The sequence below is a fragment of the Hakea prostrata genome, chromosome 2 (genome assembly GCF_041222555.1).
Source record: "Hakea prostrata isolate BN-2017 chromosome 2, UWA_Hpros_2, whole genome shotgun sequence".
NCBI lineage: Eukaryota > Viridiplantae > Streptophyta > Magnoliopsida > Proteales > Proteaceae > Hakea > Hakea prostrata.
This window is the reverse complement of record NC_142601.1, coordinates 52969920-53086822: the sequence shown is the minus strand read 5'-3', so window position 1 is coordinate 53086822 and position 116903 is coordinate 52969920. Positions and strand designations below refer to the sequence as shown.

Here is a 116903-nt window from a genome sequence, read left to right as displayed (position 1 = left end):
TCATCTCAGTATCTGGCCCTCAAAGATAGTTCTAGACGCAACACTTTCTAAAATATAGATTGTACGGTTCTTATACATATGCAACAAAGCGTAGAATTATCACTTAGGATATGTAAAGCAAAAAATCTCATTTATATTAATGTACATCATTGTCATAAAAGATTAAGATTAATTATAGAGAGTTTATGTCTATAAAATGCCATAAATATATCATACAATTGGATTACGTACGATATACGACTCATCTTAAGATACAATACCCAAAAATACGGAATATACCACACATTATAAGGCATCTTTTATATGAAAGGGACTTCTAATGGTTCCTTTTAGATAACCATCTCAATAGTTCTCAAAGGATTATAATAATGAGAAATCTAAGACATAAGGTCAGAAATTTAAAGTAATGTATACATTCTACACACGCAACAAATATAATACACTTTTTTCGTTGAATGGAGTATTACATTAAAAGTGATTACGAAAAACAGAAAAGAGGATTGATTACATTAAAGTTGTTATGTCTTCAACTTACCACTAAAATTTGAAAGAAGAAAAAAGGTACCACTAAAACATGTCATGCTTAGCTGGCAACAACATTAGCTAGAGAGGCACCAGTTGGCTACATCACTCTTATCATGCCACGTCAATGAAGATGTGGAGAGGATCATCTACATCTATCATCTATGTGGTAGGTATGGTAAGAGCAAATAATAATATTATACTCATGAGAGAGAAGTGCATGAGAAATAATTATACAATTGTTGATAACTTCAAAATGTACGAAAAAGTTTCTAACACAATCATAATCTTGCATATCTTATTTGGAACGTTGAAGTAACACTTTGTGCCAATAGCATTAGGGGTATCACTAGTATGAGCAGCTAACGAAAGTGTCAAGCCAAAGTTGATGGTTTGCAATGATCACCTCTAAAGGCTTATTTGGTTACATGAATTTAATAATTTAAAATGAATTATGATTTTAAATCCGTAGATTCATAGGTTATAAAATTAATTATTTAGTTAGCTTCAAATCTATCAAAATTCTTAGAGTTCTTTCATGTTATTCGAATTGCGTGAATATGCGAATTTCTTCCACTTTATACTTAAAGGTGGAATCTATGAATTTCACTCAATACCCAATAATGGTTTAATTCATGTTTAAAGAATAAGAAAAAAAATTATATATTTCATGAATCTATGAATGGTTTACAACCAAATATATATAAATTTTCAATTCGTGAATCCATGAATTTCGAGGATTTGGAATTCATGGGTTCAAATAAGTTGAAATACCCAAACAGACCTTAAGAGCTTGCCTTTATTAAACTTGAGAACTCGTGTGATATAGTCACGATCATCGATGGAAAGATCCTAACCATCTCAACTTACTATCTAAATAATCATAAAGGGAAGAAAAACACACACTATTAAAGAGAGACAAGTACGGAGAGTGTGTGATTAACTAACCTCCAACCAATTCACAAGACAGAGCAATAATCAAACCTTCTTTGTGATTCTAGTGTTCTTCACCACCAAACATGTACTATGCCTCCTAACAGTCCACAGTAGACTCCACGAATAAAATAATACGAAACTAGGTCATAGATGGCTATTTATAGAGAGCTGAGGCAAAACAGGGTTTAAAACCCGTAAGTAGACCCGACTGGTCACTTGGCCTGGTTGGTTGGGTCACTCAACCGCCTTGAGCAACCGCCCCTAGTCATTTTTAGTAATTGGGTGCTTTGCTCAACCGATTGTTCCTCAACAACAATCTAACTTAAATCAACACGTGCAGGGTCTTTACCTTGATCTCAGACATCTTCAAACTCAACTTGTCTCAGGCTAGAAATCTACCTTCCTAGTCCATCAGGGTTTCTATTGGATCTCCTTCGGGTTCTCAGTATGGTAGGTTTTTCATCGATATAATTTAGATCTATGGGCTTAGGGTATGGATCATGGTCCATAGTTTATTTCTGCTGGAACTTCATATACTCGGACTTGTCCTTCGTTAAAATTATGGGGGTTGTTACAATAAATCCAACGCAATTTTAATAAAAACTAAATCATTAGGAAGTGCACGAATGAAAATAAAAACATCATCCGCGAAAAAACTAGCTTGTGATTTTAGGGTTGTGCCTACAAATTTTAATACCCCTAAAAGCCCCCAAATCCAGAGACGTTAGGATAATATGTGAAAAACCTTCCATGACACATATAAACAAATAAGGGCTAACAATATGCCTTGGTGAAGGCTTTTCATGGGTATTAAAAAATCAAAAGCGGAACTCTATATGTTGATAGAAAACGAAGATGAGGTAGCTAGTCCCGTTGTCATATTAATCCAATTAAAGCTAAACCCTATAAATCTAAAAACAAAGAAAAGAATTTCCATTTAACCCGATCATAAGCCTTCGACAAATTCAATTTAATAGCAATATATCCCAACTTCCCTAGTTTTTTAGAGTCTAGGAAATGGAAAACCTCATGAGCAATGATAATATTATCATAAATTTGTGGAGACAAAAGCCCCTTGAAATGGTGACACAAACTTGTTGAGCAAAGGCTTAAGACAATTATCCAAAAGCATAACCACAATTTTATAACTAGTGTTGCACAAACCAATTGGTCGAAAGTGGGTTATAGAAGATGCATCTATTTGTACAAAAGAGAATGTCTTGCAGAGCTTTTGTGAAGAAACTAGATTTGGATTTGTCTTTAGGGAGTTCAATGTCTAGGGAGTGTGATATGCACACAACTCGATTAGTGCCTAGTTAGCTACAAAGTATATTTGACATAATGGGAAACACTTCTTAGAGCCTGGGTGTCTTTGAGGACAAATTCAATCGGAAGAAAAATAGTAATATAGTGTCGTAGAATTCTTTTGCTTCTTCACTATTCAAATCTCTGGATTCATGAATCTCAGAATTATACCTATATAATTGTAAAAATCTATAGATTCATGAAATCTAGAGATTCATATTTTTACACTAAAAATGTAAATCTGTAGATTTATGGGTAAGATGTGAAATTCAGAGATTCCAAAAAAGCTATACATTTGCACATTCACAAAAATCACGTCGATCAAATAGTTTTTTATGATGAATCCACAGATTTCATTCCATAGCCAAACATTTAATTTTATAAATTATGACTCCATAGATTTGAAATTTCTAGATATTTGAAATCTTCAAACTCATGTAACCAAACAGGCCCTTAAGCATTGTGTTAATGCAGATATAGGAAATTTACATGGCATTCACTTGGCAATACACTTAAGTCCAATGGGATTCTCAGAAACTAGAAAGTTGAGAGACAGTTGATGGCATGAAACTCCAATTATTATTGGTCCCCACGCCAACTACTGTTTGGAGACGACAAGCAACCAATGATTATTTTTGTATTTCTTTTATTGGATAAAAAGCAGTTCCATCCAAAAGAAGGACAAGTAGGGTAGAAAAATCACGTGTTCTCTTCTCTTTGGTTAAAGAAAGAATGGAAAAACTCTTTTTGATGGACGCCTTTAGAGATCTATTTCTTTAATAAGATGGCTTGGATGGGCCAACAAAAATTATTGTAAAGATCAAGAATCAAAGTCGAATCCACTATTTCAAATAAAAAATTTTCAAGGTTGGTTTTTATGTTATACTTGTTATATCCATTTTTATCCAATGCTTTAACATTGGTAGAATATATTTTTTTTGGTAAACAAACTTTAAATTAGAAAAACAGCAAGAAAAGTCGAGACATCTTGATTACAAGCTTCAAGAGCCAATGAACTGAATTAGCTCAGACAGTTCTACTTGTCATGGACTGAGCCTTCCTAGCTAGATTGTCGGTTCCGAAATTAGTCCATCTAGAAACATACTGAACCGACCAAAACAGTTTGAGAGCAAACAATGGACGAATATCCTCCCACTTACTTTTCTTAACGAGCACCAAGATTTGCCATATGCTAAGTTAGATTGGGCTTGATTTTGGGGGAAAAAGGGGGAAAAAAGAAAAAAGAAATGATTTCTATTATAATACTTTTCTCTGGACTTTCTTTACAGGAAAAAGGGAAATCAAAGAAGAAGAAACAAAGTTAGATCTCTTGATGGGCCAAGTGGTATAGTAATAGATGGCACAATACACTTTATAATAAACTAACTCAAATCTATAGAGGAGATAGGCCCAACCGAGTAGTTTAGTGAAGGTAAATAGACAGTGCAACAAGTATCTTCCCTGAAGGATGTGAGACTGTATGAAAATCTCACTTCCATACGATCTTGTTAGTTCATTTCTCTTTTGTTATAACTTTTAATTCTTTGGTCTCCTTGAGCCTTCCATTTATGTAAACTTAAGGCTTTGAACATTTTTTCGCTTTGTGTCTAACTATGCTTTCTTAGTTATACAAAAGAATCATACCTTTGTTATACACCAAGAACCTAATTTATGTTGACCTGTTTTAACTTTACTGCTACATTTTAGTTGTATTAGGGAAAAAAGAGACCCTCTTGAATTTCAAAAGGGTTCATACCAAGTGGGTTTTTTTTTGTAAAATTAGGTCTCTCATCTTGGAAGGATACATAGAATTAATACTTTTAAGATTTAAGATGTTTATGCATTCTTATCAAAACATAAAAAATAAAAAATGTGTATGTACCCCTCAATCAGTCAATTTTTATTATTTTCATTATTCTCCTTTTATCACGTGAACTTTAAGAAAACGGAGTATTTTTTTCTCACAAACATTGGTGTGACATGCAATATTTTCTCTAATATGAATGCGTGAAGAAATTTCTCTCTCTCACGACCATGCAATTAAGCAGTATTCTTCACGTTGTTGTTTTTTTTGTCAACTACTTTTCTCATTATTCACAATAACGAGGATGGAACTTATTCTACGCTAAAAGGGAATTTATAGCATGGTGGGACCATCATGAAATGGTCAAGTTGTTTAAATAATTAGATTTCAGACTTGAATATTAGAATTCACATAACCATGGATAGAGGTGGTTTTGGGTCTTTAATTCCAAGTGATTTTCTTTATCCTCTACATAATTAATATTTTAAGCTTCAATCTTGCCAACATTTTTAATGAATTTTCCAGTAGAAACACTCCAGCAGATGATCAAAGAAAAGTTAATAATTCCATCAAGATAGGCTGTTGTGCTTAATGAATTGTATATAATTGAAGAATTTTCAATTCCATTGATTCGAATTCTGCATGCCATACCCAAAAGCCAAGATGATTCGTTTTCATCATTAATGAAATAAAGTAATGCCTCCTTTTACTCAACAAATGCTACAAGTTGAGAAACAGAAAAGGATTGCTGTTGAACTGCTGTTATGGGATCCACCACTGTTTATTGACTATAACATAACCTTCTTTCTTTTCTTCTTCCTTTTTTCTTGTCCCTCTACAGATGATTATAACTAATATATATTTAAAAACATGGAAAAACAAAACTTATACATACAATATAGATCTCTTGTTGACTTCTTATCAATTCATTCACAAAAGTCATTTGGTTCATTTGTCATTTTGTTCAATATCATTTACCATAGCAAATATATACAAATGATACAGATATTACTATATCTATGTCATACAATTTGGTATGATATAGTATGATATAAGCAACTTGATTTCATTTCTAAAAAAAAAAACAATTTCATTTTGATTTAATAAGCAACACACAATATGAATTGACACCCTTAGGGTAATTAATTCAATTAAAAAGGTTTGATATTCTACGCGGGGAAGTGACAATTGTAAATGTGAAGCTAAATAGAATATACATTGGGATAGCGTGTGCGAGTCTGGATCCTCTACGACTCTACCCTTCCCCACTGGTCTTGATGTGTGGTAAGTTAGCTGGCAGTCAAGGGAATGACACACTAATTTGTTGAAAAATAGAAAAGATTTATTTTTACTTTCACAGTGAAATTTCGTGATCCAATAATTTTAGAGTAAATTACAGATTGCATGCATGCTTTAGTAAGGCTTAAATTATGGTTGCATGTTTTAATACTCTAAATTACTGATTGCATACTCTGAAAATTACAAATTACACGTTCATCACTAATGTCTATATTTTCATATGATATAATGATCAATCAGCTCCCATTTAAACCCTCTCACACCTGAAAAGAAAAGAGAACCCATCTTATTTTTCTTTGAGGGAAAAAAGGGAAATTAATTTTACAGCTGGCTCTCGGTTCTCACTTCATTCTGAATGAGTGGATGTAAATGAATGATACAGGTCACTTCTGATATCATTTTCAGAGACAGAGGAGAAGGCTGTCCATGACCACACACCGCAAAGAAAGAATCCCCCAGGCCAACTGCCAACCCCCAAATCGACACAAGGACAAGCTTCTGAGCAGCCCATGGAGAGGGAGAGGGATGATGGTAGTCCCCACAGAGAACAACAGGGTTGCTGTGAACTTGACCATTGCAGAGCATTTCAGTAATGAATGGCTCCAATTTTTGCTCCAAATGCAGGTCTCTTGGATCTAAAAGCATGGATTCTGATAAAAGTCTGAACACAGTTAAAAGGATGCATTGCATCCAGAACAGCAAATGTGGCCCAGCTTTTCTCACTGTAAAACACTTGTTCCTTCTGTCTTGACTCTTTCATTCACCAACCAAGCCTTCCACTGGCTCTCACTTTTTTTTTTTGGGACACAACTGCCTTGCAACTTTAAAAGGGGGTTGAAGTCTGCTGGCCTACAATTAGTGCGCCTGCCATGGAATCAAAAACTTTCTATATACAGTGAAATGACACCAGAGAATCCAGTTTGCTCAATGACAGTTCTTCCTAATAGGCAATGACCCACTTGATAAAATGCGTTATCACTAAACTTGAGTACCTCCATGAAATCCTGAAGTAGAACAAAACAGAGTTTCAGGAAACGGAGAAGAGCTTTCACTGATCGAAGTGGTAAATTTGGTTTGAGTATTCTAGGCTGGGCAAGAGGATAGAAAGAAATTAATTTTTATTCCTTATGCACTGGTGATGATGGTAACTTGACTTCTTTATTTGTAAAAGTTCTATTGGATTCAGAATATAAAGAGAGAGAGAGAGAATTCTTTGTTGCGAAGAAATGGGAATTCTTATTTCTTAATTTTCATCTCCAATGGTCCAATGAGCATTCTAAATCCCCCAACAAAATTCCAACTTCATGTCTCATGCGGTAAGTCTCAGTTGCCTCTCTGCCCTTTCGCACTACACAACTACAACACCTTTTTTTAGGAACCGTGGAGCCTCTCGTATTCAAGACCTCAAGTGGGTCGTCGTCGTCGTCTTCAGGTCCCACACCAACTTGTTTTGCTTTGCGGTGCGTGTATGTCTGTATTACTTCTCCACCTTCTCATGTTGCAGACTTCCCCACTCGAGAGTTTCCTTTGGCCCATCTGGGCTCCCGCAGCAAAGGCTGAAAAATGATTCCTAATCGAATAATCGATCAGTTTCTGTCATCTTTCGATACAGATAAGAAAATTTAATTTTGACCCAATCCCGAATTTGATATCTTCTGATTGTTTTTGCCCTTCGAGGTAAGAAGAGCAGTTCAGTTAATTTTCGTCTCCTCAGCTGTTCTGTGATCTTTTCAAGGGCTTGGCCTGCTGGGTTTGTTGGTTGAAGTCTTTTGGGGTGGAAATGATGCTTGGGGGAAAGGGTTTTCTGTGTCGGCCGTAAATGGGTTTTCCGTCTGTAGTGAGTGTGATTGCTAGAGTTCTGAAAATTTGAAGTTGGTCGATGTAGATGGAGAGGGTACTATGGCTTCACTGTTACTGGTTTTTCATCTTCTGACATCGACTTTAGTGAGCCTCACGGGATCAGCATGAAAAACATTTTGAAGAAGCTCCATATCGTGCCTACCCAGTCAGAAGATGCCGAAGGGCCTCCGTCGAGGGGTAGTCGATCGAATGATGATTCCTCTTGCAGGTCATCCCCTCGCTCGTCTCCATCACATCCCGAGCAGAAGCCGTTCTCTAGTATCTCTGGGTGGTTGAATTCTGTTACTAACAGGAAAAGTCCTAGTCCTCCTTCATCTTCGAATGTGAGAGGGAGAGGAGGAGAGGCCAGGGAGCCTTCCGATTCATTGGACAGCAACACTTTGGATATTGTGCTGGATGCGGTGAGACGGGATTCAGAGTCGAGCAATTCGAGAGATCCTGATATGGAAGAAGAATATCAGATACAACTAGCTTTGGAATTGAGTGCTAGGGAAGATCCTGAGGCAGTTCAGATTGAGGCTGTAAAGCAGATTAGTTTGGGCTCTTGTCCTTCACAGAACACTCCAGCAGAGATTCTTGCTTACAGATACTGGGTCAGTTTCCCACCTTCTTTTTTTCTCCTTTTTTGGTGGTTGTGGCATTTGCTCTTAGCTTTTCTTTGCTAGGATCTCTGCTATGTGTCTGTATTGTAATGACCAACAAATATGACACCTGCATTTGTGGTATTATTTGGCCGTGGATGGTCTCTGTAAATTGATCCACATATCTGAGAGATTGCTTAGTCCGTGGTTACGGAATGATCAAGCATATCTAGTCACCTTTGCATTGCAGGCAATTATCAAATTCATGTGCAAGATACATATCACTAGATAACTGATGGTTCTTCTTTACTCCTTGAAGCAAGTTGGTCTACAAATACCCCATGCTTTTATGGTGAAGAAAGAGGGATGGAGTTGTCCTAGTGTAGGTAACCATCAAAGCTAACTTTAAATGGTTCCATGGTGAATCGTGGTCCTCTTTGAATTTAGGGTTTAACATTTCCTAGTTCTTTGAAGATCAAAAGGGAATTGGCTGTTTTCATTGTTCGATTGCCAGTCTTTTTCTTTTGGTTGGGGATAGCTAGATAATATTTCCTAGTTGTCCTTTCATTTTGTTATTTTTGACCATTGGTGTCCCTTTGGAATTGATTTTTGTTCAGATAGACTATATAAGATGTAAACTTGCTTAATTGCTTTGACCAATGAAATATTCTAGAGGCTCTGCTAGGTAGCCATAATGTATGATTAGGTACCCTATTAAGTAAGGGACTGGTCTAGGTTCTGGGTATTACCAATCCTCTAGCCAACTGGGAGTCTGGCAGAGGTCATTAATAAAACAAACAAAATGGGAAAATCCTAACCTATTTCTAACATTACAAGGACCCAAATGTTAGAATGAAATAAAGATGAAGTATAGGATAAATTAAATGCAGGAAAAGAATCTATCCAATAACAAAAATGCAGGAAAAAGAAGATTTATGATGCTTCCCCAATTTATATGCTTCACATATAATTCTAGAAAGAGAATGCTGGCTTGGATCCATCAGTTGAACTTGGATAAAGAAGGATGTCCTAGATGAAAATGCAACTGAAGAGGAGTAGCGAAGGTAGCATAGCAGTAGAAGGTCCGGTGCCTTCCAAGTGGTATTGGATGTATTGTTCATGTCCTACACCAATGATATCATTGTCTTTAGGTCCTGAAGAACACAATAAGAAGGAAGGGAAGTACTTGAATAGTTAATTGATCAGGAACAAAAAGAATGAGGGATAAGTTCATGGATGATGTGGGAGAAACCACACCATGACTGGTTACCTTGGTAGTGCTTCCATCTGTAAGTATAACAGTTGAGGAATCATTGAGTTTGGAAATATAAGATACTTGGCTAGACTTATCAGTCGTATGGCAAGAAGAACCAGGTTCAATATTCCATGGGGTAAAACCAGATCAAACAAATGCCGAGTTATCTGTCTGGGCGGAAGTATCTGTAGCGATGAAAGAAGTAGTGGCTTCAAGCTGTAGAAGATGCTTGAGCATTTGGTTATAGTCTTTACAGAGACAGATACAGTGAAAGTGGCTTCTGATGTAGATGCAAAAGTGGAGTTACTAGCAATAAGGAGATGATCGATAGAATCGTCAATGGTCGCAAAATTGGCTATCTTATTCACTTATTCAGGCTGTGCATGCTTTTCCCAACATGTGTTTACCGTATCATTTGGTTTTCCACAGAAAAGGGAATTGCTGGGAGGATTTATCAAGTTGCTACCCACCAAAACCACAGCTACAACCGTGACAATGAATATGGTCCCTTCTAGAGCCTTGGTCTTGGTCAGCAGTAAAGGCCAAGCTGTCCTCAGGAGGAACAGGAGCAGTAGCCTTAGTAGATATAGTAACCAAATGATGCAAGTGAGACATGATGTTATTAAGTGAAGAAACTCTCTATACTAAGGAGCTGACTTTAAGTCTTTGACAGCTTGATACTCGGTGAAGACCAGCCAGAAACTTTGCAACATCAGACCCCGCCTATTACTGCTTTAATCGATTCAAGTCAGTAGTGAGGGAGACAAATGAAGTTCTTCAAGACAGCTTTTATATGTACTGAAGCAGTCGTTAATAGACTTGTCAGATTATTGTAATGAAATAATTTTTATAGTTCATAAGACGATGAGATGTTTTTCGCATGGGAATAACTCTCGCCAAGTCCTCCTAGACACCATACATTGGCAGCAATAGGTGGTTCAACACAGTTCGTGATCAAATTTTAATGTTAGAATGCTCATGGATCCATTCATCATGTGCAGCTATAGTAGTAGGATCAGGTATTGGTGGCTCTTCACAGAAATATTTAGTGTTACCCTTACCATGAACGCAAGCTTGGACTGCTTGAGATCATAGAAGATAGTTAGAATCCCCACTCAATTTGATAGTGGCTATTTGAACAAGCAAAGTAGCAGTAGGGGTTTCAATTCAGTTATCTTAATGAAAACTCATAAGAAGAATGCATAGGCAGAAGCAAAGATAAAAGCAAATAAGCAGAAGTTTCGGGTCAGACGCACTGCGGGTGTAACAAGCCTAATAAGGGAGGCAAAGCAGATACCTTTCGGGAGAAATAAGATCCCTAATAGCTGAGTTAGGAAACAAAGGAAGTATTACCTGGAGGATCAACAGCAGGGTTAAGAAAATTGTTCAAATACCGCCCGCTAGAGGAAATAGGGATTATCAGGGTAAGTTGATCGGGCTTGATGTGAACCAGTGATGTAAATCATTTCCAGGGGTTCCACAGGGCCTAGGGTTGATTCCCGAAACTTTAGGACCCCTAATTTTATCCAGATGTATTTTGGTAATTTTTCTCAAATTTGTGACAATTAGGCATGGGTCTCATCGAGTCTAGGGTGTTCTCTAGACCTTAGATATTTTTATTTTGTTTTTGTGATTATTATTTTGCTAGTTATTTTAAGAGTCCTCATCTAGGTGAGATTCCCAGTTATGTTGGGATCCCATAATTTGAGTCATTTAATTTTCCTTTTCTTAAGGACTCCATATCTACTCTTAGAATTTGAATTGGAGTCCTTTGTAGTTAGTTATTGAGTTTTCTTGTTTAAGTCAAAAGTCTTAGTCAAGTAGTAGTTGAGTTAGTTTTGGATAAGCTAGTTAGAGTTCTAATTGGTTTTCCAACTTTGAGTTCTTTTTGATTTCTTTATTTGAGGCTATAAACAAAGCCTTCAAACCATGTAATTTTCGAGTTGAATTGAATACAAATCTGAGTTTGGAGGAAATCTAGATTGTGGTATTCTTGGGAGGGCCACAGTGTAAGTTTAGCTCTTCTTTTTCTTCAATCCTCAACAAAAATTCAACAATCACAGCAACTTTACACGCTTCTCCAAGAAGTACAGCTCCTCCCCGCCCCATTCCAGCCCTCCTCCCTCTTCCCTAGCTCACGTAAGACCTCCCTCACCCCTCCTCTTCTATTGCAGAAATCCCAGCCCCTTAACCAACCCTGTGGCTCCCTTAGAACACCTCCCCCTTGCATTTGAGTTAGACCATAACTCTCCCCTAGCCCTAACCTACCATTCCAGACCTTCCCCATTAGAAAATTTTCTTCTTTTCCTTCTTACAAACCTTGGCAGCCTAGGAAACCCATAGAACCCTAATTGCAGAATCTTCCCTAACCCAAGAAAGATCAAGAGTGCAAAAAAAGAAAAGAAAAGAAAAGAAAAGAAAAGAAAAAGAAAGATAGATCATGATCCAATCAAGAACCCAAAGAAAAGTTCTGGATTACAACAAAGAAAGGACAAGAAAAGAGAGAAAAGAAAGCAAAAAGAGAAAGAAAGAAAATTCAGATTCATTCAAGAACCTTAGGACAGCCACCTACCTTCGTCCCTAGACCTACCTAGACCCAACTGCAAGCCCCAAACCTCATCCTCCCTTTGCTGCAAGTCCCTAAACCCCTTTTCCTCTCTGCTGCAAGAACATAAGCCCTAATTCCCGTCAAGATACTCCTTAAAACCCCTTATACCCATTCCCTTACCCTTTCCCAATTGCAAGCCCCAAACCTCACCCTCCCTTTGCCGCGAGACCCTAAACCCCTTTTTCCCTCTGCCGCAAGAACCTAAGCTCTAATTCCCCTCTAGCTGCATGCCTTAAAGCCCTTTTCCAGGTTAGAATCTGACTCCATAGCCAAGTTACTAGTTTCCCTAAATCATTGTTCTCAAGCCTCCCCATCCCAACTTGGGTATTATTTGGGTAATTGAATCCCTAAATCCTCCAAGAATATCCCGTAAGATTGCTGGTTCTCTGTGAGAGGATCCTAGAGTGAACCCAATTTAGGGTTTAATCTCAAATCTCAAACCTAGAATGTGGTTTACGTCAACCAAGATCTAGGGTTTGAATGATTGATGAGGGGCCCTAGATCTAGGTTCACTCTAGGAACCTCTTCCTGAGAATCAACAGTCTTTAAGTGCGGTAATAGCTTACGCTTGAGGGTTTTTGCTTGATTTTAATGGTTCAAGGGTTAGGCCTAGAATTAGTTTTGGCCAGTCTTAGGGGTCTAGGGTTTGTGTTTTAGAGATTGAAACCATGCTGTTCTACTGATTTCAGATCTGAAATTAAGGTTAGGGTTTCCTATTAAGAAGCTAAATTGCAGAATTTTAGGGTTTTAGAAGGAAGGGGAAAGGCTGAAAACTAGAATCAAAGGGAGGGATAGGCTAGCGGATTCTAATCTCCTAATAAGGTCAGGTCTTGGGTAGGGGAAGCTGAGGTTTTACGTTCATTTCCTGAGTTCTAAAATTCTGGAATTTCCAGAAGTGCTGTAGGTTTAAGAAGAAGAAAAGGTAAGGGGGAGGGGCTGGAATGATAGACTACGGTTAGCAGAGGCTAAGGGGTTAAGGTTTGGAAGTGGGGAAGGGTTCCTAAGGCTGCTGCAGGGGGGGGGTGTTGGGAAAGGTGCAAGGGATTCAATGTCTTCTTCATAATTCTGCAGAAATCTTCACAAGTAGCAGTCGCAGGTTCCCTCCAAGGGAACCCACAACTCCAAGCTCTTAGCTCCTTCAATTCTCAATTTTTTTAATCAATAAATATAATCTAATGTTTTACAATGTAGAGAGGCTTGTTTATGGCCTTTAGAAGGAACTCACACTAGGACTCTAATGTGCAATACAACTCAAACTGAAACTCCTACTTAATTAAAGACTCTTACTAACATAAGGAACCTTCATATCTCACTTGAGAAGAGTCCTAATTGAATTATTAGAGTAGATTTAGGATCCTTGCAAGAAGTAGGGGAAAGCTAGAGGACTTCTTCACAACTTAGGAATCCTACCCTAACAAGGACTCTTCAATATCTTACAAATATGGACTCAAATGAGAAAACAAAGTAGATTTGGGGTCCCATGAACATACTGAACCCAATTAAACCCTAATTGGACTTGACTGAAAAAGTGAAAAATTACCATACCCCTGGGCTGGCCAAAATTCCCTGGTTGCTGGTAGGGCCGCAGGGTACTGGTAAACTCCCTGGGTTTATCTGGTTCACATCAGAGCTACCCTGGGATGAGTCTCCCTTTAGGTAGGTCAACAAGCCTTCAACTATTCAGCAATTTCAACATTTTGGTTAGCATAGCACTTATACTTTCTGGAAAAAAATCCCAGAAATCGGAGCTGTAGACATGGAAACTGTAGACAATCAGACTGAGATTGCTTTTAATCCTTCATATATTTGATAGTCTGATAAGAGGGGGTCATAGTACCTGTCTGCAGCAATCAACTAGGAAGATAACAATAGATAGGCAGCAAAAGGTTGCTGCTGTTAAAATTGAGGAATTCCTTGAGAAAACTCCAAAAATATCATAAGAAAAAACTGATTCTGGTCTGTTTATAGCTCTAATACCATGTAATAATTTGCAATCATAAGCCAGAACAGCAGTGAAGGTAAGAAGAAGAGGAGAAAAAAAGGGGAGAGACTGATCGGAGGTTGTGCAGAATGTAGCAGTCTCTCCCCACGATTCAATATATTGATTTAGAATGTCCAGTTTAAGAACAAGAGAAAATAGAAATATATAACAGATAAATATCTCCACTTTACATATGGGTCATGTACCCCGTAGCTGGCTATCATGGTTGCCAAACATGTATATAAAACTAGCGAACTAACTAACTAACTATGTAGCCTAGGTTATGCAGGCGTGGCTCTTCCTTTCACTTTGGAAAGAAAAGAATTTCTTTCAATTTATTTGATTGGAGAAAGGGACTCCTGGATGGTGCTTTGTGAGGGTTTAGATAATGTAGAATTTAAATGTGGAGAGAGAGGACACAAGGCATTGAATAGCCTTAAAAAGTCAAAAGAAAGCTTCTGATGCGGCATCTAGGACAAGAAGAGAAGGCTATATATATTGCTGCCTTGTATTGTCTGTCAGTAGACTCCTGGATATATGACTGGGTTTAATTAAAATGTCAGTAGGTTTAGGTTTTTACTAGTCAGTCTCACATGTTGTTTTCTTTTGAATTTTTTTCCCTTCCAAATTCTCACATGTAGTAGATTTGTCTGTGATTTACAGAATTACAATGCTCTCAGCTATGATGACAAGGTCCTGGATGGTTTTTATGACCTATATGGCATTCTGGCAGAGTCTACTTCAGAGAAGATGCCATCCCTTGTTGATTTGCAAGGAGCACCAGTGTCAGATAGTATCAGCTGGGAAGCAGTTATTGTAAATAGGGCTGCTGATTCTGACCTATTAAAGCTTGAGCAGAAGGCTCTAATCATGACTCTGGAGTCAAGGTCGGGATCTTTTGGTTCTGTAGGTACCGATATGGTACAAAAACTTGCTGATTTAGTTGCTAACTACATGGGTGGACCAGTTGGCGATCCAGAGAGCATGTTGAAATCATGGAGGAATCTTAGTAACCGTTTAAGAGCAACTATTGGGAGTATGGTGCTGCCTCTTGGTTCTTTGACCATTGGTTGTGCTCGCCATCGTGCCTTATTGTTTAAGGTAGTTCATCCTCTTTAAGTATTGAAGGTGCTGATATTTGTAACAATTATCAATCATGTATAAAGAAAGCTTTGATTACTGTGTTACCATATTCATTTAATTTAATTTGAGTTTTTTGTTTAGCGACCGTCTCTCTTCTTTTTCTTTCGTGGAAATCATTTCCTGCATAATTCTAGCAAACTAACTTGATTGTATCTTGGTTGGTAATGTCATTTTCTATCATCATTTGGTTGCTTCATTGCTTTCATTTCCTTGTTTTGCTGCATAGCCCTTTTTTTGTCCAGTCTATTGTATGCTATGAGTTTTGCTAGTTTTGATGAGCATCATATATTTTTGCAAATTACAGATATAAACTTCAGATTTGACATTCTAGCATATTTTTTAATTGTTGAGTAAATTTTGCTACAAGTCCTTAATACTTTCCTTTATAGCATTCACCATCTCCCATTATTCTGAGTAGTGTGAATAATCACCTAATTTTTCTGGACATTGCCATTCGACCCTCAGTTGGGAGGTAAAGTTCTCTCCTGTGAACCTAGAGAGTGGGACATGGGTCTGCTCAATTAACCCCCCTCCCTGTATTATTAGCCTTTTATTGATAGAAGAAAAATACAACTTATCAGAGGACATGTACCATTGCCACTCATCCATTCCTCATAGGCTTTAATATCAGCCGGTTCTGATCAGGTTTAAGGCACTTCAGCTTCCCCTTTACATTAATGTAAACCTTGACTGCATGAGCCCGTAACAGGTAATTTCCAACTTCATTAAGTTCTATTGTGGTCATGTGGATATTGTCCATGTTAGACTTAGGATCAATTGTCACGCACAACATCAAAGCCAGGAACCTTAGAAATTGATTCTTATAGGAGAAAATAAGAAAGTAGGTGATTTCGAATACCAAGCTCCAGAGGTGTCTGATTGATATTAATTCAAGGTTGAAGGATCTGTTATAAGTATGATAAGGAATGAACCCCACAAAACAGGGGGAATGTACTGTATTATTCCAATTAATTTTAGAATTTACAGTTCTAAGTATCACCAGAAAACAAAATACTGCTGGTATATAATTCAGACTGCAATTCACAAAAAAGAGAAGCCCAGAATGGCTTCAAACTAGGCTCAAGAGACTCTTCATAGGGAGAAAGCCAAACCCCCTAACTATGATATTCTTAATAGATTCAGATCCATAAAAGACAAAAGTTGGCTGAAAATGTACCCTAAGTGTACTGTATCTAGTTTATGCCAGAAGCAGTTATATAGGATCAGCAATGCTGATCTGCTTCAAATTAATATAAAATAGCTTTCAAATAAAGTAGAATAAAACCTGGAAAGTAGAGGATGATCTTTTGGGATGGTTAGAAAAAATAGAAAAACTAATTCAGGATCTTTTATTCCTTTGAAACCAGAAATCCAGAACCGCTGCAAATCTGCATGATGCAGCTTTCCTTGAAGAAGGCTTAGTCTTTGAAGATCTCTTAGGCTAGACTAGTTTCCAGGCCCAAAACTTGATTTGTATGGTGTCTGTGATTGATTCTTGCGTTCCCCAGTTGGGTTTGAATTAGTGGCCTCTGAATTCCGTGGTTAGGTTAATTGAAATGAAATGGTAGGATGATGGGGTTTTAGTTTTGGAAAGAACTAGAATGGTGGGATGTATGATTTATGGGGCAGATTCTTGAGATATGGGATGAAAAGTTATAGAAATGGGACAAAACTTGGATCGGGTCTAGCTCTTACTTGCTAGAATAATCTCCCTAGGTTTCAATGGATTTTGATGGTGAAATGTGGAGATATTAGGTTTCTCAATTTTGGAGTGAAATTGGGTGATAAATACAAGAATGATCAGATCTGGAGATTGGCTGGTCTGTTTGGGATGAAAACTGGATCCAAAGGTGGTGTCAATGGAGAAGGATGAATGGGTGTAATTTGGCATGAAACTGATGGATGGTTGTGGAGAAATGGCTATTTCTGATATGGATTGGTAAAGAAGGGATCGAACCAGGGAAATGGGGTCCAAAACAGAAAGAAAAGTTGATGGGATGGGGGATTCTGTGGGCTACCAGTTGTACCTGATGGGTGCCTTGCAGATAGGAAAATTCAGGTGGAAAGTAAAGGTTGAATTCTGATCTTCAACCAGCTGCAAGTGTCTAGGCTTGACTTCACATTAGAACCCTCAGCCTTGGATCTTCAACTCTTTATTGATGGAACCAGAACTTACTAACACGGGTGGAATTACTCATAGAGAAGCTTTTTCTTATTCTATATTCAGTCTAATCTCTTGCCATCGAGTGCAGTGGTCTTTTAATACAAATGAGGGGGCTGGAATTCGTAATGACACTATTTTTTTGGGTGAAATATTCCCAATGGAACTTGATTTCACAGCCTAACTATAACTTGACTTAATCCCCTCAAGGTCTTTATCATCAGACCTGTACAAGGACTAAATTGAAACAATAAGGAATTGCGTCTTAAAAGAGAAAAAGAAAACTCACATGCCTAAATGCCCTTCAATGGACAGAATAACAATTCTGCCACTGCTCCATAAAGAACTGAAAATAAATAGGAAATAAGCAGCTGGGCAGCAATCATTGTGATGTGAACACATAATTGCCCCTTGGCCAAAACCCTAAGTGGGCCCACAAGATGCCCCTAGCAAGCCTCCCTAGGCTGGCAGAACCCTCAAGGGGGGGGGGGTATTTGGCATTTTCAGCCCTATTTAGTTGGTGGAATTTAATTCCAGTTTGATTCTGGAGTCCAGTTTGGTTAAGAAGTCTTGATTTGAGCTAGTAGTTGAGTCCTTAGTAAATTTAATCTCTAGCACGTGTCAATTAGAGTTTTAATTAAATAGAATTTAGCATGTGCTAATTAGAGTTTTAAGTTATTTAAACTTTTATTTCAGCATGTGTCCATTAGGGATCCTTATATTTTTAATTTTCTGTTTTCTTGTGACTATTGTGGCGGGATCATAATCTATAAAGGACTCCGACTGAGTGTTGAGTTTTTTTTTTTGGATGGATAAATAATGATATTAAACAGACAATGAACTACAACGAACCAAACTAGGAAGGATCAGGGAGAAGGGAGGATTTGGGAGTTGAGGCCCCAGGAGACAACAATGAGCCTATTCCTTGGGGAATCAACAACTGGGGGATGGAGAATACAAATGAGTCTCACTGATACATCAAAATAAATTGCATTCCAAATCGAATCAAGAGAGCGTGATTTAGAAGTCCAACGCCTGAGATTCCACTCCCACCAGAGATGGTGGATCGTGGCGCCAAAGACAAGCTTACCTATCCAGTCACAAATTGAGGAACCTGGGAATTTACTTAAAATCCAAGACCAGTCACGATCAAACCCAAATGAGCGGCGGGAGCGGGGCCAAATGAAAGCAAGTGCTTTTCTCCATAGGGCACTGGAGAAGGGGCAGGAGAAAAATAAATGCTCAATGTCCTCAGTACCAGTCCAACAAAGGATACATTTGGGGTTCGCAGGGATATGGCGGGAGATAAGGAAAGCCTGGGTTGGGAGAGCATGGTTTAGGGCTCTCCAAAGGGTGAGGGCGTGCCGGGGGATGTGACTTGTGAACCAGACAAGGGGGGGCCAAATGGGGAAGGGGAGGGGGACCAAACCAAATTCCAAGCAGAGGACGAGGTGATAGAGGGCAACAAAAAACAAGGCGACACCAAGCAAGGGGACATCAATTGCCTTGGGCAGGACGCCTAGGTGACGCCTTGTCAACCTTGCTTCAAGCAGCTGCTCAAACGAAGAATCTGGCAAAAAAATCCGGTGGAATTGGGAAGTAAAGTGACAGCAATCAAAATCCTCTTCTGGGGACGGGTGAAACTTCTTTGTCTCGGTGAGATCAAAATGTGGTATGTCGACTCAATCAAGTTGAGGCATTTTTAATGGCTGGTTTGGTTCGAAATTCTAGTTGAACTGAGATCTCCAGTCGAAATTGAGATCTAGCCGAGGCTTTCTTACTTTTCTATTGCATTAAGTCTCGAGATCTCATGACTTCTCGAACTATGAGTTATACAGCAGTCACTACTGCAACCAAGCTTCTTTAAAAAAGCTAGAATCCGATGTAACTATTCACCCATAAAAAGACTCATAGAAATCATAAGTTTACTGTTATTCCCGAGGCCCACCCCATTAGCAAGATCTAGTCCTCAACTGAAGATGATAATGCATTTGAGAAATAAAAGTGCAGTAGGTTTCATGTAATAGCATGAACCCCCTGATATGTTAATATAAATCATCGTGGATGGCTTTGGCTGCTTTTGGACTTTCTAGGTGTCTTAGGCTCACCTTAACCTAGGAATTTGTTTGACCCTCGATGGGTGAACCCAGTAATAGGGCCTATAGGATCAAAACCTAATTTCATTCCTCTATAAGGATCTTTTTTATTTTCCTTTTTTTTTGTTTTTTTTGGGGGGGGGGGGGGAGGAGGTGTGGAATAATCAACTGCATCCTGTTTTGGATGTTTTGGCTGGCATGTTGTTATTTTAACTGCAGACTCAGCTCAGCATTGTTCACCGAAAACTACTTTTTGTATTTCCTATATCTAGTGCTGGTGTTATTAAATCAGACCGCTCTGCTTTGTCATCTTTGTTATTGGAATATGTAAATAAAGGCTTTGTTAGTGTTTAGTTTGATTGGCTATTGACAGTTGGAATAATTACTGCTTTTGCATTACTACACTTTCCATCAGAGACAGCATTCTCATCTTTGTAGGAGTCATAATGCCCTTGTAATGCTTATTAATGGAATGCAGGTTTTGGCTGATAGTGTAGGCATTCCGTGCCGCTTAGTGAAAGGGCAGCAGTATACAGGCTCTGATAATGTGGCGATGAACCTTGTAAAGGTTGGAGATGGAAGGTAATTCTATCCTTTCACATATTTTCGAGTAAAGGTGGAGGATGGATGGCAACATTTCTGCTTTCAAGTATTTTCTGGTCCAAAATTTCCTCCCACTCATGTGACTAAACTGATGTGGTTCTTTATCTGCTTGTGGTGTGTTCATGGTTCATAATTGATCCTAGCTCTTGAGATTTACTGCCATCTCATTGTGGAGGCGTCTTGGCTTCTCTACCATTTTCCACCTTTTGATTTTTAATGCTATGCATGATAAGATGGTCAGTTCACTTAGTTCTTTACAGTTTAAACTGATGGACTAACCGACTAAGTGACTGAATAATGCCTTTTAAGGATTATACTTGACGATGTCTCTTATGTTGAATCTTTGATAACACAGGAAATACTAGCTTGAAATATGTTATATTTTTCTGTGTGGAATATTCATGCTTATTATTATTTTTTGGGGGGGGGGGGAAATGTATGTTTTAAATTTATGATTTTATTTCTCATGAAACTTGGCTTCATTTAGACTTGTGTCAGGAGTGCCCTAGAAAAAAGAATAGTTTTCCTTTGTCTTTTTCTTATTCTATAACTAAATTTAGACTTCTGAAACAGTTGGATGTGCAATATGCTGATTATGATTAACATACATGGCAGGGAGTACATTGTTGATTTGATGGCTGACCCTGGCACACTTATCCCGTCTGATGCAGCGGGACCACAGATAGGATACGATGAACCTTTCAATCCGGTCAACCCCTTACTTATAGATGTTGATCAATCCATGGTTGAATCCTCTAGCAGTGGGATAACAAGTGCTGTTGGAGGATACTTGGAATTTGAGCCTTTGGACAGGAGATCCAGCCCCAGGGATCTTTCCAGTAGAGATAAGGACTCCATTAATAAAGACAATTCAGGTGAGCTAATAGACGTCAAGAATACAGGAGTGGGATCTTCACAAGATCCACCAGGAGGGCCAATGAAGGGCGAGGTCGTATCCAAGTTGACATCCAATGATTCCGGAGGTCCATCCAAGGTTGAGAAGGCCGGGGCTTCCGGGAGGCCTAGCCATCCTTTTATGCATGCAAGGTCTCCTTCGTGGACTGAAGGTGTCAGTTCTCCTGCTGCACATAGAATGAAAGTGAAAGATGTTTCTCAGTACATGATTGATGCTGCAAAAGAGAATCCACAGTTAGCCCAGAAGCTTCATGATGTGTTACTGGAAAGTGGTGTTGTTGCACCTCCCAATTTGTTCACTGAAATTTATTCTGACCGGGGGGATGCCCCAGTTGTTGAAGGAAAGAAACAGAACGAAAACAAGGATGAAAAGAAAAAGAGGAAGAATGGAACTCGACATGAGGCTCATGCTGATCTTAGTCCGCACCATTTTTTGCCTCCTCTTCCTTACCATGGTTTGCAGTCAAAACCAAGTCCTCCAGGCATCCAAGCTGAGCGTTTGAAGCATATAGAGGGTTTGGATGTCAGCCAATCTCTGCATTCAGGTGAAACATCAGGGTCTGAATTGTCTTCTGCTTTAGCTCCCGACACTTCCCAAGTGAAATTTGTGCCTTTTGCAGCGGCTGCTGCTGCGGCAACAGTGGCTGTTGTTGCATCTTCAATTGTTGTTTCTGCAACCATGTCAAGCAATGACTCGAACACTGATGTTCCTGCTACTGATGCAGCAACTGTCACTGCCACTGCTGCAGTTGTTGCAACAACAGCAGCTGCCAATAAACAATATGAGCAATCGGAGTCTTCTGTCCCATTGCTTGGTGGTGCTTCATGTGTTAACCAATTGGCTGGTTTGCAAAGTGATGGTGACACAAATCATGCAGGGTGCGCACCACAAGGTAGCGGTGACCGGGAGCATAATGCTTTTGCTGCTCATGCAGAAGCTGAGAGAAATTCAGGCAATTCAGCAGGTAATGATAGTTCAAAATCTGACAGTACACTTGATGATGTGGCTGAGTTGGAAATTCCATGGGAAGAAATCATCTTGGGTGAGCGTATTGGACTTGGTAATTACTTATGCTTAATGTTCCGTTAGATTTACAAACTAACCTCTGCGTTATCTCTGTCTTTGTTATCCATGTGCTTCATTTGTGTGACCTTTGTTCTTCAGGTTCATATGGAGAGGTATACCGTGGAGACTGGCATGGAACTGTGAGTATCTTGTTAGTAGAGACTAAATCTCACGTCGTCTGCTGTCTGTATTATTGGTTGAATGCTTTTCTTCTAAATGTAAACTGCCTAACAATGTGAAGATTTTAAATGAGCTCTTGGACGGCCCTTGATCTCATTTTTCTTTTTGATGGGAATTTTTTTTATCACTCCCCCAAACATACCTATTATTTACCCTAACTTTCCGCTTAAGAGTTTCATCTCTGATTCCCCCCAAAAGTAATCTCTTACCTATCATTCTCCCCTATTATTTTAAAATAGCAAAATTGTCTCTAGTTTAAGTCTCTTAACTGGTAATTTAGTTCTCTCCTGAATTCTAGCTTTATTCAAAATTTTTTATTTCGTAATCTCTTCTTCTTCTTCTTGAATGCAGTTTTTGCAAATGTTTTTAATCCCCCAACCAACCCAAATTGCCAATTCTTCCTGACCTTCACCCTCATGTGAACCTATATCATCACTCTTCCGACTCCTGCTGTAAGCATCCCCATCCATGTAACCACAGGTCCGGTTGGATCAATTACTAAAGATCGACTCAAATCATTCCATCTAACCTTTTTGTTTTTAATTTCTTATTTTTGGAATAAAATTTTTTAAAATAGTAGGTGTTGAGTGTCGCTGCTGCTTTGGTGCTCAAGTTATTGAGTTTCTAATTTTAGAGATGGTGATTTGGTTCACAAGTTTTGGAGAATTTGAGTTACATACTTTCCTTTCTTGGAAAAGGTTCCTTGGTGATCATGGTTTAGGAGAATTAGAAAGTATAATTTCTATTTTCAAGTATTTTCTAATTTCATATACTTATTATTTCCATTTTTAGAGGGCAAGATGGCTTGGTTCTCAATTTGTATTTTTGGACTATGAAATCTATAGATAGAGAGGCTGTGATTCTAGGAGAGTAAGCTAGAGTAAGCTAAAATTGCAGCCCATTGTTGCTGATTCTTCATCTTCTTCTTTTTCCCTTTGATTTCTTCTTCATTCTCTTTCAAGTTCAGCTTCGGTTGAATAAAGCTTATTTCCTAATATGGTATCAGAGCTACTGCCTTTTAATATCGTTGATTGTTCTCAATATTGGATGGTTCATTCGTTTCTATTTTGGAGAAGTAGTCTTGGTGCACAAGTTTTGAATAATCAGGATTTCCATTTTGGTTACTTTCTTATTTTTTTATTGCTTAGTTGACAGGTAATCTTGCTATCATAGTCTCATTTTTAGTAGATTCGGGAGATTCTATGCCATATGTAATTTTTCTTTTTTGCTATAACTCAGTTTAGGAAACTTTCCTAAACTAAGACTTGATTTCCCATTATAAATAAAGTACCAGGGAAGTGCAAACATATGCATACAAGCTCTCTCCCTCTTCTTCTTCTTCTTCTTCTTCTTCTTTTTTGAATTTCCTTTTAGTTCCTAGTTTGATTACAGGTGCTGAAATTCTAACATGACATCAGAGCAGGTTTAATCAACTTAGGGACTGCTTCTTCTCTCTTAATTTTTATCAATATTCTGTCTTTTATTTTTGTTTTTTATTTTCTTTTCTTTCTACTTGTTGCACAACCACCCCTTGGTGCATTGATGATATATTAGATCATTCTTCACAACTCATGAAGTGATCTACATACCTGTTATTACATCTACTGCAGAATAAAGAATTAGTGAAATTTTTTGGACACAGGAGGGCCTGTTAACCTACTACAGCTCTTCGCCACCTTGAATATCTATTTTGCTTCCAATTGACTCTTTTTTGCTTCTCTAGACTGCATCTATTGCCTGGACAATTTTTTTTTTGTGTGATTTCTTCAACTGGTATCATTCTTCAATTGGTTTTATGTTCTGAAAAATACTGCCAATGTTGTATTTGATTCTGCTGCAAGATATATTACTGGTTCCTCTGTTTTATTGAATTTTTCTACTCTGAAAAACTATGTTGATACTATATTAATTTCTGCTGCAAGTTATACCATTGCTGCCCTTGTTTTGTTGAATTTTTCTGCCCTGAAAAATTCTGTGGATGCCATATTGCCTTCCTATTGCTTCTATCACTGGTTTTGAGTACTAAAATCATTTGGATTTTTTTTTTAATAACACGGCTACTTTATTTACCAGAATCAACCTCAATTGTGTTATTCTTCTGGTAGATTGAATATTATAAGGATCCTAGTTCTGGAGCCCTATTTACCAGAATTGACATCAATCTCTATTCTTCTGGTAAATAAGGTTGGTTGCTTTGTGATTGCTATTACTCGGATCTTCTTGTGAACCGTAGAGGCTATTGGAGTGTAGATTACTTGTTGTCCTATATCATTAGATACATAGGATCTTGTCTTACTGCTGCTGGTTCAGTAATTTCCTCTGAGTTAATTTGCTATTTTTTTGGATGTCTTGGATATATTATTGGTTGTCTCTTCTTCTGATGCATTCCCTACCTTACACGGTTTATTACTGTTATGAATACTACTTTTTCTACTGTCCCTTTTGGGTTGGTGTTGGTGATTCAGAATTTTTTACTGTAATGAGTGGAAGTTTCTTGTACTTGGTTTCATCACCTAACATAGTTCCTCAGTACCGACTTTTAGATGCTGGATATTGGTTGTCATTAATTGTCCACGTGTAATGCTACGCATAAGGGGGAGATTAGACCTGTAAATGGATAACCGAAATCCGCCTCCGAATTCGCATTCGTATTCGTTTAAGGGTATCCGTATCCGAAAATTTTCTTACCGGAAAATATCCGTATCCGTCCGTTAAGCAACCGGATTCGGATTCGGATAATTGCTTATCTGATCGGATAATATCCGGATAAATTTTTATCCGGATAGAGTAAAGTATTTAAAATTTTTTCTTTAAAAATAGATGATAATCGGATTCGGATAGCGGTATTCGGTAATCGGAAATTAGAAATTTATAGTAAAAAATGTAAAAAAGTGACAATTATCAATCAATAATCGGATATTTTATTGGATCGGATTATTATCGGATATCCGATAAAGTTTCGGATTCGGATTCGGATGCCTTCTCTAAATTTTTGCCGGATTCGGATTCGGATTCGGATAGCGAATTTGCTAATCGGATTCGGATTCGGATAATGGTGTATTCGAGCCGAATCCGGTTCGTTTACAAGCCTAGGGGAGATTAGAGACTCTTTCTATATCTACTTAGGATTTGTTGAAGAATATTATTGGTGAAAATCCTTGTCCTTCTAAGATTGTATTCTACAACAACACCTACCTACCTACCTACCTACCTACTTGGTCTGTAGTAACTTATACTAACTTTACCTACCTACTTGGTCTATAGTAATCTATACTACCTTTATTTACCTACTTGGTCTGTAGTAATCCATACTACCTTACTTATTTGGTCTGCAGTAACTTATATTGCCTTTTGCCTACTTATTTAGTCTACAGAACCAATACCGCCTTTTTACCTACCCATACTTATTAGTTTGCCTTCTTGCTAGAGATGTGTGGACATTGAAACTACCATTTTTTATATGTTAATGTGGAGATTCCTCCCTACTACTTGCATTATTTGGATAGTGCCTTTGATGCTGCCATACTTGTGGATTTTGTTCGTCTTCGTTATTGTCAATTGCTTTCATTGTTGGATGGTTCATTCGACATGAAGACTTAAAGTTCTTCTTAAGTTGAAGTTGATTATCTCTTGGGTGATGTTCTCTCAGCGTTTATCAACGTCTGCTATACTGATGTCTCACTTCAAGTTTATTTTATTATCCAAGCTGGAGTTCTCTTTGTGCATACTCCAGCTTGAGGGGGAGTGTTGAGAATTGCAGCGGCCTTGGTGCATAAGTTGCACAAGTTTCTATTTTGGAGAAGTTTTTATGAAGCAGTCTTGGTGCACAAATTTTGAAAAATCAGGATTTCCATTTTGGTTGCTTTTTATTCTAGTTACTTTCTTATTTTTTAATTGTTTAGTTGACAAGTAATCTCTCTAGCATTTTTAGTAGATTTGGGAGATTCTATGCAATATGTTATTTTTCTTTTTTTTGCTGTAACTCAGTTTAGGAAAGTTAGGAAACTTTCCTAAACTAAGACTTGATTTTACATTAAAAATAAAGTACCTGGGGAGAGTGAACATATACATACAAGCTCTTTCCCTCTTCTCTTTTTCTTTTTCTTCTTCAGTCTTCTTCTTCTTTCTGAATTTCCTTTTAGTCCCTAGGCTGATTATAGGTGCTGAAATTCTAACAGTAGGAAATCATGGATTGGGAAGAAGAGGAAGCATGAGTCAGAAATGGGAATAGGCAGAAGATACCTTCAAGCTTTAAGTGAACTGATTAAATGGCTATAATACTGCATTTCACTGGTTCAGTAGTTCTTTAATTGAATTTTAATCTGACCTTCTGAATTACACAGTAAAATATAATGGTGAAAGGATCAAATTTTCTTGCTGGCTGCAATTCCCCCCTTTTTGTCTCACCCGCATTTTAGTGTTGGGTAGTTGTTTTTGATGAATTCTGACCTTCATGTTAAACAATTCTGTTCTATTTATTTATTTTCAATCTCAGCTTTTCTTTCTTGAACACATCCTTAAAAGGATACCATTAATCAGGAAGATGCTGGTGGCTGGGTGAAAATGTTTTCTATATGTAGGTCTAGACTCCTTAGGTTCATTCCAGCAAAAAGGAATAGGGAAGCTGAGGGTGATTGTGAGAGTTTCAAAATTCCCCCCCCCCCCCCCCCCCAAAAAAAAAAAAAAGGGTTAAAGAAGGTGCTGAAATGAAGGGTGGGATTTGCAGGGTGGGCGAGGTTTTCACAGATTGCAGCAATTTGGGAGGGGGCTTGGTCAGAAAAGATGGGATAGTTCTCATAAACTACATTTGACAGAAAGAGAAACCAATAAAAAAGAATAAGGGAAGGGAAAGGAAAGGAAAGTAACTGGTCAAGAGATTAAAATAAGGGTTTGTTTGATCATTTTAAAATACTAAGGGAGAAGCAGAAGTGATAATTCACTTTTCTTTTTTTTTTTTTTTTTGGGCAGGGGGGGGGGGGAGTCATAGGTGAAACTTCTAATAGGTGAGTTTGGAAAATAGTAGGGAAGTTCCGGGGAGTGATAACATTTTCCCTTTCTAATTTTCATGCATGTATTTATTTGTTTGATGAGTTGATGTTACACTTTTGTTTTAATTGCATGTCAAAAGATGTATGGTTCTCTCATCCTCTACCCTTTGACATGGTTTCTTTGAAGCTTTCCATGTGACCAATCCAATAAGGTTTCGGTCTATGTCTACCTCTTCACCCCCTCCCCCCCCCCCCCCCCCAAAAAAAAAAAAAATGCAGGTTGGAGGGTGGGGACAGTTGGATGCTTGGGTCTGGCTTGGGTGCTGGGTTCACCATGAATGGCTTGAATTAACATGCCCTTAATTATTCCTAGCAATATTCATTGAAATGGCTTTGATAAGGGGCCATTGCTTGGAGAGATGGTAAATGCTCAAGCTTCCATACTGAAGTTGTGAAAAATTTGAGGCAACCATTTTGTGTGAAAATGCTGAACCCACCTCCCAGGACCCTGTGAAGGCAGAAGATGCCAAGTATTGCATTACAACCCTTAACTGGGGCTTGTACCTTAACCATTTGACTTATGCTATGGTAATGAAAAGGCTAAAACTTGTTACTAATTCCTATGGTAATCATTTCAGTCTGTCTTGTTAGAAGATTTCTAAATAATTTTAGCTTAATCTATTTTCTATTCTCATTATGTTCTAGGCCATACCTTATGTGTGAAGATGATTCTTATGCGTAAACTTCAAAGACGATGAATAATCTAACAATTCTTATCTAATACTCGAAAAGCTTCTCTATGTTAGCGAGAACGTATGGTAACTACTCATGCAGTTGTATGAGAGTTTCATTTGTATTCTCTGTCAATGTTGTTTCTCACTCGTTATGTTCTGAATTTTTGACTGTAAAGTTCTGTCAGTGTCTCTTTCGCACTCTTTTACTGTTCTGGTTCCTTTGACCTAACCATGGTTCTGCAATTTCCTTAGGAGGTTGCTGTGAAGAAGTTCTTAGACCAGGATATCTCTGGTGATGCACTTCAAGAATTCAGAAGTGAGGTAATTCTCTCTCCTTTCCAATTCCTCACTGCCTTCCTTGTACATGCTAGAACAGAAGCAAGTGTTCTGTTTAGATTGTAGAATCCTGGGCTTTTAATTGGGAGAATTCTTTCCTTTATAAGTGAGTTCTGAAGAATTGAATCTTTTATATAAGGTGATTTTTCTGTCTAAACTGGAGTTAAGGGTTGAATCAGTCCATTCCCCTTGGCAAATGGGGAGCAACTGGTCTGCTTGTCTGGGATAACCTGGGTATTATAAAGCATATGGTAGTGATTATGCTGTCTGTGAGAACTACAGATGAAATCTGAGAAAACAGTACTGACAATTGATTGAGATATTGATAATTACTGACAATTGACTGAGATATTGATAGTTAAGACACATTTTTTTTATCAGTCAAAGTCCTATGCTCTTCATGTTATAGGGTGCATGATCCATATTTTCCCCCATGTTGCATGTTTCATGTACACATCATTCATTGCTTCGTAGTTAGGCTAGGGAATGAAGGGATCTCCTATGGTATTTTCACTTTCCATGGTTCGTTTGTAGTTAGTTTCTTATCCTATGTAACTTAGTCTGGGAAGTTTCTGCTTCCTCTAGAATGTAAGCTTCACTCCTCTAATAAGTGTATCAAAAAGGAAGGGGGGGTGTGTGTGGGAGGGGGTGGAGGTCTATAAAGGAGCTTGCACCATCTCTTGGCTCTCTTCCCATCATCTCCATCTTCTCAGTTGTCTTTTTCTTCGTCTTCTTCTTTGGTTCTGGGTTATTTATTGTTTAATTGTTACATGGTATCAAAGGAGCCTTAACCAGGAATTTCAATCCACTACTGAAGTTGTTTTGAAGGTCTTCTGTTCATTCTGGGTGCACCAGTGCCTTATGCTGCCTAAGTCCAATCCTAGCTAGTAGGGATATGAATATGGACTAGGCTTTGTCATCTAACTGCTTTGTTACTAATGAAGATTACTGTAAGAACCTTCAAATTCACTGTGGAATTCAACAACAAAACAGGGGAAATTCACTAGATAGAGCTGGTTTTAATGGTGCCAGTCACTCCCAACACCTCAACTCACTCACATAACCATCGATAACTATTCGTCACACTTTCCCCTTTATTTATAACCCCCAATTAGCAGTTTAGCACTAACCCTCTCTCTGCTCCATGTTGCATAATCTCAAATCTCAGGGCCCTGTCAACTACCAACCCCTTGAAATTCACCTTGTCCTCAAGGTGAAGGAAAATTAGGAGCTTGGTTTTCTCATGTTTGCCGCACAACCATGCTAATTCTGTGACCAATCCACGCAGAGCTGTCTAGAAAAAATGTAGGCCTATCAGAGACCAACTTGTGATTCAAATCATGAATAGAGTGCTGTGCTCTGCGCTAATGGACTCAATTCTTAGGATCCAACCAACCTGCCCCACTGAATCCTCTGGTTCTGTATTTGCATTTAAGTCATTGGCACAATCATCTCCCTGGGGTCTATCAATAAACCTCAATACTCTGACTCTCTGAGAACATAGTTGTCATCATGTAGCTCAAAAGGGAGACTACCAAAGGGGGAAAGAAACACCAGTCGCATGTACTCTAATATTTTCCCCTCGGTAGTTGCATGGGGACGTTTTTGCACAAGAAGAAATGGTAGAGCGACACTGCACACAAGAGTATTTCTGGACCCATACAAAGCCTCATTCAACGGCAGCAGATTCTGAAGGCCTTTGGATTGCCCTTCTAGTTCTCCTAAATAGGCAGGCTTCTTTACAATTCTATGTTGCAATTCAGTACGCTCAGGCTTTAACACCTTGGTAGTGGTAATGCTAGTGCAAAGCAGACCTTCCCACTGAACCTTTTGGTCCTCAGAGATAGAATCCATAAACACGGGAAACACATAAACAATATGTTAGAAAACAAGCTTTAAATAATCAAAACAGCAACTGAACTTGAACAGAGAAAAGAGAGAAGAAGAAGAGAAGAGAGATGAAGAACTAGCAGAAGAGGCCTGTGCTTCTAGCTAAAGAGTCTAGAATCACAGAGCCCTTTTATTTATAGCTTCTAATGAATCTAATACAACTTGAGAGACAAATAATTGTCCTCTAGAAAAAAAGAAACAAAAAATTACAGCTTTAGTAATTTTCTAGCTCCTAAAATAGAAAGTTCTGAAAATAGAAACTACCACCAAAATAGAAACTATGATTTCTAGAAACTTCCAAAACTTATGTAGCAAGACTCCTACATTAGAAATAGAAAGACGTGAACAGTAAAAGCTGTTTTTTACTGTTCACATGAACAGTGACGTGAACAGTAAACTACCTTAAACTTGTGTACACTTCAACACAACATTTGTTGGAAGGATAAAACAGCTCCTAAAAATGTCAAAGACTGCCGAAAGACCAACGGAAACCTCCATCAGGGTCGCTGTGACCTCCCTTGTCCTCGTGAGTCGCTGCTGGAGGTTCTGGTTTTCTGAATAGATCGTGGTGTCGAAGGAAGAAGAAGGTGGAGCAGTGTTGTTCCGAAAATACCCCTGCTCAAAGTGTTTTACACATGGGCTGTTTGGTGTTAAGAACCATTTCAATGCTTGCTTGGGCTCTAAACTTAATGCTGGGCTGAGCTTAGTACTGGGCCTAGTGGCTCCCTTAAGTCTATGGCCGAGGAAACTGGGCTGATAGGCAGTCAATTCAGTTGGGCTTCTCAAGGCCCATTCCATTGGTTTATTACACAGAAAAAGATATTCCAAATGGCCCAGGGGTTTAATAACCCTAAACCACAGTTGGACCAGAACCGCTGGTTCAACGCCTTTCTTCTTCCTTACTTTTGCGATCCAAATCCCAACAGTGACCCAAGTCTTTGCTGCTGAATCTGGAATAACCAATTCCATCACTTGCACAAATCTCTCCGCGATCTGGTTGTATCCGATTCCTCTTGATCATCGGTGGAACAATGCCGAGGATCTCATGGTAACGGCACCCATGTCGCACATGAGTCTCCCTCCACTGTGTTCGCTGGCATCCAAGGGAGCTTCACTGCGGATCTCTTTGCCCAGCCATGATCCTCCCAAATCCGGAACTGTTTCTCCCATTCTTTATTTCTTTTGGCTTCTACTTCCTCCTCTTTGACGAATTCTCCCAGAGCTTCACCGCCATTGATTCAGATAGCCACCCCCTCTGCACCTAGTCTGAGTTGCGCTGAAATTTCTTTTCTCATCTTTTGCAATTTCTATTTTCAGGGATTTGATTGTTGATGATTCAATATGTGGTGATGCCTGAGGTTCCATTAACCTGCTCGAACCCTATGTCTTTTGTCTTCCTCAGTACTACAGTGGCTTGTTCAGCACCGAAATCCAGTTTCAGGGATTCCGTGAAACTTGAGCAGTTGAATTCCGGCTAGTTTCGCCGATAAACCCATGCTAGCACCTCTCCTTCCAAATGTTGGAGAGCCACACTCAACCATAGCTCCTCCTCGTTTTGGTGTTCCCAATAGAATAACATTACCTTAAGAAGCCATTCTTGCACATCGCCTTCATCGGAAAACATGGATAATCCAATGTTCATCTCTTCCCGCAGGTTGGAACTGCTCTGATACCAATTTGATAAAAACCTTCAAATTTGGAATTCAACCACAAAATAGAGGAAATTCATAAGATAGAGCTGGTTTTAATGGTGCCAGTCACCCCCAACACCTCAACTCACTCACATAACCGTTGATAACTATTCCTCACACTTTCCCCTTTATTTATGATCCCCCAATTAGCACTAACTCTCTCTCTGCTCCTCGTGGCATAATCTCAAATCTCAGGGCCCTATCAATTGCTATTGTTGATAGTTGAAGATAATGCAAGCTGCTGCTACTATTCTTTCCTGCAGTCTTCATTTTTATTTTTTATTCTAAAGGATTTATGACTTCTATTCTATTACAACCTACAACTACCTGCTATTGATGCTTCCTTTTAAGGATCTCTTAGCCTATTCAGAAGGATAGATCAATCACTATTTTGAAGTTTCTTTGGGGTTGCTGCATTAGCTCCTGCAATTGTTCACTCATTATATCTTGTGGCTACTCCATTTTTGTAGTGTCCTTGCTTTGAAATTTAGCATACTTCCTGCTATACCCTGCTGATCCAGCATCAGTTATTGGGATTTATTTTCCTATTCTGGAAGCTACTGTTGGCTGCCATTACTCCAGTTGGATGCTATTGTCTGTCATATCCATATAACCTACGGCTAACTTAAATGGTTAAACCAATCTCTGACAATGTATGGATTCAGCCTACCACCATTAAGTTTAATGGGTATCTCCCAGTCCAACTACCTACTTTGGGCTCAAGCTGTAGAAGCCTACATTCGTGCAAAGGGTAAGATTAGGTGTTTCACTGATCCCCCTCCTATCTTTGATCTTAAAGATCTTTCAACTATTATTTATCACAATAACTGGATGTGTGAGAATTCTATTGTCAAGATCTGGTTTTGGAATAGTGTTGATCCTTCATCCTTCTAAGCCTCCACTGTGATGTTTCATTCTCTTGCTAAAGTTGTGTGGGAGATCAATGGGGGAGTTATTTTCAGGAGATAATATGTCTTGCACTTATGAACTGGATGAAAATTTATTCCACTTCTCCTGAGGTGATAAATCTTTGAATGACTACTTCAGTACCTGTAAGGTATATCTTGGGGAGCTTTGAATACATCTACTTCTCATCACTATTCTGGAGCAACTAATGCAGCGAAAGGCTGAGTCCAGTCTTGTCAAATTTATGGCTGGCCTTCTGAATCGCTGTCATATTACATTATTATGTGCATACTGGTTTATTTATTTGATAATTGATAGTTCTCTGTGATTTCTGTTCTTTATTGATGTTGGAGAGCTCTTTCTTCATCATGGTGTGGTTTTTGCTATACTATTTATGAATGTGTTCCCTTTTGTCTTGTTTATGGTTGCTGATATCTTATTAACTGGTAATTATGATCTAAAATCTAAAATTAGGCTTATATTTTGTTTCCAAGGTCCGGATCATGAAAAGGTTACGGCATCCCAATGTTGTTCTCCTCATGGGGGCAGTAACTCGTGCTCCAAATCTTTCAATTGTTACAGAATTTCTTCCTCGGTATGTTTGCCTAGTATGATTCCTAACTATGTTGTAATTACTAATTGTTTACAGTCTTGATTTTGTCTTCAATCATTCTTCTACTCTGTGTTTGTACATAGTTCTGGTCTTACCTGACTATTATTTTAGCAATATGCCTAATCCTATCATGTGCCTTGTGTAGTAACGTCTGTTCTGCTCGTCATTTTAGTATTAGAAGACAAAAAAGCGCAGGTAAAACCAGTAAATTACACAACATGAATGAAGAAACTTAACACTGATTAATGCAATAGTTTTTGTGCACAGCCTTGCATGATGCATGCATGCACACAAGGCCTTTGATGGGAAAAAGATTCCCATCAAAATGGAAAGGGGGAAAAAAAACCCCTACTCCTTTATAGATCATTGTTGGATTCATGCGACTGGTCTTGAATCCCTTCAAATATTTTACTTGTGGATAGTTCAAATAGTACATGTAATATAGAATCATAGACACTCAAGTACCAATATTACTTCTTTTTGTGGATAGTACTGAATTACAAAGTGGGGCCCGTTTAGGCCATCCTAATGTCTATTACCACTAACTATGAGGTGGAAGATTGAACCTCATTGTGGGTGAGTGGTGTTGACACCAAGTTGTCTTTTACAGCATAATAAATGCAAGCCACGTCATAGAGTACTGGAGTAATGCTTGTCCTCTCCTTTAATGGCCTCATGTCCCCCACTACATGTTGGAAGTAATCATACCAGGGTATAAGTCACTGTACTATGAAAAACCAGCCACTGTGAATTGATGGGTTTTGCTCAATAAAAATATGAGTATAATACTCAAGTCTGGACGTGCTCATTAAGTCTGGTCACTCACGCATTACAAAAAAAATCCCTATCAAAGCAACATTATGCATGTCATTACCATCATACAGCAAGGAGTAGTTACCATCAAAATATGCGATACACTTGTGCACATAAGACATGGACATAATCTACATTATAGCTAACCTTGATCCCAGGAATCTCTCCCGTCGAAATGGGAAAAAAAATGTCACAAATGGAGGAATATATGTGATAGAGATAGAGATAGAAGCCCCCCCCGCCGCCCGCCCGCATGGGGATGTGTTTGATGGGGTACCTAGAATAACTTGTGCTCCAAGATCGGTTTCAATTAATATTCATGACTTTCTGTACATGTGTAAGAATACAACCTCTTATCCTAACCAATGTGACTTAATTACTGGTCTTGATTAAGAAGTGAAGGAGAAGCTTACTTAAGAATCTTAGTTGCCCTTCAAGTTTCTTAGTCCCTAAGAAAATTACCAAACTCTGAAAATTTTGGATAGATGAGACTCCAGTTAAGAAGTTCCATTCTCTGCTGGTTATCTTTTGAGTAATCCATTCTGCAGAGATACAAAAAGGGCAAACGTGGTGCCAAAGGCTTCAGCACAAGCAGAGTTAATTTTTTTTTTGTGGGGGGGGGGGGGTGGAGAGCAATTTTCCTACATAGCCTTACCCTAGCAATTCCGCTGAGAGGGTGTTTCAATACTTGTGGTCCATCGACCATTGCAACAAGGCCCACCCCTTCTGCGGAGATACAAAAGTTCAAAATTAGCAATTAGGGGTTGATTTAGTTTGATGAACCGATTGACTTGAAAATTGAAATAGTGCCAAATTCATTTGACATAAATTTGAGGGAACCCTTCAAAATACTCTTGTGACTTAGAAGTAGTAGTGGTTGCTACAGGTTATAAGCCTTATTGAATTCTCTCTCTTGCTCTCTTGTGTGTGTGTGTTTGGGGGGGGGGGTATGTAGGCCCCAAGGATAACCTCAAGTTTTGGTCTTCGCCAACTGAGCTACTCCCTCAGTTTTTTTGTCTATGATAAAATACTTACTTTGAATATATCTGTTAATTTTGGGGGGGGGGGGGGACAGGATTTCAAATTCATGTCCTTGGTCTTCATGGATGTACACCAGGGCCCTGCCTGGTTTTCAGTTAATTTAAAGGATGCATCAGTTGTTCTTCAAACGGTTTTCATTTTCGTCTTATTGGAAGTTGATGCACTACTTTTGTTTCACAGAGGTAGTTTGTATAGATTAATTCACAGGCCCAACAATCAACTAGATGAGCGGAGACGGTTGAGGATGGCCCTGGATGTTGTATGGTTGCCTAAATCCTAAACTTCTTTTATACTAGTTTCTTTATTATACTTTAGGTAAACATGGTTATTCCAGTGGTAATAATGTTTATTCATTGGTATAACTGGATTTTCAGGCTAGAGGGATGAATTATCTGCACAACTGTTCTCCTGTAATTGTTCATCGTGATCTGAAGTCTCCAAACCTTCTTGTTGATAAAAATTGGGTGGTGAAGGTAGCATTCTTGTCTCACATATGAGGTTACTGTTGAACAATTGATCTGAGCCTGATTTAGCTCGAGTTGAATTATTTCCCAATCATTTAGGTTTGTGATTTTGGGTTATCACGAATGAAGAACAATACATTTCTTTCTTCGAGGTCGACTGCTGGGACGGTAAGCTACCTTATGAATTCAGCTTTTTCTTTGTAAAGTAAGCAAATATGGATCCATTAATCCTCATTTTTGTTATTGTACTTGAGCTTTCATGGCGGCGGATTTATTTTCCTTGCCATTGGTGGCTACATGGCTACATTTTCTCTCTTGTCCTTTATTTTGTTAGTTTTAGTGTTACAATACTGGTTAATGTAGCCTCAAGTGAATGAGGGCCAGAAATCCATGATCTTTAGATGAATAGCAGTAAGAATACTTAAGGTTTCAAGAGGTTTTGGCCAGAACTCGTTCAAGCATCTGCTTATGGTCAAAACGGTGTTCTAAATCAGGTATTATCTCCTAGGTGAAGGCCTCTATTTCTGAGAATTTACAAATAACTGAATGGTGGACTAATTTCCTTATGTCCTGGAGTTAGGGTTAGGGTTTTATGGATTAGGATTAAGGTTTTTAAGGGTCTTTGTTAGGGTTTCAAGGACCTAGAGTTAGGGTTTTGAAGATCTAGATTTAATAATTTAGAACAGAAATGAATTAATTATGCAGCCTTGCTCAAATAGGGCTATCCAAGGATTTCTGGAGTTAGACTTGAATTCCATGCCCAAAACTAGGGTTTTAGTTGAGGTTTATGGTTGGTTTTAACAAGTGGTTCCCCAGTTTGGTTTCTAACAGTTGTGTTTTAATTTCCTGGTTTGGGTTTGGTTTGTTTGATGGGATGGTGATGGTTAACCTTGGTATGTTGGGTATTTTAATGAGAAGAGGTAGATTTGAGATCTGATGAAAACTTAGGGGCATGGATAACACATGAAAGGAATTTATATTTTGTTCTATAGGAGTAATTTCATCAAGTGTCAATGATTTTGGATGAGTGGTTTGGGAGGTATTGGGTTTCTTTATTTTGGGGAAAAAAGGGTGATAATAAAAAGGATGGACAGATGTATGGTTTGGTTGGTCTATTAGGGCAAATTGGGATCGAACGTCGCTAGGGGTGGGGGGATGATGTATCTAAAGTGTGGGACAGGTCTAATGCCTAATGGTTAGAGTAGTGTAGATCTGATGAATTTTGGGCCTCTGTTGAGAAGTCCAAAAATTCAAGAACATAATTGAAAAAAAGATGATATAAGAAGCTGCCAGACATGTGGATGGAGCCTTGGGATGGAATACTCATATGGAGAATGAAGGTTGAACTTTGATCTTCAACCACTTGCCGGTGTCTAGGCTTGATATCACCAAGAACCTTCCTAGGTTTTGGATCTTCGAACTTATTGGCAGAACCAGGGCTCCTACTACTTGGATCCTCCAACTAATTGACAGAACCGGTAAGTACACGCACAATGTGCTCAAAAGGAAGCTAGTATTCATTCATTCAAATCTATTCTCCAATCTAATCAATGGTGAGCTTTTTGTAGCCTTACATAAGATGTCCTACGCCTTACATAAGATGTCCTACTGAACCCACAAATTAGAAACTGATTTAAACTATGAAAATAGAAAACTCTTAAAATTGAAAGAAAGCATACAAAAAGACTACTCTACCCTTATAATTTAAGTTGGGCTGGACCACCCTTTTTTTTGGGGAGCCTAAACCATAACCACCAGTCTTCCCTTTTTTTATGGGCTTCTTAGTCAACTAAAAGTTCCTCTCTACTTACATAATTTAAATGAAAAAAATACCCTGCTACGCTCACTTAAATTGAACTAATTAATAAACCATGTAATTTTCGTACTCAACTCAAGAACCCATGTTTTAGGTCCATTAGGTTGGTCGATTACATAAGAAACCCATCCAGTGAAGGCCCAACACCTATATGATCCAACTGTAGGCCTATTCTACCTAAGTTGGGGCTGGGTCTGCATAACTGGTCAAATAATCGAATTCTTTTTACATTTGACTACATCCTGTTTCATCCTTCTGCAGTCTTGTATAGTTCAGTCCTGCAATATTGTTCCTTTTCACACATACATCACCTTAAAGCAGCTCATTTATTTGCGAAATCTATGTTCAGATAACACCTTTCTTTTCATTTAGCAGGCAATTTATAGCGTCGAAAAACTCTCTTAAAGATGTAAGTCAGGATAGACAATTCTGAAAATATTCAAACATATATACATTGTACACTAAATTGGAAACAAACTTAATCATGACCTGTTTTCTGTTTTCAGTGGGTTGTTGTGTTTGAGTACTCCTTGCATATCTCTGCTGGGAAATAATGTCTATATCTGCAGACTGGTGGTAACTTTATGCGTGTATTAGTAATCCAAATATAGACATGTTCTGAAACTAGGGTGCTAAAACATTTATACCTATTTTATATATGTATCTCATATGTTCTGTAATACGAAATGAATATAGCAACTCTTTCTTGTTGACATATATTGGCTTTAAAGGGGGTCATTGATTTATGAACACTTCTTTCTGAAGATAATATCAACAAAGTAACCATTATCTGTCATATGAATCATATCATTTTCTTTTCCTTTCTTTTCTTTCCATATGTTCTCTCAAGTACTCCATATTCTTTTTCTTTTCTATCATTTCGTCAACACTGATGCTTCTCTTGTTCAAATGAGCTAATCAAATCATTGATGCCTCATTTCTTTAGGCTGAGTGGATGGCTCCTGAAGTATTAAGAAATGAGCCGTCAAATGAGAAGTATGTTACCTTTCCTTATATTTGCCGGGAATTTTTAACCATGTCTTTATGGGCTATTTCTAGTCTGGAACTGATGTTTGAAATTTGCAGGTGTGATGTATATAGCTTTGGGGTTATATTATGGGAGCTCTCTACAATGCAACAACCTTGGGGAGGGATGAACCCGATGCAAGTTGTTGGTGCTGTTGGATTCCAACATCGCCGTCTTGACATTCCTGAGGATATGGATCCAATTATTGCAGATATTATCAGGAAATGCTGGCAAACGTGAGTGTTTCGTTAGCCTTGTTACATACTTACATGTCAGCCATAGTCATTGATATTGAGCATCTGATGTTCCAAACAACCTAATCAAACTATTGGTGATAGCTGCAACATCCAGAAGTTACTAGCATATATTTTCTCCATAGCTTTTAATTTATTTAGTCATTAATTTTCCTGGTCATCTATGAACTGGGCAGTACTTCGCTTGTACTTTCCCTTGTTTCATAAAACTTCCTGCTATTTTAAGTATTTTCATGCTTCTTTCTGAATTCTTTCGGAGTAAAAATATTTGATTTATTATCTCAGGTGAGAAACTCCAAAGGCAAAAGCTTCTGCATTGTGATATTAAACATGCTTTTCATATTTTTTTCTAACTATATTTAGGCTACATACTCTTTCAAGATGACATTAGCCATTGAATGTAAGATATTCTGTTTTGCCATTGGCTAGGTTCTGACCAAGATATTATTGAAGGAATTCTGACCATTTGGCCATGACTTGTGATGCTACAATGAGACTGAAATAGTGGAGAGGATTCTGACATTGGAAGTTTAAAGTGGTACTGGATGGATAAGAGTGCATTAACTGTAACAAAGGCATGAAAGGTGTATGTTGTCCTTATGCTTCCTGTGGCTTTTGCTTTGTGGAGTTTTAGAGGGCACATGTGCCTTCATCAAGCTATGCTTATGGGTTGGTATGGCACCACCACCTTCCTTTCACAAGTTTGGACTATGGACTGGACTCTTTGGACAATGCAGTAAGAGAAAGAGACTACTTGCTACTGGTACTGCCTTGTCAGAATTGTGCATCCTGCATACGACTTCCTTGAGTTTGGAAAGAAAGGTTCTTGAATGTTTATGTGAACCCATCTGAAGTGCAAGCTGCTTCGGTTAACAACTCTGAATGGAGAATACATGAGGGGTCAGAGCTCTTTCTGTATCACACTATTGGTGATCTTTAAGACTACTGGATATTTTTGATACGTAAATAACCTCTCTGGATAAAATGGATAAGCATCAATAATTTCTAGATGTTTGTGTGGATTCTCCAATGGGTAGCAGTGTGCTGGTTAGTTGGATTTGGATATCCTTCAGCATTTCTTTGTTTCAAATTTTTGGTATCATAGACTGTCATTGAAGGGATGATTTGGTTTTGTCTAGATTTCCTAGATAATTTATTTCATTTTCTTCCACCTGTTTGTGGCATGGCCGTCTTATACTAGTTACAGGACTTGGCCCTTGGCATGGAAGAGATCACTAGTTTCTCCTTTGAGAATGGTTTCCAGAGTAAGTTCAGATACCTCTGAGCTCTGAGGAACTCTTGTCAACATACAGCTGTGCAATTGTTGCTGGATTGGGATGACTCTCAAACTGGGTTTGTAACTTATGTAGGTACCGCTGCAACAGGGTCTGATATAACCCCTAAGGGCCAGGTGCAGGATCAATTAATTGAATTCTGCAGTAAATTGGGTTATATCAGACCTGTAAACTTTTGAGGTTTTTGGGGCCTGTAGGAATGGTATACTAGATTCAACTAGGACTTGGTGGTCTAGGGATGTGGAAAACTGAATCTGATTTCTGTTGTTTTTAATTTCAGATTCAATCTCCTAAGTCTAGGGTTGGGAAAAATTTGGATCTACTAATGCTAAGGTTTCTAGGGGGTGGCTGGGGTTAGGATTAAGGTTGAAGGTAGAGGGGGCGGGGGGATGATGAATCCAAAAGGGAATTTGGTTCGGGTGAGGGGTTTGAGAGATCTAGGTGAGAGGAGATAAGGGTTACTAGGGTTTTGGGAGGAAGATGTAGTGCAGAAATCTTTGGGTTTGGGTGGGCAAATAGGGTGAGGGATGGGAATTGAAGGCTAGGTAGGAGATGGGGGCAATGATTCCTAAAGGGGGTGGGATTTGGTGGAGGGAATTTAGAGTTAAGAAGTTTAGCATTTGGAGGAGGAAATAGGGCTGCCACAAGAGAGAAAGGAGATGGCGATGGGGAAAAGTGTTGGGCGACTGTTGGGGATGGAGAGTTGCTGTAATTCGGGGTACTAGAATGCAGAAACTGCTGAAAGAATGCAAAGCTGCCGCAGGTTTCTTCCCCTGGAACCAAACTAGGAATCTGTTTTAAGAGAACTCCAAGCTAAATACAACTGCAATTAAAAGAACTTCCACTCCAAGAAGGAATCCTGTTTAAGATATGATCCCAACTTAACTATTCCTAACTAGACTAGGGTTCTTTAATCACTTAATAAGGACAAATTCAAATAACAAAATATAATTAGGACTGGAGTCCCAATAAGACTGATTCTAATAAGTAATAAGACTAAATTGGGCTGGACTAGGGTGGTTGCCCTCCATGTGGCTCGGCCTTCCTGCAGGGCCGCAGGGTTCTGGGCAGCAGCCCTATACTTTTTTGCCTCTTGGGACTTCTCTCTTCTTCTTTTTTTTTTTTTTTTTGGGGGGGGGGGGGGGGTTTCCTTCAACTTCACATCAGGGTCAGGTGGGGATCAAAGTAGGCTGGCTTCTAGACATACTGCAGGAGAGATGTATACACTCTTAATCATGTGGAAGGATGCCCGGCTGTGTGGGCCATGATTTACCAATTTCAGGTTGATCTGGGCCACATGTGATGCAGGATAGTTTTAACAACTATATGAATTTGTGGATTATGAGCCTTGGAAAGTAAGCCATAGATAAACTTGGTCTGAGGGATAAGGTTGAAGGGCATAGAATGTGAACAGACTAGCTAGAACTTCATGATAGATACCAATGTAAGGAGAATGGAAACATGAGAGAAATTTTAATTTTCTAGGCAATATGACAATATCAGGAGGGGAGAAACTGAATCATTAGAGATGTGCACTTGCTAAAATTTTGATAATTGAGTTGCCAATAATATGGGACCTGCCCTATCTTGCAGCTAAGATGGATCTGATTTGAAATTGTGATATGTCAAGGGAAGTTTTATTCTTGCGCCCCTCCCAACCGGATCATGTATATCCCTTCAATGCTTTGAAGTTATACATCAGATCCTAATCTTTCCTATCAAAGATAAATAGAAAAGGTAATTGAGTCATTAGGTACCTAATGTGATAGAACTCTGCATGTACTCCGGGTACCTAGTTTGCTAAAATCAATGTTTGATATTTTGTACTGGTGAAACACTGAAATTTTGGCGGAACCTGGTACAACTTTGCTAGATTTCGATGGTAGATTTTGGTGGGTTTTTGGAGCTGGTTTTTGGTGTCCATCCTAATTTGAGGCTAATAAACACAATAGAAATATTATTTTTGCCTAAAACCTAATCCAAAGTGGTGTTCTTGATCAGCATGTGCCCGATTGTGCGTTGGCGAAACTGGAAGTTTGGAATATGCATTTTCACAAAATAAATATGGATATTATGCAAGACAACACTAAGATTTTCTTTAAAATGCAACAACAAATACAACAAGTAGAATTCAGTATACAAGTATGTGTCAGGCTGGATCCATCTGCTGGGTCATGGAGTACTCTAAATGTTGGACAAGCTATGACATGGTGGATCACTACCCTTCAATAGGAAGCATCATCAACATAAACTAGATATCCTACCCTAGGGAATCTGTCATATGACCATGGACTATAACCCGGTCGTGGAACTGGCATATCTAGCCGTGTTGCTCCTAATGGATATCCAATGATGGAGGCCACCAATGATGCATCTGATCCATCCCCATACTCATATGCAAACATGCTATCGGAACCAGCAAATGAACCACCGTATGCTTCACCATATCCATATCACAGCCATAAGCCCAGTGTGGACAATCCCTTCAAATTTTCAAGGTTTCGGTGAAATTTTCTCATCAAAATTACCGAAATTTAGGCAGAATTTTGGAGAAAGGTTGCAACTTCAAATTTCAACCTCCATTTTGTCGTTTCAGTGACTATTGAAACTACCGAAATAGAGTGAAATTTCGGACGCAAAATTTTGTACCGTGACTAAAACCACACATATGCCAACTGGAGAAATCCTATGTAGAAGCAAGTACCCTGATAGGAAGATGCTAAGCTGACAGATGCTGTGATGGATCACCTTTACGATTGTTCTGGAAAATACAGAGATAAATGGTGCATGCAACATGTTATTGACTGGACGGCTTGCCTCAATAATTATTTTTACTTTCTTGACTAACTTTCTTCAGAAGTGTTCAAACTTGTGCCCTTTTCCTCTATTCTACCTACATGTTCGCCAGCCCTTCCATGCCACCGTGAAGTTAGCTCTCTTCCCACTTGTGACAAATATTTTAGTTAGTTTTGGTATACAAGCATACGGGATAATGATAGCTACTTGCTAAGTCCTAGTGTGGTGGCAGATCCTTTCAATTCCCTTCATTGTTTATTATTACTTTATTGTCTTATGTTATGATTTTCTTGTTAGGTGAGAATACCGAGCTCTTGTTTTGTTAGGGATAATGGATGCACAACCACGAACAAAACAGAGAAGAACACAAGCAAAGCACACGAGGGATTTAACGTGGTTTGGCAAAACCCTGCCTACGTCCACCAGAGAGAAAAGAAGTTCCACTATTTCCAGGAAACCACACACCACTCTCACACCCACAAAGTGCTACCCTTTGCTTCTGTGCCCAATCCCTATCCCCGGGATGGGTTTCCCAATCCCTTAAAGGGATTGATACCTATAGGTTATCCCACAGAGACTATTTATAGGGAAACCTAAAACCCTAATCCCAATGTAATTACAATTTTATCCCAGTACTAGTAATTGACCCAAAATCAATTATAAATACAACCAAAACCATAATTACATGGACCCACAGAATACAAGACACCCAAACCCAATATGTTTGTCTACCCATGTTCACATGTTGTCTTATCACTATTCATAGTTTGTGTTTCGATGCTCTTTTAAACTTTGGCTTCTTCGTCTGGTTGCTTCACTATTATTATTATCATTATCATTATCTTTATTGGGTAAAACCTCTTGCAGTTTCTGGTATTTCAATTTTTCGTTTGGTTTTTTTTTTTGGGTGGGGGTTGCCTTAAGAGGCCATTTCTCAGACCCCCTTTAAGTTTTTCCAGGTTAGTGAGCAACGGGGATATCTGACTGTGATATCTAGAGAATGGTTTGAATAGGCCATGTGTCAAATTCATCATCAACTACAATCCTTCACTCTTATATCTACTGTCATACCCTCCGGTGTATGTCCACAACTGTAGTCTTGTACACCTTCTTGGTTGTCCCAGATTTTTCAACTTCCTTATTTTGCCACTTGGAAACTCAGATTGGTCTAAAGTTTGGCCTTTTTTCTTGGGTAATTGGGGGTGGGGGTCGTTTGGTCAACTTGTCCACAAATTTCAGCCCTACTGAGTTGCCTTGTGGCATACCCAGGTGCCTGTTGAGGAGATTCTTTCATTAATATTGATAGGAAAATCAAGCCTCTTTATTTATATTTTTTGTGTTTGATTCTCTTCATTTTTTCTATATTTATGTTTAAAAATTTTGATTGTGTTAATTGATAGTTTGGATCAGTTTCTTCTCTTTGTTTGGGGAAAATGATGTCATCATCTACTTTTTAATATTTGAGGTTGTTTAAGCTGCATTTTTAGGCAAGTGGTAAATACATCTACTCTTACTGTCTCCAGTGATAACACAAAAATATCCTTTTACAGCCCCCCCCCCCCCCAAAAAAAAAAAAAAAAAAAAAAAAAAAATCATGTATATGCATCTGGTGTCATGACATCTAAATTATATTCTCCCTCATGCCTCTCTCCTCTCTTGTTTCTCAAGAGTCATTTTTAGGATTTGCTCTTAAGTGTTATGAGCTTTGGTCTACATGTATGGAGCATTTCCAAGAAGCTTAGTGAAGTCCATGGAAATTCTTTAAAACATTTAATATTATCCATTCTTTTCTGGTAAAACACTTAATTGCATCTAATTCCTTTGAAATAGTGATTTCAAGATGGAATTTTAGGAAAAAGCTTGAAGAAGTTTAATCATTGCAAAAGCTAGAGAACCATCCATGATTCTGTAGGAAGGTTAATACCTTTGAGATATGTTTCTGTGCATGTCTGAAATTCAAATGTTTGTTCTATACTTAAATAATAGGTCTACAACCATCAGCATCCCCCTAGTGGAAAATTCTACATGCTTCTCTTTGGGCATATTCTAGCTTCAAGCTTCCCATAATTGCATTCCAGTAATCCATAGTATGCCATATTGCTATCATTTAAGAGCATTCTTTTGTCTGTTAACTAGATTAGTAGCCCCACCTGGAAGGTTTTGCATGTGTTAACAAAAGCTTTCTAGACCAACATTTTCTGAACCTAATCCTTTTTAAGTTCGACCAAATTTTTGGAAGCAAGTTAGTGTTTGGCTCTGGTGGAAGTGGAGATGGACGCTTATTTGGAACCTTTGCCATTTCTTTTTTCTTCCGCTGGTTAAGTTGGTTTAAGTCTTCTCCCACTTCTAAAAGTCTACACAATTTACCTTTTATTAATTTTTTCGGTTGGTGGATCATCAAAGAACTGGTAAACCATTAAAGAGCCTCTTCACATCATGCTATTGGAGGTCAATCAAATCTAAGATCTTAGGCTCGCACATTATCCAGTTTTTGAAGTGATTTATATCATTACTTCTTGCAACCTGAGAACTGCTTTAATTTGAATTCATTAATTGTGTCATGTCTTTTGTAAGAATTTCATTGTTTCATATGAAAGAATTAATAGAAGTGGATGAATCTTCTTGTTCTTCAATTAATTCTTTCATGAGAATTCATCCAGTAGTTTGGATGTCAATCTTAACTTACCATTTGGTTAAATACTACTTCTGTCATCTGCTACATGGCCATAAGATTTATGAAATTATGCTTGTGCTTTTGGATGCCTCTTGGAGATCAAACAATGCATGTTTTCTTTTGCTATGCATTTTATTTGTTCATTAACAGACCAGTCTGTATGCATTTTGACTCGTTTTCCTGAAAATTTTTAGAAATCCAAAGATGAGGCCTTCTTTTGCTGAGATAATGGCAGCACTAAAGCCATTGCAAAAGCCTATAACGAGTGCTCAGGTGCCTAGACCTAGGGCATCACTAAGCAGTGGCCAGGTGAAAGGCGAGATGTCACAGAGTACAGAAGACAAGTGTGTCTAGATGAGTTTGAAGATTGAACTGCAACTGGAATCATCAACATTGCAAGTTTGCTAAGCATCAATTGCTGTGTTGTCTGGATGATATTGGAAAGCTTTATCAAAAGCTATTAAGGATACACCAAATGTATTCTCCCAGGTTTTGGAATGTGAATTCTTTTATTTCCTTTTCGTTCCCCTACCCCACTTCCTTCCCCCCTTGTTCATTTGTGGCCAGGTTCTGGGCCGTCCTCGGTGTTGTATATTTGTTGTATTGATCCATTTAAATTGTTTAATCCATGTTTGGGTTTAATTTTGTTGATGGGAACTTCAATTGTTAGACAGTTCTTTTGCAAACTGATAAACTCAGATGACAGGAAAAGCAATCTAAACTGTGATTACAGAAAACAAAAAAGGTCAGGGGTAAATCAAATTATACTTACTGGAGATGGCAAGAACCATCTGATCGATATCAGAAGTTTCAATTAGGAAGTACTGATCACTAGTCAAACACAGACTATATATGGTTGGATACTTTATGTCAGTGTAGTAAGAAAGATTAGTTGGGGAGTGTGGTTTGGGAAATTAAGGTGAGGCTGTTGATGGAACTCTTTCTTTATTTTCCTGCAAGTGGGCAGTGAGATGATCCACACTCGGCAGCGGGTAAGCACCTTCTTCGGCTCTCCCCGCCAACCCACCCAACCCTTCTGATTATAATATGCTAGGTTAATTACACATTAATTACTATTATGGTTTTCTGATAGATATATTTGTTGTGATAGCATATGTTGGTTTGATCCGTTCAAAATCGATCAGTGGATGGATTATCAGAAAAATAAAACCAATTAAATTGAATAACCAGAACCATCTTGCCAAGGGAGGAAGAAAAAAAGAAGAAGAAGAAGAAGGAAAAGGAAAACACAAACAGAGAGAGAAGCCATTAAAAACCACATAGCAAGGAAGAATAAAATCAAACCGAAGCCAAAATTTGAAACTCGGTTACTAATAGGGAGGGACCCTTTTTAACTAATCGGTTTTGGTTTTCTATTTCAATTTCAATATTCGATTTTTAACATGAACCAAATCATGGGCCGACCGGTTTGTTTGTTTGTTTGTCATGTTGTCCGGTGTCGGAGGACCGATACATCTAGAGGAGATGCTGAAAACTCGACGTGCGTAGACGGGAAGGCCGGCCAGGACGTAAACTTAGGGAGGCATGAAAAGTTGTGAACTGGACTTCTTTTCTCGATTTTTCAAGCTTATTGTACAAAGGGTTTCTTAATCAGGGAGAGTTTCAGCCCTCAGGCATTAAACAAACTTGAAACCGTTGACGTGTTTCAATCAATTCACTCACTACCACGAGAGATTGCTGCATGATCGTGTAAGATTCAAACCAAACTCAATCTAACAGTCTGCATAGAGACAGAGAAGAGCAAAGCAGCTTCTATTTTGGCAATTCCCTGTGAAGTCAAGGAACTTTGATGGAAACCATTCTCGACAACCGTTTTCTTGCTCTCACTGCCATCATCACTGTGACTATCTCTCTCTCTCACCCCCTTCTCTTATTACATTTTTTTTTTCTTGGGCAATTCTCCTATTACATTTCTTTGGCAACATTTGCGGCTTTTTACTTGAATTTTGCAGGTGGGTTATCAGTTATTCTTCTTCATTATTACAGCTCTTCTGAAGTTCGACAAAGTCACTGACTTCGCTGGTATGTTATCCTTGAAATTGTCCCCTTTTTGGGTCATTTGAGAAACTAGTAAAAAAAAAAAAAAAAAAAAAAAAAAAACTCTCTTAGCTCTAACAGTTCCATATTATCCATTTTATCACACTGTGATAAGTCTAGAGAATCCACCCCAAAAAAAAAAAAAAAAAGAAAAAGCAAGTCTACAGATGAAATCCACCTCCCACTTTCTTAGTCTATTTTGATTCATAAGCCACTCAAGAATCAAACAACGACTTAGTATCTGGGAGAAGAGTGGATGAAGCCACTGTATTGCCCTTTCAGAAATTTGTGTATGAGTTTGAACCCATGGTTAAAGTAGTTTTAGGGTGCTGAAATTGATGGTTATGAATTGATATAAGTGGTAGATTAGATATGGTGCTTATAGTAATTGTTTTACTATTTTATCCTTTTTTTCAACTATAGTGACTTCTGTATTTTTGGAACTTCAATTTTCTCATCTCTGTTAATTTCCTAGTCCAGTTCTTTGTTTGATTGATAACTGCACTTGTTTTTGCCAGGCAGCACTAACTTTGTTATTCTTGCCATTTTGACTTTGGTTTTGAAAGGCACTTGGCATTTAAGACAGGTAGAGTATCTTGCTGTTGGTGATTGTTTCTATATTTCCGCCTTGAAGTCCTTGTTTACTACTTAAATATGGCTTCCATTTTAGTCTCTTTAATATGCTGCTATTTAAGCTGTGACATTATTTTGAATTTTTATGTACTGACCTCTAAACTCCCAACTTACGAGAAATACATGATAATAATTCATTTTTTATTCTATAGAAATTTTACCTTGTTGCTCTTCTGGTTTTTAATGAATTTCTAACAGAAGCTTTTTATGATTAGCCTCCCACCCGTCTTCTTTTTGGGTGCTAGATTTTCCATTTTGTTGCATTGAATGTGGATCCGTTTAAATTTAATCAATCAAAGAACATAGAAATGAAAAAGGAATTGATATTTTCCTGCTCACACTTGTTAGAGGGTAGATATTCTGACAGAAGCTATGCCTTTCATATATTGAAGACCATGGAAGGGCAGGGATACTGGAATCTTTTCTCATTGAGGTTCCAGTAAAAATTATTGTGGTTCTTAGCATTAAAAGATTCTGAAGGTAAATTTCATCAGACAAATAGGGTGAGAAAAATGGTGGGGGTTAAGCCATCTAGGTCCAGCAAGTTTACAGTTCTTTTGTCAGTGAGGCTTTTCCTTGTGTAAAATATTATCTTAGCCTCTTATGAACTATCTTGTTCTTGTTTCTTTGATATAAGGACAGTGCTGGAATATCATATCTTAGTATATGTCATGATCCACATTGAAGGAATTAGAAGAACTTGGGGTGGACCAACCTTAGGAGAAGTTATGAGAAAGGATATGCATACTCAAGCCTTGTATCTAGTATGTCCTCAAATATACCTGATTGGAAGGCAAGGATCCATGTAGCTGACCCCAGTTAGTTGGGACAAGGCCTTTTTCTTCTTGTTGCTGTTGATGATGTCATGATCCAACTTGAATTGGATCTCACTCTTATTTTTATAAATCTGATCTAGTGATCTATTATTCAGGTATCTTGACTTTGCTAACAGCAATATGGGGCCTCCGACTAGCACTCTTTCTATTAGTGAGGTATAGGCGGGTATCATAATACATCTGATTCATGCATATTTTAAATTTTAAGTGAACGTTGTCTTGTTTGATGCTATTCTGAGAATTACATGGCACACTATTTTATGGTGGAACGTAAATAACTTCAATTTGTTGTTCTAAAATGCTTTTTGCTTCACCATGATGAAAAGCAGTCAATCCCCTATAACTATGAGATTTCATGTCAGAGGACTTTCCAACGTTAACAAAGAAGAGAGATGATGCTTCACTTCACTCCACCTCTAGTCCCTTATCTTGATTCATTTGTGAGCTATATTTCTCCAATTGAGAGCAAAATTGTGAACAAGATCGGATAGGAAGCTTGTAATTTAAAAAAAAGAATAATTTGCACAGAAATCTACAAAATTATATTAAGTTTTTGTCTTAATGGGTGGAACAACAAGCATTCGGTGGCCATAATCTTTGTGTCTCTTCAGTTATCTCCAAGAAGGCAACAGTCCATCACTTCAGCATGCATACTTCCTAGTACATCATGATTTTAAATTTCATTTGTTCCTTTCCTTCATAACGTTCCAATAAAAGACACAAGAAAGCATTTTCTAAAGCTTGTTACTTCTGGGAATAGAAGGCCCTAACTTCCAAGGTCTAAAGAGAGAATGTTGTATAAAGGCTGTTTACAACCCATGATAGCTAGCAAAATTAGAAACTCAGCTGTTATCAACTTATGAGTTTATAGCTGCAAGTTGATGCAGGTCTAGGGTCCATGTATTGCTGCATGAACATTCACAAACCAGCTCAGCAAGGTTGTGGGATGTGACTGCTGTGAGAGGCAGCCTGTTCCGATGATGTGGCAAGTTTTTGTTGGTCCAATGCAGATCATATTAAGCAGCCCATATCTAGATTGATACTTTAGGACATGTATGCAACCTTGCATATGAGTTGATGTAGATAGAAATATGAAGAAAAAACCAAAACATGATTCATGTGAAAATTGCCACAATCAGTGTTTGCCTTATTTTTCCGTCTCAGATGCATAAATTGCTTCTTTTGCGGAGAGACTCCTAGCAGCAATAGTCAACTCTATAATTAAAATAAGTTTGTTTAACTGACTCCCTTACACCTAAGTTGCCGCATAAGAGAATCTTCATAACCATGATGGGATGACCAATTTTCTCTTGTTTGGTCCTGGAGTTCTAGACTGCTTCTTTTTCAGACAAACTTATAAAAGTGACCTCAAGTTGAATTGCTACCCTAGGTAAAATTCTATAAATGAAATTCAGCTAGACCCCCTTATACTCAAAGGAAGTTGCTGCATGAAAATAATCTTGGGATCAAAATGGCTTGACAGATTTCTGTTCTACTTGTTTAGTCCTAAAGAATCCTCTTGGGACCCTTGTACTATTTCCTTGGTTAAGCTGCAGTGTTGCTGATGACTTTAGTTTTCAGTTTTCATCTTTTATCTACGATCTCGTTTCTTCCTCTCTTTTGTTTGTGTGTCTGTGGCTATATGGCACATAATTTATGTGATATATTCTGTGCATATGCCAACTTCCTATAAGTTCCTTAGTATGCCCATGTCCCTCTCTTATGGGGGTGGAAGATGGACACAAAGAGGGATGGGTTTTTTCCCTTGCTGTAGTACAACCCTGTAGGAGGTGGCAAATTGCAGCCGTTACATGATTTTGATTCATTATATCTTGACAGTCTTTATAAGATGCATTCTGTATCTTTAACTGTGGCGATTTATCATTTCTTGCTTCCTGCTTGGTCACATTATCTGAATTTAGACTGCATTCTACAATGATTTTTACTACAGTCACAATGATAACAACAAGAACAACAACTCACTTCATCCTATATAAATGGGGTTGGATACAAGGATCTTGGTGAATACAAACAATTCACGGCCAACAACTTTGATAAAAACTCAAAGAATGTACCCCCTAAATGCAGGTTGACTACCTGGATCTTCCTTCCAATCAGTTCTATTCATGGCCATGCTTGAGACAATGCCCAAACTATGCGAACACTATTGGGATCTTTGTTTGTTAAATGTGTTTTTTGAAATATGTGATGAATCAAAGACGAAGGATTGTGAATCACCTATGAAAGCAAAGCTGCAAGGGTTAAATCTTCAATTCAAACTGCGGGTAACTTGACTGCCAAGAACAGCGTTCCAGATGCAAGGAAGGTGCTAGCCTAAAACCTGGGAGGAGCCAGCCCCACCCTCCTCTTTACCCTTCACTCTCTTCCATTGCTCTGGAAATCTCTGCTCCTTCTGGCCCTCCCTCCCTCCTCCTCCCCCTGGTCTTCCCTCTTCTCCCCTCCCTCCCTTCCCTCCCATGCCGGACTTCCTCTTCGCTTGATCTCCTCCGCCTAGTGGATGGTTGAAATTCTGCATTCTGCCCTGCCGGAGTGTTAAATACCGAAGCTTCTTGCTGGAACTGCTGCCTAGTTGATCATTTCGAAGAAGACTTAAGACCCCCTTTCCCCATTGTTAAAACTTCTCTTGGACCATGGCTTCTTCCCTTTCAAGTTTGTTGACAAGGAAGATAAATGCAGATCTCTTGAAGGAGGTCCATGGTTGGTAGGTAGAAAATCCGTTTTCCTCCGTCAATGGCACCATTGCCTTTATTGAAAAGGGAGGATTTTTCTTCTCTTCCACTTTGGGTCTCCTTCCTTGGTCTCCCCCCTTTACTTTTAGCGCACTGAATGTGAAACCCAACCCTAACCTAACCCTGACCTTGACTCGGAAACCCGGTTGTTTTTAGGTCCGAAGACCCGGAGTAAAGGAAGAAGCCAACTATGGGCCATCTCAGTAGAAGACATGGTGTTTGACTCTGAACCCATGGATGTTGATGATGAAGTTCCATACTTGGAAGTCTGTGCAGATCTGGAAGGAAAGCTGCAGCTTGAAGAAGGTGAGTCTTGTTGATAGACTTAAAGTATAGTTGGATATGATTCGAAGGCATTTCTCTATACTAGACAAGTCACTTGATGTGTGTGCAAAAGCCCATGAGGTTTGGACTTGAGTTGGGCCTCCATTTCCCTATTTTGGCCTTGCTGACCTGATTGGTCGATTGGGCCAGTCGACTAACTGTGTGTTAAATCCGAGAAAATCCAATTTTAGGGTTTTTCACTTCTATTTAAACCCTACTTCGTGTTTCGTAGTTATGGCTGCCTCCTAAACACTTTGTGAACGTGGGAAGACCTTTCCAAAACTCTTTTCGGTGATTTCGAAGATTCCTTTGCCAGATCTGAAGTCTCTCATCTCCGATCTGTCGTTCTAAGGTTAGTATCTCTTCTATATTATAATTTATTCTTTCTTCAATCTTATTCTTGATTGAGATCAGGAAGAAGATGCTGCATTCTTGCAACCATCTATTCCATGATCTCATTCTATTCTTTGAGATCCATGATCATCGTCATGATCTTAACCCTAACCTTGAATATTTTCTCGAAACCTTGACCCTTGTATGATCTTTTTGGAAACTTTGGTGACCTCCCATGTGAGGGTAACCACATGAGTTATATTTATGTTAATCTAAACTTTTTCCGATGATTTTCTTGTTATCTAATTGCTAAACAATTATTCGCTTTCATCTTGTAACCCTAGCCTTTTCATGAGAGCCATAAGATTGAAAACTAACTTCTTGGTTCAAATCAAGAACCCATATTTTGACCTTGACTTGATGATTTTACCTTCCTATATAGTTTTAATATGTTCTAGGAAGTTCCCCTTCGAATTTCGGATCAATCCGACTTCAAACGAAGAAGTTATGACCAATCTAGTTTCTGCAGTTCCGTATTGACTCGGTTGGTCGACTGATTGGTTGACTGGGTCAGTAGACCAATCAATCGACCAATGATGTCAGTAGCTTCATTTTTCGCTCAGTTTGATTCGTTTGCTCTTTGATCTTTTAGGCATCTTTCCTAATGTTATATATATGATTGTTAGGGGTTTATTTGCTAAGTTTGGAGTCTCTCTCTTTGATCTTTGGATTATCTTCGGCGATAATCAAGGTAAGGACAGTTATTTCATAATAACATAGATTGCATACTCTCTGGTTTCTACTTTAAGAAACTCTGAGTTTATTTACTATTCTTGTATTTTATACTTCTGATGTACTAGTGTAAGTACAGTAGCACTTCACTTATGTTTTCTTTTTCATTATTCAAGCTTATATAAATTGCTTATTACTATATTGTTTAATGAATAGATCATGCTTTTATATTCTCTTTATATGATTAGTTGTTGATTGTGTATGTCATGACTGATCTGAGAATGTGTTTGATTAAGTATGGTTTGGGATTGAGGGGTGTCCTTTTGACACTTTTGTCCTTGGACAATACCGGAAATAGTATGGGATGTTTCCGGGGTTGCCCATGGACGCTATCCCGAATCATTGGGTGTCATACCTAGTATTGTCTAAAAGTGTTTGGCTAGGATGTCCCCATCATATCAGACCCGATTCGGAAGGGAATTGAGACCGAACGACCTGTGGCAGCAATGGGTATTCACGGGCGCTCAAGACCGGTAACCAACCCGTGAGAGGACGGGAATCACATTGTGGGGGCCATTTATTAGAATTTAGAGGGTTGCATATGGATAGACTTGGGCTCATGGGCGCTCAAGACCGGTAACCAACCCGTGAGAGGACATGAGAGCTTCCCGTTTACCATATGTGGATAACCAATAGGGTTGATGAGTCCGTAGTCAAGGACTATTAGGACTCTAGTGTGAAGGATACCGGAAAGGATCGTCAGGGACGAGGAATGGACGTATCTGGAACTGAGTTGATGTGACTGAGTAGATGACTTGCATTGGGCTAGGCTTAACCCTGACATGCGCCAATACTTAGACCAATGGTGATGTGAGAGAGCGGTGACTTAACCCCCAGCCATGGAATGTCCCGAGGGATGAAGGACCCACTACCAACCGGAGCCGAGTGACTGAGACCTTCCCAAAGAAGTATGGTGCTATGACTTAAAGCATGTCTGCCAATAGAGACTAGCATACATAGAGTTTAAACGCATACATACATTATCTGTTTCATACTGTCATTGCATCTTGTTATGTTCTGCCGCATGTTATTTATGTTGTTATGAGTTAACTTGCCTTGCTGAGTTCATTCGAACTCACTCCTTTTTGTGCAATCTTTTTGTTAGATTATTCTACAGGTCCTGACTACTATGAAGGACAGTACAATGAAGCGTACTACACGCAAGGTGCTGGCAACAATGAAGATTACCCTGATGATCCCACGAGCGATCACATTGCGTACTACCATTAGACGTAATGTAGAGCTGGAACATCTATGTTGGATTGATGAAGTCCACTATTTTGAAGATGTCATCTATAAATTAGAAAACGCGTAGTTTACTTTGAACATTCTATTCTTGCTTTTCTTTAGAATCAGTTGTATTTCTTTTTAGATTTACGTACTACGTTCCGTTGTATCTGTGGAGTGAGTTTCCGCCTCACTCTACTTCTTTTGATGTGATTACACCTGGTATCATTTCCGCACTCTGATTATGTTGACTATTCATTTCCTGATTTGAATCTTTTGTTTATAATATTAAAACCTTGATTATTTCATATTTATGATTATGTTATTGTATATGTGGGAGGATGATTTCCTCGATACTTGATCTTCAGGGCTGTGGATCACACTCCCGGGTATGCCAGTTAGGGTACCGGCTGGGGGATGTGACACTTGAAGGCCTTAGCATTGTAGGCTTTGCAATTGGGAATCGCCCATACACTGATGTCCCCATGTTCAAGAGATGCGGTCGATACCAAAAAAGTCCTCCAACTCAATCGAGATCTCAGTTGAGATCTCGATTTGACCAAGATCTCGTCCAATTTAGGCCTTTTTTAACCAAACTTGATTGAGTCGAGGCGAGATCCAATCTCATCGCTACTCTCTCTCGCTCCTCCCACCTCCTATCTAGACAGCCAAGCTCCTAAGGGTGTTCTTGGCCGGATTTTTCTCTAATTTTTGCCGGATCTTCACCTGCAATGCTTCTAAGCAAGGTTTAGCACATCTACATCAACAAAACTTCTGTTATGGACTCATAAAGTTATGATTTATAAACTTATGATGGTTGTACCATTGTATTCTCAAGAGTCAAGAATGATGATGTTGTATTGTACTCATATGGATGGAATTCTGAACAATTTAAGTTATATGATGTTTTTTATGACTCGATTTTCATTTATATGTCTTGATGGTTTAATATTTAAGGTTTCAAACTTAAAGTCAAGTTAGAACTCTTACAAAGGTTGCTTTCTCACAAATTTAAGGCCACTGTTGTGTTTATAAGGCCTAAAATAGGCTAAATACCAACTTTGAGCCCAACCCTACCCTTAAAACTCCCCGAGATGGGCCTTTGAGTTCACTAAAGTTGGGTCCTCAAGATTTACCATATCTAGCTCGAGATGTCGCCATCTTGAGCGAGATTTTAGTTTTTCTCAAGGGCGAGATTGCCCTCGAGAGCGAGATCTTGAACCTTGGATATCACAACCATGAAAAAAGAAAGGGTCTCCTTCACTCATATGTGTATTGAGGTCCTTGTAGTTTCTCCCCTACCTTCATCTATCACTGTCACTAAAGAAAATGGGATTAACTTCACTAAAGAAGTCAGATTCTAATGGATCCTTCCTTATTGCCTAATGTGCAACCTCTTTGGTCACCAACCTTGCAGATCAGCTAGTGGATGTGGGGTTTTAAATGTCATTGTTTATGCTCCAACCGAGTTGGTGTTAGCTTGTGTTTCCTCTACTCAAGTTATTTACACTAAGGACTCTTCCAGGGGCATGGTGTTCATCTCCTACCACTAGAAAAAATCCCATAACAAAGGGAGGAATCCTCTTTGGTTTTATCGGCAGGAAGAAGCGGCGGCATCTATCCATTCCCTCCCGAGGTCAAATTGGTTTGCTCCTCTTATTGATCCTGTTTTTGAGCCCTCTTCTTGGACTTGCTTGTAGTTGAGCCTCCTTCAAGTATCGATGTTGTCACTATCACATCCCCCCAGCCGGTACCTTAACTGCAATACCCGAAGGTGTGATCCACAGCCTTGAAGATCAATTTATAACAATCCTCCTCCCACATAACACATTAGTATAATCGAGAGCAAGAGCAAATCATAGTATAAATTTAATTAAGGAATCAAAGGAGGATCTCAAGTAGATCACAACGAATATCAGATTGCGGAATAAAGGATACCAATCAATAAATCAAAGTATAGAGTATAACGGAAATAACTTTATAGTCAAAGCTGAAAGGTAGATCAAAACTCTAATGTATTACTACCGAATAAAAATAAAGGATGTTTATATCTTATCTATATCTTCCATCGGTTCTTCCTCTTCTTCTTCGACCTTCGCCTTTTTTACCTTAGGCTTATACACTTGCATCTTAGAATCCGCATCTAGCTCACGTTCCCAACAACGAATAAGATGATGTCTACTAGTGTCAATAAGTGCCATCATAGTAGTCCAGACCAGTGTTTGGGTCATACCATTGGTCACCAACTTCTCCCACTGCTTCCGCAGTTGCATCATATATGGAAGGGTCCTCCGCACAGGAGTTCGGGATCTCTTCCGAACCTATATAGTCATCTAACAAACATTGTCCCTGAAGGGTGAGCTCAAAAGAACTCAACAAGTAGTTCAATCACAAATAACAACTACAAACAATTCACAACAAGCATGATGCAATATGATATGAAACAGTAATGCAAGTATGCTTCTAACTCTATATATGGTAGTCTCTAGTGGCAAACACACATTAAGATCGAACACCATACTCCTCTGGGTAGTCTCAGTCACTCTCCCTCAACAATCTCTGTATCTTGGGTTCTTCGCGGTAGTTGGGTCAGGGCATCCATCTCAGACATTCAATGGTTGGGGTTTAAGTCATCACTCTCTCACTCCAGCATTGGTATGAATATTGGTGCGTGTCATGGTTATAACCTAATGCAAGTCATTTACCGAGTCATATCAATCTCGGAGTCAGATACTTCCCTTTCGTTCCGGTATCTTTAGCTCCCTTCCATGCCCAGGCAGTCCGTTCCAGTATCTCCCTCCCTAGAGTCATCGTATCCTATGGCACCAACCAACTCGGACTATGGACTCTTAACCCTATTGGTCATCCACATATAATAAACGGGAAGCTCTCATGTCCTCTCATGCGTTGTCTACCGGTCTTGAGGGACCATGAGCCTAGGTTTATTATGTGTGACCCTACCAATGAATGGCCCCCACAATGTGATTGTGTCCTCTCACGGGTTGGCTACCGGTCTTGAGCGCCCATAATCCTCATTGCTGCCACGGGTCACTCGACATTAATTCCCTCGCCGATAGGGTGAGATATAACGGGGTTTCCTAGCCAAATTCATCTAGATAATGTCCTAGATATGACATCCAATAATTGCTAAAAGCGCCAAGGGGCATCATAGGAAAGCGTTCCATACCACCTCCACTGATGTCCTAGGACAAAAATACCAAAATGACATTCCTCATTCCACAATTACAACCTAGATAATCACATCTCAACATGATTCCACAATGTATCATATCAAGGTCCAAACACAATAGAATCAATCACATTCATACAAGTATGCAAGTTAACATAATGAAACATATTCTGAAATTACAGAAGTATAACAATATAAAAAAGTCCTAAGACAGTAGCTAACTCATGCATACAAGTTCTAGCAATATAAATAATATAATCATGTCAATTGTGAGTGAACATACTCACCTTAAGCTCGATTTGTAACTCCGAAGAAAAGATCAAAGGGTAGGTCCAAAGTCACCAAAGAAATCTTAAACAAACAAGTATTGAACATAAGGAACAAACCCTAAAGGATCGGAGACTAAACGGGGAAACGAGACAACTTGCTGTCATAGGACACCTTGGTCGCTTGGGGCGACCAAGATAGTCGACCAAGCCTTTTGTGTATGGATAGCAAACCCAAATTTTTATTGGAAACTCATTGTTTGAGTTCCAAACACTCTGAAATTAATAGAAAATTTCTGAAATAGTATAAAGAGACTATCTATAAAATCTAAGCATTTAACATGGTTAACGGAGTGAAGATCTAATAAATCACATAATAGGCTTAATCCGAAATCAATCCGCAAATTTCACGGATAGACTAGAGTAAAGAGAATAGTAAACTAAGGTTCGAAATCATCATTCTATATGATCTCATATGGTTTGACGGTTAGACTAATCAAAAGGAGTAAAATCCAATAGATCTCATGCTAGGTCTTTACTGAAATCATATCGTGAACTTCATGGAAGAGATAGAGTGAATGGGGATTCACTCTAGAACAAAGAGGAAAGGAGAGTAGGTACTTACAGCTAGTATAAACCTTGAAGAAGGTTTACACAGTAGATAGAAACAAGAGAGAAAAAAGAAACTAGAAATAGTAGAATGAATGCTAACCTTTTAGAAGAAGAATCGATGGACAGAAACTTTGACGGATGCTTCCAAACCTTCCTTCACCTTGAAGAGGGTTCTCTAGAGAGTCTCTGACGTTCTCTGATGGCTTTAGAACATAATGACATGAATTAGGACGAAAATTGATTTTTAAATAGGGCTCTAAAAACCTAATTTCCTAAAAAGTGACAAAAATACCCTGGTACCCTTTGGTCACTTGGCTTGGTTGCTTGGGGAGACCAAGGCAATCAACCAACCTATACCTTTTCTTGACAAAAATGCATTTTGGTCCTTGAAAGCCCTAAACTCCTCTTGGGTCCTTTTCCAAGTTTTAAAAGGGTCTTACCTAGTTCTATGGGACCTTCCACTTGTGTCAACAGTCAACACTATACTCATAGTCCATCTTCCAAGTCCATTATCATTCAAGTTGCATCTTCTTCCAAAGCCAGTAAGGGTTTTCATAATAGGATCTTCATCATAAACATCCATTGTTCTAGGTTAGACCCAATGGGTTCAAATGAGATGGCCCACAACTGTCTCCTTCCTTCACTTCGAGTGTTCGGACCTATATTAAGGATTTTTGGATTAGAGTTTTTTGGGATTTCACAGTCACCCCAGTTGGCCCCCTTTGGCAGACGCTACCACTACAACTCTTCTCTCCTGTTGCCGATGTGGTCCCCTCCCCCTTGCCGCTGCCGTTTTCTTAGCCAAGTCAACCGTTGAGCTTATGATCTCCTTCCACTCCCGTTGACTTATAGCCTTCCTCCTCTTCCAGTTTGACCTCTAGGTCTCTCTTTCCTTTTCCCCCAGCAATTTCCTCTCCTTTGGTCTCTTTCATCCTCCCTGAAATCCCTCCTTTTGGTGTGATTCCCTTTTCTCCCTTGCTACATCTTCAGATCTCTCTCTCTCTCTCTCTCTCTCTCTCTCTCTCTCTCTCTCTCCTCTCAACCCCATTGAGTTGGGCCAACTGTCCCCCCTTTCTTGCCCTTACACTCTCGGCCCACCCTCCTTCCTATCCCTTCTCCTTCCCCTCCCTAGGCTAGTAGGCTCCCTATTGAGTCTTTTCGCCCATGCTCCTATTCTCTGATCCTTTTCCCTTGCCAGGTTGGAACAAGCCCAAATGTCCCTGCCCCCACTCCCTTGCCCTAGCCCTTTCCCTTGGCCCATCCCACCCTTCTCCCCACCTCTCCCCCTCCCCCCCGGGTATCGCCTCCTGCAACTCTGATCCTGAGGACTCTTTCTCTTCTGATACCCCCTCTCCGCAATCGTCAGTGAAGTAGTAGGTCAACTAGAGGTTGTCACTTCCTCAATCAAGATTTTATTGTGGAGCTCCATTCTTTAAGGAGGAAGACAAAGAAAAATTGGAAATGCTAGCTCTCTTTGCTCGCCTCAGCTTTTAGCCCCAGTCTTTTGTATTCTAGCTTCTTGTATTGCTTTGCTTTGTGCTATTGTAAGTCTTTGCGGTTGCTTTTTGTCTCCCCCCCCCCCCTCTTCCTTTTTTCTCCTTTTAGCTAATGAATTTTTTCATTCACCCCACCCCCCCTAAAAGAAAAAAAGAAAAAGCCCCCAACTATGCATGTGTTTTGCCACTTCTGCTCCAAGGGACATTTTAGGCCCAGACATAGTACCTTTGGATCTGTCAATCTGAATAAATCACTCTTCTTCTTAGGAGTGTTGCAAGGCCTCCATTGAACATGATCTTGCCACCTCAGACGACTCTTTGGCAGCTTCTCATGTATTCAGGCTACTCCTATTTCAGCTCTAATGGCCACTCCTTACATTGTCCTTCCTGGTCAACTCATCCATCTCTGCAAGTCAGCATCCTTATCTCCACCACATATAGTGTATTGACATGGTGCTTCTTAGCTGCCCAACTTTCTGCACCATACATCATAGGAAGTTGTACGACAGTCCCATAAAGCTTTCCTTTTTGAGTTTTAAAATGAAATGTACTGAGTTTTTCTTAGCCTTCTGGAAGTAAAGTTTTTATGCATGTATGAAGTTAGGCCTTTCCTATTTTTCCTAACCAAGTAAAATGCTCTGATGGCCAAGTCTGGCCTGAGCCTGGGTCTTAACTTTTTTTTTTTTGGATGAATAAATAATTAAATTACCAAAAGCCAAGGAAAGTAACGAAAGAAACAAGAAAAAGGGGGCAAGAGAGAAGCTGAGAGACTCCAAGAACTAACAAAAAGCCTATTTCTTGGAGAATCAACAACAGGGGGGAGGGGAGAGAATGCAAATACAAAAAAACATCAAGTGAGGGGGCAAGAAAGTAGCTGAGAGACTCCAAGAACTAACAATTAGCCTATTTCTTGGAGAATCAGCAACAGGGGGGGGGGGGAGAGAACGTAGTCTCGAAAAAACATCAAAGTAGATGGCATTCTAAATCATATCAATTGAACGTTGGAGGACCATCTTCGCATGTTACGCTCCCACCAAAGATGGTGAATAGTGGTGGCAAAGACAAACTTACCCACAAGGTCACAAGCAGAGGTACCGGCAAAGATTCTCAAGATCCAATTCCATTCATGTGCAAAACCAAAAGAACGACGGGAGCTAGGCCAAATGGATGCAAGGGCGCGGGTCCAAACAGAGCGGGAAAGAGGGCAACAGAAAAATAGGTGGTTAATATCCTCTGAACTATTCCAACAGATGGCACAATTTGGGTTGGCTGGAATGTGACGGCTAATGAAAAAAGCTTGGGTAGGCAGGGCAAGGCTAAGGGTTCTCCAAAGAGTAAGGGCATGGCGAGGGATGTGGCCTTTGAACCAAACAAGAGGGGACCAAGGGGTAGAGGGAGAAGGGGTTCTCAGGAGGTTCCAAGCCGATGTAGTAGAAAACGGGGTAGAGTGGGGGTGCAGCCAAACAATGCGGTCATCGGAGAGGGGGGATAAGGGGGGGAAGCCTGGGTCTTAACTTATGTTAGATCCTAGATTCACAATAACCTAGTTCCACTGCTTTTGATTAAGACAACATAACCTTGGGTCTCCATTCTGGGGACGTCAAGGCTTTCAATTGCTTGTACTGTGGCCTTTGAGTTTCTGTGCTTTTATGTTACTACAATCTACTTGTTTGATGGCTTGATCAAATAGTTGCCAGTTCTGATATGCATAATGTATGTGATTAAGCACTGTGTTCATCTGCATATTCATGCTTCTTGATCTGTAGAAAAATCTCAGCATTGTAACCTGCGCAGATATCACTTCTTTACACAATGTCAGATGGCAATTGTTATCATTCTCAGTTAAGGAGGGTAGTGATTTCCATTTTGACGTTGTGACATGCAGAATTTTGCAGTGGGGAGAAGACCATCGTTTTGATAAAATGCGCTCTAACTTGTGCAAATTGGCAGTTTTCTGGATACTCCAGGTTTTAGTGATTTACATTTTTTCAATTAACAAAGATGCCCCAGGTTCAATGATTATATAGATTATACCATGACATGAGTGACAATAATTAATCTGTCTTCTCTTCATTTCTTCCAGGCTGTTTGGGTATGGACTGTGAGCTTACCTGTAACAGTTGTAAATGCGAGTGACAAAAACACTTCTCTTCAAGTTGAAGATATCATTGGGTGGATTATGGGTCCATAGGTTTCATAATTGAAGCTATAGGAGACCAGCAAAAGCTTCTATTCAAGAACTCTCTGAAGAACAGAGGGAAATGGTGCAATCTTGGGCTTTGGAGATTTTCTCGTCATCCAAACTATTTTGGTGAGGTACTATTTTTTTTTCATTTAATTGTGTCAGATGTGGGTTTTATGATGTCTTTAATCTACTATTAGCTTAAGCAGAGACAACTGGTGCAGGTCCTGCACCTAAAGCAATCCATATATAGGTAAAGATAGTTATGCATGGGCCCATGCGTACACATGGGCATGCACACACAAACAAGAGTTGACTAAGCATGTTCAGGTTGAATTTCATGGCCTAAGCTGTTGCTGATAAGGCAAGGATGAGAGGAAATTTAAGATTAGCTAACCCAAGACAATATATTTGGAGTACACCTCCAAAATAAGTAGCTGTAGAGATAACAGTGGTTTGACAATGATGAGCTGGAGACCTACAGTTTTCCTTTCTAATTAAGGAGCGACACTAAAGAGTATGCTTCCTTTGGAGTTAAATGGACGGGAAGGGAATGATGCTTTAACTTTGTTTAGTTGACATACCCCAATTATACTTACTATTAATTTCTTTTGGGGGCTAAAAGGCCACCAATGGCCCACAGATCTGAATACCGGAAAGCAATGAAACAGCATTTACAGAATATGTATTGTATCTGAGATTAGAATGTAGAGATTGATAGTGACCAGACAATGATGTAATAATAATGAGTGTATTGAAGAGAACTTGATGTAAAGCTAAGATCAAAGACGACTTAGCCCCAGTTAGACCCACAAGTCAGATAATTATTAAAAAAAAAAAAAAAAAAAAAAAAAAAAAGAAGAAGAAGAAGAAGAAGAAGAAGAAGAAGAAGAAAGAAAGAAAGAAAGAAAGAAAAAAAGAGAGATAAGAGAATAGAGAATGGGAGAATAGGTGAATTTGGCTTTCTACAGCAAGGTCTTCACCCTTCTTATCACTCAAGCAAAGAGGCAAGGGAATAAATTCTAAGCAAAGCTTCAACTTAGTAAATTACATATATAATAAGCTTAATCTTAAAGAAAATAGAGTTTTTTTTAGGGCCACCCACTTAAGTGGGCAAAATTCCATGGCACCCATCTTGATATTTTTGCATAATTCCAAGTTACCCACAGTTACTTTGTTGTTCAAATGACTAATATACCCGTGTATGTGCAAAAGGACTAAAATACCCTCAAATAAGTTTGCCTCCCATTTTGCTCCCTAGGTGGGTGAAAGGAAAAATCCCTTCACCCATTTTCTTCCTATATCTCGCTGGAAACCCCACCACCACCCCTCCCTTGCTGGCTACCACTACCCCTCCTTTGCCACCAGCCGCCACATACTCCATCAGCGCCGCTTGAACCTGCCCCAATCGGGTTGTACGCCGCCGATTCTCTATACAACCCCTTATAGATCTTCCCCTCTACATCCATGAGCGAAACACCAGATGGGCAACTACTGTATGGAGCGTGTGATTGGCTCGCTGCTTCCAACGCTGCCCATTTCAACCTATCTTGGTGATCTGCAACATCGCCGTTGCTGCTGATGTTTCCGTTCTGGTGGTGGCGATGGTAATGGTTATCACTGCTGTCATCATCAATGAAGACAAGAGAGTTGTTATGTGGCTCTAACATCAAAGGTACTTCCTTTTCGAGGAGATTGTCGAGGCCAAATAGATGAGGGAGGAAGGTGGAAAGAAGTCAGAAAGAGAGAGTGTAGCTGCCTTCTTGCATTCTCGGTGGATGTGATGAGAATCTTAATCTTAGAAGCACCATGAATCTCTTGCAAGAACTGACGGCAATGACCCCAAGGAGCTGCTGAAACTACAATATATTTCAACTGGGTCTTGCCATGGATGGCAGTGCTGGTCACCAGAAACTGCTCTGCATGAACAGAATGATGCAGGGGAAGACCAGAGAACTCAAGGTTTACACTGAAGAAGATCTGGCCATTGGAACCTAATCCAACAGCTCCGACATGGAACTTAGAAATCGGAGGCCTTGCCAACGTCTGGGCTGATTTCAGAAGACATGGAAGGAGTTGCAGAACAAGCAATCCTAACTCTTTCACCATTGATTGAACTTCCTCTGCTTCGATCACAAATTGATTCAACATGCTTGCAACTTCAAGGTACTCAAGTGGTTTCGTCCATTTACTCTGGCGAAGACTGCGTGGCGGCGATACTTGATTGCACTATTGTTACTTCCAACAATGGCAGGAGAGAGGCGGTGGTCGGCTACAGGGGAGGGGCGGTGATGGAGTTTCCGGTGAGATAAAGGAAGAAGATAGGTGAAGGGAGAATTCCTTCACCCACCTAGGGATCTAAATGGGAGGGAAACTTATTTGAGGGTGATAATGGTCAAAGCTTTAACCACTAACAGTGGGCGCCATGAAATTTCGTCCACTTGAGTGGGCAGTCAAGAATTATATGCCCACTTAAGTGGGCACCCTGAAAAAAACTCAAGAAAATAAGAAATGCTAATTTAGAAAATAGAAAGTACTTTCCTGAGTTATCTAACTAAGAGTTTCAGCAACAACAAGAATAGGAACTTCCTAATGCTGATTTTAGTAATTAAGAGAATTACAAAACTAAGGAAATAACATATTTAGCAACTTCTAAGGTCTTTAATCTTCAGTCTTCATAAAAGATATTCACATGATTGACTGTCGGGCCCCACAAAATCTTCAAATAGTATTCCTTCAAGGCCAAAAAGGGCTGTGCTACTTTTCACATTACTGTTCGCTTGAGCAGGCCTCTTTTTGGTCCTTCTAGAAGATCAGCTGAGCTGATTTGACCTGTTCCAGTTGATCTGTTTGAAGCTCGTTCGGTCTAGCCCATGTTCTACATTAGAACTCTGGAGATGCTCTAGCAGAATTTTTATGGTTCGAATTTGAGGTGTTAAACTATTGTAGGGATAAAGTTGAAATGACCTGAGCTGGTGGTAAACGGAGGTTGAGTGATATTGACTTTGAGTTAACAGAATCTATGCCCCTAGAATGGCGGGATAGCAATCCTAGGTTGTAGCCAACATCATGTAGTATTGAAGGTTTTTGTGAGCAGATGAACAGCCAGCAAGGGAGATTGCTTTACTGTTACTGTGATTTGCACCACATGGAAAAGAGATAAGCATATGTTTAAGCCCACATGGTTTATCGATTGACCTTCCTCTGTGATGATTGCAGCCAAAGTTGACCCTTGTGCGTGTATAGTAGTTGAACATGTTTTTCTAGTTTGATTACCGGATTTTTTTTTTTAATGCTGAATAAATAATATATCATAACGGCCCAAAAGGGAGAAAGTACAACAGGGAAGTGCCCCCCGGGGGGAAGGGTGGGGAAGAAACAGCTAGGCTAAACAAGCTTAGAAGGCAATAACAAAGTAGTATAAGAGACAACAATGAGCCTGTTCCTTGGGGAGTCTACCAATGCCTTAGCCACTAGAGAGAGCTTGGCGCAAACATCCCTATGGATGGCCTTCCAATCTACTTGGGAGATCTAGAGTTGGAGGTCCATCTGCAGAAATTCTGCTTCCATCCAAATGTGAGGAACGCATGCACCAAAGAGAAGCTTCTCAACAGTATCTACAATAGAATAGCAGCCTCTGAAGGTGGAAGAGATCCAGTGGCACCCAGTCTTGAAAAGAAGAGGGTGTTTACTCCAGGACCAGATGGAGGCAAGCTAGGGTCTTCCAGGTCAGGGCAAAAGATGCAGGAGCTGGGGGGGGGGGGGGATGGATGGAGTGGCTACTGAGAAGGGATTGGGTGGGCAGGCAGGCAATGAGAGAGAGCTCACCAGGCAGTGAAGGCTTGGCAGGGAACATGGCCTTTAAACCAAACAAGGTGGTCCCGAACAACTCTGGGGGAAGGAATCCTGGCTAAGTTCCAAGCTGAATGGTTTACTGAATTTGGCACTATCTGAACAGAGAATGCTTACCTTGTACAGTTTTGTTGATGTGTGAAAGACCTGACAAGGTAGAAATGTTTCTGCTTTGAAATGCTTGTAGTGTCACTTCATTTTTATGGATGTGCACACAGTTTTCACAGGGTACTGACAGTATTAATGTATAGAATGAAAAAGAGTACATCCTTTCATATCAATATTATGCCCTGATTTTCCTTTGGTGGGGCATCTTTGTGACTTCTACACCAGTACTAGAAGGCAATGGGCGGCTTGTAATCCTGGGACCAACCTTTCTCACACTGTTGCTTCTTTTTGTCAGCGGAATACCTTTAGTTGAGGTTAGTTTGTTTTTTCCCATTAGATACAGCCTCAAATTGTCATGGCTATTTATTTTAAATTTTGATCATGGTTGTAAAACATAAATTGAAGCAGCAATCGGCAGATAAGAAGTTCAGTAATTTGAATGAGTACAGGATTTATAAAAGAAAGACAAGGTCAGATCATCTTGCCTATCTTTCTTGATGATTTGAGGATTTGAAAGAAAGAGCTGATTACTAATGCTAATGTGTTGTGTCAGTCCCCTTATTCCACTGCCCTCAGCTGTTTATGGGGACTTGCCTGCATGGTTTAAATCCGCTTTCCTTTTTGAGTTTTCCCACTACAGCCGAAATCTTCCTCAACACCAATGATCCAAAGTTTTGGTTGCCTGGTAAATTCTTGCATTATGGTGCTATATCATTTCCTTAAGATTGCATCTCTTCCCCCCCCCCCCCCCCCCCCAAAAAAAAAAAAAAAAAAAGAAAAGAAAAGAGAACCCTTCTTCTTCGTAGCCCCAAAAAAATCTTTGTTTATGTGATGTGATTGCATTATTTTGCAATTCATAAGTCAACTTTTGTATTTTATTTTCCAGTGAATTTTCTGAAGGCATTGATTTTATGTGCAAGGTATATGAAAAACAATAGAGATGGCAGCAAAGAGTCAAAGATTAGATGATTGCTCAGATGATCTAGTGGGTTTCACTAATCATTGGATGACCTTGTTCTACAATTATTTCTCCCTCTGTTATGTATTAGTCCATGTTAACCGTTATATACCAAGCACACATAATTGAGGCGCTTGACAAATGTAGAACTGCAATTCAGAGATTTTCTGTATGCCTGGATGGTAGGCCAGGGGGTGTTGCATGTCCTCCTATTGGAAACAACTGACGTTGGATATAGTAGACGATTATGTACTCTGTATTTGGAACAGTTCTCTCAATTCCTTGCATCAATGATAATTACCCTGCTAAGTTGGTTTCATCAATTTTTGGTACAGTAGTATTATCATAACCCTCCCAGCCTCCTGCCTCTCCCACACTCCACTTCTCTGATTATAATTAGAAGCAGAGGCATGTACTTGTAAGGATTTGTACTTCTGAGCATTTAGAGAAACTAAGAGAGATTTTTTTGGGTGCTTCCATAAAGCCATGTAATTTCCATCTAATAAGGCTGGTATATATCAAGTGGAAGTATTATGAGGTATATGAATTGAACATGGATCTCATTCACAGTACTCCATGACATTTGTTTGCAGTACTCTGTAATGACAAGTATGTAACTTTTGGAAGAAAAAAAAAGTAAGACCGTGTTATGAAGGGCCTTGCTTCAGTCCTGCGCATTTACCATCATGCCAAACATTTCGGTTCAACGGTCAAGATTGAAATATCAACTGAGATTTTGAATCTGACCGAAATTGATCTTGCTTAATCATCATGCAATTTCGGTCTATGAAGACCCATTTGAAATCTAGTCAAATGATTACCTTTGCAACTTAATTGTTATCTGAGACTAATTCCAACCATCCAAGAGGAAGTACTTATATAAAGTACTAAACTGAAATGACCCTAAAATGACAGTATCCAACATAGATCTGAATCCGAGTTCTGACAACGCTAATTATTTTTTCCCTTTGGTTAGTAAGAACGATTGGATATTTTAGGTAGATTTAGAAGTAAGAACGACTGAATTCATCTCATAAGCAATATAGAAATCTGCAAGAGAACTTCCAAACGGAAATGCTCTCTGTTGGCGTCACGCCCACACATTCAAATTACAGTCAATACACCATCAATACAAGCTCTACGTATTTTGGCTATATACTAACTTCTTATAGGATTTAAAAGTTTATGGCCTTCCATAAAATGCACCAAAGCATAAAAGAAATACTCTTTGGTTATTGCTGCCAAACACAACACAATGTGTAGGTCACCATTCTTTAACTTAAAACAGTATAGTGCCTCTTGTATTTATACAATTACAATGGTAAATCTTCAGCAAGTCTCCAAGTATCACAAATGAATAATCAGACAACGGCAGTCCGTGAATTAGATACCTCCAGTCTTATTGATGCTTTCTAAGGAGACGATTGCCCCAGATTTGGCGTCATCAGATGGTCGAGAATGTGACAGGAAAATATATACAACCCAGAAATGAAGGCATACAAGGTAAACAAGTGACCACAACTTTGCTGCTGGATTCCTCCGTATAAATGCAGCTCCAAAAGAAAAGATGGCATCCAACTGCCGAAGTAAAGAACCAACGTGTTCTCCTCCGGATCGGATTTTGGCCTCAAGCATAGGCTTCAGCTTTGAATTGGAAGAATTCCACATCCCTGCTTCCAGGTCAACACTTGCTGAGGCACCTGCCAAATTGGCCAATGATACTGCTGACTTGTTTTCATCTAGCATCCTTGAAACTGTCTGTACAGTGAAAAACAGAAAAAAAATCCTCTGTTTATCATGGCAAGTTATCATGGTTTTTTTGTTTAAAAAAAAAAATCATAGTTCCTCAATGAACACCTTACCTCTATCCTAAAGAGCAACATAGCCTTCTCTGAGGAGAGGGACTCAACCTGATTTAACAGACAATTTGAAATTATCAGTACATCTCTAGTTCTTTGCTATTGGAATGTAGGATCTCCTACATAATCATTTTGAATAAGGAATTGAAATCACCAGTGGAACTCAAACCTCACAAATAATGGACAAACACCCATATGCATTAAAACCCTCCCCCCTTATTTCATCTATACGTATATAGAACATAAAATAATAATAAATACAATAAACCTTTAAAGAACTTCGCAAGCTAGGAAAGATTGTCAAGATGAAAATATGGATGCTATCCACCTTTCTCTTATATCAAGAATTTTTTTTCGTGTTGATGCCAAATATAATGGAGTTTATGATTGTTTTTAACTAATATTGTTGTGATACACCACTAGATATAAGTGCAGACCGAAGTACAAGAATGAATTTAACTAAAAGAACATAATAAAAAACAAATGGAAACCTCATCATGTATCAGCTACGTACTGATTCTGCATTTGGTGAAATATTTGAATGAACTGTTTATTAACTAAAAGTACAACAATGTCACAATATTCCAGTATATACTATGAGTACAAGATATGAGAACATCTCCTAAGCAGCTGATAAATGATAAGTACCAAAAGTTTACTTCATTTAAACAAAAAAGAATAAAAAAAGAGTGAAATGAAATAGGAAAACTGTGAGCCACAAGTAGCTAAGCAACATCCAGACAGTATTATTTTTTTTTTTTTTTTTTTTTGGTTGGCGGGGGGGGGGGGGGGGGCCGGGGGGGGGCCCGGGGGCGGCCGGGGCCCCCCGCCCCCCCTATCATCATATTCCTTAAAGGTGCTTCTTTTATTATAAATAAATCTTATTATTTTATGAGAATATTGGCATCATGTATGGTAGGGTTGCTCCACTCTGACCTATTGGTTGTGAGTTCAAGTCTGGATATAGTCTCTCTGCACAATGCATGGATTATGACCCTCCCCAGACCCCCAATTGCAGGAGCCTTGTGTGATGGGTATGCCTTTTCTTTTGTATCTCATCTGCTTGTGAATGCAACATATAATACAGCAAATTGCACTGGCACCCCAAAATGGAGGCTTTAAAGCACTGAGACACCCCACTTTTAGATATACGGATCATAGTCTTGAAGGTAGCTTAGACTACATGCCCAAATGGATCAGTTTTAAGGTCTGAGAAACAACCTTTTAATCATAGAAATGATCTTCTTTATTAATTTTGGCAGTAATCAATTAAGCAGGAGAATCTTTAGAGGACAAGCCACCCAACCCCTCACAGGGAGGTATTCCTGCGATGCTACTTTTGACTTCTTTTTCTTTTTCTTTTGTTTTTTTAAGTTTTACTTCTTTTTAACTTTCTCATTTCTGTTCCTGTCATAGACCATTGAACACATGCAGCTGACTCCATTTGGTTAGAATAAGGTTATGGCTATTTGAGGATAAAATGCTAACAATCAATTGCAATTATTGGTTTGATGTTTATATGCTACTGGAAAAAACTAAATAAGTAGAGCACTGTTTTCTGAAAAGAAATACCCCAAGAATTAGTAGGCCATCCCACAGAGAAGTTTAAAGCATCGTCAATGTGATCGAAGACATACACACGCTCAATAAAATTTTAGCATTGCTAGAATTTAGGGCTGGCAATATGAGTATCAACATTCCAAATCCCACTTTGGGTGCTGTTTTTACATTGATAGATCAGTTGGAAAAGATTCAATAGTTCACTTTCTCAGACCAAAGGACTTGCATCCATGAAGACCTGAAGGAAAAGTAGTTTGTATGAGCCCCAGATTGCTAATACATGTAGTACAATATGCCTGTAACTGGTGTGTATTCTATAAATATTTGAACTCTGACCTTAATAGAACTTCTGAACCAGATTGGCAAGCAAAGAATAACATAAATGACTGCAGAGAGAGAATGAGGATCCACAATCTACAAATTATCATTCTTTAGCTACAGTCCTATGCATTGGCTAAATTAGGATGTTAATACCAGTGAATGGACATGGATAATATGATCCACCTAGTAGTATCCACTCTACTTGGTGAATCTTCCTCGAATAACTAAATAACTGTGTCCATTTTCAATTTCATGAAACAAAGGTTCACCTCAAAACAGCCTAAGAAAACGCTGTGGGCTCACAGATGCCAGAGTGGGTGGCTATCACTCTTTTTGTTTTCACCAATAAGGACATAAATACTGGTAGTCTGCATAAATGCTTGAAATGACTAAAAGACCAAACCAACCCTAACAGCTCTGCTATGATATCTGGTTATTCAAACAGATAACTTCACAAGCTAAGAGACCAATATTTCAAGACAGCATATTGAACATAGATTATACAAGAGTATCATAAGCCATATATAGTAACATTAGAAAAAGGATAAGAACCATATAAGCTGGATTTGATTGAACAGGCGTTGTTCCACACCTTTAACGCATGTCAAACACATTGCGGTCTGGCATGGCCATAATATAAGAAGACGGAGCACCCCTAATAGTTTTTCAGGGTATTATCTACGCATAATGTGTCCAGAATAGAGGCAGTAACAGGATAGGGACATATCCAGACAGTACCATGGGAATTTATTCGTCCTCCTAAATAAATGATGGAAGCATTTAAGATATAACTTCAGGTTCAGATAATGAATAACAAAAGCTTCCAAGAACATCCATAATTGGTGTGGACTAAAGAATATTTTAAGACAATTCACTTTTCAAGCACTAGAAAGGAAAGAACTAATGATTCGGAGAAACACCTGAGCTTGTTTCTGAATTAAATGATCGGTTAACTGCCCAAGCCTTCTCTTGAGTTCAATTTCTACTTCAGTTGATTTCTCCATCTCTTTGCATGTCATTTCAATGTTTTCTTCAAGTCTCATCGCCTGTACAGGAAAAGCAGTAGTTAATTTCATTTAGCAGCACACTGACCAGCCTTCTTTATTCAATGACAGCAACCCTACATGTAGGGACTCAAGAAACAAAACTACAAAAGAAGATTAGTATGCTAGATTGACAAATAAACCAATGAAGAAATTAATTTATTTAGTCTCATGTTCAATCCTAGCTACCCCACCATAATATAGAAATGACCATCCATCCATTTGTTCAGAATAGGGAAATTTTGTACTGTCTGATAACAAGATCAATCTAGAAATACCTATACATAACAACCATAAGAGTAAAAACATTTTGTTTCATAAAACTAATCTCAGTGACCTTAAAAGTAAAAATATACTGTTTGAAACAGACTAAACATCACAGTAAGCACTAACCTTCTCTTGAAGCTGGCACACTTTATCACATACAAAAGAATACTCAGCCTCAAGTATCTCCCGCTCAAATTCAACTCCTTTGGCGGCTTCTGACTACCAACCAAATTATTGAGAAAAAGAAAGTTATTGGACAAGCAGGATAGGAACAAACTGCTGGCTTGATATTTCCTCAACAGTTGCAAATAAACATCAGATATTACGTGAAAACTTAATTTCACCTTTATTAAGAAACAAATGCCCCAACAACCTGATTTATTACAATTTACAACTACATGAAAGATTACTCACTTGTTTTGATGATTTTTCACGTTGGTGAAGATTGAAGATTCTCCTTCTCAGATCTATAGGCAGGAAAAGGGCATCAGAAGAAGCCAAAATCAACAGTGAGTACAATATACAATATATGATATTCTGGTGTATTATATATTTTACAGCCAAGAGATTCTTGCATTACTCTCCCTTCAGACATGTTTTGATCAGCTTATAGAAATTTTCAAACTGGCATACCTTCTTCTGTCGCTTCTTTCAACTCAATTTGTTGTCGAAGTGCTGCTACATGATCAATCTATACTCCAAAAAGGGGGGGGGGGATTCAAAATGTGAGAACTGTAGACAGATCCGATTATATAAGGTTCTGTTCTGTAAGTTTATCAGAAAGGAACATGGTAAACATAAAGTTTCTATAGAGTATGCAGCTAATGAAATGGTAGCTGTCAAAATTTACATTTCTTTTCACCTGACGGTGAAGAGTAACTTAGAATACCAGCCTAGCGCCACCCCCACCCCTCTCTCTTCTTTTTGTCCCCCAAAGTTGGACAGAGTGGAAGGAAACAGCAGGCAGAAACATTAAAGAAGAATGAAAAACAAAAAGGCATAAAGTGCATGACTCAGAGATGTTAAAGTCATTCAACTAAGAGTGCTTTTCAAGGTCTACCTCAGTGCCTATTCAGAATTATCCAATAATATGTGCAACAAAACTATTTTCTGGTTGACAAAGGGGGATCCTATGGCCTATGGTGTTTTCATTTGAATTCATTATGGAAGTTGAGGTATAATCATAGGAGGAGTACTTGCGAGATATCATGTTTCCTTTTACAAAGGCGAGATGCGATGGCATTCGAAAGCTCAGATTGCCCCCAACTCGGCGTAGATCTCGTATATCTCAGTCATATCTTAGATACATCTTGGTCAAATCTTGGCAAGATCCTGGTAATATCTCAAATATCTCGACAAGATCTTGTTATTGGTATATCTAGGAATTTCACTGTAACTATATGCTTCCCACTCAAACCTGGCTTTGACTTCAACAGGAGAAAATTACCCCAAGTCAACTTGCTTTTTCTGAGGAAGCAAGTTGGGCGTAGAGATCAAGATCTTGATATATGGCTACAATAATCATTCTTTGGACCCAGTTTGAGAACCATACAAGGTAGGTGTTTGAAAAGCTAATGTAAAGCAGCATAAAATGGTTCAAAATATCCACTTGGTTCCATGATAACAAATGCTTTTGTTGCACTGAAACACTTAATGGACTTTTGAGGCAATTTCCCTGCTTGTTTGGGCCTCAAAATTGATTGCACGGTAGTGGGGGATTTTTTTTTTCTTTTTTTTTTTTTTTTTTTTTTTTTGGGGGGGGTGTTTGGATTTGAAGGATGACCAACCTCACCCTAACCTGTCCATATATACCAACAAACTGACTAAATTGTCACCAGGACCCCAGTGAAATAAAAGAAATGCATATAAAAAAGATAAACCTGAGAACTAGAAATCAAAATCATAATATGATCATGAAAACAGCACAAATTGCTCTAAGATAACCAAATTCTCAAGGTTTTTCCTGGTTATTTTATATTTGCCTAAGGGGACTTTTTACAGTTACAAGGCTGGGGGAAAAGAAGGCATGGTTGCATCTTACAGTACAAGGTGGGACAATAGGAAACTCAAACCCATGATCTCTTAGGAGCCTACACTCCACTAGTAGAAAGGATATTGCCATAAAATATGCAATCACGTAATATTTTCCAACTCCATCACAGAATTACCCCTGAACATGCTTCAGGTATTGCTGTAACATGACCATCTTGTAGGAAAAAAATATATCACAAACTTAGTGTATAAAATCCACATTAGCATAATAATCTAAAAACGTTTCAATATCCAGGGAACAAGAAAACTAGGAAATGATAAGACACTAGACATGCACTAATACATCTTCCATGCACCAAAACCAATAGTTTTTATGATTTAAAACTAGAAAATTTATGAGAAACACTTTTAATGCATTAACATCCACAATCTAGATCAATGAGAACAATTTGAAAGGCTGGATCATGAAGGACCAATCTCCAGCAGGATCTTCTTAATCAAAGTTTTAAATGTTGGTTTGGTGTTCAAAGCAGACAAAAATTGTTGAACCTGTAGCAGATATTTCTTAATTGGTTGCTGAACTTGTACCAGATCAAACATGAAATCAATTGAAATAAATGATGAAAATAGAGGTGCAGGATGGGAATGGATTAAGTAAACCCAGTCTCTCCCAAGTCTCTCACCACATTTTGGTTTCTCATCAGTGGCATCTCACCACATTCTCTCACAGAGCAAAGCACAAAAATATGCTTATTTTCTTCAGCCTCATTAGTCAAACCCCTGTACAAGGCTGTCGCCCCATATAAACAGTACACAGAATACTCGAAAACAAACTCAGACACTAAAAAGGAAAGGCCTAGTGCAATCCTTCACTAACAAGGTAATCAAATTGACTAGGAATAGCACTGAGGATATTGAACATTTGTTCTTTTCTTGCCCCTTCTCTAGTGCTCTTTGGAGAAAAGCCCTTACCTTCATTTGGCCCCGTTCTTGTCGCTCTTTTGGGTTTGCCCGGGACTGGTCTTGGGTTTTGAGTAACTTTTCAGGTACCTCTATATGTGACCGAGTTGGCAGGCTTGTCTTTGGTGCTTCAGTCCATCATCTATGGTGGGAACGAAATCTCCGGCGCTGGACTTCTAAATCTCGCTCTATAGATACTATTTGGAATGCTATTTACTTTGATGTTACCTCAAAAATCTCAGCTAATCCCTCCCCCCCCCCCCGGTTGTTGACTCCCCAAGGAACAGACTCATTGTTGTTGCCTGGGGGCTCAACTCCCAAATCCATTCTTCTCCTTGATCCTTGTTCTTAAGATCCTTCTTTGTAATTGCTTCTTCGTCTTTAATTGATTATTTATTCATCCAAAAAAAAAAAAAAAATTGACTAGGAAAGTGAAATAAAAAAAAAAACACACTCAAGATAGAACTCTAACCAGGCTAATAAGGTAGATCCAATTTTCCTATTTGCTAACCATACTTTAGGCTGATTAAATTGGCCAATTACAAAATAAACACAAAAGAATTAAACATCTAGTTCATACATAAACCATTTCAAGGCTTATTTCATGTACAACAGCCCTCTAAGTGAATTGTCTGCATCGAAAAAGAAGATAAAAAAAAAGGTCACTAGGTCCAGATAAAATGATAAAAACACCACCAAAAGTTGTGGAATCCCTCGACGGATAAAAAAAATTCTATCAATAAGGAAACCATAAGCAGAAAACTATAACATGTGGGAAAGAAAACATCCAGCAGAGATGAGAAAAAGAAATGAATGAGTCAAGTTTGAGGATGACAACTTCATGGTTTTAATTTGGCCTTTTGACCTACAATTACAAATTATACTTCAATAATCAACTAGGAAATGGACAAAAACAAAGTATAAGTCATTGCCAAATTTGATAGTGGAAAAGATCGTGATAGAAACAAAGACCTAAATGGAGAAAACTTTACCTCCATATCAAGATTTCTTTGAGTGGATGCAAGGGTTCTCGCAAGGTCAAGATTTGCAGTCTGCAATATCTCTACATTTAGTCCAGCAATAAAGAAGGAAAAAAAATTCAAATACCTCCACTGCCAAACTTCAATGAAACAGTGATAGCTTTCCATGCTGGTATCAGTGCAAAGACCTATAATAGATGGATCACAGCCTAGATATAAAGTAAAACACATATAACAACTCAAAGCTGCCTGACCTCAAGTTTTGCTAAACGTTCAAGGGCTTCCATCCTGGTACTATTATGTTTCTGCTTCTCTAGATCGACAGCTTCCATGGTTTCCATCATAGTCATCTGCAGCTCAGAAGCCTGATAACAAAAAGAAACTATACAGAATGCTCAATTTTTATAAAAAAATGAAAAAATTAACAAAAGACTGCCATATTACATAATTAGCAAATAAACTAAAAAACTAGTAAACTAAGACAAAAATAAAGAGAAGTCCCTGTATAAAAGTTTATGGAAGAAACAGAGAAGTAGGACAGCTAGACGAGCAGTCTCAACTCTCAAGTTCCTTCAAACTTTGCATTCTAGTCCAAAATTTTCTTAAACTTATAGATTTAAGAGAAAATCATACAGCATGTGTTATACATGAGCATCAATATCATAGAACAGTAAATATGGCATGCTATTCATGTTGAAGGACCAAGTTACTGGAAATGCATGGATGATAGCACTAAATAACAAAATAGGAATTAGAGAGAACCTTAGGTCAAGTGTATTATCAGAAATTAGTTACGACAATAATTCTCTTCAACATGGACACTCTTCAAAAAGGTTAAAAATGAATCAAGATTATTCAAGAAATATGGCATCCTTGTTTTTGGTATATAAGACTCCTCTGTGAGCAAGACTGGACTTTATATATGTACACAACTCAAATACTCCTAAGAAAGGCTGGGACAACCCCAAAAATCAGATCTCGCAAAATTGGAGAACTTTAATTATGAATAGAGGATAAGGAAGAAAAAGAAAAATAGATATGTTTAATCTTGAATACAGAACCATCATAGTCGGTGTAATGAGTTGCAGCCCACAGATACAGGAATTTGAATAAATGACCCAAAATTGGTAAACCGTGGAAGCAGAAGACCCATTCGAAGAGCTGTCAGGTCACATATCATATTTGGTCAGTTCCTTATCTAGCCATCTTGATCATGTCTAAGCATGTCAGATCAGTTAAGATAACTCCCCTCTTTCTCTCTTTTACTGATTGAAGCTACTCTCCACAGTCTGGAGCTTCAACACTCTATTCAACCTACCTTTCTTTTCTGCTCAGCTAGTTTTCATACTTCCGGAGATCTTTACACAATTAGAAGGTGGCTCAACCCCACCGACGAGCCCAGATGGGGATGAACCAGATCCAAAGTCGAAGTTTTTATATAGAGCTGGTCAGGGTCAAAGGAAATAGGGTAGTTAGCTATGGATTCTATCTTGGTTTCAGAGTTCAAATAGGAATTTTATTCCCTTCTATTTTGCTACGTATTTTTACCCAATGATATAAAAGATATTTGAATGAGTAACTTTGGATTTCAATTACTGTTAGTATATCACCGACTCACCAATGTGGTACAGCAGCCCAATTGTGTGACCTCTTCTCTCCCGCCTTTCTACCCTAAACTTTTGGTTCTCTCTTCCACTTCTTTTCGCCCCTCATCATCAATCAATTACTTCTTAATGCCAGCCCCTTTTACTATCCCTAATGTGAGAACAACAGCGTGCAACTAGGCAGTCCTAACTTCTTCTCCCAAAATTATTTCAGCAATCTTGGACTGACGCAGGTTTAAAGTCTTACATGCACAAGAAGCTAAAAAGAATACTTGAAAAAGCTGCCCATCTAGTATTAGTAGCAGTATACTAGTCTAATCTATACCTAGTTTATTTCAGTATCCTGTTATTTCAATTGCAGCATGGGCTGGATGGCCCTATTTGGTAAGTAAAGGGTTAAAAGTCTTTTTAGTCTCCATGCATGGAAGATCTTCCATTTTTTTTTTTTTTTTTTTTTTTTGGGGGGGGGGGGGGGGGGTTGAATTTGTTAATGAGCTTTTAATTTAGCTGCCATCTTCTTCTACAGGTGAGAGTGCTTTGCTTAGAGTGAGACTCTAGCTGCAGGATTCCTGGAAAGTTCAAAATCCAGGAGGTTGCTGGTTCTAGTTGTTTAGAAGACTAGATCCTGATTTGACTCTGAAACAATCTTCTGTGAGCAAGGTTTAAAGTTTCAGTATCGAACTAGTGATTTTAAGAGACGTGTTGTCCCATATCAAGTATTGTATTTAGTTGGCCAATGCATTCTAGTGCAATCCGATAAATAGACAGTGATATGTATTGTATTCAGTTGTATCCAATATGGATACGTAAACCTTGTCTATGAGGATTTGCCATACAGGTTAAAACTTGGGAAGCCTGTACTTGGTAAGAAAGCCTGGTTTCCCCATTCTCTCTTCTTTGCCCCATCTCTTTTTTCTTTTGGTTTGCCTTTTATACCTATCCAATCAAACCCTAAGCTACTCAGTCCTATTCGCAGATTAGTTTTATCCATAACACCAGCAAGGAATCTCCCATGCAGAAGACATATTTGAACATCATTACAGTCCCATATTTCCATTAAAACTCCCACAACCCTAAACCTGCAATCAAGTCTCTTACATTCCATCCGTTAGAATATAATGAGCATTTAATAAAGCCATCCCCTTACTGGACTAATGTAACCTGGGCCTAGGGTTAGGGTTATTTAGGTAATTTTCCCCAGACTTTGGTTTAGCCCAGGAAAGTTCCAGTGAAAAGGAGGATGCAGAATAGGTGGTTATGGGGTTCTTCTAGGGCTCAAACGATGGGTGGACTTGAGATCTAGGTCAGAATTAGGTTAAACTAGGGTTTTGAAAAATTCTGCAGAACAGTATTGAAGAAGATGAGTTGCAAACATTTTCCAGAATTATGTAACTAGGCAATTGCTTATAGGAATGGACTTAAGGATTCACAACTAGCTGTCATAACTGACTATTCATTCATTTCAACCTGTTGGTTGAGGGTTCAAAACTTGAAAACAGCCTCACACAAAGGGTAATGCTGCATATACATTTGCCACTCACAGATTCAGCAGTAGCAGGAGCCTAATGCACTTTCTCCTGTTGGCGAGGGACATAAACTGATATCGTCTGAATGATGTAAGAGTATAATTTGGGAAAAGAGATTTATCTTAGTTCATTAAGCATTGGATTCAATTCCAGATTGGTTTGTGCTTGATTTGGATAATCTGGGTCCTGGAACCATATTGAAAGGGAGGATAGTTTATAGTGTTAATGGAGTGTCTTATTTGAGTTCCTCTGATCTGAACCACTGTTTCTCTAAATTTATGTTGATTTGTTAATCAGTTCATTGATTTCACTGCCAGTTCCTGGTTGACACTTCTCCTTGTGGAGTTCCTTGGACTGTGTAGCTGTCTAAGATAGTGAAGTTCCTGATTAAGTACCTGAGCGCCTATTATGAGTTTAGTGTTTCGACAACATGTATTTCCTCGACAGGTCTCTGGCTGGATCTTAGTTGACTTCTGAGTTCAATAGAACAGGTAGTCAGAGAAAAACTTTTCTGAGGTAAGAAATCATGATGCTAGGACTTCCGAAAGTATTGTTTCTTGTTTCTTGGAGATGAACATGTTTTGGACTTCTTAGAATGCTGAAGGAAGGGGATGCGATAAAGAAAGCAAAGAAAACTGAAAATGCTCACAAGAGATGGAAGACTTCCATAAAATGATAACAACATAAATAATCTTGCTGTATAAGATCAGTCCAAGGGACTCCAAATAGAATTCTAGAAAGGGCCATGGAAGGATGCATTCCAGAAGACTGCTTCTTTTTAATCATTTTCCTTTGGAACACTATTTGTATCCTTGCTTTATTTTTTTTTTGGGTGGGTGGGTGGGTGGGGGGGGGGGGGTCTTATGCTTTAAATTGTCTATAATCAGTTAAGCAAGGTCTTGTGCACCTTACAATGGGCAGGAAAAAAGAAACTTCATAATATACATAAGCGTTAATTTTAAGATACTGATATATTCCAGTTAAGCAAGACAAACTAGCTTCATTACACTAAATAAAAACAATGAACAAAATGGATACAACAAGAGAGAAACACTTTATACCTCTTGAGCTTGTTGCCTTGCCCTCTCTTCAAGTATTTTCTCTAAGCTTTGCTTTTCTCCTTCCAATCTGGCAACAATGTTCTCCCGCTCTTTTATAGCCTCAATAGCTTTAGCAGCAGCTCTCTCAGCCATAATCCTTTCCCTTTGCCTTGCCTTTTCTGCCCTCCTTTCATGTTCATTTTCAGAATCAGATGTTGAAGCTGAATCCGTGTCTGAATCGGACTCTTCATCAATTAATGATGAAGAATGTCTCTGCAAGTCATGAGTAGCAGAGCTTCCCAGAGCTGCATTTGATAGATCAATCCTCCCTGCAGCAGTACTGGATGCATCACGATCACCCTTGGATTGCCTCTTTGTACCACCTATGTCATCAGTTGTACCTGAGACTGGTACAATTTCTGAAGCATGTTTCCCACATGCTGGTTGAAATGCATCATTCCCTATACCATCCTTGTTTTCACTGTAGTTTTCAGAATGAGACAGCTTTTCATCTCCAGCAATTTCCCGGGCATACTTAGAATCCTGACGTGCATCATCTTTTGGATCCAACAGAAGATTAGCATCTCTTTCTCTTCCTCCAATGTAATGATCACCATTTTGCGATTCAAAGCTGGATTTGCCTTGCGTAGAATCAGAGAAACCATATTCTTCTGCATCAACCTGTCCGCCATCTGGAGAAGTAACTCCACCATTTAATCTATACCCTGGCTCAATATTCGACCTCCTTGTAGATTTGGAAACTAGGGTAGGCCTCTTGTGGTTTTTCTTCCCTTCAGAAGACAAAGAAACTGAACTATGATTCCCCTGCTTTTGTCCATCCTTCCGTGATCCACGAATTCCAGATACCCCATTAGTGCGATTGATGCCCGAGGGTGGTGGTCTTTTAGGAGTACCAAGCAGCTCTGTCCAGTCACTGTCCGTGAGAGTTGGTGTCGACTTCGCAGAAATCTGCAGAGGCGTTCCAAATTTCTTGTCCTTGTTTCCATCCGAATTGGAATCTGGGCGTGAATACCCATCCAAATCATTGTTATCTGGTGCCTTCTTCTTCTTCAGCTGATCTTTCAAAGGAACAACTTCCCCGGTTCTCGCCGGGGGTTCAAAATTCAATTCACCGGATTCAGTTTTCTCATTCTTTTTAAGAGACTCTGCCGCTTGTTGATCAATCTAAATCGTTATGGGACAGGAATTCAGTTGCAGAACAAAGAGTACATAAATTTCACAGAAAGATCAAGGGTTTCGTTATAGAAGCAAGTAAAGTATGCAATTCAATACTCCTAATAATTACCAAATAAATCGATTTTCGTAGTCAAATTAAAACCTAATGGCATAACCAAATCCACGTTGGAGCTGAAGCTTGAGTTCAAAAGGATAACAAGCTAAGACGAGAAAGCAAATTCAAATACGTCCATGGATATAAAAGAAATACAGAAAGGGCCAGGAAAATCGGAAGAATGCTTGCCTGTTGAAGGAAAGTTTCTGCAACTCTGAGTTTTGAGGAGATCCATCCCGACATTATGCTATGATTCGTTGGAACTGCTTAGTCTTGGAAATTATGTACAGTTATCAACCATGAGGAAACTCAGAAAATGTAAATAACGCTGCAATGTGAAAATGATGAGTGTTCAAAGATCAACAGAGAATAGAGGAGAGACTGCAAAATCAAGGAAGGCATAGGAAAGGGAAGAGAGCTGTTGAAGTGTCATTTCACTTCAATGTGTTTTTTTTTTTTTTTTTTTTTTTTTTTTTTTCAAAAAAACAAAAAAACAAAAAACAAAAACAAAAACAATTCTAGTGGTAGAGGTGCCCAAGAATTGCTCCTGGTGTTGGCTTTAGTGTACATAGTGATAGAGAAGTCTTATTCCTTGGTTTTCTGAGGCAAATTGGAAATGGTCATAATTTATCAAGTTCCCTATCTTCCCTCTATTCCATTTAAGTGCATTTCCAGCTTGAGTAGCGGAGTTGGACCCCATGTGGTTCGTGACTTAATAGATTGGCATTTATTTTAGTAGAAGGAACAACTCTTGAGAAATCTCTTTTCTTCTCATGAGGTTGATGCTCTCCTATTCATTCCCTTCTTATCCAATGAGACATGATAAATGAATTTGTGACAGGACTCAAAGAGAACTTTCACAGTTAGGTTGCCTACTATCTATGCCCATCATTGACCCATATATAGGGCTCAACAGCTTCATCTACCACTACAACCCAATGTTGGAAAAAGATTTGGCACATTCTTACCCTCCCTAATTCATTTACCGGGCCTCCAATTATGCCTTAGCTCTGAGCAATACCCTTTTTGATATACCAAGTGCAGTATCCCCCTTATGTTTGCTTTGTGGATCTGATTATGAGTTGGTATTTCATGCTTTATTTTTTTTGCATGTATGCTAGAGAGTGGAGGCCTGGCCCCTTTAGGATCGATGTATATGATTTTGTAGGTTCTTCCATTTAGATTTAGCTTTTGCGATGATTTGGATGTTGTGGATAATTTGTGGACTACTTTTTGTTGGTGCATTTGGAGAGCTCATAACACGAATTTATATTAGCAATTGTTTCCTTCCATCCCATCGATTTTAAGTTTAAGGACAGAACTAAGATTCAATATTGGGGGCCAAAGAATGAAAGTCCTAATTGGGGAAGCACCTATGAATTATTTTATTATATTGAGGAATAGGCCCACTTATATTTTATGGGGCCCACACGTATTTGATAAAAATAAGTAAATTATTGATAATGATTTTTTTTTAAACAAGATATAGGTAAATTAAAGCATGAGTACAAAAAAAAAAAAACGTAACTTCGACCTTAAAAAGTCAGATGCAAACCAAAATTTTTTTAAGTAAGAGATGCAAACCAATGTTAATTAGTTACCTTACTAAATATAGACATTTTATTCATAGTATAAAATCAAATAATAAAAATTATAGAAGAAATAAAGAAACAAAGAATATAAAATCAAATAAAGAATAACAAAAAGAAAATGAAAAAAATATAACCAATAAGCAAATTGAGAAAGAGTACCTAAATGTGGAGAAGATCTTTTTTCCCAAATTTTCCTTAACCCACGCTTCTAGAAAGGGAAGAATAACATGAAGAAAGAAACAAAAGAGAATAGATAAGAAGAACAAAAGAGAGATGAGAGATGAGAGAATAAATAGGGATTTAGGAGTTAGTTTCTAATTAGAAATGACATTTTAAATATCTAATAAGATTTTTTTTTCAAAAGGGAAGAATGACAGGGAAAAAGAAACAGAAGAGAATAAATAAGAAAAAAAGAGGAGAGATGAGATATGAGAGAATAAATAGAGATTTTGGAGTTAGTTTCTAATTAGAAATGATATTTTAAATATCTAATAAGATTTTTTTTCAAAAATTTCTTTTAACCCACATTTATTGATAGAAAAGAGAATAAATACGAAGAAAAAATCTGAAAGAGAAGGGAGGGGAAAATAAATAGGGATTGAAGAGTTAGTTTTTAACTAGGAATAACATTTATACCCATTATTTTACCTTTAAAAATTGTTCTCAATATTGAGGGGCTAAATAGTGATATTTCACATGTGAGAAAATAAAAAAATAAAAAAATAAAAGAAACTAATATAAAAAATGAAAAAAATTATAAAAAAAAATTTAAAAATCCGGGGGCATTAGTGGGTCCGCCCCTGTTTGAGTTGATTTTCTTAGTTAAGCTTTAAAATTTGACAATGTTGTTCAAATGAGACCACACTTAATGGTGGCTATCTTGTAAGGAGTTGAGGATGTTTATCAGATACACATTGATGGAGCATGGGATGACAAGAGCAATAAAGGAGGTTGGGGAGTTTTGATTAGTAGCGCAATTGAATGCATGCACAAGTTTCTCAGCTTCTACTGTGGAGTTGGAGACAATTCGTAATGGTCTTTTATTGACATGAGTAGTTAAGCTAATTAGACTTTTATTTTCTTCTGATTTGTAGTCTGCGGTGTGTGCCTTTAATGGCCAATTCCAATCTTTAGATTGGGCATGTTGTAGCTTAGTTCAAGAGATTCAAACTTTGGCATCCAATGTTGAGTTTGTTGTGTTTGGAATGTTGTTAGGATAAGTAATAGTTTTGAAGACTCTAATGCTTGTGGAGCTAGATATTTTGATTTACATAGGGTTTGATGGTATGTTTCACCCCTTTGCGGTTGTCACAAATCTTTTATCCCCTCTAGAAATGTTGGTATAGAAGGCTTAATATAAATACACTTTGAAAAATAAATAAATAATCACTTATAAATTGGGAAAATTACGTGAGTAGGCACTAATTGTTTTTTGGGATAATTACTATTGCCCCCCTGTACTTTGATTTTATTACTAATGTATCCCCTGTATTTTGCAAAATTACTAATCCAACCTTTAACTTTGTCTATAATTACTAATGCCCCCTACTGTTAAGTTCCGTTAGTTTACTGATGATGTGGCATCTCCATATTTTTTAAAAATCCCGAAATACCCTTTTACTTATTTCTTTACTTATTTACCCTTTTGTCAAGTTACAGTAATACCCTTAATTAATTGTAGAGAAAAAAATAATCATAATCTATTTTACTCTAAAAAAAATCACCAAAATAAAGAAATAATAATTGAATAAAATTAAAATAGAAACCGAAGAGGAGGGAAGATAGAATTCAACTCAAATTTGGAAACTGAATATCACTTACTTCGTTAATTCCTTCTCTGGCAAGATTTTGTGGTTTCGTCAATGGTGGGTTAGTAAAGCGGTTAAAAGTTTAAACTCCCATGGGGAGGTGTTACGTTTCGTTTCCAATATTAAAAAAGCACCAGTCCCCCCCCCCCCAAAAAAAAAAAAAAAAAAAAAAATTTGTGGTTTCCTTCCCTACGTATGCTAGAGGAGAAGGTGGGAAACCAAATCGAATTTGAATTTTGCCAGTTTCTTTAATTCAAAATAAATAAGTTTAGTGAAGGTGGAAAACCAATATTTTTTTAAGTCAAAATAAATGAAGTTAGGGTAAAATTGACATTTAATCTGGTTTTTATAAATGGGGTAGTATCGTCTTTTGATTTCTTAATTTTAATGAAGGACAAAGTGGACATTACATATTCAAACTTAACGGCTGCTTAACACCGTTATAAGGAAGGGGGGCAACAGTAATTTTGTAAAGAACAGGGTTTTATTAGTAATAAAATCAAAGTACAGGGGGGCAACAGTAATTATCCCTTGTTTTTTTTATTTTTTATTATTATTAGGGCTAACACAGAGCTGTTTTAATGGTGAACCAACATCTCTTAGTGAAGAGGTCGTGGGTTTGACTCTTGCATAAGCATATTAATATCCCCATCCCCGGCCATAATAAAGCCCCTTTGTACAAAGAAAAAAAAAATTTCTTTCTTTTTTTTCTTTTTCTGTTTTTGGTAAGAGTTACTCATTGTTTCATTTAACAAATATAGGGTGTTGCCGACGGGGATTATTATCACCTCCAATCCTGACATGCTCCTGTTTCATCTAGTTAACCATTAGATGATAAACATGTGTCTTATTCTAATCTTATGATTAAAAATTAACCATTTCATCCTTAACGTATCTTCTCTCCTCTCTCTCCTCTCTCTGCTTTTTCCCTCTTTAACTCCGGCAACCCATTTGCCATCGGCACTAGTGCATCACCTTCAATCTCATTTCACCACCTTCTATCTCATTTCACTTTTCCCTCTTCGGCTCTGGCAACACCAAGTTCACCTTTGACACAACAAGAGATGTGGACAACAGATCATAAAAACCATTCAAAACCCTAAAAGTTGAACGAAAACTGTAAAAACAACTAAAGACAGGAACTTGATGTTGTTGAGATGCTGAACATCAACACCAAAAATTAATGACCTAAATTTCAAAAACCTTATGATCCACTCTCCACAAAAGCATCAAACAATTCCAATCTTCTCTCCACTCAACTCTCCATATAAATGGACATCAAACTCCAAAATCAGAAAACTCATTAAAGATTTTAAGAAGGTGAAAAAGAACATGCAAAGAGCGGCATTGATGTTCTCCCTTTCGTTTTTCGGATTTCAATTTAGTTCTGATGTTGTAATTTGTGGTTTTTGGAAACTTTTTTGTTTCAAGGGAAATAGAAGGGGGGGGGGGGGGGAAAGAAAGAAGAAGAAATATTTTGGCATTTTTTTCAAAACAGCCTCCATAGGCTCTGAGATCTGCCACATGACCTTGCTTAGCTATTTTCTTCCATACTCTCAAATTTTTAGGATTTTCTGTTGGATGTACATCAAAAATTTGTCATTTTCTCTTCGTTATCTTTGATTTGCTAGTTAAATATTGGATGAAGACGGAGAAGTTGGCCAGTCATTTCGCCTTCTCCTTTTTTATTGTAGACCTGGTGGTGTGGTGAACTTGGTGCTGCCGGAGTCGAAGAGGGAGAAATGAAATGAGATGCTGGTGGCAAGTGGGTTATTGGAGTTGAAGACGGAGAAGACAGAGAGATCCGAGAGAGGAGAAAAGATTCGTTGGGATGAAATGGTTAAGGATTGAAAAATTTTCAACCATAAGATTAGAATAAGACATGTGTTCATCACCTAACGGTCAACTGGATGAAACAAGAGCGTGTCATGACTGGAGGTGATAAAAATTCTGCCAACGGAAGGTTGCTTAATATGATTAGTAAGATCAACATCTCTTAGTGAAGAGGTCATGAGTTTAACTCTCACATGACATATGTAATATCTGCATGGACCTCATCCCGTCTATATAAAAAAGCACACTTGTACCTTAAAAAAAAAATAGAGTGTTTTGAGATTAGGTTTTCAAAACTAGTCAAAACAATAACATGTTACTTGTTTTGGATGGTTTTGCCCTTTAGCTCTACTCCTTCCTTTAGCCAAAATGGGGCTTCAAACCCTAACCCTCTTCGTGGCCATGTAGGAAAGGGAAAAGAAAATTTGATAAGGTTCAACTACAGTCGGATTAAGAAAAGTCATATCAATCCTACTGAAAGAGAGCAAAGCTCATTGAATCAAAAACCCTAAGCTAGAACTGTAAATTTACACCCAGAAAAGGCACAAAAACAGGTTTCTTCAATGCTGAACCTTTTAAAAAAAATCACAATGGGTAGGAAGAAGAAGATGAAGAGGGTTAGGATCGCAACCTTTGTTTTGGCTGGAAGATGATTTTTTTTTCTTGGTCAAATATGAAAGAAACTTAAAATAGACGAGATTCATAGAAAGGAAATTTTTTTTTTATCAAAGAGTGTCATCCACCCTCTTGCAAGCAGTCGCCCAATCTTAGGCTTCGCCATGATCTAGCACTTCCCTTCACTGGAAATGGTAGTGATGACCGAAAGAGGAAGAAAGTTGGTTGCAGCCCTTATTTCAACTGGAGGAAAAAGAGGAGAAGAAAGATAAAGGGGCAAAACCGTCATTTTTTGGGGGTTAAAAATACCTACTTTCCATGGCTTTCAATTCCAGTCTAGGTATCCTATAACCTGGAGTTGCCAAGCACCCCTGAAGGTCTTGAATGAGATCCAAATGCCATAAATAAAGATTCATTCTAACGAATCGGCAGAGATGACTTAAGGGCTTTTTTGGTTACATGAAATCTCTGGATTCATGAATTTGAAATTTAGATGTATCTAGTCTCCCATCCTCATCCTCTCATCATCAGTTCTACATCTTTTTCATTATCATCTCCTCTATCTCTGTAATTCCCACCTTTCACATCAAGAATGTTTAACAGAATGCCAAAGGTTTAAATGTGGATCGGAAATACATTATCACATAGACAATCATATAAGATAAATAAAATATAATCATCAATATGAAAACTTGTCTTGTTTCAAATAGCATGAATAATCTCCTTGTCAAAAGTATAATTTTGTACACGTCTAATTGTATTTGTCTCTAAGTTTGTTATACGTACTACAATAAAATAAAATAAAAATTAATAAAAACTTATCAATGATTATGGTCCCCGAAGTCATGTCAATGTAAAAGGTTACATTAAAATTTAAAACAAAATAATTGACTCAATTATTTATCACCAGTCATGGTAAACTTTCTCAATTTGATTTGCAATTCTTCTTTCATATGCTTTCCATTGTTGATGCTGTCTTCGAGAATGTTCGATTCCAATATCGATTAGTAACTTTATCCGTTCATTAGTCTCACGGTATGACTCTTCCTTACACTTTTCATCATTCTTCTCTCTTACTTCATTTCCATCATTCTTCTTTCTTACTCCATTCCCATTTTCGTGATCCATCTGAAATAAATATAGATTTTGATAAATTAAAAAGGAAATGTAAATATGCAACACACATAATAATAAAGCAGAAAATGTCAATTAGGTAAATCAACTATATAGAGTGTCTCATGATCACTATTGGAGCCTTTTAAACGCACCCAGTGATTCTCAATTACAACATTTACTCCCAAAAAAACCGAAATACTAAAGAAGAAGAAATAATACAACCCACTTGGAAGAGAATTTAAACCTAAAATGATGAGTAAAAATAATAACAATAGACTAAGCTGAGTTGAACTATGGTCGGTCTGTTCGTCTTGATCAGGACCGGAGCGAGTAGTTAACCCAAAGGTTAGCTGAGCATGAAGAAACCTAACAATTATGGAAGACCCAACCGTTATGATAAAAGATATGATCCCATCAAAATAGGGATAGACGATCAAGAAAGGAATGTGGAATTATACAGATTAGGGAAGTAAACCCTAAGATCATACGGACACACAAGACTCAATGATTAATTTGACGGTCGATAATGAAAGGTAAACCCTATATAATATAGGGGTCACCACAAAGGGAAGGTAATTGCCATTCATCTTCTATTCTATCTTTCAATTAAGCTCTGCAACCAGGTGTGGTGTTCCAACTACTAACTTAGCCTTCGGAGTTGGCCGCCTTACCGACCCCAGGGAGGGCCACATCCAGCAGATTTTTAGACGCATCATAAAGTAATATCAAATTCTTGTGTAGTATCTTTTACTCTGATTCTCTCAATCAACCACTGTAATTCAACTGTGGGAGACTCCGGATTCTCATACAACTGGTTTTAGATTCTTATAAAACTGGTTTTATAGTCAGAAGAACAGTTCGAAAATACAAATTTACGCATGAGGAAAACTGAAAATCAAATCAGGTTTGCGGAACGCACTCGGGTTTACATGTTTTATGAGTTTTAAGATAAAAATAGGTACTTTCTCAAGCCTCACTGGGTACTCTACAATTAGCAACGACAATAAACTTCCAAATAGAACAACTTAGGGATTTTTCAAAAAAAAGAAAAAAAAAAAAGGAAAAAAAAGGGGAAACTTCCAACGATCTGATTCTTTTGGTAAAATTTCAATATGTTCTCTATGGCTCCTATATTTAGGAATGTGTAACAATGTAAGAATAGTCATGCAGAGGAAAAAAGCATCTGTTGTTGTGTGAAGCATGCAGCATAGATGTTTCCCGCACAAGGCAGGAATGAAAGCAAAAGTATAAAGAGATGGAAACATATAAAAGTCTTCTAATTACAAGATTTCAATGAGAACTGAAAGAAAAACGTAAGAGATAATACTCAATATGGAGGGGAGGGAAAGAGATAAACAAAAAGAACAAAAGAAAAAGCAAGAGGCAGAGACGAGAAGAATACCTAGTCTGATTTTCTTCTGATTTCTTCCTTGTTGCAACGTTTTCTTTTTCTCTTCCGATGTCTCACTTGGTAAAAGGTGGAGCTTTATATAATGTATAAAAAAGGAGTTCGAATTTGAAGAGTAATAGAACTTTGTTTCCTGCGAAAATCTGTAAATAAAATGGAATAGAGACTGTGGATGCTATATCCTCTTCCGTAAGTAAGAAGTAAGATGTAAGAATTAAGAGATAAGAGAGAGCTTTGACCCAAGAAACAGCGAGATAAGAGAGACAAATTCGAGAGTTGTAGAGAAATGGGAAAGTTTATGAGTGTGGAAGTTGAGAAAATATAGGAGACAGAACTCTATCTCTATGCAAAGACATAGTCATCAACCATGAAGGAAAACCTAACTTTAAGAGGGATAATTACTATTGTTTTCTTGTATAATAATTTAATAATTATTTTATCTTTTTCATTATTTAAAATTATTAAATTATTGTACCCTCACTTCTAAGGGAGTTAAGTTGGCTGTTAAAATTGAATATGTAATGTCTATTTTACTTTTCATTAAAATTCAAAAGTAAAAAAAATAACATTACCTTCATTTATATAAATTATATGAAATGTCAATTATATCATTAAAATCTTATTTTATAATCAATTTTGGATTTGAAAGACTATCAGTCGTCTCCGTTTAAAATATGATGAAGACCTAAATCAATAAAGTTTGTGAATAAATTACCTCTTGAGATTTTGTTTCTTCATCCTTAACTCCATCAAAATGTGCATCATCTGTGAAGACGAATTGTTTTGCAATATAAATTTAGTTGGAATTTAATTCAGGGATTGGTGGGGCCACACGCTTATGATTGTTGAAACTCTCAAGCTTGACTTAAATTTTTCACAATTACAATGATGAAAATTTACAAACAAATTAGCATATAAGATATTAATTGATAAGAAATTTGGTAACATGCACAATGATTAGCATATATTAAGTGATTTTTAATTTCCAACTTTGAATTAAATTTGATATTTTCTTATATTTAGTTTCTATTTTGAATTTTATTCAATCACATTTTCTCTTTTTATATGGTGGTTTCTTTTTCGAGAATAAAAATGGATTTAAGGTTAATTTTTTTCATAGTTAATTAAGGATAATAATATAACTTGATAAAATTATAAATAAGTAAAGAAATAACTCCAGGATTATGTTTGGGATTTTAAGAAAATATATAGATGTCAGTCATGTCACATTATCAAGAGCTTAACGATAGGATAGGCAGGGGTAGAGCCATGATTAAACATTGAGAGAACCGAATAATGAGTCTGGATCACTTCTATGTCGGACGAGCACTACTGTCTTTTTTCACCATACATATTATGTGGGCCAATGCGAAACCCATTGTGGGTCCTACCTCTAAATTATTTTATTATTTTCTAGCGTGAGGGTCTATATTAAAATTTTAAGTAAATTAATAGGAGGACTAAAATATAGATAACACAACTATAAGTAAATTATAAAAAATATATTGAAATAAATCATGTGGGAGAAATTGTAGGAAAAAAAGATAGTTTCAAGTTTATTAACTAAATAAGGGGAAATTCTAATAATATTAATGCACAATGATTTGTTCTAATAATATTAATGGCTAAAATTCTAAACAATACCCAACTAAAGGGCCCAATCTCCCTAGGGGAGGTCTTGGGTTTGCACCCATTTGGTGGCATTAATTATATAAAAGTTCCCTTGAGGATGTAATTGCATGTAAGCTAGCCCGAATGAACCTCATATATAAATAAAAATAAAAAAAATAAAAAAAATAAAAAAAATAAAAAAAATAAAAAAAGAAGAAAAGAAAAGAAAGAAAGAAAGAAAGAAGAAGAAGAATACAACTTAAAATTTAAATTGCTACTTGTGAATGGTGGGTTAGTTGAACAATTAAAAACCAAACTCCCATGGGAAGAGGCCTTGGGCTCGCATCCATCTGTGGCACCTATATTAGTAATGGGGGAGAAATAGTGGTATTTCACATGTGAAATGAGAGATATAAGAAAAAAATAATAATATAAGAATATTCAAATTTTAAAAAACTTAAAGGGTGAAATGATGAAAGCAACAACATAAGTTGCCACTGGTCCTATGAAACTAGTATGCATCCTACTTCCCATAATTATTTCTTAAAATTTCAACAATTTATTTCGATCCTCAATTGCTTAGTAATTGTAGACAAAGTTAAATGTTAGATTAGTAATTTTAACAAGTACAAAGAATAAAGTAGTAATAAAATCAAAGTATAGGGGCAATAATAATTATCCCTAAAAATATATTTTTTATCCTTAATTTTGTTATGTTAAAACATGCTATTTAATCTCTCTCGCATGAATAACATCAAAAACTTTATTACAATGAATCATACAAAACTCTCAACCTATTTTTCTTGATTTTGACATTCTTGCATATTGGAAGGGAGTTGAAAAGCTTTGAGTAGCCTGATTTGGCCCGAATGGCTGTGATGTATGTTAATTCCTGTGTCAACAGTTGCATCTGAGTCGGTGTTCAGTGCAAGGGTAGGGTAATTGATAGATATCGAAGTAAGTTGTTCCCTAATAATGTTGAGGCCTTAGTATGCCTTCGAGATATTTGATGTGAATTTTGGAGGTAATATTTTTTTCATATAATCACCATGCTTATCTCATTATATATTATTTTTTTATTCTAATTTATTATTTTTACTATTGTTTTTGTTATTTTATATAGCTGAACCAGATCCAGATCAAGATATCGAAGAATCATCTGAAACGTTGAAAAATGTTTTTACAATGTATCCAACTCCGGTTGAATCGTCCACAATTCCTACTGACATAGTGTAAGTTTTTCATTTTATAACTTTTCTTTATTTAATCAATCATCCCTTTGACCTTTCTTACATATTTGGTTCATTATTTGTCTCAGGAATGTATAAGATGCATTGGCAACTAGCAAGGTCCATCTTTTACCATTAAGATTTGCAATATGATTCTCGATTTAGTTTTTTATAATTGTTTTACTAGACTTGGGTGATTTTTTAGTCAAATTTGGCTTCTCAGCTGCATGTTTTAATGGATTTTGCTTGGAAGCAGTGCCTACGCTGGCACTGCTCCAAGCAGCGAACGTTCAAGATTAAATCTTTAATGTTTGATTAAATCCCTACCGTGGATTATCAGCATGTGCAACAAAACTCTTTTTAAGTGATTGACTTGGTTTAATGGCTTTAACTCAAACCGTTGATCAGTTCGTTTAAACCAAACAAACCAGATATTAAAAATCCTCGTTTTTGTTTTCCCTTCTCAATCGTAAGCCGGAAGAAGAAGGAGAACCGTAGCAGATCTGAACGTAGTCCATCCATCGCCGACGCTTCTGTTGCTGGAAACCACCGTGACATCAGCCCCGCTTCCCAACAGTACAATGTTTGGCTTGTAGCTCGGAATCACCACATTTTCCCTATATAACCCGATGCTCTTCTAACAAACTGTTCCGAATGGTATAGAGGCGAATTCCCATGTCTTAGTACTCTTTGCTCCATGATTTCATTGTCCAGAACCAAGATTGATGATGATTTTGGTCCATCGCCTTGCCCCCTACAAACAGAAAGATTGATGATGATTTTGGTCAACAACCTCGGGCTATGCTATTTGTTGGGTTGATAAAGAAAACCCTTAAACATTTGAACCCATGAACGGAGGGGGAGAATCGGGGCACAAGTAACTCTTGCCCTAATATTGCAACTATTATAATGGTTGATTTTCTATTGAATTTAATGACACTGAACAGATTGACGTAACAAATTCGGTTGGCGTGCCATAGGTTTGCCGGCTGGCCCCGGCTACAGAGACTCAAGCAAGATTTTTAGGGAGGGAAGATAAAGCGGAAAACCAGACCACAAGGAACAATGGCAATTGATCTTTCAAACCCACTAAGTAATAGTGTCGCCAGATTGATGATGATTGATTTGATCAAGAAAGAAAACCTGATTATTCAAATTTTGCCGGTACTTGTGCTGATTTCATTACACGATTTTCATCGACATGGGCGAGACTTTGTTCGAAACCCCATGGGAAAGTTTTGGATTAGCACCCATCTGACGACACCTAAATTAGGATGGGAACAGCACAAAACCCCATGGGGAAGTCTTGAATTAGCACCCATCTGACAACACCTAAATTAGGATGGGAACATTAGTAATGGGGGAGGGCAAATAGTAGTATTCCACGTGTGAAGTGAGAGAAAGAAAGAAAAAAGTATAAATATTTTTTTACTAAGCGAAATTCTGTTGAATAAGTGGATGTTGCATCACTAACAGCATAAGTAGATAGACCTCTCGTAGGCATCTCTGGTGGGCAGGTGTATGTGTATATAGCTAGGCCTTCCCTCCGGCCCTCCCCTTAAAGAGCGGTAAGTCACTTTTATCAGAATAGACTCCAATCTGAATCTGACTTAGTCCATTGCTGCGGGATGTGGCACCGGGAGAGAATATGAATATAATTGATCCAAGGATTGTTCCCCCTTGCGACTTCCTGGTCGGCTATGACAACATCGTCGCCAAGAACCACGTATTTAGTAAACTTATCACCCGATCTGACTTGTTCTGCACTACTGTAGCTACCCACTTCGATCAATTAGCCAAGATTTTGACCGGATACGAAATCACGACGGTGAAAGACCCATATTTGAATAGACCAGGAATTTCTTTCCATGTATCAAATAGAAGACAGGGCAATTCTTTCATACCGTGTACCAGAGGATGATACTGGGAAGCGGCATGTACTTCTCGCAAGGCTTGCTGAGCTTCTTCATGTGACAGACATCGCAAAAGTAGTCCGTCAAACGATCGCAGAAAATGACGCGAGAACCCGCGGTGAAGAAATAAGGAGTCAAAATTTTTAAAATCTAAAAGAGAAACAGGTGAGGTGGTCTATAGCATGATCAGTCAATCAAAAGAACATTGTTTTTTTTTTGTTTTTTGGTTCCTGTGAAGACGAGAGCAGATCGAGGTTACATTGGCTGTTTAGGAGGAAAAAACAGAAATTTCCAAAAGGGAGTGACACATATATCAATCATACTTCATTATAGTTTTCATTTATTATATTCTCTCTTTTCTCTTTTTTTCTAATTAAAAAAAAAATATATATGATGAAATGTAAATCAATCCCTCTTATTCTGAGTTAATATTTAAGTTTGGCCAAAAAAAAGTTAATATTTAAGTGGACTACGGTCCGTAGCCTTTTATATTCATTTTGAAAACGCAATAACATGCTGAAGGAGGAGATCGTTTTTGATATATGTTATAGATTTGAAAAATAGAATTTTGGGTTTACAACAAGAGAGAAATAGAAAGAAAAATAAATGCTCACCCCCTATTGGTTTCCTCCCATATCACAAGTTCTAAGTTCTTCTAAACAAGTTCTTTAGCGAATGTAGAAGTTGGATCAACAAGAAGGGGAATTGACGATGAGATACCTTGTCCCCGGCAACGCCAATGATTAAGGCTTCTGGGTAAAATGCTACAGTGTTGCGATTGATCTAGGAGGCGGCAATGGTATTTGATGAGCATTGGGTACCCCAACAACGACACAGATCTTGGTACAAGCCAGGCTTAGAAAATATCAGTGTCGGCGTCGTAGAGGGTGAACATGGGTGATCTTCTCTAACTGAAGAAACGAAACAATGTCTAATCTAGAGACAAGAGATTAGAGACATCGGTTTTGCCATATTTAACCCCACAAAAGGCTCTTCATTTGCTTCTTGCTTCTTCAACTCTGCAACTAATCTTGCACTTGCTGTTGCAACGAAGCCCAAGAAAAATGAGAAAAAGAGGAAAGTTTAACAAAACAAGTAGTTCTAAGCAATAGGATTCTTTTTATTTACCTGTTATTGTGAAAATACTAGCCAGAATTAGAAGTATCAAGCCGGAGAACTAAGTTAAACTTAGAATTCACCATTAGAGTATATAATAAAGAGAGGAAAGAGGCAGCCTAGTTCTTCATCTGCTTCCTCTTTTCTATTGGTAAAACTTTGGATTGTCTTGGAAATTTTCATTTTCTCTCTTCGCTGAAGTTCGTTCAAATATGAAAGAAATCATGAAACACGAGAGACACACATGAGACCAATAGTGTTAAGGTATTTTTGAACATTGTTTCAAGAATCAAGAAATTGGCAGGGAGTTGTTTTGTAAATTTAAAAAAATTAAATGAAGTTTTGTACAATAAAAAAATTACATATCCTTTAACCCCTTCATCCGTGGGCAAAATGATAATTGAAAATTAAAGTTAATAGAAACACTAACATTGGGTTTTCTGTAATATTTCAAGTTCACCAAATTTAGACAAAATTTGGACAAATTGAAATATTACCCGCTTAAGTTTACCAAAAAAAAAGTGGGCAAACAAGAGTTTGGGCCCCAACTTAAGTGGAAAAAAAAACCCTAGCTAACTCAATACAATACAATCATAAAAACATTAACCATGTCACTCTACGCATGAACAAAAGACGAAGAAGAAATGTACAATTATTCTACCAAAAAAAGCTCCAGTTTTTCTAAGCTTGCTTGGGTTCTACATAATTAATGTGTAGCACCATGCAGCATATGGTCAATGGAGTCTAGATTTCAATCTTAACCACTCGTTTCACAAGAATAGAGAACAACTTTTGCGAACCTAGCAGTCGAGATCAAAATCTCAACCCTTATTTCAATCTTGACCTTATGCTGTACGATACTATGCATTTCATGTGTAGCAGCACCCAAGCAATTAATTTCCATTTTAGAGTTGTGCTTTAAAAGAGGGAGGGAAAAAGCTAAAATATATTCTACCAAAAAGGAGTATGGATCATTTATTGACAAATAGAAGACTATGTTCTCATCACATCCTTTTATTATACATTTGAAAAGGGGGTGCATTATTCCTGAGCATTGCCAAGATGGATTAGCAATATGAATCTCTCCCTCCTAAGTGTATGTCTGAAAGGTATAAGAAATGTACAATCTTGCATGAAGTGGAATTCAGAGGGAAAATAAGCATAACCAATGCACTTCCAACAGAAGTGATTCATGCCAATTGCGAGAAAGAAGTGAAATAACAACTAAACGAGCAGAGAAAAATTAAATAAGCAAAGCTGCATTTCCTAAAGCAGAACTTTATTTTTCAGTTAAATCTTAAAGCAGAACTAACAAATAAACATAAACTCCAAAAACGCATTGACATGCTGACAGAGAATTTGTCCATAGGCAAGATAATTTTAGGGTGTCTTATACATGCCCAAAAGAAGTAGATAAAAGCCTTCACCAAAAAGAAAAAAAAAAAGAAGTAGATAAAAGCTAATCTGTTAGAAGATTAGCCAATCTAGAAGATACTTTCAAGAGTTAGTATCACATTAAAGTGATCATGGCAAAAGAAAAGATCAAGCAATGCCAAAAACCACCACTAGATCATTGTAGAAGTGACAAAAGCACTCATACCATATACAATAGGTCAGCAATCACCAACCAACCAATGGATGATATATCTTCACATTCTTTGTCCCTTCCCCACAAAACTCAGTTTCTACTATTTAGGACACCAATACTTGCTCCCTAGTCCCAAAGGAGAACAACTACACTTTAACCATTTAGAAAACCAGAGGTATTGGTCATGCGTGTCAGAATGCTTCCAACAATTATAGTTAGCAAAATTCCAAGTTTTGTAAGAAGCTTCAGTTCGTCATGACCCTGGACTTAAAAAAATGGCACAAGATCCTATTTTATTGAACCAATCACAAGGAGAAAATTCATATTTGGCAATGCACCACATTTCGTTACAGAAGGAATAAATTAATTAACAATCCAACCACTTTGGACACACACTTAATAGTGTCACTAGAAACTAAACGAACAACAAAGAAACATAAAATAAAAAAATTAAAAAAAAAAACAAAGCTGAAGGTGATGATTGGTAGTACCTTCGATAGCGTCTCTATAAGTCTAAAACCCCAAACAGATGCTTTTAAAATAACGTTTTTCACTTTTAATAGAAATATTTCTGCACTTAGACACATAATTTCAGTTGCAAGCAAACCGAAAACGAAAAGCATTTCTAGAAGATTTCTACACTTGACGCATACTTGAATGATCTCAAACAATAGTTACAGATGAGAACAACAGAAAATATCGAGCAGAAAATTGATCAGATAAGAGAAATGACGAATGAGAGATAGGCTTTCTTACCTAATGTGATTTCTTCTCTTTGGGGTTTTGCAAAATTGCAGCAGACGAACTGAAGGAGAGAAAAACGGTGTGAATCCTCGGATGAAAAAACGCAAACCTAACTTGATTTCCTTCTCAAATTACCGACGGCCGAAAAATCTCAGATCGCCGTGCGATTTGAGTGGTTCTCCGCTTCAATCACCGATGGAAGACGATCGAGCACCACGACTAACCGCTGGCTCTCCGTTGCAATCACCTATGGAAGACGATAAGGTTCTCAGATCTGCAATTTGAGAAGATATTTAACAGGAATCAGTTATACTCAGCTCCGCGCGCTTCTCAGAGATTAAAAGTCAAGGGTTTTATCAGCTTTCGCGCAAGACTAAGTGGAAGGCTCGAAAAAATGATACTTACCGTATATCTATTTGCCACGGTAAAAATATACCGTAGCGTATAGTCTATGAGATTACCATTCACCCAATCTATTTGCTATGGTAATTACCGTAGCATTTACCGTATTTATTGCTATGGTCTTTTATTTTCGTAATATATATATATATATATATATATATTTTGCCACGGTTATTACTTACCGTGGCATATACTCTAATAAACACCATCCCCAATTTTATTACGGCCTACCACAGTACTTTTGATATTGTCAATGCTCAAACTAATGCTACGGTAAGTTCATACCGTAGCTGATATTCTAAATATTTAACTCTTTGTTACGGGACATTATGCCCCGTAGCATATAATCTAAATGCTAATATTTTAAGGGTTCAAGGGTGGGGATTGGAACTGAATATTTTGCCAAATGGACTAAGTGTCATTGACCTTATTATTCTATTTGTCACGGTAACATACTATTGTGGCAAATAGTCTGTATATTATGAAAGATTTTAGAAATGCGGATTTTATGAATCTATTTGCCACGGTAATTTATTACCGTCGCAATGGTCTAAATATTCATACCACAACAATGCAAATAGTCTTAAGTATTATAACCAATGGGTTGGTAATCTATTTGCCACGATAATTTGGTACCGTGGCAAATGGTTTAAGTATTCTATCATCGGAACAGGACTTTGAAGTTGATTGTTTACTACGATAATTACCATAGCATGTAGTCAATCTATTTGCTACGGAAATTACCATGGCATTTAGTCAATCTATTATCACGATAGGTTTTGCCCGTTGTATATATGAATCTTTCGCCACGGTGATTAGTTACCATGGCAAATAGTGTACTTGTTCTACACATTTATCACGGGTGAAATACAAGCGGGTTTTTGCCACGGAATTTAGTTTCCGTGGCATATAATCCCTTAAATATTACGGTTGAGATTAGGATAATAACATAGTAGAGACTGCAACCAGCATAAATGTGAGATTAGTACAACACAACACACAAATAAAGACAATTATTATATTAAACAGAAGCAATCAGGAATATTTCAAAAGTAACAAAAAATTAAAATTCTGAAAGAAACAGGTCCTATAGCATGACCTGTTGATTCAAAAGAACAGATCGAGGTTATATTTGGCTGTTCACGAGGAAAAAAAGAAGTTTTCAAAAGAGATTAACACATAGATCAATCATATTTCATTATAGTTTTTATTTATTATATTCTCTTTTTTTTTTTTTTTTAATTAAAACAAGAGAGAAATGAAAAGAAAAATAAATGCTCACCACCTATTGGTTTCCTCCCATATCACAAGTTCTTCTTTAGCGAAGGTAGAAGTTGCATCAACAGATTTCTGTTTCATGTGATAGGTTTAAACTGTTTAGCTGTAGGATCTCATCATTTTCTAATGGCAATGTCACGGTATTTATAGATGATTCTTCATTAGCTTTGCATGTACAGTCATGTTATAGTATGAATGTATGATATACCCTTCAATTCAACATGAGGTATGGTTTTCTTTTTTATTTTTACTTAAAAGAAATCGTTTTTTAGCTGTGTTTGCTATGTTTAAGGGAGTTATTCTATTTAAAAGAATTAAAAAAAAAAACTGAAAAATAGATAGAGAGTTGTTTTTTATTTTTGATTTTCATATTTTTTCTAGAGGATTTAAAACTCACATGATATTATGAGGGATAAAATTATAAATGTGTAGAGTTTTATAAGATTACTTTTCTTCTCTCATTGTTAATTCAATTGTTCTTTCTAACTTCTCTCACTTGTTCAGGTGAACAATCTACGGCAAGGTGTCGCTTGTACTTGTACTTGGCACCCTTCTTTTATTTCTTACTTGAGATTCTACTTTGTAGATGCTGATAAGGAAATTATAAGTTGGACCGGACCATCATGGTCGGACCACGTTGTCGAACATACTCTGGTTGGCCCACAAAAAAGATTCGAGATAACACCTTTGTAGTTATCTAATAAGTTAGATTCCCGATCAAGGAGGAGTTATCTACCGTAGTTCGAGATCAATTCAACTAGCAAAGTCCAAGAGGGAATCTAAATAAGGTTTGAGTTTTAGATAAACTTTAAGACCTAGAGATCCAAAGAGATATATAAAAGAACAAAAAACCTAAGAGAGGAGGTAGGTTTTTGAGAGAACAGTCATTCTCATTGTTTATTACTTTCCTGAAGAAGTTCTTTCAAGGAATTTGTCTAACTTGATCGTCTGAGGTGATACTCAACCACCCCGGCCAAGCACATTCTTGTAGGTACTTCCGGTTGATTGGACGAGCAGGATTATGTAGCAACAGATGCCTTGGTAAATGCCAAACTAGGAGAGATTAGAATGGTTTTAGGATCCCCAAAGAACACTTTTGGAGAAGGGTATTTTCCAATCCCCACCTCCCATCTTTTCTGTGTTTCACACTCGTCTACGAACTTACTGTGTCAGACATGTTCACAAGGTCTATTTTTCTCACCAACAATGCTACATTGTCGGCTCTGATAAAATGCAATTGATCCTTAATTCATGTATTAGTTTCAGTCATATTGGAGCTATTAGGGTTTTAATTTTGTGTTCAAAAGCTTTGACATCTCATTGTCCTCCTTTAAGTTCCAAATTCACAATCAATCTCTTCCTTGGTGTTTACCCTTCTATCTTTGTATCCGAAGATAGTCCCTTCCCTTCACCCATCTTCGCTATGTGCAATTCGTCTCCTCAATCCTTCTAGAGGAATTGTAGAGAGTCTATTGCTTAGTCTCACCAATTAGACAGAAATGAAACTTTGAAGATGAAACTTTCTGCAGTGATGAAGAAAGAATCCGTTCACCATTCTTTTAAGATAGTATTAAAATTATTTGTAGTTAGGTAATCATGGTTTCCAAATGATTTTTTGCAAAATTAGTTTTGTTCAAAATGAATAGAGGTTATATTTGGCTTGTCCAAGAGGAAATGAGAAATTCAAAAGAAAAGAGAATTGGATCTAAAATCTGCTTAATTTGCTTATTGGAAACCTCTACCTGACCACTCGTTTGCGGATGGCATGCAGTAGCAAGCTTGTGGGTGATTCCATATTTTTTTCATCAATGCCTCAAAAGGCCAATTACAGAATGGTTGCCCCTATTACTAATAAAAGCACGATGAGTGCCAAAACGAGAGAACATATTTCCCTAAAAAACTTGACTACAACTTTGTGATTACTTGATTTACAAGCTATGGCCTCTATCTATTTGCTGACGTAACCGACAGCCAGTAGAATATATAGATGCCCGTAAGAATTAATGAATGGTCCCATAAAATCAATACCCCAGATATAAAAAATTTCAACAATTAAAATTAGATTCAGGGGCATTAGTTCATTTTGGTCACTCAACCAAGGGATTGACAGGCTTTGCAAGCTCTACAAAAAGAAAAGGAATCCTTACATATTGTAGGCCAGTATAACCCACATTGAAGCACTTTTCTGCAGTTTTCCTAGGCCCAAAATGACCCCCACAGGCATGATCATGGCAAAATGAAAGAACTGACATTTGTTCATGCTCAGGTACGTGATGCCTAATGATTTGATCTAGATCCATTTTAGCAAGTATGGATCATCCCCAGAAGAAATATTTCATTTGTGAATAGAATCAATATTTATCTTGGGTGGACCAATGGGATGGGGTTGCATCGGTCACAAGATAATTGACAATATCTACATACCAAGGTACCGTGTTCACTGACAGTAATTGCTCATCTAGAAATATCTCTAGAATTGAACTTTCTTCCTTTCTAGAATTAGAAAGGCGAGATAGATGGTCTGCAACTAAATTTTCATTTTCCTTTTTGCTTCTAATTTCTAAGTCAAACTCTTGTAGTAACAAGATCCAACGAATGAGTCAAGATTTTGCATCCTTCTTATTTAGCAAATATTTGAGAGCTGAATGATCAGTGTAAACAATTACATGACTACCTATCAAATATGAACGGAACTTCTCTAATGCAAACACAACAGCCAAATCTTTTTTTTCTTCCAGTTGTCGTATAATTAGTTGTGCATCATTGAGGGTTCGACTTGCATAAGAAATCACAGTGGACATCTTATTTAGCCTTTGACCTATAATTTCCCCTAAAGTATAGTTAGAAGCATTACACATTAACTCAAAGGGTTCTAGCCAATTTGGTGCTTGTATTATAAGGGCGGTGGAGAGCTTCTCTTTCAATAGTTTAAAACATAGTAAGCACTCAGAGGTGAAATGAAAGGGGACATCTTAAGCAAGTAATGAAGTTAACGGTCTAGCTATCTTGCTAAAGTCTTTTATAAAGCGACTGTAAAAATCAGCATGACTTAAAAATGATCTAACATCCTTGACACTCTTAGGTGATGGTAAATTAAAGATAAGATCAACCTTAGCCTTATCAACCATCCCTCCTTAGAATCAATATAACCTAAGACTATTCCACTCTTCGTCATGAAGTGACATTTTCCCAATTAAGAACCAAAATTTTGGCTCTACTATGTTCAAGAACTAAGCGGAGATGGTGAACACATTCAGAAAAGGTAAACCCATGAACAGAGAAATCATCCATAAATACTTCTAAATAATCCTCTTCCATATTTGAGAATATGCTCATAATGCATCGTTGGAATGTGGCAGGAGCATTGCACAACCCAAAGGGCATGCGTTGATAGGCATATGCTCCATACAAGTATGTGAATGTGGTATGTCTTGGTCTTTTGATGCCATAGGGATTTGATTATAGCAAGAATAACCATCAATGAAACAATAATAAGCATGGCCGGTTAAACGTTCTAACATTTGATCAATGAAGGGCAAAGGAAAATGATCCTTATGAATGGCTACATTAAGCTTCTGGTAATCGATACAAACACGCCAACTAGTTTGAATACAATTTGGGATGAACTCATTGTTAGCGGATGTAATTACTGTGACTCCGGATTTCTTAAGAACAATTTGAACTGGGCTAACCCACTGGTTATCTGATATGGGATAGATAATCCCATTATCCATGCATTTCAACACTTTTTTGTGAATGGCTTCTTTTATCATAGGATTAGCCCTTCTTTGGGGTTCTCTAGAGGATTTGGATCCATCAATCAAATTTATATGATGTTGAACTATGGAGGGACTCATTCCTTTAATGTCGGTCATTTGCCAACCTATGGCCTCTTGATTGTCTTTAGGCAAACTAATAAGTTCATCCTCTTGGTCTTTGGTAAGATCAGAGGCAATGATAACAGGAAAAGTTTCATTGGGGCCTAGAAAAGCATATTGAAGAGTCAAAGGCAAAGGTTTCAATTCGAGTTGGGGGGCCTTAACCACAAATGGTACATGAAGATTTCTAAACAACTTACCAAGTGGTTCATTAAATTATTGCAAATTCATCATATCATGAAAAAAAATCACTCCCTATATTTTTTAGTTCTTTCAAACAAGTGTAAAAATCATCCTCAAAACCTTTCTCAAGAGAGAAATCAATATCATCAAAAATGCTTTGCAACATAATCATATTCTTAGAAAAGTAAAAAGTTTGGTTGTTCCCCTAACCTAAAGACATTGAACTCAACAAATGTATTCTCAAATGATAATCTCAAAAGACCATTTCAACAATTAATAAGAGCATTGCTTGTAGCTAAAAACGACCTCCCTAATATCACATGAATTTCTCCTTAAGATTTGTAACTAGATGTGTGTCTAAGACAATGAAATCAATAGGAAAAATAAATTCTCCTACTCAAATTAACATATCTTCAATTATTCCATGAGATATTTTAACAGATCTATCAGCTAACTGGAGAGTAACCGAGTTGATTCGAGTTCCCCAAGACCCAATTGTTTATAAACGGTATATGGCAATAAATTAACACTAGCACCCAAGTCTAGTAAAGCATGCTTTATTTTTTTCTTCTATTACCAATAACACATGGAATTGTTGGACATCCTGTATCTGTATACTTAACTGGATGTTCTGAGAGGATTGAACTCACATTTTTCCTTAGGCCTTCTTTGGGACATTCGTGGTTCTCCTTTGAGTACACAAGTCTTTAAGCACCTTAGCATAAGAAGGGACTTGAGAAATAACAACTAAAAGTGGAATGTTGACACTCACATTTTTGAAAACTTCTAGAATTTTGTCAACATTTGCATTCCTCTTATTACTAACTAATCGTCTAGGAAAATGGGCTTTAGGTACATAAGATCTCTCATTTAAAGTTTGCTCTTTTCTCAGGGTTTCAGATAATGATCCATCAAACTTAGGTACCTCTAAAGCAATTGGTTCATTCTCAACTTCTATGAGTTCCTTAGACAAACCCTCATTAAGAAATATTTGAACATTCTCTTCATCACGATGGTCACTAATTTTGCTCTAATTAGTAATAGGAGATTCACCTGTTAAATACCATTTTCCACTTCTTAATGCATACACAGAAGTAATTGTCTTTAGATAAGAAGAGTGGTTTCAACTTGGTTGCCTTGATTTGGTCAATTTGGTGGTCTTTGTTGAATTTGAGTCGTATGATTTAACTCAGGCTGGCTAGGCATTTTACCTTTTCCTTGCCCAAACAAAGCAGTTACAAGAGTGAAAATTTGTTTTTCTATATTATGCATAGAAGTCATGAAGGTGCTAGGAAGTACTTTCATATTCTTCTCTAAGGTAGAAAGACGAGAAAACTCCAGATTATTATCTCTATTTAAACCAGGTGGTGATTGATTTTGTGCAATATGAGGCATACGAGGCACAATAGGTGGATTGACATACCTAGTTAAATTGGCATTCTGAAAATTTGGGGCTTGAGGGAATTGGACATTTTGATTATAAGAAAATTGAGCACTTTGGTTTTTAGGGGCATCAAATTGATTTTGTGTGGAATAATTACTTAATCCATTTTAGTTTTGCCCTTGAGACCATAAAAAGTTATGATGATTCTTTCACCAAGGATTGTATGTATTACAATACAAGTTTGGAAAAAATCGCATTGACATTTTCATGTTGACCTGCAGAATAGCTAGGGCATTTCTCAATTACATGTGTAGGAGACTGACACCATGCACACATAGCAATAGATTTGTCAATAAAATGTACTTGACTTGGGGTGGTGGGGCAACTTTTACTACCAAAGTCTCTAATTTTTTCAAAAGACTATCTATTTGTGCATCCTTATGAACTTGGTTATCAACAAAACATCTCCTACTAGTCCTTTCAGATTCTTGGGTTGACTCCCATTCTCTAGTTCTATTTGCTAAGTCTAAAAGGAATTCTCAAGCTTTGGAATCATCAATGAACGATGTAATTCCTGTGGGGGCACATAGATTCAAAAAATTGCTTAATTTGATTATCAATACCTTCATAAATTATTTGACATAAATGTTATAATTCTAAACCGTTGTGAGGGCATTCTTGGATGAGGCTTTGGAATCTCTCCATTACCTTAGCAAAGGATTTATTGGATTTTTGACGAAATTGAAGAATGTCATTCTTATTTATTCGTCTTGGAAAAAGTAAAGAATTTCTTCAATAATAGGATAGTGAATTGTTCCCATGTGGTAATGTTATTTTAATAGGTAAGTTATAAAACCACTTTTTGGAGCATGGAAATTGATCTGGTATGCTAAATGCCTTCCAAAAATCAGATCCTTTGTATGGAGAGGTTTGAATCAGGCTTTAGCTACAGGGGACAATTTACTGATTAGACAAATTAATGTCGATCCAATATGCAAAAGATGTGGAAAGGAAACGAATCATTAGATCCCTATTGTTCGGGTGATCATTCTAGGGCCATTGGTTTGGTGTGGGACTTACGGATTATCGAGCACACTCCCAAAACTCTCCGTCGTCTGATATTGGAATAACATCTATTTCCGGAGAAGAAGTCAAACTGAGTGTTGAGTCTCTCTTCCTTGCTGGAGTTTTGGCGCTTGGATGCCTGCTTCCATTTAATGGAATCCAAATCGTAGTGATCGGCAGGCATTCCGTTTTGGAATGGATCGTCGAGCTCGCACCTCCCTTCCGTTCTGGGTTTGGGAGCCTCCGCCGGATGGGATGAATAATTCGTTTCTCTTGTTCTCCACGTCGGGGTTTGGCTTTCTTCTGATTCGTGGGTTTGTAGTGAGCTTTTTCGTTCCCGGAGTTGTTGCCTGAGCCTGGCTCTCGGGGGCGCCGTGTGGGCTCGGGGGGCTGTTTCTTCGAGTGTGACTCGATGACCGGTTCATCTTGTGGAGTCCCTTTCTCCCTGTGTTTGGTGCTCATCGTGTGGTAGTGTGTCCGGCGTCTCATCGTCCGCCGTCGTGGTGGTTCGTTTTATCTCTAGATGGGCTTTGTGTGCCGTTGTCTAGCTAGGAGGCCCTATCCTTGACAGTAGGTGGTTTGGTCTATTCCACTCCTTGGCTTCTTGAAGCTTGTACTCAGGATGTCTTGGGCTCTTGTCCCCCTCTTAATTAAATCTCCTTTTACCAAAAAAAAATAAAAATAAAACCACTTTTTGGCTTGGTCCTTTAATACAAATTTTATAAATTGTAACCTTACGGCATCATCAGTGAGTTGTTGCATTTTCATAAGAACACAAATTTCCTCAAACTCCCTAATGAACAAATATGCATTTTGATCAGGTAACACATGAAATTGAGGTAACATAAACAGATAATGATGTTTAAATTCAAAATTATTACCTCTCACGTCAGGTAAATGTGTACAGGAGGGTTGTGCAGATCGAGTTGGATAAAATCTATCTCTGAGACTCTTAAGTGAAGTTATGTCTTTAATGATCAAGGTAGATACTCGGACAATTCGATTTGTGGAATCACAACTTACACACATGCACTAACCCATCTAATGCAATTAAAGGCTCTTTTGAATATAAATTTTTTTTTAATAATAAAAAACTAAAGAAGAAAAAAATAATAATAATAAAAGCAAAAACAAAAACAAAAGGGGAAGTATGGATTTCCCACCACAAAGACTGAAACAATGATTCTAAAGCCGTAAGGTTGCCGTATAGTTGATTGCTATATATGTTTGACTGCAAGGGAATCTGTATAATCTTCGAAACAACCTACGATCAAGTCCTAGGGATTCTGTAGTAGAATGGGGACTATTATATGTTTTTATTTCTACTCTAGTTAAGAGTAATATCTTTGAATTTTTTTTTAATAAACACTTCGATTTACCTAAGAATGAGAAAAATAAAATGAACTAATACCTCTCTAGCAACAACGTCAAAAACTTGTTTGCAAAATAAAAGTAACCGCAAACGCACGGTATCATGTAGCTAACGGGTCAATCTCAAGGAGATAAGTTACTTCAGAATTTAATCTCTTAATGGTAACGTTAGAGTGCAATGACACAGAATTTTAACTAATTAATTAAACTAAATGAACGGTCCTAACACATGCATCTAATGCAATCGAATTGAGACTAAAATTAAAACAAACATAACCTAACCATTCATCATTTAATAAATAAATAATAAAAACGCATAAATAAAAGGCAAAAAAAATGCAAACAATAAATAAATAAATAAATAAAAGTGAAGTGATCCGAGTGTCAGCTCTGGATCGAGCGAAGAGGAATATAATTTGGATGACTCTAACCGTGGACCCTTTGCCATAGCTTACAGTCCACTAATCGGGAGAACAGATATTAAAGAGAAAAAAAATGCAGAAGGTAATTAACAAAACAAATAACAAAGTAATAAAAGGAAAAGAGAAATCTTAACCAAAGAGAGGCACGACTGTAGGCATCTTTAATCAAGGACCAAGGGGAAAAGGAGAACAATAAATAAATGCTGAAAAATAAATCCTAAGTTAAGAATATGGAGGGGTAGACAGAAGCAAGAATGGAGGGATGAGAGAAGATTACGAAATCTATTTACTTGCATCTTTGAATCTTAAATAACAAAAATAATCTTTGACTTACTTGTGGGCCCCATACATTTTGTAATTACAATAAAGTAAAAAAAAAAAAAAAAAAACCTAACTAATCTTAGCCATAAATCAAAATTGGCTACTTTATTTCTAAAATATTTTGGAGTTGGCCCATAATTACATTTCTAGCCCATCATGCTCTAAATCAGGCCATTTTTGCATTTGAGAATTTGAACGGATGTCTTGACTTGTAAAATTGCATGTTTCATATCCTAGACTCCAAATATTTGCTTACATCTTGAAAAATCCTAAAATCTGCAAAAATAACATAAAACCCAAGGTAGCTCCACTCTAAGTGTGTAATATACATGTTTTATGCACTAAAATTTCACACATAAATGTGCTCATCACTTTATATTTCTAAGCCCTATGGTTTATTTCTCCATCATTTATACATAAAAATTAAAGTGATGCCTTCCCCTTCATCAAGGATGACAATGTAGCCACAGCCTCTCCAACTGTCAAGTATAGGTAATCAGATGGCATTAACTCTTGTGCTTGACTTGCCCTTTGTAATTTGTCCATTACTTCAGCCACAGGATTAACCAACACAAGCTGTGAGACATTAACCAACCTCTTATACTATTAGCAAATAGTAGTCAAAATCAAGGAAGTCCAAGTGAAAAAGTAAAGAGCAGGATAAAAATCAGTCCTTGCCTCAAGTCTGCGTTTCGTCATTGTCTTCTTCAAATCCTTTATAAGTGAAACTCCGCTGGTATCAATGGAACCAACAGCTGAAAACCAACATGAAAAAACCAGTAGTGAGATTGCAGTAGAAGTATAAGCATGTGTAACACTCCTTCACTCCTAGGATTCCACTGGTAATCTTATCTCTAAATCCTATGACAAGCTAATTCAAGTTCACCTACCCCCAAGGCTCAAACAGGAGCCAATGTGAGTCAAACATCTCAAAAGATTTGGTAATGGGTCACTGGGGTTTATAAAAATCTTTTGAAAAGATGATTTTTCAGATGATTTTTATGATCAGCACCAAATAGTTGCCTATGTAATGGAGATAATCATTACCATCAAAAGTCAATGTTGAAATTTAGGTGGTTTGAGATGTTGTCACTTGTCAGTGGCAGAATTATATTTCCATATTGATCCTTTCAAATCCTTGTTGCCTTTATATGCTTGAGAAGCTATCTCCAGATAATGAAAACCGAAAAAAGGAAACTGAGGTGGGCACATTGATATCGCATACCTGTCATGTCTAGGACTAGATATTCAAGATCTGAAAGTTTTTCATCCCCCTCTTCTGCTTCATATTCCTCCACCCACCTTGAGATCCTGTAAATGAATCAGAGATAAGGACAGTAGGCATACTAAAAGAATTTTTTTTATCAAGATCACAAACCTCTGGAAAACAACATGATCACAGACCTTTCATTGAGGTAGTTGCTATTTGCAAAATTAATTGGAGCTTCGATGCTTAGAATCAGAAAACCTGGAATTCTTCTGGCTTCCTCATAGTGATGAAGATTGCGATAAATGTTGGTTCCAGGAATATTTCCTAAAATCACTGTTTTAGGCCTAGTGATTTGTAGGAGGATCTTGAATATAGACATCCCCACCTACAAGTATCAAGGTCAGTACACACTATGATGAAGATACTCAGAATTTCACACTAGAAGAGAACAACGTTCTCAAAAAAGGCCAGTTTGAATTGCACTGCGACTCTGTGAGGAACTTACTGCAATGGAAAGTCCATCCTTAACAGAGATGAAGAGGACACCCAAAAATGCACATATCAACACTAAGAAATCAAGTTTATCAATCTTCCATATGACACAAGCTGCGGGGATATCAATTAGGCCAATAACTGCTGTGACTATGATTGCACCCAGTACAACATTTGGTGTGTAGCGGAACAGAGGCATAAGGAAGAGCAGTGTCACCATCACTGTCACTGCCATTACTATGTTAGAGAAAGCAGTTTTTGCCCCTGCATTGTGATTCACAGCAGACCGAGAGAAAGCACCTGCAACCCATTTTTACTCTTATCAGGGTATTGGAATTTGACATGAAACAAGGCTTAACATCAGACGTGAGTAGTTTAATGTGAAGGCTTCTAATGACTAAAGACACCTTCTTCTAGAAAAGGGTTTTTACCCCAAGTCCCATTACTAGTATATGCGAGGCCAAGGCTTGGCAACTCCTCTGCATCGAGGATGGAGAGCATCCATTAGGAAAAATCTCAATTCCAACATGTACGCTTGCTTGGTGAGGGAGATGAGCAACAATCCTGCGTTTGACATGCATAACCCCTACTATGAAGGCTTAAAAGGACTTGGGCACCCTCCCCTTAACCTTTTCAGGGTGAGCCCTAGATGAATCTCAACACAGTGACACTGAATCACGACATATAAGAATAAGATTGGCTATGAAAATGGAAATTGAATCTGGCCAAGTTTCTCATATGAGATGTAACTGTGAAACAAATAAATTATTAGGGGGTGGGGGGTGGGGTGGCAAGAAGTGGATTGATGCTCACCTGTAGTAACATAGCAAGAGGTGCAGGAGCCAACTACGTTCATCAATCCTATTGCAATCATTTCTTTGTTTCCATCTACTTGGTAGTTCTTGAGTGCAGCAAAAGTTCTTCCCACTGCTATTCCTTCCTGAGTTAAGTAAATTCTTTTACTACTTAACAGCGAATTCATCAGCTGGATTAGAAAGAGTAATTATTCTTTTCTCTTTAAGAATTATTAAAGAAGAATAACTCACAGTGAGGGAGATGATTCCAGTGATGAGCCCTGTTTTCATGACCAGCCCTAAGTGACTTCCATTGAAAGTTAACATTCTCCATGAGGGAGGGTTCACTCCTTGCTGTAACTTCCCTATCTAGTATATATATATATATATATTTTCAAAGAAAAAGTCAAGTGAGATCAATAGAACAGCATGAGATTTGCGCAACAAAAGCACGGATCAAATGAGAACTGTAAGAAAATAATGGAGACTGATGCGTTGAGCTTACCACGCTGATGCCATAATTTTGAGCTTTGAATGCAAAAACCAAAAGCGTAGAAAGAATTACAGACGCAAGTGGAGCACCGGATGAAACCCAGAAGAGCTTCGGCTTTTTCAAGCTCTGTAAACGAATGTGGGTTAGAAAATACAATTAAAAAAAATCGCCCGCAAGAAACGAATTAGAATATGACAGGGACAGTCGGGTCCGAGTAGTTAAACCCAACTGGGCTGAGCTTGTTTTATTTTTGCATATCGCGGCCCAGCCCAGGTCCAACGTTCTTATGTTCTTATGGATTAATTAATATTTAGACTTTCCAGTGAAGATTCCCCCTTTTTGGGGGCAAACCAAATGAGATTAATTGTTACAAATTTTTTCATTTAAATTTCCCCCTATATTTACTTTTTTTTTTTTATTTCATTCTGAAAATGAAATGCAGTCGGATGGGTGCGGACCCAAGACCTCCCCATGGGAATCTGGGCTTTTCACCGCTCAACTAACCCACCATCGGCAAATATTATGTCGGTCCACAAGGGTCGAACCCAAGATCTCTCCACATAAAAAAAAATATATTTAAATTGAGTTGGTTTCTTTATTTTCTCTTTATCCCTTTTATTACCTCCCATTGCCTCCATTCAGACTTGCACTTTGACTACATCCTTAAAGGAGACCTCTAGATGAGAATAGAACCCACATCCTTTTCACTAAGAGACGTGTGTCTTATTGCTAGAACAACTCTGCTTTGGTTGTATTTATTTATTTTCTTTATTTCTGAATTCATTAAACATAATTAGATATATTTTTTTATACTTTCTTTTCTTTTATGTCAAATAAAAATAAATAAAATTAAAATAAATAAAAAAAACTTCTATCAAAGAGGGAGAAAGGAGAAAAGCATACCTAATCACAATTAATAGATTCATACAGAAAATAAAAAATAAAAGAGAAAACAAATGAAAATAAATTGATAAAATGAAAGAAATAGAGACAAAACCTCACGTTTTTTGTAACAAAACCAAACCAATAGTAAATAGACGGTAAATATAAAAAAAGAGACTAAAAAAATTCTACTAAAGAAAAAAAATAATAAAAAAAATTCCCTCAATTATTATATGTGAAGCATCTGCGATGCAAAATAAGGATTAATAACATACTACGTGTCTCGCCACAAGCAGCACCAAGAGAAAGCAGAAGCCGATCAGAATGGTTTGCCATGACCACTGCACAATAAACCACCAATAAAAATAAATAAATAAGTAAAAACCCCAAAGATCAGAGAAGCTTATTTTTAAGACTTGCTTCTGGTAATCAATTGCAGAGAAATCATCACCACCTCTTTTGTTGTTTGAAGGACAGAGCTTAGAACAGGAACCAGACCCATTTTTTTGGTGAAATGCTTGATGCCAAGAAGGCTTTTCAGTTGTTGCAGAGACACTATTGTTGCAGCTCCTGCCATGAACCCAATAAGGGTTGCCTTTGACAGGTAATCAATGATAAATCCAAGCCTGCAAAGGTCAAATCAATTCAAACCTTAAAATCCTCCACTAAAGAAAGAAGAACAAGAAAAAGATAGGCTCTAAACTATTTTAGTTACCTTAGAATTCCAAGAGAAGCTTGGACAACACCAGCAAAGAAGGTTGAAGTGAAGGCCAGCTGAACATACAGGAGAGGTTCTTTGGAGGGAGATACTTCTTGCCGAAGCATGGACCCTAAGAGAAGAGAAGCAATAGATACTGGGCCAACAGCAAGGTGCCTTGAGCTCCCAAACACAGCATACACAAGAGGTGGGACAAAGCTAGAATCTGCAGATAGGCAGAGTCATGTGGTGCATGTATATATAGAACTGAATCAAATGATCTATGGATATATAAGCTGAGAGAATTGAAGGAGATGTAACTTACAAAGACCAATAATAGGTGGAAGATTGGCTAGCTGAGCATAGCTGATTCCCTGGGAGGGAATAAAAAAAGGGATTAAATTAGCAGAGGTGAAATGGGTTAGAATATAACTAGTAAACCAAATAACAGAAATGAGAGAAAGGTGTTAACCTGAGGAATAGCTAAGCTTGCAATGGTAATACCAGCAACAATATCCGATTTGAAGAGCTTGAAACTGTAATTGGGACCCCATTGAAGCAAAGGAAAGATGTATTGAGCTCCAAGAATCCACTTTCGTTTGGGTGGTTGGCCTTTGAATTGACGAAGAGGGTCATCAGAGAAGAAGGTCTCCTTGAACCTGTTCTTGAGCTTTTCTAATGCACTCATATGTGGAGGTGGGACAACCCTGTGAAACGCCACAGGCATGGATGTCCCCAAGGATGATGAACTGATCAAATTATTCACATTATGTTGTGTAGGCTCCATGGTTTGTTTGAGTGTTGAGAAGTGGATCGAGGAGGTAAGGTAATTATGTTTCTGTTGCCTCTCTGAATCTTGTTGTATTCGAACTATGAGTTTGGCTGCTCTAGCTCCATCAATCGACTAGTAATGAACAGTTAAAAGGGAGAGGCGTTTATGGGTTGTGGGGGGCTATAGAGGTGGGGATCTGAGGTATGAGATGATTAACCTTATTTGAGTGCTTTAGCTTTGTGGTTGCGCAGGGAGCCCAAAGGCCAAATCCTTATTTATTTTTGCCAAAAGAACCTACATCCACTGGTATTCTTTTTGGATTTTTGATTTTGTTATCAACCAGATTGACCCGGGTTTCTCGTCTTCTATTTATGCCATATCCTCGAAGCACCAAATCCACCTAACCATCAAAATTATTTGCTTGCAAAAGTAAATCAATTCTGTTATACTAATTTAAATCAGTAAAAATCATGCAGCAAAGAAAAAATAAGTGTTCAATCTAAAGCATATTCAACTACTGTACCGTGCGTCAGAAATGATGAGTAAGAGCGGCTCCCCAACCTCCTTCTCTAAAAGATTCTTCAGTAATGGAGTCTCCAAACAGAATGATCTTTGGCCTCATCTTTCAACAAAGAAAAATCTCATTTTCTTTTCCTGTTGGATTAAATGAAAACGAAGAGGGAGAGTTGGTGGGTGAGGCCTCAAAAGTGAAAATCATAATTGGGTTAGAACAAGTTACTGCAGAACCTAAACCAGATGTTGGGCCCCCGGTTTGATCTTGATCATTGATGAATGGGCCTTCCACTTCATGGGCTTGAGGAAGGTGGGCTTCAAGGAGGGTATTTTTAGGGTGAGGTTTTTGTGTGAAGAATTGATTCAGGGATGGTGCAAGGTGCATGGCTGTGGGTAAAGGAAGGTTCAAGACTTGGGTCATTCCTATAGGGTTCAGGTTCTATAATTCTGGAAGCCACCTTTGTCACTCCATCTAGGGCTGACATGGCAATTGAAACCACATTAGGAGCGTCAGTGGGTCGCCCAACAGCCTCAGCCATGACGGCACCGCTGCCGGAGCCCGAAGAAAAGAACGGCAATGTTTGATGTGGCTCTACTGTCGCCACCTCCGATAATAGTTCCACAACTAGATGTGAGTAGTTGGATGGCTAAGCAGAGCACCAACTTCAACAAGTAGAGCTTTTGCCAAGAATCTATAACGGTTTGCAATGGAGGGTATTGGGATAGAGCTTCCCATTCTGATCTAATCTTCGAACATTGAATTGCAGATTTGTGAGCAAGCAGCAAGAGAGATTTGAGGAATGCAAGGATATCCATTTCGATTAACATGATTCTTTATATAACATTGAGGAGAATCATGACCTGGTCTTCCGCAATAATAACAAAAAATTGGAAGTTTGGAACATTTAAAATCAACCCAAATCGAAGAGGCTTCATTCCTCTTGAGGCGCATCCCCACTTTAACCGGCACCAGAATCCTGCGAATAATTTGGAAAGAGCGGTTTCCCAATATCCCTAAAATGGTTCAGATGTCTTGTAAATCGAACCTCACCAAGTGTACTTCCAATTTGTATTGTTGTTATATGAGTCATGAGATTTGTAGGTAAGCTAAAAGTATGAACCCAAATATCAAAAATATCAAATAGTAATATCTGGGTCCCAAATCTGCAAAGCTATAAGACAACCCTTGATCAACCAAGATCCTTGAGAGATTACCCTGTTGGTTTCATCAATATTCAACACTTAAAGCAAATAGAACAGAGAGCCAATTTGTTTAGCTTCAAGCTTACGCTGAAGATTCCAGGCAGATTGAAGGGATGAAAGTACGGCCGACAAGAACTGTAGACTAATCTAATTCTCGTGAGGTACTTTCTTCAGTGGTGTGGCCCAAGGTTGCTTGTGGAAGAATGATTTCAATGGGTTTTGACTTTTGAGATGGCATTTTCAAAGTCTTCCATCGTTTTGTGTGAAGCTGATGGATGCTGAGATCAGAAGTTTACATTTAAAATAGAGAGCACAATAAACAAGACATTAATGACTAAGCTACAGGAATGGAAATTTTGAATTTTTGACATAACTAAATAAAGAAAGTAAGAATGTAAGATAAAGAAAGAACCCTGATCGGGTATTGGTCTTACAGGTGCCCCTCTGTTAGGGGTAAGATAGCTCCATTCATAAATAAATGGCAAAAAAACCTTACGGACTTTGCTGAAGCGTGTCTGAAGGGGATAACATTTACCTGGCTAAACCTTCCCGTTAGAGATAAACGCAGAAGAAATATCGCCGGAATCGCTAGGAAATGAAAACCTAAAAAGGTAAGAGCAAACCTCTCAGAACCCTAAAAGAGAAGGGAGCGGTGAACACTTGTAAAATGTGTGTTGAGATCTTACTGCCAGTTTACAATGTATTTTCATTAGCAAAGATAGAATCGGATTTTCAAGCTAGAGATCCTCATCAGCCAAAGACTTCTCGATGTCGACCTAGGCAACAATGGTGGGTTCAAAAGTTGGGATCTTTCGACTTCAAACACTCTTAAGAGAAATGGGTATGATTTTATCTTGATCGGTGGGGTTTATTTGTTTTTCTTAATTTGTTGCAATAACTTTGTAGTGCAGAAGAGCTGTGAATCAAACATAGAAAATAGAAAATAAAAATGATGGATAGAGTTATTAACATAAGAATCCCAAATTCAAAGATGCAAAGGAGTAGTTTCCGCATAAATAAACCGTGAGGATAAGAATGAAAGAGATGACCTAAAATGGAAGATTTGAATCAAACGATTTGCTTCAAGGTTGTCGAAACAGTTACAGTTTGCGCATAAATCATACTATCCTTTCATGCCTAACCCACCACACACGCAAGAAAAGAAAAATCAATTATTGATAAGTTGAAAATCATACAAAACCTCCAAATGGTCTCCTAGAGCAGTCCCTTTGCCCATCACTATGTTGATGATTCATG

The 116903-nt window shown here is 37.9% G+C and overlaps 3 protein-coding genes and 2 pseudogenes across 10 annotated transcripts; 2 read left to right on the top strand and 3 right to left on the bottom strand.

The window, feature by feature from the left end:
- Nucleotides 1-6856: 6856 nt before the first annotated feature.
- LOC149024858 (putative serine/threonine-protein kinase SIS8) lies at nt 6857-46120 on the top strand. 6 transcript variants are annotated; one of them, XR_016171673.1, is made up of 14 exons: nt 6857-8319; nt 14815-15252; nt 20030-20133; nt 20770-22130; nt 22235-22275; nt 28290-28358; nt 33355-33455; nt 35508-35586; nt 35702-35800; nt 35891-35959; nt 38554-38603; nt 38694-38870; nt 39318-39788; nt 45848-45933. XR_016171673.1 is itself a non-coding variant. In XM_089145044.1 (14 exons), exons 1-14 carry the CDS (start codon nt 7831-7833, stop codon nt 46005-46007), a joined length of 3057 nt encoding a protein of 1018 aa, XP_089001170.1. In that variant the 5' UTR covers nt 6860-7830; the 3' UTR covers nt 46008-46120. The 6 variants fall into 6 exon arrangements, 5 of the variants coding, with proteins under 5 accessions (XP_089001168.1, XP_089001169.1, XP_089001170.1 ...); XM_089145044.1 differs by lacking the exon at nt 39318-39788 and having other exon boundaries at nt 6860-8319; nt 20770-21614; nt 21795-22130; nt 45848-46120; XM_089145045.1 differs by lacking the exon at nt 39318-39788 and having other exon boundaries at nt 6862-8319; nt 20770-21614; nt 21948-22130; nt 45848-46120.
- A 101-nt stretch (nt 46121-46221) lies between these two features.
- LOC149024856 (uncharacterized protein C594.04c-like) lies at nt 46222-67570 on the top strand (annotated as a pseudogene). Its single transcript, XR_016171674.1, has 10 exons — nt 46222-47514; nt 47627-47696; nt 48230-48316; nt 49276-49336; nt 62056-62137; nt 62254-62490; nt 66502-66626; nt 66721-66782; nt 66866-66997; nt 67233-67570. The product of XR_016171674.1 is annotated as an uncharacterized protein C594.04c-like (transcript).
- LOC149024857 (cytidine deaminase 1 pseudogene) lies at nt 63581-64503 on the bottom strand (annotated as a pseudogene).
- Nucleotides 67571-68209: 639 nt separating the features above from the next.
- Nucleotides 68210-82145, bottom strand: LOC149024855 (golgin candidate 2-like). 2 transcript variants are annotated; one of them, XM_089145039.1, is made up of 10 exons: nt 81903-82144; nt 80444-81607; nt 76507-76617; nt 76265-76324; nt 72954-73011; nt 72735-72787; nt 72447-72539; nt 71931-72056; nt 69133-69180; nt 68210-69028 (listed from the first exon to the last, which is right to left on the bottom strand). In XM_089145039.1, the coding sequence occupies exons 1-10, from the start codon at nt 81954-81956 to the stop codon at nt 68654-68656; spliced, it is 2142 nt and encodes a 713-aa protein (XP_089001165.1). In that variant the 5' UTR covers nt 81957-82144; the 3' UTR covers nt 68210-68653. The 2 variants fall into 2 exon arrangements, with proteins under 2 accessions (XP_089001165.1, XP_089001166.1); XM_089145040.1 differs by lacking the exons at nt 68210-69028; nt 69133-69180 and adding an exon at nt 69972-70927 and having other exon boundaries at nt 81903-82145.
- A 26868-nt stretch (nt 82146-109013) lies between these two features.
- LOC149024854 (putative sulfate transporter 3.3) lies at nt 109014-113945 on the bottom strand. Its single transcript, XM_089143009.1, has 13 exons — nt 113631-113945; nt 113484-113532; nt 113177-113384; nt 112916-113087; nt 112737-112802; nt 111592-111705; nt 111339-111455; nt 111106-111232; nt 110306-110592; nt 109995-110185; nt 109816-109901; nt 109269-109345; nt 109014-109166 (listed from the first exon to the last, which is right to left on the bottom strand). Exons 1-13 carry the CDS (start codon nt 113943-113945, stop codon nt 109014-109016), a joined length of 1962 nt encoding a protein of 653 aa, XP_088999135.1.
- Nucleotides 113946-116903: the final 2958 nt, after the last annotated feature.

Bases quoted from the DNA above. Each gene is read 5' to 3' on its own strand.
- LOC149024858 (XM_089145041.1), top strand. From the start codon at position 7,831: ATGAAAAACATTTTGAAGAAGCTCCATATCGTGCCTACCCAGTCAGAA. The intron at 20,134-20,769 runs GTAATTCTATCC...CATACATGGCAG, and splicing joins GTAAAGGTTGGAGATGGAAG to GGAGTACATTGTTGATTTGA. The intron at 35,801-35,890 runs GTAGCATTCTTG...CCAATCATTTAG, and splicing joins ATAAAAATTGGGTGGTGAAG to GTTTGTGATTTTGGGTTATC.
- LOC149024854 (XM_089143009.1), bottom strand. From the start codon at position 113,945: ATGGAGCCTACACAACATAATGTGAATAATTTGATCAGTTCATCATCC. The intron at 113,385-113,483 runs GTAAGTTACATC...GCCTATCTGCAG, and splicing joins TCCACCTATTATTGGTCTTT to ATTCTAGCTTTGTCCCACCT. The intron at 109,902-109,994 runs GTCTGTGATCAT...ATTCATTTACAG, and splicing joins AGCAACTACCTCAATGAAAG to GATCTCAAGGTGGGTGGAGG.
- LOC149024855 (XM_089145039.1), bottom strand. From the start codon at position 81,956: ATGTCGGGATGGATCTCCTCAAAACTCAGAGTTGCAGAAACTTTCCTT. The intron at 81,608-81,902 runs GCAAGCATTCTT...ATAACGATTTAG, and splicing joins CAGAAACTTTCCTTCAACAG to ATTGATCAACAAGCGGCAGA. The intron at 76,618-80,443 runs GTATAAAGTGTT...TTTTGTTATCAG, and splicing joins CAAGGCAACAAGCTCAAGAG to GCTTCTGAGCTGCAGATGAC.